This window comes from Schistocerca gregaria, chromosome 8, assembly GCF_023897955.1.
Source record: "Schistocerca gregaria isolate iqSchGreg1 chromosome 8, iqSchGreg1.2, whole genome shotgun sequence".
In the NCBI taxonomy this organism is placed as follows: domain Eukaryota; kingdom Metazoa; phylum Arthropoda; class Insecta; order Orthoptera; family Acrididae; genus Schistocerca; species Schistocerca gregaria.
Window position 1 is genome coordinate 221,455,200 of NC_064927.1, and position 144,179 is coordinate 221,599,378.

The 144,179-nt window shown below is 38.8% G+C and overlaps 1 protein-coding gene and 1 non-coding gene across 2 annotated transcripts; both read right to left on the reverse strand.

Annotated features, from left to right (window-relative positions):
* Nucleotides 1–997: 997 nt before the first annotated feature.
* On the reverse strand, nucleotides 998–113,279 carry LOC126284208 (dnaJ homolog subfamily C member 10-like). Its single transcript, XM_049982975.1, has 12 exons — nucleotides 112,758–113,279; nucleotides 112,516–112,678; nucleotides 112,223–112,436; nucleotides 87,760–87,971; nucleotides 82,886–83,101; nucleotides 68,918–69,136; nucleotides 62,205–62,547; nucleotides 48,208–48,483; nucleotides 39,105–39,241; nucleotides 16,968–17,107; nucleotides 5,758–5,962; nucleotides 998–5,616 (listed from the first exon to the last, which is right to left on the reverse strand). Coding segments are annotated over exons 1-12 (2,343 nt in total). The 5' UTR covers nucleotides 112,760–113,279; the 3' UTR covers nucleotides 998–5,400.
* Nucleotides 113,280–127,315: 14,036 nt separating this feature from the next.
* Trnas-uga (transfer RNA serine (anticodon UGA)) lies at nucleotides 127,316–127,390 on the reverse strand. The gene has a single exon. It is a non-coding gene; the product is annotated as a tRNA-Ser (tRNA).
* Between the last annotated feature and the right edge of the window lie 16,789 nt (nucleotides 127,391–144,179).

Here is a 144,179-nt window from a genome sequence, read left to right on the forward strand (position 1 = left end):
AGAACATGTTACCACATGGTTGAATATAAAGGCGGCAATCTGCTATGAAGAAGGAATACCAAACTTGTGCCAAACTATGACAAGTGCCTACAAAGTTTTGGAAGCTATGTAGAAATGTACTTTAACAGTTGTAGATTTTTGCACGATATTTTTTCTGTATCTGTACACATTTGTTTTATATAACCAAATGGAACTTTCTTTGTGGACATACCTCGTACAATACTACGACAGCCTTAGTGTGACAGAGTAGTGAGATATTCACCCATAAAAATCTTGTACACCTACCCTGTGATGTAAAGAATGTAATAAATAATAAAGTTAACTTCAAACACACACTGAAATTTTCTCTTCTAGACAACTTCTACATTGAAACTTCCTGGCAGATTAAAACTGTGTGTCAGAATGAGACTCGAACTCGGGACCTATGCCTTTCGCGGACAAGTGCTCTACCATCTGAGCTACCCAAGCACGACCAACGCCCTGTCCTCACAGCTTTACTTCTGCCAGTATCTTGGTAGAGCACTTGCCCGCAAAAGGCGAAGGTCCCAAGTTCGAGTCTCCATCTGGCACACAGTTTTAATCTGCCAGAAAGTTTCATATATGTGCACACTCCGCTGCTGCAGAGTGAAAATCTCATTCTGGAAACTTCCACATTGTCATATTTCTCACCGAGAAAGTGTTTTATGACCACAAAAATGACTTGTTCCACATCATAGCAAGAGGTGACAATTATGAGCCATGAAACATGTAAATAATTGAACTGCTCTCTTAGTGAACAGTCGTTAGTACCTGCCAATTATGCCACGGCAAAAATGGTGGTGATTCATTCAGTCACTTTCTGAAACAAGAGCAGAAAGGAATAAATGGGTAATGACGTCTTGTTAACTGTAACCAAGTGTCAATAGATTGCACACTGTATCTGAGCTTCTCGTGAGAAAATGACAGCCACATAATATGAAAAACTTGAAAGTACCCAATAATGATACCCAGTAACAGCTTTATACTTAAAATCATTTATTACTTCCATTTTTAAAATATATACATATTTCCTTTTACAGCTCTATATATTTGGGACCATATAAGAAAATTATTACTGCACTGAACAGACAACTGGAACATTTACAATATGGAAAATGTAACAAATATTCATAACTTTGAATGTGTCAATATATCTTTATGCACATTAAACATACAATCCTTCGATCCACATAAGTGCATCGGAATGAAAAGTTCCAGCTTCCATTAATGATGAGATTCATAATCTCTACCCATTTCCTCTCCCAAAGAGGAAAATAGCAAAGGAACATTACCCTAATACATAAAAATTTGTTCACCACACAGAAAGTACACAGCACTTACAAAACATGAATTAATCATAAATTAGCATATCTCATTATAGCTTTTAAGTATTTAATTCCATGAACATTTCTTTACAACTGTACTTTTCAACATTATCACTACCTCACATTATTGTTGTGACCTAAATATGATAAAGGAAGTACTGGTGGAATGTAAATAATTTAGATGTAAAGGAGACAACTCACCTAATAATAGAAGAAAGTGTTGAGTTGTTAACAGGCACATACAAAAGAAAAAGTTTTTGTTATTTTTTGTATGCCTGTCAATAACTCAATGCTTATACTATTCAGTGAATTATCTCCTTTAACTCTGAAATTATTTATGTTATGATCTAAATAAGATTGCTGTATTGTGTTGCTGCATCTTTTTAACCATATCCACAAGTTGGCTGGCTATGCAATGATCAGTTACAAGTACAGATTCCTTCATAAATAGCGTACATGTCCATACTTGGCTCATTCGTTGATGTGTTGTGACTGAATGATAAATGGCACACAGTCGAAACACCTCAAAGAAATCAGACAGATTTTATCACTTTGTTCATCATTTTCAAGGCAGACTGGTTGCTAGTGTATTACAACAACCTCACTAGATGTGGACACGTAGCAAATGGCAGTCACCAGAAATGTATTTGTGCACTTAAAGAAATAAGAAAGTTGACCTTGGCTCACCAATTAGATACGTTATTTAAACAGATGGTGAAGAGGAAATACATGATTCTCAGATGTTAAATTTTCATCAATCAAAACATTAAAATAAACAACAAAGAGGAAAATGGTGAGGACACACTACCTTTTAAGCTTTACTGTGAACTGTTCATCAGAATAAGACACTGAACTCATAAAAAACATTACACATTTTAACTTCAATGGAGAGAATGGGTTCCGGTGTCAAACAGCCATCAAACATACCATCATCCATACAACAAAACTTTCACAGAACTATTACATTAGTATAGCTATAACCATTTGTCGATTCTCAAGATGTTTCACTGTTATGCCCCCCCCCCCCCTCCCACCTTTCTACTAAACAAACTAATAGGTCTATAATAATGACAGCCAAATACACAAACAAGTCTGATTTACATTGAGAAATAGCAACACTAATTTCATACTTTACCAATACACTGTGATAATTGTCTTTGTAAACAACAGTAAGGTGAATGGTGACTTACCAAGAACACAACAGCCAAAACCAGTTTACAGTGCTTAGCAATGACCACCTCCTCCCACCCCCACCCCTTTATCTCCTTTCCTGCCAACTTCACAAATAATTAATTATCACTTTATTATTTAACCAAAGTAACTAAGCTAAATGTAAGTGTAATCTGATTTCCAACTGCTACTAACTTCTAAACATTAAAATTTACAGTTATGTAGAGCAAATAAATAAAAATAAGTTAAAAAGATATTAGGTATACTTAACAGACATAAAAGTATGATACGCAGTAAACACAGAAAAGTAACACAGCTATATCATTTTATGCAAGAGCCAATAATACAGCATGTGTGTCATGTAAGAAAAAGGTGAGCACCTTCAAGTACACCCTGTATGGTCCTTACCATCAGGTCATAAATATTTTGTGCTTAGCACTGTATGGCTCTAGAGCACTGAAGTGAAGCCATCACCACCTTTCAAGAATTAGCGGTGACTGTAAACTTTAAACACATGTTCAAATAATACTATACATACAAAGTCAATTGTATTTGCAGCATAATCAGTCTTGAATAGATTTCCAACTCATCACAGGAAACCATATCCCTTTACATCCCTATTACACAAACAACTACACGAATATTAGTGAAAAAATGGTGGGAAAGAATGAGCAGGCCCCATGATATTAAGCAGAATTAGATCAATTTCCTTGAGAAAATAAATTATAACATTAAAGACCAATAAAAATCATCATTATACGAAAATAATTTTTCAGACATTACAGTCCAATTTTTTAAGTGTATGAGAACAATACTGCAAAGGTGGTATCATACATAATGATATGGAAACAACAACTGGAAGTATTGTATGTCCCTCTAATATTCCTCACAGCAGATCTCAGTTTGGCAATGAACTGTAATGGTTATTTTGTGTACTGAAATACAAAGCAATAATCCAAATCAGTTTGTTATTACAGATTGACTTGAAAATGTGAAACACTTTACAACTTATGTGAAATAGATAGAGAGAGAGAGCTATTTTAGAATTTGAGATTTCCTTGCCTCAATAATCATTCAATGACTTAAATACAACAAACATTGAAATATCTAATGTATGATAGTGTAATTTCAAATAAAATTATACAGACATTTCAAAACAACATTCATTATTGGATTCTTAAAAGATTAATTCATATTGCCAATTTAGTCTCATAACTTGCTAAATGGTCAGCAAAATTAAATTTAAATATTTTTCTTGACGACAAATGAGAAAGTATTAAGTTACAGGATTTTTTCTTGTATTTCCATAGATAAACATTCACTATTTTTTTCAAAGAAGTTTAACTTCGTATTTTTTGTCACTACAGGTTTGATTTGGAAATAATGTTAAGACACATGAGGGAATATACCAATAAAACTTAATGTATTACGTACTCCCAATTGCTCTCCTTCATAATGGTCTTTACGAAACATGAAGTGTGAATGATTAAATGAAAAATTGTGTATCCTAAACATTAGTGGAAATTCAACTAATGGTGGTAATGAATCATCACTTGACATGCCTAATTTTATCAATTTCTTAAACAGACGAAGAAAAAGTTCAAGAACATGCCAGATAAACTCAATGAAGAGCTTTATTTCAGCTGGATATTGTTCATAGTAGTGAGAATGTGTATTTTTATCACATTCAAACTCTTAATGGCAATATCAGTTTTCATCCAGAAAAGCTTGGAAGCCCTGTAGGTGAGAGCTATGAGAAATATGAAATATTTCCAGAGCCCAAATCACAAAGAATGATTATTTCAACGACACAGAATAGTGACTGCCATTTTTTCAACCATGGCACCAATCATACAGCAACAAGTTAACAGAGTTATACCACAAAAAATAGGGAATGAGATTCACACACAATAATACTTCTGTTATACCTGTGAAATTACATTTAAATCCAATATCAGTAAAATAATGATAAACTAACTCCAAAAAAAAAATCGATATGGTAAATACATTCTGTACGTACCGGTAAAATCGCTTATTTCACTAAACAGTTGCTAATTTCACTACACAGGTTGTGTTTGCTTTACAAATAATGGAATATTTGATAAAAAAAAATATTACAACTGCTAACAGAATGAGCAGCAGATCATTGAGTGCTGTACTGAATGAAAATGCAGTAAAGTACATCACCCTCCAAATCCCTATTTTTTGGAAACTACACTGCTGAAATCTGTGCCCTCTGTCTGGTGAAATAATGGAAATACAGCAAACAAGTATAAATAACATTAAGATAAAACGTGTGATACTTATAAAAATTTTCACAAAAATTGGTACAGAAAAGACAAGAACCACTCTTAAGGAACTGTAATCAACACAGAATATCACGTTTGCATTTCAGGGAATCTATTTACAGCAACTTTGTGGTTCTTGCAAAAGCTTATTATTACGCGTGAAAACTAGTATGTGACGTACAGTGTGAAGTACAACGCATTGAAACCACTTACTCTGTTAATTACCACAGTAACACTAATGTACAAAATAGTTTGTTGCAATATGAGTAATTGTATCACAGACTGCAGATCTCAGTATCAAAGATCTAATAATAATAATAATAATAATAATAATAATAATAAAATCACATTAGATTCTTTTTCTGCCTATAGCAAGCTGCTGACATAACATGTTCATACAAAAGTATGATACATAGTATACTTGAACACTGTAGTAAACAGCGTTTGTGTCTTCATTACTGTGTTGTGCCACAATACTGGAAAGCTTATATGGTAACATCAAGCCAAGATGGTTGGAACAGTTGCTGAATACAATGCATCCGTCTTACTTTTGGGCCTTTCTTTTTGTGTATTTTGCTAATTGTTACTTTTTGCTAAGTTTAAAATTCATCATGTCTATTATATTTATCATCTCTTTGCAAGTCTGCAATGAACTCCTCAACACGACGAATTATCTGCTCTGCTGACTGGCTGGAAATTTCACGTCTGCCCGGGTAGAATATCACTGTAGGATATGCATTCACTTGCTGCTGCACACAAAGGCTGCGATATTTTTCGCAATCGACTTTTGCACACCGCACACGCCCTTCGAGTTTCTGGAACACGGAGACATTCCACACACACTTAAAAGAGAATTTATAAGACAGAAGAATGATAGTTATTTATTTCACTCCTAAAGATAAAGACTTATTCAACACAGAGAAAAAGAGATTCTACATTCCAATTCAGATGCATACCTGTGCAACTAACTGGAATTCTGGCGAAAAGCTGACACAATGGCCACACCACGGAGCATAGAAATCGACAAGCCACATTTCACCTGTGTCTCTGAGAACTCTGGCCTCAAACAAGCCGGGGGTTAGTGATTCCACAGAAGATGGCAAAAAGTTGTATACCCACTGTCGCAAGGAACGTGCATCACGATGATATCCTGAATACATCCTGCAAATAAATGGAGCAAACATGATGATCATTTCACACCCTCTCTTGCCACTCTCCAGGACCTTTAGAAAATACAACAAATATATCAGTGTTAACAGTCATCAATTAGATTGTTAGTGGCAAAAGGTCTATTTCTAGAAGCTTTCCAATGCTGCATCACAGTAAATATAGTGAAATCTTAACAAAATAATTGGCATTACTCAGAAATATTGCACCAAAAGTGAAAAATACTGACATCAATTCTATTACTACAAATGCATATGTTTATTAGAAACCATTGCAATGCAGTCCCACTGATAAATTCTTTCATCTTTAAAATCACAAAACAACACTGCAGACAGAACACCAAGGAAGATGTTTCCGGATACCTCAATATAGAAGATATATAAATGGGAAATATACAGTAGTGACTTCATATTTATTCTTAATATTTGCACCAAATTAGCTTTCAGTTCAGATATTAATGACTGAAATAAACCAGAACACATGTAAAAAGAAATAACTGCTTCATGACACATTAAATAAAAACGGGGAAAGTTCTTGATGTTGTCTTTGCCATTTGTGAGGAAATACCCTTTTTCTCGAAATCGAAGGGGAAGAAATGCGTTGTCTGAAAGATATAAAATGAGTATCAGACCTGGTGTTCCTACCTGACAACTAGGCATCTGAATAATGTAAATCTGTCATTGCAAGGCAAAGGGCAGCTAGTAGTTGACATGCACAACAAGATCAAAACGTTCATGGAAAATTTAAGTTTATTTGAAAGGCAGATGAGTAATGGACATTAAACTTTCTTCAATTGTCTTGTTTCTTTAAAACTACCTGAAGGTAACTACTTTCGGCGATTACCAAGCAAAGTTAAAGCAACTCATCACGTCGTTTGAAACACGATTCCGAGACCTCACTAGTTTGGAAATGGAACTTAAAGTGCTCAGCACTTCTTTTTCAGTTTCCCCCGATGAGTTGTCATCGTCACTTCAATTGGACATTATTGATTTGCAAAATTCAACTTTGTTCAAAGAGAGGTACTACAACACGTTGGATTTGTCACGATGGTATCGTTCATTACAGCAAAAAACATTTCCCAAGCTTCACAACAATGCCGCTCAGATCATGTGCTTGTTTGGATCTACGTATTATTGTGAGCAGCTATTCTCAGCGATGAAAAAAGTAAAAAGTAAGAAACAATCGTTTCTTCAGGATGCAGCAATGAAGGCCATGCGCCACATTAACGCTGCGGACACTTTGACACCTGATATTTCCGATCTTGTAATGAAAAGAAAATGTCAAGCTACAGAAGCCCAATAAATTTAGTATGTCATTTCTTGTAAAACAGTTGTTTCTTATTTATTTCCTGAACATCGTATATCCTGGTGTAGCAGCTAAGAGTATGAGGTTGTCGATCTTGTCAGACGCAGCCGGCACATCAAAACACTTGCCTTGCTGCCTGCCTCAGCCAGCCGTGCCACGTGCCGGCCCACTTGAATGGTCACAGCAAGCGACAGGGCTCCCTGGAGCAGGGAGCGCTCCACGGCTCACAACGGAGCCGACGAGTTGGAACAGCCTGCCCTATGCAGTGATCCAATTCCAGCAGGACCACTCGGTGGTCCATGCGAGTCAAATCATTATGGTGTGTCATGTCGATTCTATAGAATAACATGTTCCACTTACAAACACTCAGGCCAATGAAAGATGTTCATGAAAACTGAAAATGTTGTTTTGGATACTTGTTAAGTGTGCAACATTCCACTGTGCGAATGAGTATCAAAGATACAGAACATTGACAACATATGATGGCAAGTGAGCATCTCCACCTGCTGGGGAGAGCTGCTTATGCTTTGGTGTCAACACCAGAACAACTGAAGAATATACAGGAGAACTGTTATTCTGAAATGTCAAGTAAGTAAATCAATATATGTTGTGATCTATTTTGAGCTATAAATTAAGAGAGATCAGTGTCATCTGCAACTGTAAATGAAGTTTTAAAGTAGAAACATTGCACTTATAATACATATGAGTTATTGAAAAAGTGATTACGTCATTTCAGTAGCTTGAAGAGATCAGAATTCTATTTCAGCACACACCCCTGCGAAGGCGAAGAAGTCTCATGCCAAGAGGACACACCATGGTTTAGTGGCATTGCATAGCAGGTCTGCTACAGTGAATTCCATCAAGAACGGTAACTGCAAGATGTTTCTAAGGTGAAAGTTGACATTCATATTAGCTGGGCTGGGCAACAGATTGTTCATAGAGTGGAACATGTCATACCACAAAACCCAATTCTTACAATCTGTCATTGGTTCTGGCAATGGTTCTCATAACAGATGCTGACCTGATTGGCTGGTTTTTTCCGAGCACCGGAATTGAATTCCATTGAAAATTTGTAGGCCAAAATGAAGAATCACATGGACTTCCACTGGTCAACAGACCCATGCTCACATGGTCAACTTTGGGATCTTTGTTGGACACATGGGAGAGTCTTGCAAACAATGGACGTATTTCCAGAGACTGACCATCTCAGTGTCTCATTGGATGAGGCAGGTACTTGATGCCCATTGGTGGGTGAGCCTTATATTAGTCTCAACCCTGATACAAAACCTTGCTCATATCACATTACTCCACTTTATATTACAGCATTTGCTAAACTTGTATGTTTGTTAGTTCAAAATCAACGTGAAATCATTGTACATCAAACTTTATTTATTCAATTCATCCTACTTAACATTTTATGCGTGTAAATTTGAAAAAAAGCATGAACAAGTCAATCAAAACAGAAATGACATCCTAATACAAGACAGCCATAGAGAACAATATCAACCAATATTTGAACAATGAAGTGCAGCCAGGGCGTGAAAATGTTCATGTTAACATTCTTGGGGAGCTTTAGGGTAAGATTCCATGTACTGTGCCCATTTCTCTCTGTTAGACTCCATAGAAACAACTCCTGAAGAATATGCATTCAGAGTCTTTCTTCTTCAGATTGCACCTCTAGAACAATGTATTCAATTAAATTTGTATCAAGCTCCAAATGGCTGGAAGACTATGTTTCCTGTGTTTTCTTCTTTTTCTTCTTCCAGATCAAAACCTATGCTTCTATCTTCTTTGATTTTGCTACAGTTTTCTTCTCTTTGAATTGTTTCACATGTTCCCTGTATAGAGACAATGTCTGCTACTGAACAGATTCAGAAATGGTTGATTTTACTGAAGGTGGTGGTCTTGATGTGGATTCCTGAATTTGGGAACTGGCTAGGTATCATTTGGACTCACATTTACTCTGTTGTTTACATCTTTTGTATCAAACTTCTGATGTATCTCAAAATCATTGTCTCTAAGTCTATGCCTGTAACATAGAAAGAGTCCCATTTTCCAGTGCCCATTTATAGCATTTTCCATTTTTACTGCTCTGAAGCAGGCCCTTCCAAATAACCTCGCAATAAAAAATGAGATTACTAATTGACATGGGTTATTAGCTCACCAGGTTTCTATTTCTTAGAGACCATATGTTTTAAAAGAACCCATGAGTTCCATGCAAGAGACTGCATTTTATGCATGGAATGGGCTGATAAATGGATGATCTGTACATGATTTTCTCTTGCTTTATGACACAAAAGTGATAAAATGCACATCAAGTATTAGCACATGTTTCACGAAGTCCACAACATTGTTAAAATACTCAAAAACTGAATCTAGTTATTACGGTGTCAAGCTCGAGCTATCTTAATATGAGAGAGCATTTACTAATATGCAATACTACCATGTATTAGGATACCCATGTTATTGGATATTAGGAACATGTCATCCCGTGAGAAATCTAGCCTTGTAGTTACACAGCTCAATTTCATCAACAGTTCATTATAGTGAATGAAAGAGTACTTTGAGAAGAATATAATCAGATGAATATTGTTGCAACAGCTACTCCAGATGTTAAATCTCTACAAGCAAACACATTCAAAAAAAACTTAAAATTCAATACTTAAAAAAAAAGGATTCTCAACAACATCCAGCTCCATAATGGTCTTCTTGTCTTTGCTGTACACCTCAGGTGCTGTGAGAGCTACATCCTGATACGTTTCAAAAGAGCTGACCCCACCATCTAAGCCTGTTCGCCCTGACTGCTACATCTATAGAGTTCATTCCCAGTTTTTCTTTGATTTCCTCATTGTGGACACCCTCCTGCCATTGTTCCCATCTACTAGTACCTGCAATCATCCAAGCTACTTTCATATCTGTAACCTCAACCTTATCAATAAGGTAACCTGAATCCACCCAGCTTTCGCTCCCATACAACAAAGATGGTCGAAAGATTGAACGGTGCACAGATAACTTAGTCTTAGTACTGACCTCCTCCTTGCAGAAGAGAGTAGATCGTAGCTGAGAGCTCACTGCATTAGCTTTGCTACACCTCGCCTCCAGTTCTTTCACTATGTTGCCATTTTGTGAGAATATGCATCCTAAGTACTTGAAACACTCCACCTGTTCTAACTTTGTTCCTCCTATTTGGCACTCAATCCGTTTATATTTCTTTCCCACTGACATTACTTTCGTTTTGGAGATGCTAATCTTCATACCATAGTCCTTTCTGATCTAGCTCTGAAATATTACTTTGCAAACTTTCAATCGAATCTGCCATCACAACTAAGTCATCCGCATATGCAAGACTGCTTATTTTGTGCTCACATATCTTAATCTCACCCAGCCAGTCTATTGTTTTCAACATATGATCCATAAATAATATGAACAACAGTGGAGACAGGTTGCAGCCTTGTCTTACCCCTGAAACTACTCTGAACCATGAACTCAATTTACCGTCAACTCTAACTGCCATGTAAAGACCTTTAATTGCTTGGAAAAGTTTGCCTCCTATTCCATAATCTCGTAGAACAGACAATAACTTCCTCCTAGGAAACTGGTCATATGCCTTTTCTAGATCTATAAAGCATAGATACAGTTCCCTGTTCCACTAATAACACTTCTCCATTATTTGCCGTAAACTAAAGATCTGGCCCTGACAACCTCTAAGAGGTCCAAACCCACCCTGATTTTCATCCAATTGGTCCTCAACTAATACTCGCACTTTCCTTTCAACAATACCTGAGAAGATTTTACCCACAATGCTGATTAAAGAGATACCTCTGTAGTTGTTACAATCTTTTCTGTTTCTATGTTTAAAGATTGTTGTGATTACTGCTTTTGTCCAGTCTGATGGAACCTGTCCTGACTCCCAGGCCATTTCAATTATCCTATGTAGCCATTTAAGACCTGACATTCCACTGTATTTAACGAGTTCCGACTTAATTTCATATACCCCAGCTGCTTTATTGCACTGCAATCTATTGACCATTTTCTCCACTTCCTCAAATATGATCCTATTTCCATCATCATTCCTATCCCATTCTACCTCGAAATCTGAAACATCACTGATCGTATTTTCACCTACATTGAGCAACTCTTCAAATTATTCCCTCCATCTGCCCAAGGCATCCACAGGATTCACCAGCAGTTTTCCTGATCTGTCCAAAATACTTGTCATTTCCTTCTTACCTCCCTTTCGAAGACTGCTAATTACACTCCAGAATGGTTTTCCAGCAGCTTGACCCAATGTCTCCAACCTGTTTCCAAAGTCTTCCCAAGATTTCTTCTTGGATGCTGCAATTATCTGTTTGGCTTTGTTTCTTTCTTCAACATAACTTTCTCTGTCTACCCGAGTTCTAGTATGTAGCCATTTTTGATACGCCTTCTTTTTCCTTTTACAGGCTGCCTTGACTGTGTCATTCCACCAAGCTGTTTGAACTTATTTTCCTAACATATTTGAAAATTTACTTTCAACCTAAATTTACGAACTCATTGTTAAATATTTATTCTCTCTTAGTTTCATCAGAACAGTATATGGAAAGATGCTACTCACTGGAAACATGGCTCCTTGAGTTTCAGACTGGCACAACAAAAAAGGCTGCTATACATTTACCTTTCGGCCAAAGCTTTCTTCAGAAAAGTAAATACACACACACACACACACACACACACACACACACACACACACACACAAGCACATCTTGTGCACAATTTACCACTATCTTCTTTGGCTAAGACCTTTAAAATAGCTTCGACAAATTTTGTTTAAATTTTTGTTCTTCACCCCCCCCCCCCTTGAGTTTCGTTATAAAAGTTTTTGGGGGGTGGAGGCGGGGGGAGCACACTTTCTGAAGAAAGCTTTGGCCAAAAGCTGTATGAGTCACAATCTTGTGCCTGTCTGCAACTCAACATGTCATCTTCACAGTGAGTAGAAATCTTTCCCATTTTGTCTACTGGCTCTGTAAATAGTTTTATGCACAAACTCTCTCTTGGGCAACTTAATTTGGACCTGTTAGTTTTTGAATTTGAGTGTGATAGCAAATATTAGTGGTCCCAAATAAAATGGCCACAGAATTTTTGTTCAGCTCATAACTGAGTGTGTAATTTGAAGAAAGCATATCGTTACTAGTTTTGTTTGTGCCAAAGACCTGAATAATTATTCAATTATAAAATAACTTGAACAAATTTTGTTTGGATTTTTTTCTTCTTCTTAGTTTTGTGGTACAGCTTTTACTACAATAGTTCTCCCTAAAGATTACAAATAATGTGCACCAGTGTTGTACACATCAAGACAAGAAAAGATACCACAGAAACGCTGTTGTCACCTACCACAACAGTGGCATAAAAAATATTGGCCAGATGGCAGAAACAAACTCTGATTCAGTGAGTGATCACCAGGTACTCTGCCCATGTGCTACTTGCATAGCGGCACTAATTTTTTCTATGGACCACATCTTGCACTGCCAGTCAAATAATGAAAAATTTTGCAAATGCTGTAGACATCCTATACTTCCATGTATAATGTTTAATTGGTATTAATTTTTGATGCTGTATAATGTACATCTCGTTGGTATGGTAATTTGTTGTCACTATAACCTAACATGGGCACTAATGGAGCGAAAGTGTTGCTACAATTTGCAACCTGGCTGTACATTCTGAGAATGCTTGATGTGGGACTTGGCCATTTTCTGTGTGAAGAGCTTTGTTTTGTTAACTGTACTGAGTATAAGCACAGAAGTGAGAATATGTGCTTATACTTGGTACCATGACATACTAGCAGTCTGGATTAGAACGAAGATAATAGCACCAAATGAATGTAGGTGCTATTTGCCATTATTGTCGAGTGGTATGAAAGACAGAAGACCAATTATACACACAATAATGGCAATTTTACTGGAATCCAAATAAGAAACTGAAGTCCTATCTATTTCATATTTCATTTGATACTAAAATGAATCAGCTGAAAACTGATATGCTGTGCTCCAGTTACTGTGACACTATGAATCTTCCATGCAAACTGTTCTCAGAATATTAAAATAAACAGAGCTTTACAATGAAACCTGCTTGAAGGAGTCTGCATTAGAAAGTGCTAGCATTCAACTGAGTGAAGATTAGGCTTTTTATGTTATTTGTTGGGTTACTGAATTCAGCACATGCTGGCAACCATTAGTTACATATGTACCATTAGAAAGAACTGTCTACTACACAAATTGTTTTCTCTTAGTGTATTTATGTGGCTGTCTTTGAATATAACCAAACATATAACATGCAGTATCTCAAAATATGTTCTTGTGGCTAAGCACTTTCCTCCATGGACCCCTCCAATTATAAAATTTGCTACTTAATTTAGTATTGATGGTTCTCTAATGAGATTCAGTAATTACCAATCTTTACTTTATGCCAGCATAGCCAAGAACTATAATAAAATATAATCTGAGTGACATTTTAGACTAAAAGAAAAAGTTTCCGTCTATAACCAGGCAAAACTATTCTTTGGAAATGAAAATACAGCAGAATCAGATAATTTAAATTCTGTGTAACCAAGTTGCTAACACCCAAACCTCCTGATTTCAGAGACACAAACTGGTACCAAATATTGTATGTCGATTGGATATCAAGCAAAACTCTGATCTACCTTGTAATATGTGCTGTCATCCAGCCTTTATAAATGTCTGCTTGTGTCTGTGTATGTGCGGATGGATGTGTGTGTGTGTGTGTGTGTGTGTGTGTGTGTGTGTGTGTGTGTGTGCGCGCGTGCGAGTGTACACCTGTCCTTTTTTCCCCCTAAGGTAAGTCAGTCTGCTCCCGGGATTGGAATGACTCCTTACCCTCTCCCTTAAAACCCACATCCTTTCGTCTTTCCCTCTCCTTCCCTCTTTCCTGATGAAGCAACCGTGGGTTGTGAAAGCTTGATATTTGTATGTGTGTTTCCGTGTTTTTTATTGTGTCTATCTACCAGTGCTTTCCTGTTTGGTAAGTCACTGCATCTTTTTTAATATGTATTTCCCATGTGGAATGTTTCTTTCTATTATACCACAGGAGTTTGAATGTGGGACCTTTGGTTCAATGACTGAGAGCCGAGGTTTGGTTGTAAGAACATTTCAAGTTAGTTAAGTGCAGAACTCAAAGCAAAAAAAAGGATCGACACACCACCAGAGAAAGAAATACACATTGGTCAATACAGGTAGAGAAAAGATGTACTTTCACATATAGCACAAAATACTAGAATGTACTGAATAAAGAAAGGAAGATTATGATCTCAGTTCCTGCAATGGAATATACTGATGTCTGCGTTCTGCAGTTTATGACTATACTGTTACACACATGCCAGAAAAAATTCTTGAATAGCTCAAATACATGAAACAACACTATCTGAAGCCCTCTAATATGACTTGTAGTCACCACAATAGAAAACTATGCATTTCATTTGTGTGCCGTGGATTCTATGAAGTTATGGGCTCTAGCTGACAAATGGTGTTGATATCATTAAAATTGAATAATGTACTTTGAATGCCAATGTTTGTATTATTTTTAAAAGCATTGGTGTAATGTGTGTTTTGTTCAAATTCACATACTGGAATACTGTGTTTTAAAAAAGAGCCTTCTTGTCCATTTCCTATAGCTGAAAAAAGTGTGGCTGAATTCAATATGGCCATAGTTCTCTTGGAAAACATTTTTTTGTGTATAAAAGTCAAAACCAAAACAGAAAAGTAAACTTAAAAAAGTGCATAATATGCCATTGGAAGATCAGCAATGAAATGTGTAGGAAATACCCAGCACCTGATTAGGACACATTTTACACAGAGAAATAACTATAAGACAGCTTTGTGGGAATCAGATGGTGCATTTGTTGAATGCCAACCAACAGCAAGCATAAAAACTAAATTTCATCTCACTTTAGAGAGAATACAACTAATTTTGAGTACAAATGAATCACTGTATATGAGTTGTGGGTTCATCATTTCATGCCAAAAATAAAACTGCAATCAAAGCTGTGGATGGATTTGCACATTTCAAGAGCTGGGAAGGACGGCAATTCCATAATGAATTTTCACTCTGCAGCAGAGGGTGCAGATGGAACTTCCTGGGAAATTAAAACTGTGTACCATAGTGCGACTCGAATCCGTGAACTTTGCCTTTCGTAAGTATGCACTCTACTAATCGGTCTATACAAGCGCAATCCACAAGCCATTCTCAAAGCTTTACTTGCTTTACTTTCACCAGTAACTCATCTCCTATCTTCCAAACATGAAAAACAAAGCTCCTGTGTTCATATCCCACACTGACACACACACACACACACACACACACACACACACACACACACACACACACACACACACACACACACTTTTATGCAAAAGGAATTGTTCTTACTTATTTTCTCGCAAAGGGCAAAACAATAATAGAGATAGGTGATTCCACAGAATCCACAGGTGAAAAAATATGTAAGAAGAGACCTAAATAATGAAAATAAAAAATTAAAAAACAAAAATAAAACTATCTTTCATCAGAACAATGAAAGGCACTATAGTAATTTTTTGAACATTTGTCTTTTTCACCAGATTAATCCTTCTAATTTTCATTCATTTCAAAATCTAAATACAATCTGTCACTGGAAAAGATCCAATGGAAAAGTTATGTTTACTGCAGATGGTTGTTTTGAAGACTTTTCGGGGAAGTGAGTGCACTTCAGGTATGAAATTTACTCACTGGAAAAATGATGGAAAAAAATCATGAACCTAGGGGACTATATCAAAACACAGGCTTTTTGGCTTAAAAACACATTTTATAATTACATAGAACCATAACAGTTGGTCAGTACTTATCTTTAAAACACAAAACTTCAATACCGTTGACAGGCGCATTTATAAGCGAAAAAACTATTCATAACTTTCAGAATTATTTGTTCATTCCTCAGGGAAAGATTGGGGAATGTTAGAAATTTGTTTTCACTCACTTCACATTGGTTCCTCAACATCTTGGTGTCAAGAGTGACCATCCCCTCCTTTCAAGATCCACCCCTCCATTCTCCTGATGAAGAAGCTAACAGCTGCAAAGGCTAGTGTTAGATTTCTTTGGTTTTCATTCTGTCTAAAGACAGTACTGGGATTTTGACTCCTGATGGTCAGAAAAGACTGCCACAAAATAGCCTAGTAATTTAAAGTATGTGTTAGGTGTCTCTTGCCAGAGGGAGGGGGGGGGGGGGGAGGGGGGGGAGAGAGAGAGAGAGAGAGAGAGAGAGAGAGAGAGAGAGAGAGAGAGAGAGAGAGAGAGAGAGAGAGAGAGCAGACAAATTAAATTTTACTGGCACATGTGTGGATATATAATACTTATGAACTATTTCTCCTTCAGAACCTAGTGAGGTATTACATGGTAAGTGATGCTATTTGAAAGGAACAACAGGACAACGAAGATGTGAAGCAATGAATGTTGAACAGATAATATCAAATAAGTTGCATGTAGACAAAGACATAAGTTAATCAGAGGTTCCCATACTGGGAAGATCCATACCTGGAGGCTCCAATTTTATTACTGGTCTGCTGACAACCTAATGAGTCTGGTATTTGTGACAGTTCTTGGCACAGTACTTATCAGTTTTAGGTGTTATTTTAAACAAATATCAATTAATGTTTACTGAACAATTACTTACGCAAATGTGGCAAGTCCAACACTACCAAAAGGGTATAATCTAATTGTTGGATAAGTTCTGACACCCTGTTGCACACACAATGATGGCTCACGCTCACAGTTGACTTCTCCAATGTGAATGTTTCGTTGGTCAGACAAAAGCTGAAAGAGAAAGAATATTCATATAGTTCACTCCACTTTGAAATATAGTTCTGGATGACTGTATAACAAATCACTCACTTCTTAGAATGTCACAAACAAAGAAATGTCACAGGTCTTAAACCACCTCTCATGGCTAGAAGCCTGAGAGAATTTTATCAAAGAAATTTCACATTTGAATTTTTTTTCCATTATAAATTAGACTGAGGTACTCCAACAACACTACCTGAATAGAATCACTGAAAATGGATACAGTGGACAACTTTCCTTAAATATAGTCACACATGTGAGCACTTTAGTTGAATTTTATATGAACAGCCACAAACTGATGCTGTCAATTTGTTCTTGACACTCAGTTCATAAGAATGCTGCACACAAAAGACAGGTACTCTCATTCCAGGTCACATCTGTTACACAGTTTTAAATTGTCAATTTGCTTTACCCAAGCGTACCCTAAACGAAGAATACAAGAATTCTATCTGCGGAAAGTGATAAATCTAGTCATATGAATACATCTTTTAGGACAAATTCTAATGATTTTTGCAATGCATGTGCAGCATTGTATCAAATTGGGCCTATACATTTAGATGTTTGTCCATAATGTAGAAACAAGGATGTCTTCAGTAAATACAGTTATACAGGTTACAAAACATACCTTTAAACAAAACAGAATCACACTTCTGTAGACAATCAAATTTGTTTACTCATGTTAGTCATTCTTCATACCTACACATGTATTCTGCAAGTCACATATTACCCCAGTATTTTTTTCTTCTCCTTCCTATATCATTCACAAATGGTAACTGGAAAAAGACTGTCCATATCCTACTTTATGACGTAAAATTTATCTCACTTTATCATCTTGGTGACTACATGAGATATATGTTGGAGGAAATAATATATTTACTGGCTAATTTTGCAACATGAGATCTTGGAATTTTGTGAAAGGTCTCTGTGATGCCTAATATCTTCCTCATAAAATCTTAACCTGCAGTTCGTTGAGCATTTACATCACACTATCACACATACTAAATAAACCAATATCTAACTGTACAGCTATTCCTTGAATCTTTTTCACTCTTTTTCATTAATACAAGTAATTAAGGGACACAGACTGATGAACAGTACTCAACAATTGGTCAAACAAGTGTTTTACAACTTATCTCTTTTGCGCTGGGTCAGTTACACACGATGTTCCAGGAAGAATGGTCAGGGATACAACAGAAATAATCATTCAAAGCAAAAGATTCTAATCGACAATGGCTCTAACAACATATCTTAAGAACTGTGAGCACTTGTTCAGTAGAAGCAATGTGATTCACAGTGGTGAAGACAAAGAAGTGCTCACAGGTCTTAAGATATGCATTTTAGAGTGCACGTTTACTGCCCTTTTTTGCATCGAATGATTGTTCCTGCCACATCACTGAATACTGACCATTCCTCCTGGGACACTCTGTATACAAAGTCTGTTCAAAAAGTTATGGAACTTTGGCGACAAAATTTTTCTGTGCTTTCCTTTTATTTATTGTGCATGATCTCCTTTGAAATACTCTCCTTCACAATTGATAAACTGGCCCCAAAGCCATTTTCACTTCTGCCTTTTTGTACGCCTCTTACTGGATCATGCGAAGCATCATCTGCAAATTATCTTTTATCTCATCTATCGTTGCAAATCTTTGTCCTTTCAACAGGTTTTTCAACTTTGGAAATAAAAAAAGTCCACAAGGACAGCTCTAGAAAGTACAGAGGATGAAGCAGTTCAGGGATTTCATTTTTTGTGCAATTTGCTTCTCACTGTATTTCATGGCATTATCCAACTGAAATGTTAGATTCTTCTGCAATCTCTCAGTCAGTCAGTCTTCAATTGGTACACACAATTTCATTGACGTTCCTGACGTGAGTGTTGTCAGTAGACATCAAAGGGCACGATGAAAAATTGTCTTCTTCAACTTCTGTCTAGCCATTTTAAATATATGTGAACCATTCGTAGCACCGAGTATTTCTTAAGCACTTCTTGCATATACATCTACATCTACATGGATACTCTTCAAATCACATTTAAGTTCCTGGAACAGGGTTTATCGACCACCTTCACATTTCTATATTATTCCAATCTCGTATAGTGTGTGGAAAGAATGAACACCTATATCTTTCCGTATGAGTTCTGATTTCCCTTATTTTATTGTGGTTATCATTCCTCCCTATGTAGGCTGGTGTCAACAGAATATTTTCGCATTCGGAGGAGAAAGTTGGTGATTGGAATTCCAGGAGAAGATTCCATCACAATGAAACAAGCCTTTCCTTTAATGATGTCCAGTCCAAATCCTGTGACACACTCTCCCATATTTCGCGATAATACAAAATGTGCTGCCTTTCTTTGAACTTTTTCGATGTACTCCATCAGTCCTATCTGGAAAGGATCCCACACCATGTACCAGTACTCTAAAAGACGACGGACAAGTGTAGTGTAGGGAGTCTCCTTAGTAGGTCTGTTACATTTTTTAAGTGTCCTGCCAATAAAATGCAGTCTTTGGTTAGTCTCCCTCACGACATTTTCTATGTGTTCTTTCCAATTTACATTGTTCGTAATTGTAATACCTAGGTATTTAGTTGAATTTACAGCTTTTAGATTAGACTGATTAATCACGTAACCGAAGTTTATCGTGTTCCTTTCAGCATTCATGTGGATTACTTCACACTTTTCGTTATTTAGGGTCAACTGCCACTTTTCGCACCATTCAGATATCTGCTCTAAATCGTTTTGCAGTTCGTTTTGATCTTCTGATGACTTCATTGGTCGATAAACGAAAGCGTCATCTGCAGACAACCGAATACTGCTTCTCAGATTGTCTCCCAAATAGTTTATATAGATAAGGAACAGCAAAGGGCCTATAACACTACCTTGGGGGACGCCAGAAATCACTTCTGTTTCACTCGATTACTTTCAGTCAGTTACTACAAACTGTGACCTCTCTGATAGGAAATTACAAATCCAGTCACATGACAGACGATATTCCATAAGTTCACAATTTCACTACAAGCTGCTTGTGTGGAATCAATCTGAAATCCCTTGTCAATAGCACTCAACACTTCATGTGAATAAAGAGGTAGTTGTGTTTCACAGGAATGATGTTTTCTAAACCTATGTTGATTGTGTTTCAATAGACCATTTTCTTCTAGGTAATTCATAATGTTCAAACACAATATATGTTCCAAAATCCTGCTGCATATTGACATTAATGATATGGGCCTGTAATTTAGTGGATTACTCCTACTACCCTTCTTGAATATTGGTGTGACCTGTGCAACTTTCCAGTCTTTGGGTATGGATCTTTTGTCGAGCAACGGTTGTATATGATTGTTAAGTATGGAGCTAATGCATCAGCATACTCCGAAAGGAATACAGTCTGAACCAGAAGACTTGCTTTTATTAAGTGATTTAAGTTGCTTCGCTACTCCGAGGATACTTACTTCTACATTATTCATGTTGGCAGCTGTTCTAGATTTGAATTCTGGAATATTTACTTTGTCTTCTTTTGTGAAGGCATTTTGGAAGGCTGTGTTTAGTAACTCTGCTTTGGCAGCACTGTCTTTGATAGTATCTCCATTGCTATCACGCGGAGAAGGTGCTGATTGTTTCTTGCTGCTAGCATACTTCACATACGACCAGAATCTCTTTGGATTTTCTGCCCGGTTTCGAGACAAAGTTTCATTGTGGAAACTATTATAATTATCTCGCATTGAAGCCCGCAATTTCGAGCTTCTTTAAAAGATCGCCACTTTTGGGGATTTTGCGTCTGTTTAAATTTGGCATGTTTATTAAATGAAACAATAAGTTTACTGTTACCAGTCACTGTTTATTTGTTTCCACGACGCGTTTCGAAGGTTTAAACCTCCATCATCAGGTGGATATACATCGGTTAATATGGCATTTGTATGTTTGTGTTGTGTTACGATTTCTTTGGAGGAAGTTGTGACACTGTCTAGTGGAGAAAACAAAACAGTATTTCAGAACTTGGTCTGTTTTGACAAAAATTGAACTTGTATCTAGCAGTAAACATAAATTAAGTAAGTTAAAGTACCTCCAGTGGTCACAGGATCCTTTCACAGTCGTAACACATCACATGAACACTATCATATTGTATAAACAAATATGGCATCGTAATCTATTAGGTGCATGGATCGTAAAGCAAAAGAGAAAACTTTCTCACAAAGTCCAGAGAATATACGTCCTAACAACATTATTACAGAAAACTTTTTTTGAAGGATTTGGAGGTGTTGAATACATTTGTTGGAGTAAATACTTCAGGCAGTAAGTAAATACGATTTTGACAGCTTAAAACAGCATAAAGTTCCTACTCATTTATACAATCAGGTGAGGTGTTAGAAACTTTAAGTACAATAATCATATTGGCTACAGTGATAAAATAAAATAAAATAATACACAATTGACAATTCTTATAGGGGTTCATAGGTAGATATGAAAGGCTGGAGGCAGAGGGGGAAGGGATATAAAGAGAACATGAGAGGGAGGGAGAGGGTGGAGAGAGAGATTGTATGACAGCAAACTTTACAAGGCAAAGGATCTTAAGATTATATCTGTTGCATGTATTAACTGTCTAAAGGTTGTGGTAATACATTGGTAAATGCTTAAAAAGTGCACATGGATGTGCATTTGTATCAGCAGTTGTATACATAGTTTCAAGCTGACAAGGGCTACAAGCTGTTGGTGTGATTGTATATCTGTAAATGAAGTCAATCTCCTGTACACTCAGGGCTGTTATGGTAACATAAATAAATATTAGTGGTAAATCTTAGGGTCTGTGTGTGTGTGTGTGTGTGTGTGTGTGTGTGTGTGTGTGTGTGTGTGCTTAGCAATTTTTAATGACGTAGGCAGTTGTTGAAAACGGAGATGATACTACTGTAAATATTGTCATTTTTGTCATTTAAGATGCATTCAGGTTGTTTAGTTTGATGTTTGTATATTTGGAGTGTTTCAAGGATGTCTAGTTTTCTGCCTTTTGGTTGGATGTGTAGGATGCTGATACTTCTGTTGTTAACATGGTGTTTTGTTTCATGCAGGTGGGTGGCAATAGCTGATGTGTGGTATTTTTTGTTTTTTAGTGCTGCCATGTGTTCTTTGAACCTAATCTCAAATGATCTCCCTGTCTGGCCTATGTAGAAGCAGTCACAGTCTAAACATTTAATTTTGTATACGCCTGTGTGATGCAGAGGGTTTTGTGTGCTGATGTTGTGGGGTAATTTCTGTCCGACCCTGTTGTCTGTTGTGAAGGATATGCTTATGCCTTTTCGTTTGAAGACATTGGCTATCTGATAGGAAATCTTACCTAGAAAGGGGATTGTGTGGAAGATGATATTTTCTTTTTGTGTTTTGTGTTGTGATTTCTTTGCCATTATTGAATGTTTTAGTGTGTCTACTATGGAGCTGTTATAACCATTTGCAATAGCTGTTTGTTTTATTATTTGAATTTCTTGATCACTTTTGTCTTCAGAGAGTGGTAGATGGATAGCTCTATTGATCATGTACCGGAATGCTGCCATTTTGTGGGCTGTGGGGTGACAGGAGGAGTTGTGTATTGTAGTATGTGTTGTGGTAGGCTTCCGGTAAATTTCAAACTCATGTCTGTTATTCCTTATTCTAACTGTAAGGTCTAAGAAGTTTATACTGTCATCTGTTTGGTGTTCAACTGTGAATTTTATGTTTTCATGGGAGCTGTTGAATAACTGGTTCAACTCACTGATGTCATCCTTAGTACCTTTGATTAAAATGATGGTGTCATCCACATATCTGTAGTAGTAGATGATATTTTTGAGGAGGTGGTGATCAGAATTCAGGATTTTGTTTTCTAAGTTACTTATAAATATTTCAGCTAGCAACCCAGAAAGATTCGAGCCCATTGCCAGGCCATCTGTTTGTATGTCATTCCAAATTATGTAAAGATTGACGTCAAAATAAACACGACAACTGCAAAGAAAACACTGATAAACGCACGGAAATCCTGGGTGAAAAACGAACTGAAAGAACTTTATATTAAAAAACAAATGTTCAACACGCAGCTTTATAATGCAGAATTACAGTTGGGAAAGTTGCTTCATAGACTAGACTACGATTCCATAACCGAAAAAGTCAGAAAGTACATCGAGTTCATTGTACAGAAAACAAAAACCACACAGAAGAAAAAACTAGCCTGTCTTATAAATCAACAGTTACCTCCCAAACTGAACCAAAACAGCCAAAGGAAACACACATTCTACACACCTTTCCTCAACAACACAGACATAATATTCACTGCAGAAGAAAAAACACTACTCTGCAAAGGTTTAAAACACAATGTTCAAGCTCCACTGGACCCAAGGAACCAAGAAAAGCTCATCACTAGTGCCACACAGATCTCAACCATCGCCCTTAAGAAGCAAAATGACAGAATAGCAGCCTGCCACAAAATTAATGAAATTATTGAGAAGGTAATTGCGAAACCATTCCCAGCATACAAGAAAAGAGAAGAAATCCTTACACGTACCATTAAGACTAAATTAAACATGAATAATGCAATAATTGTAAAAGCCGACAAGGGTAACACAACTGTTGTAATGAACAGAGCAACATATGTAGAAAAAACTTTAGACTTCTTCCAAACCAACCACATAACAGAGATACATAAAGATCCAACAGCCAGAATTCAAAAAGAGATTAAACACATCTCAAACAACATCAACTTTCTACTCACCATCCAAGAAGCAAGAAATATTGTAACAATGAGCCCACAAGCACCTTGCCTTCGGTCACAACCCAAGATACACAAAAATGGGACCCCCATAAGACCTATAGTGAACTGCAGGAACAGCCCAACATTCAAGCTCAACAAAATGCTCTTCAAAATTCTCAAAGAAGCATACACATTCAATAATGAGAGAACACTTAAAAACACAACAGAATTCACACAACATGTCAAAGACATAGAAGTACCTGACGGAGCCACACTTGCCTCATTTGACATACAAAACCTTTATTCCTCTGTGCCAATAGATCCCACACTACAGATAATCAATGCCAACCTACAAAAACATAAAAAAATCCCTTCAACTCACATTACTGAGCTAATGGACCTACTCGAATTCACACTTTCACACAACTACTTCAAATTCAACCATAAAATCTACATACAAACAGATGGCCTGGCAATGGGCTCGAATCTTTCTGGGTTGCTAGCTGAAATATTTATAAGTAACTTAGAAGACAAAATCCTGAATTCTGATCACCACCTCCTCAAAAATATCATCTACTACTACAGATATGTGGATGACACCATCATTTTAATCAAAGGCACTAAGGATGACATCAGTGAGTTGAACCAGTTATTCAACAGCTCCCATGAAAACATAAAATTCACAGTTGAACACCAAACAGATGACAGTATAAACTTCTTAGACCTTACAGTTAGAATAAGGAATAACAGACATGAGTTTGAAATTTACCGGAAGCCTACCACAACACATACTACAATACACAACTCCTCCTGTCACCCCACAGCCCACAAAATGGCAGCATTCCGGTACATGATCAATAGAGCTATCCATCTACCACTCTCTGAAGACAAAAGTGATCAAGAAATTCAAATAATAAAACAAACAGCTATTGCAAATGGTTATAACAGCTCCATAGTAGACACACTAAAACATTCAATAACGGCAAAGAAATCACAACACAAAACACAAAAAGAAAATATCATCTTCCACACAATCCCCTTTCTAGGTAAGATTTCCTATCAGATAGCCAATGTCTTCAAACGAAAAGGCATGAGCATATCCTTCACAACAGACAACAGGGTCGGACAGAAATTACCCCACAACATCAGCACACAAAACCCTCTGCATCACACAGGCGTATACAAAATTAAATGTTTAGACTGTGACTGCTTCTACATAGGCCAGACAGGGAGATCATTTGAGATTAGGTTCAAAGAACACATGGCAGCACTAAAAAACAAAAAATACCACACATCAGCTATTGCCACCCACCTGCATGAAACAAAACACCATGTTAACAACAGAAGTATCAGCATCCTACACATCCAACCAAAAGGCAGAAAACTAGACATCCTTGAAACACTCCAAATATACAAACATCAAACTAAACAACCTGAATGCATCTTAAATGACAAAAATGACACACACACACACACACACACACACACACACACACACACACACAGACCCTAAGATTTACCACTAATATTTATGTTACCATAACAGCCCTGAGTGTACAGGAGATTGACTTCATTTACAGATATACAATCACACCAACAGCTTGTAGCCCTTGTCAGCTTGAAACTATGTATACAACTGCTGATACAAATGCACATCCATGTGCACTTTTTAAGCATTTACCAATGTATTACCACAACCTTTAGACAGTTAATACATGCAACAGATATAATCTTAAGATCCTTTGCCTTGTAAAGTTTGCTGTCATACAATCTCTCTCTCCACCCTCTCCCTCCCTCTCATGTTCTCTTTATATCCCTTCCCCCTCTGCCTCCAGCCTTTCATATCTACCTATGAACCCCTATAAGAATTGTCAATTGTGTATTATTTTATTTTATTTTATCACTGTAGCCAATATGATTATTGTACTTAAAGTTTCTAACACCTCACCTGATTGTATAAATGAGTAGGAACTTTATGCTGTTTTAAGCTGTCAAAATCGTATTTACTTACTGCCTGAAGTATTTACTCCAACAAATGTATTCAACACCTCCAAATCCTTCAAAAAAAGTTTTCTGTAATAATGTTGTTAGGACGTATATTCTCTGGACTTTGTGAGAAAGTTTTCTCTTTTGCTTTACGATCCATGCACCTAATAGATTACGATGCCATATTTGTTTATACAATATGATAGTGTTCATGTGATGTGTTACGACTGTGAAAGGATCCTGTGACCACTGGAGGTACTTTAACTTACTTAATTTATGTTTACTGCTAGATACAAGTTCAATTTTTGTCAAAACAGACCAAGTTCTGAAATACTGTTTTGTTTTCTCCACTAGACAGTGTCACAACTTCCTCCAAAGAAATCGTAACACAACACAAACACACAAATGCCATATTAACCGATGTATATCCACCTGATGATGGAGGTTTAAACCTTCGAAACGCGTCGTGGAAACAAATAAACAGTGACTGGTAACAGTAAACTTATTGTTTCATTTAATGTCAATAACAGTCACGGTAAAGCCTAACCTAAAAATGTTCGCATTTAAAGTGGCATGTTTATTTCGTTGTTTCTGCAACAGTGTTTTAACCCATTTTGTGTACCAAGGAGAATCAGCTCCATAGTTTGTTAACTTATTTGGTATAAATCTCTCAATTGCTGCTGAAACTATTTCATTGAATTTAAGCCACACCTGGTCTACACTTATATTATTAATTTGGAATGAGTGGAGATTGTCACTCAGGAAGGCATCAAGTGAATTTTTATCTGCTTTCTTGAATAGGTATATTTTTCATTTATTTTTGAGGATTTGGGGATTACAATATTCAATCTCGCTACGACAACCCTGTGTCCACTAATCCCAGAATCGGTTTTGATGCTCGTTATTAACTCAGGATTATTTGTTGCTAAGATGTCAAATGTGTTTACACAACCGTTTACTATTCACGTGCACTCATGAACTAACTACGCAAAATAATTTTCAGAGAACGCATTTAGCGCAATTTCAGATGATATTTTATGCATACCTGGGGAATTAAACATGTATTTTTGCCAACATATTGATGGTAAATTACAGTCACCACCAACTATTATCGTACTAGTCGGGTACGTGTTTGAAATCAAACTCAAGTTTTCTTTGAACGTTTCAGCAACTGTATCATCTGAATTGGGAGGTTGGTAGAAGGATCCAATTATTATTTTATTCTGGTTGCCAACAATGACCTCTGCCCATACTAACTCACAGGAAGTATCTACTTCATTTTCGCAACTAGTTAAACTACTTCTGACAGCAACAAACTCACCACCATTAAGCATGTTTAGCCTATCCTTTCGGAACACCGTTAGATTCTTCGCAAAAATTTCGGCTGAGCTTATATCCAGCTTTAGCCAGCTTTCAGTGCCAATAACAATTTGAGCATCAGTGCTTTCTATTAGCACTTGGAGCTCTGGTACTTTCCCAACACAGCCATGACAATTTACAACTGTTATACCAATGGTTCCTGTATCTACTTTCTTCCTGTGTTCAGCCTGCACCCTTGGGACTTAAGCCCTTCTTGTGTTTTTCCAATCATTTTGTGTGTTTCTGTAGAGGCTTTTTGTTTCAAGCAAAATTTAATGTAGACACACTGGTCCTCTAACTGCGCCATCTCAAAAATTGCAAACTGTGCGACACAATGTTCTACTCGGTACAGCACTGAAAGATAACTAACAGACACACACTTCTAACAGTTACACGTTAAACACACGCCATGTGCAAGGATGCCAACTGCATTTCGCTCCAACAGACCATTTGGCACAAAATTACAAATTTTCCAGAATTTTTTGAACAGATCTCTTACATTGTGAGAAGTGGCACTATCACACTATCTTAAAGTATCCTAAATGCCACCTTCCCTTCTGACAATGGATCTCCAGCAAGAACATATCGAGATCTGTTCACAGTCAAGTTTTCAATCCAACTGCATAACTGTTTGGATATTCCAAGTGCACATATTTTGTTTACTGTGTGACAATGGGGAACTGTATTGAAGACTTTCTTGAGTGCATAAGACTGAGCTCTGTCTGCTATTTACTGCTAGGTTTCATACACTTCATATTTGGGGAAATCATAGTAATTCCTACATAGAAAGTAATCAGTCACAGGAAATACATTATGTGAGCATATTACAACTGCTAAAAGAAGTTTAGCACCACCCTCATTCGAGTCAAAGTTTGTGTATGATAGGAAACTGCTTCCTCGAAACTCTTCTGACCACCAGAAATTGCTGTACTCCATCACCCACATAATGAATGTGAAAGCAAACCTGCTTTCTCAGTACATTTCAGTAGAGTGCACTGCGTCACCACTCCTTAAAGGGACAGTGCTGCTTCTCCCAAACCACACACATGTTGTCATTTCATGGTATATTCTCACCTTCAGAATGTATATGCGAACAAGGAAAAAGTTTTGGATTTTTCATGGATTTTCCAGTTAAAAATGCCTTTCTTCCCAGGTGGAAAAAAACATTTTGCTGGGTGAAAATACTACTTCTTTGTGTTACATGACAGTATACTTTCCCTCAGAACTTTAAAACTTATCAACCTTTTGAACAGTAAATGTTTTATTCACCGGCATAGAGCTCCCCAGAACTTTACAGAACAAAACCCAGGAAAAAAAACCTGTTTCAGAAAGATCTCTGATGTCCACCATGCACAGTGCACATTTTCATATTAAAGAATAAATACAAATTCCATTAAACATAGTAAGTTAGTTTCCGAAGCACTGAAATCGAGACTTTGATCCATTTTTCTCCGCCAGTCATAGCTCACATCACGTAATCTCACCAGCAAATGACAGCAGATATTCAGGACATAAGAGACAAGATGTATTCAGTCAACAGCAACATCACAGTCAAGAAGCACGAACACATAAATAGGAAACATTCATCATTAAGAGCAATAAGCTTTTCATGACTTTATAAATTTACCAAGGTTACTTGTGAAGCTGACAAACTGTGTAACTGATAGTTTATATTCTACTTCAGGAGCAAATATTAAGCCTTGTGGAGTGTTACAATGATACAACAGTGCATGCTGTCAGTCTAGAATTTACAGAAGAATGACATTCTGTAAATTTAAGATGTAAACAACACAAATTAAGAAATAAGATGAAGCCTAGAGGAGGTACCAGACAAGTGTTGAAAGAGGTCTTCTGACTGACAGACATTGTGTTTCTTGGAATGTAGATATGAAAAATTATGTTAAAGTTTTTCAGTGTGGTTTTTGGACAGCTAGCTTCCTTGCAGTACCATAACTGTATTATCTCATGTTTGGTTCTTTATTAAGCCATAATTCGATACATGCCACAAGATGAAAACATGCACTCGAAACTCGGCAAACAAACGAAAATACCTAATAACATGGAATGGAAAATTTCTTTAATGCTCAATTGCCAATAACCTGGAAATAAAATAAAATCAGAAAACTGAAACTAATAACATTCCTCTCATAACTTAGTACCAGACAGAACTGAAGCAAGTGAATTACATTCTCTGCCAGGGTTTCGATTACCTCTCGTCATGTCCTGAAATGAGAAATGTCCTACCCACTATCCTCCCCAACCCTCCCACAGTGGTATTCCACCGTCCACCGAACCTACATACTATACTTGTCCATCCTTACACACTCCTGCTCCCAATCCCTTACCCCATAGCTCATACCCCTGTAATAAACCTATAAGCAAGACCTGTCCCATACATCCTCTCACCACCACCTATTCCAGTCCAGTCACTATCACCATCTAACCCATCAAAGGCAGGGCTACCTGTGAAACCAGTCATGTGGTTTACAAGCTAAGCTGCAACCACTGTGCTGCACAGGCATGACAACCAACAAGCTGTCTGTCCACATGAATGGCCACCAACAAACTGTGGCCAAGAAACAAGCGGACCACTCTGTTGATGAACACACTGTCAAACACAATATCCTTCATTCACAGCCTGTGCCATATGGATCCTTCCCACCAACACCAGCTTTTCTGAATTGCACATGTGGGAACTTTCCCTGTAACACATCCTACATTCCTATGACCCTCCCAGCCTCAATCTTTGTTAGTCACTGTCCTCACTCATCTAGCCCCTTCCCTGCTACCATTCCAGCACTGCACAGCCGTCATTCTACCAACAAACCCAGTTTTTTTACATCTCTCCTTTTCCACTACTCCCTCACCCCTCTCCACCTCTCCCCTGCTCTCCGTCTAACCTGCAGCACTTCACTGTCCGCCATTCCCACCATATTATCCCTCCCCTCCCCACCCCAGCCTCATCCTTGCCCCCACCTCCCAAAAAATCACCACTCCCATCATCATCATGTGCATTAGTGCTGCTGCTTGCAGTGTGGTTCCAGTTGCAGTTGCCTGAGACTGCAGTCGTGTGTGTGTGTGTGTGTGTGTGTGTGTGTGTGTGTGTGTGTGTGTATTGTTGGCCGAAAGCTATAATTGTGAAAGTCTTTTTGTGGTACCTAAGTCGGGGAAGGGAAAGGGATAGTGTTGTATGGGTGAGGGGAGATAAGAGTACTGTCTGGTAGAGTGTCCCGGGACTAGACTGCTCCAGGGCTGGGAGGCAGTGGGGTAGGGATGTTTGGGGAGGGTGCAAGAGGAGGGAAAGCTCGAAAATGGAGGGGAGCAGGGGAAAGATGGGCAGGCACATTGACATAGGGTGACCCACAAAGAGGATAGAAGGTAAAAATAGGGAGGAGGTAAAAGGACAGAGAGGGTGGAAACTATTGGGTGGAGTGTGTGGGGGACAGCTGGTTACCGCAGATCAAGGTTGGGATAATTTCGGGAACGGAGAATGTTCTCCCATCAGCACAGTTCAGAAAAGCTGATGCTGGAGGGGTGGATCTGGATGACTCAGGTAGTAAAGGAGCTGGTTGACTGGTTGGCTGGACAATTAAAAGGACCAAACTACTAGGTCATCAGTCCTTTTTCCCTCGAACAGACAGGTCCACTTGGCTGTACATCAAAGATGGCCTACCACACAAAAGCCAGGGGAAGAAATCCCCAAAGCCTACCACAGGTGAACGACAGCTAAACAAGGGACAAAAAAAGAAGAAAGGAGGGCTCAGGAAGACAGGCAGGCAAGATGCCCCACTTAGAGAGCAGTTACCCCCCCCCCCCCCCCCCACAGCAGAATGAAATGAGTGGACATATATCCCCCACCCCCACACAGTCCCATCACTTACCAGAGCAATCCCACTCAGAAACTGCTTACAAAAGACTAGCAGCATGGACAGGGGAAAAGAAGTACAGCTAGACAAAAGATGAACAAGTTGAACAGACCAAGTGAGATAGGGGAAGAAGAGTAAAACAGCAAGTAGGGTGAGAGCCAAGTTGGATCCCAAAACCCAGACAGCCACAGTCTGGTCTGAGCAGAGGAAGTGCCAGAGTGTCCTGCCAACCCCTCAATGGGTTGATAAGGTTCAGTGGCTCTCCCTTAACAAGTGATAAAAGCCACCTTCATCAATAAAACAAAACTAAGTCAGCTCTGAGGCACTGTCTCCTAACACCAGGGCTAACAAGTCAGGGAGATTAAGAGTCTGCCACAAGGCAGCTAGGCTGGGACAGTTAAGAAAAACATGAACCACCATCAAATGGGAACAACGCAAATGGGGTGGGTTTTCATGATGGAGGAGATGACCATGAGTCAGCCAAGTAAGGCCAATATGGAGCCAGCACAGGATGGTAGAGTCCTTGCAAGAGGCCTGCATGGAGTACCTCCACAGATTCACAGTCTTCTTCATCACCCGTAGTTAATTTGATGAAGTCACAGAGAGCCATTCCATATTCCAGATACCTATAACTTGATGCCACAATACCGATTGGAGGTCTGTTTTCAGGATACCTGTCCAAGAGTCAGCTTACTGGTGGCCAGTTTGGTCAAGCTATAAATGAGTTCATCCCCAGGTCCCCATGTGGCCTGGGGTCCTGATGAATGTCACTGAGTGTCCACATTGTTCAAGGGCATACAGGGAATCCTGGATAGCCATGACCAAGGGATGGTAGGGCAACATGGGTCAAGAGCTGGCAAACTGCTCAAGGACTCACTGCAGATGAGAAATGACTCACTGGTGCAGAACAGATATGCTCAAGAGCACGAGACATTGCTATCTGCTCGGCAGTGAAAACACTGCAGCCATCCAGCAATGAGAAAACACTGCAGCCATCCAGCAATAGGCGCAGTTCAATATGTCCCATATGAGTATAAGCAAAGCCTATGTGACCAACAACTATCGAGCCATCAGTATAGATCATTTCTGAACCCTGGGATGCGCCAAGAACAGATAAAAATTGGTAGCGGAGGGTCTTGGGATTAACTGAGTCTTTCGGATCTTGTAACAGGTCAAGACGAAGCTGTGACTGAGGTACACAACATGGAAGATTATGTGAATGGGCCAGGAGGAGAGGTGGCAGAGGAAACAACTGGAGTTCAGAGAGGACGGACTGGATGCAGATTGGGATTGTAATGCCTGATCAGGGTCATTCAGGTTCACCCTTGCAGGAGATGGATTTCTGTGTTTCAAAGAGGAGACAGTAGTTTGGGTGCTCAGGAGCACTGCAAATATGAGTAGCATAATTGACAAGCTGTTATTGGCACCTGATCCACACTGGAGGGACCCCAGCCTTCATGAGTAAGCTGTTCACAGAATTAGTTGGAAAGGCTCCTGTCACGAGTCAAACCCCACAGTGGTGTATCAGATCCAGTATCTGCAATGCTGAAGGCAATACCAAACTGTATACTAGATTCCAGCAATCAAGGTGGGACTGTATCAAGGTTTTGTAGAACTGCAGAAAGGTAGTGTGATCTGTACCCCAGCTGGTATTACTCAGGCAATGAAGTCTATTATTGAGCAGGCTGCACTGTCACTTAAGCTAGTGAAGAAGTGGAATCCATGTCAATTGAACTTCAAAGAGAAGTCCTAAAAAGCGACAAGTCTGCACCACATTGAGTAGTTGGTTGTCGAGGTAAAGTTCTGGTTGTGCGTGAATGGTACAGTGTCAACATAAGTGCATGATGCGTGTCTTGGCAGCTGAAAATCGAAAGTGATTGGTGAGGCGCCATGCCTGCACCTTTTATATGGTGCCTTGCAGTTGACGCTCAGTGACACCTACACTAGAGGAGCAATAGAGGTAAAAGTCATCAGCATACAAGGAGGATGATACTGAGGACCACACAGCTGCTGCTAAAGCATTGATGGCTACTAGAAAGGGAGAGAGACTCAGTACAGAACCCAGCGGGACCTTACTCTCTTGGATATCGAGGAGTACTGTGGGAAGCACCAACTCAAACCCAAGAAGTACAGTGTGACAAGAAGTTCTGGATAAAAATTAGGAGCAAACCCCAGAAACCCTGCTCTCGTGTAACACAGTGAGGATGTGGTGTTATCACAAGCCTTTTTCAGGTCAAATAAGATGGCTATAAGGTGTTGACATTGAGCGAAAGTTGATCGGATGGCAGACTCCAGGTAAACAGAATTATTAGTAGTGGAACGGCCTTGGCAACAGCCATGCTGGGGTAGAGCCAGAAGGTCCCAAGACACCAGTTCACTGTGCATTCGAGCAACTTACAGAGAACATTGGTGAGAGTAATTGGGTGATAACTATCCATCTCTAGAGGTTGCTTACTTGGTTTCAATACTGGGACAGTGCTTTCTCGCCACTGTAATGGGAACTTGCCCTCACTCCAGATGCAATTAAAGATGGCAATAATATGACACCGACAATCCACAAATAACTGCTTGATCATTTGGTTGTGGACACAGTCCATCCTTATGGTTGTATCAAGGCAGTTGGCTAGAACATTGATGAATTCCCAGTCACTGAATGGAGCATCATATGGCTAATAAAGATGGCGTGTAGTGAAAGATAATTGCTTTCACTCCACCCAGTGTTTTATGGCGTGAAAAGTAAGTTGATAATTCTCAGATGCACAGGCTCAAGCATGAGGCTGTGCAAAATATTCAGTGATGGCGTCTATGTCAGTGTAGATAGCATCATTCAAGGTAATACCAGGTATACCTGAAGGTGTCTGGTATCCACAGAGACATCTTATCCTTGCCCAAACCTGCAACAGAGATGTTTGTGGTCTGTAACATTCTCAGAATTCTTGCTTCCATTGTTTTATTAGGTGATGGATCCAGGCACGGAGCCACTTAAAGGCAAAAGAGGTGCTCCATCAATGGGTGCTGCTTATGGCACTGCATAGCCCCCCTACGAGCTCCAGTGGGCCTCTGCGATTTCTAATGACCATCAAGATATTGTCTTCCATCATAGCGGTCCTGAGGAACTGGGTGGGGAAACAAGTTTGCCATTAGAGCCAAAAACACCCCAGTCACACTGCTGAGCACCCACCTGAGCAGGCATCCTGGGGTTTGACACTGAGGGAGGGACAGGAAGATTGGCGTCACTACCACACAGATCATTGTGTAATCTACGGTTGATGATGGAAGAGGACAATGGATGGAGATGGAAAGGTCAATGGCCAAGAAAGTTCTGTGCACCACGGTGAAGTGTGTGCGGGCACCAGTATTCAAGAGGCAAAGATCAAATTGTGCCAGAATGTTTTTGAGGTCTCAACCATGACCAGTGACCATGGTTTCACAACATAAAGGGTTAGGGGCACTGAAAACACCCAAGAGGAAAGGTGGGGAGAGCTGAGAAACCAAGGCAAACAATATGTTCTGAGCCACTTCACCACCAGGAGATGGCAGATGGTAATATCCGGAAATGCCCTTATCCAAAAATCCACAGCTTCCAAAGATGTATTAAGAGGCACAAATTCACTAGTGTGCCCAGAACATATACTGCAAACTCTGCCTGACACCGTGTCATAGGTAACACAATTCTTATAATATCTACGGTATCCACGAAGGGCAGGGGTCCATGTTGTAGGAATCTAAGTCTCCTGAGGGGCAAAGCAGAAGGCAAGTGGTGTGCTTGGAAGATGTCGTGGCAGAAGAGAAACCACTAAAATTCCACTGGAGAATAATGATATTGATTTACTATGAGGCCATGATGGAACCAAAGAGGCCGGTTATGCCCTAGGATCACCTGCTGCCATTGGTTGAGAGGTTGTGGCATCAAAACGTATAGGTACTGGGTTCTGTTATGTGGTGACCTAGGGCCTCAGGGGCCACCTGAATCTCTGCCTTTGCCACCGGAGAGGAACAGGAGAGATCTGGTGGTGTGGAGGTTACTAGAATCTCCTTCTTGGAGAACTACTTCTTATCTTTCCTCTCCTTAGAGGATTTGGATGATTGTGATAGCTCCTCTGAATCAGTTTCAGGTAAGATGAAAATGATGATGACAGTGCTTTGCAACTAAGTGAGGTGCCACAATGGTTAGAACACTGGACTCGGCATTGGAAAGGACAATGGTTGAAACCTGTTTTCGGCCATCCTGATTTAGGTTTCCTGAGATTTCCCTAAATCGCTTCAGGAAAAAGCCAGGATGGTTCCTTTGAAAAGGCACAGCTGATTTCCTTCCCCATCCTCCCCTAATCCGATGACATCGACGACCTCGCTGTATGGTCCCCTCCCCCAAATCAACCAACCACAACAGACTGTGACCAGCAGCCTGTAGCCCCTTCAGCCACTGCCTGGTGTCCAGGTGTCCAGTTATAGACCAGTGAAGCCCTGGAAGGAAGTATAGTAAGAAACCTCACCAGAGGTAGGAGATTTGCCTCCAGCTAGCTGGGAGGTGAGGACCAATGTCCCCCATGAGTGGGAGGCCAACCAATTCCAAAGCAGGTGTGGGGGAAGCAGCAAGAGAAGTGCCCGCAACCATCAGGGGGATAGGTGGGGTCGAGCGCCCCTGAGGGCCAACTGTAGGAGATGTAATGGGTGGGAATACCATCACCAAAGGAAGTGACATCATCGTAGCTGTTGCATGTGACACTTGTCATACATACTGGATGTAACTGCTCATACTTCTTCTTGGCCCCTAAATAAGTTAGTTTGTCCAGAATCTTATGTTCTTGTATTTTCTTCTTTTTCTGGAAAATGGTGAAATCTGGTGAGCAGGGAGGATGGTGATTTCCACAGGGAACACAGATGGATGGAGGTGCACAAGGAGGATTTACATGCAGTGGTCATGTACATTGCAATGCAAAGGCGAGCCCAAATTTCTAACACCTGAAGCACTGCAGGGAGGGGGGAGGGGGGGGGGAGGGGGATGGAGGATATGGATTCACATTGCATCAGCAATGAATTGCCCTCAAAGGGCAAGATGAAGGCAGCAGTAGCAACGCTATTGTCCTTTGACCCCTTATGCACACAACATATTAAGTGAACTCCTTGTCGCTCCAAGTTGGTGTGTAGGTCATCATCAGATTACAAGACCAGGTCTCGATGGAAAAGGATGCCCTGAACCATATTAGGCTATTATGAGGAGTAACAGTCACCAGTACATCACCCAATTTGTTACAAGCGAACAGTGTCCGTGACTGGGCAGTGGATGCTGTTTTGATCTAAACTGAACCACTTTACATTTTAAAGATGACTGCCACTACCCTGACCTTGTCTTCTATGTTATCCACAAAGAGAAAGGCCTTGTGGCTAAGAAGAAATCACCATCAGTCCTTGTACAAACCACGTATTGGGGGAAGTATTTCTCTGCTTGCCTCTTAGCCCTACATCCCTCTCACTTTCCTTCCACATAGCCCACTGGGACTGTATGGCCACCAGCAGGAGATAACTTCATCTACTTCATTTGCAGCTCATCCTACAAGGTGCCACCTACTCCAAAATGGGGGCTCTCCCTACGGACACCACCAAGCCTCAGCAATGGCTACCTGGCCAGCAACCCACTGCATGGAGTTCACTTGTCCCCATCACAACGGGGACATACTCCTTGACATACAGGGGGAGTTTTCAGCTCACACACCAAAGGTGTAATCCCTACATGGTCAGGGGGGCTACCACCATGCATGTACTTGACAACCTCCATTCCCTTCAACAAGAAGGTTACCATGCTGGATTTTGGGTGCAGTACCTTATTAAAGGGAAGGATGCAAAGATGAAAAGGCATGAAGATGGAGCATACATGGCATTAGGTGACCTTTCCTGCACAATCTGCACGTCTCAAGAATTTTGAAAATTGTGGGAGGTCAAACCCAACAATGAAAGCCATGTATTTATTTATTGAAAGGTTGTAGACAACGCCAGAAATGGAAACTTGAGTCCCAAATCCTCAACCAGGTCCAACCAGGGTCTGCCCAAAAAAGAAACCATCTTATGGAGTGGAAGAGGGGGAGAGCAAAAGTGGAAGCACAAGCTTGCAGCACAGAAACAACGGTGCCCCATGGTAGCCAAGTACGTACTTACAAAAGAGTTGTGAGCCCCCTGGGCGGGAATGAAGCAGCCATTGAAATCAACCATGATATGTTTGGCTGCTCATTGTAGTACAAATCACAGTTTGGTGGTGATAGTTCATCCTGGTGGACAGCTGGTTGGTAGGCATACTAAAATAAAAAGCTGTGCAATGATTGCAGCAGAGCTGGTATGTGACATGGCTGCTTTCACAGGTGGCCCAGCCTCTGGTGGGGTACGATAAGACTGTGACAGGAAGTTTTGGGTGGGTGGACAGCAGGTCTTGCACCTGGGTCTTCCACAGTTGATCCCTGTGGCAAACAATAGGGATTGGGAGTGGCATAGGAATGGACTAGGATGTTGTGGAGATTGGGTGGGTGATGGAACACCACTCTAGTAGGTGAAAGGAAGATCTTGAGTCCCTCATTTCAGAGCACGATAAGAGATAATCAAAACCCTGGCGAAGGACGTGATTCATTTGCTCCAGTCCAGAGTGGTGATGGGCAATGAAGAAGGCACTACTTTGTGGTTGGTTCTTGGGACCGGTGGGAGGACTGGGAGCATTAGGGAAAACGACACAAGACATTTGTCTGCAGACTAGGTCTGGGGGATAGAGTTGTCTGTGAAGCCCTTAGTGAGATCCTCAGAATCAGCATACTGGGCAAGGGAGTTCTTGTCACTACAGATACACCATCCCCTGGTGGAAAGGCTATGATGGAGGTGTGTGTGTGTGTGTGTGTGTGTGTGTGTGTGAAATGGATGACAGATGTCGAAATGCAGGTACTGTTGATGGTTGGTGTGTTTAATGTGGACAAAGGTGTGGACGGAGCCATCAGAGACGATGTGGTCAATGTCCAGGAAGGGGGTATGATGGGCTGAGGTGGACCAGGTGCAGAAGATGTGAGACAGTGTTGAGGTTGTGAAGGGCTGAAGGTAGGATGTTTTACCCCTAAGTCCAGATCATGTAGATATCATCAATTAACCTAAACCAGACTAGGGGTTTGCCATTTTGGGAGAGGTTTGGCACCTAGATGGTCCATAAACAGGTTGGCATACGACAGTGCTATGGCTGTGCTGCGGACCTTCCCTTCAAAACAGAAGTAGTTGTGGCTTAGTAAGTAAGATGTATGGGAAATGAGGCAGTGGGATGTTGGTGTATTGGGAGGTAGCATCAACAGTGACAAGTAGGGAATCAGGAGGTAAAGGGGTGGGGATGATGGAGAGTTAGTGAAGGAAGTGGCTGGTATCTTTGATGTGGGACTAGATCATGGGTAACTGGTTGGAGGTGTTGGCCAATGAGCTCAAATTCTTTCAGTGGAGGTGCAATAACAAGCCACAATGAGCATCCAGGGCTGTTGGGTTTGTGCATTTTAGGGAGCATGTACAAAATGGGTTGTGGGCTGTCACAGAGGTGAGGTCTGTGAGCAGTCTGGTGGCTGCACACTCTGCCAGACATCGCTCCCCTCTCCCACCACCTGTACGCTACTATCTCTCCCCTTCCCTGCCCTTCCTGATTGCTGCTTCATTTCATGTGATGCTTGCTTGTGTGTGTGTGTGTGTGTGTGTGTGTGTGTGTGTGTGTGTGTGTGTGTGTGTGTGGTGGTTTTTTTCCTATTTCTTTTTCAGACAAAGACTGTGGCTGATGTTTATGTGTATTAATTGTGCCTGTCTGCAATCTAACATGTCATCTTTACAGTAAAGTAGCAATCTAGCTTTTTCTTACATTGTTGAAATGCAAAGCTTAAAAGGACAGTGGATGAAACTATCTCTTAAATTGCTACTAGAATACAGTAAAAATTAATTACTAAATGCACTTAAAGTGATGCACATTTCAATTCCTAAAATGAAAATGTGCAACTAATTGCAGAAAAGTTTTCATTTACTAGCATTTCGGTAATGAAAAAGCAAAAGTTTGTAGCCTACCTTGGCGAGCTTTCTCCATTGGGGAGAAAGTTGCTGGCAAGGACCACACCATGGAGCAAAATAGTCAACAAGCCACATATGGTCGACTGGTTTACTGGCAACTGTAGACTCAAAGTTCTTCTCTGTCAGTTCCACAACTACATACAAATGAACACAAAATTAGATCAATTATAGTATGCACAGAGGTGTTAAAGCAATCATTCTTCCTGAAATACATACATGAATGGAAAGAGAAGCAACCCTTATAAATGGAAAACTGGGAAGTACCCTCTGTCATGCATTTCATAGTGGTTTGCAGAGTATAGATGAAGCTCCATAAATTTGTTGTTAGCTATAGTGATAAAAAAGCTAACAAGAACTTGCCGAAATGGGTCATTTTTCAATCAGATACTTTCTTTCCATCAGTACACACACAAAAACACACACAAACACACACACACACACACACAAACACACACACAAACACACACACACACACACACACAAATTAATCCTCTCAGTTGTGTTCCAATGCATTACATTCTATTTCTACAAGTCTTGCAGTACTTCTCTCTCCCTTCCCTTGTAGAATCCCGTCCCCACCACTTCTCTGTCCAGAGACAAGCCTATTGTTGATATAATAGTAGTGAAAACCCAATTTATTTCATGGAGCTAGCCAATGAGATGAATGCATACTGCTTACTCTGATAAGTTTACACCAGTGGCTATTTCCCCACTATGTATGTGTTAATGACAAAATAATCATCACTAAATGAGAACTTTCTAACTATAGTTAATAAGTGTGGAACATCCCACTGTGTGCAATCTGCTTTGTTACATGTACAGATGGAGTGTAGAAGATGTCAGCTCCAGACATCAACAAGGCATGACAGCAAATAAACCTCCCCACCTGATGTGATGGAATGCTCTTGTTCTTTGGGCATCACGGCTTGTCAGTGCCTTGGAGATCATGGAAGGGCACAGTTGACAATGTAAATGGCCTAATAATTGAATATGTAGAGGAGATCTGTCTACCGCTCTAAAATGTCATGTCAATATATGTACATATGGTGACCTACTGAGAGCTACACATCATGAAAGATCTATTCACCACAAAGTGTAATCAAGGTTGTAAAATATTAAGATTCTGTCAAAAAATACAGAAGATTTCATGTGGAGGTGAGTTTGTCATTTAGTTGGTAGCTTGAACAAACCAGAGCTCTCTTTTAGCATCCATACATCGCAATGTTGCATAAATAGGCACCTGTTGTGTCTTATACATATTTCACTGTACCATACTTGGTCACTTTAATTAACTGGATCTATTTCTCCTCCAAGTAAACACCACTATCTTGGCTCCAAGCAGCATGGCTCAAACCAAAATTAACATACACAGGCAGTAATGTACATGCCATACCAGTTTCATGGGTAGCTTGGCACAACTTCTGCCCGTTTCCCCATCCTTACATGCTGGCATAATACATCTGAAATGACTGCATTTTAAGCACTTGAAGGGTTTGGTGTGTAGAAAATGACTCAAGTGATGAAACACTGTTTTAATATGGCCAAGACAAAGAGAGTTTTTGCTTTTCTTTTTTTAAAAGAAAACAAGAAAAGGAAAAATTCAGCTCTTTGGAGTTCTTCGCCACAAATAGGTCCTATTCCTGAAACTTTGGTCACCATCTCGTCAACTGACTTGACAGATCTTACAGGCTAGTCTGCAAGTACAGACAATGATTATTGGTCACATTGGTGAGTGGTTTGTAAACAAATACAGCCAGAACTTGTTGATAACCCAAACAACTGCATGGAACTCTTTCTTTAGAGTAATTTCCCTCAGACTTGTAAAGTATGCAGGAATCATAAGCTACAACCTTCCTGGATTTGTACTAGACCTGCATCTATTCAATCACTGCTAGCCTTAGTGTGAAGTTTTCTGTCTTTGCATTCTCGTCACAATTCTAGGACTGGAAAAGATGTTAGTGCCTCATTAAGGACAAAGAAATATCTTTCTTACCTCTTGTTCCAGGAAAATATTGTGTCTGCAGTAGCTCTTGGAAGGGAGTTGCCTTGGTACAAGAGTCCTTTATGAATTGCCAACAGTATGAGCACATTACGAACATGCTGAGGATTGGAAACCCTGCGACTGCTCTTATGGTTCTCTGGATCAGGATGTGCGCCATCAACACTTAATAGGTGGCCTATTATTTTTATTTCTTGGAGGCGAAGACACGCTTATCAGATTCAGGCACAGTAATGCAGTCTGAACACACCTCAATGCTGTTGTCAGATGGCTTAGTCATTCTTCAAATTTTTTTAAAGGAAACAATGTCATCCAGATAGCAAAGACGTGTTGTCCATTTATGGTGTCTAACAGGTTGTGCATCATGTGCTTGAAAGTGGTCGGAATGTTAAATAGTCCAAATGACATAACTTTGAGCTCTCAGAGGCCATCAGGATTTAGGAACGCAGTTTTTTCCTACCAGTTTCATCAACATTGTGTTTGCCAGTAATCTGTCTCCATGTCCAGCATTGAGAAACATTTTGATCCTCTCAAGCAGTCTGTTGCAGTCAATCCACACTAAGGGATCAATATCTTTCTTTTTTGTGGTTTTTCTCAGTCATTGATGACCAACACAGAAACACCATGTGTTATCTTTCTCCTTTGCAAGGCTACTTGGAAGTACCAGAAACACACCGCAGGTTCAATGACATCATCTTGCAGCATCTTCCCCACTTCCTCTTGGACTACAAGTCACTCAACCAGCAAAACTCCATACAACGGATGGTTAATTGGCACATGATACCCATGCTGATCAAGTATTTCAGCATGGGTCACTTGATCTGTCCTTTCTCCACTCCAGAATTCAAATCATCCAGAAATTGGCACAGAACAGCTAACATTTTCCAGCATTGTTTCTCAGTCAGTTTTGATCCTGTTGGCAATTCAATAGTAGCTTCCTCCGCTGTGTTATCTGTAGTGGTAGTACAGTACAGTTCTTTGTTGATAGTATTAAGCTGCCCCTCCTGGACTGGTTTGATTGTCCCTAAACACATACCTTCAGGGAGAAGTTGTGGCTGCTCATGACAATTAGTGATACAAAGTTATCCTTGAGAAATACAACCCCCTTGATTAGTCACTGGAATGTAGATTTCTTTTGTGACCCTGATAAACTTTTTGCAATCGACAAAAGCTTCACAGTTTAACTACACATCTAGACTGATGACTAGAACTTGTCTCACTGATGATGGTGGAATAATTGTCTTCGATGGAAAACAACCGACGAGAGCAATCTCTTCCACATGTGCTTGTTTAAATAGCTTTGTCAGTCTGGAGCTTTGATCTTCCACAGTCTATGACTGCTTGTGCTGTCTGCAAGAAGTCCTACATTACATCATCACGAGTACAGTCTGATAAAACCACAAAATTCAAAGGTCTGTGTTTTGTCATTTATAGTTATTGTTGCTACGCATGTTCCTGTGGGTTGGACATATTTCCTATTTGCAGCAGCTGGGAGAGTGGCTGGCACCTCTGTATGACAATGGGGAATGGCTATGGCAAGTCGGGATGTGACCTCATCCAGATTATGAACGACTTCATTCTACTGGTTGACTACAGTCATCTGCAATTAACTGGGAAGAATACAATTGCTACACTGGTTGACATCTTGTGGTGAACTAGTTGTTTTCTCTCCCTATGGTAGCGTACAACATGTCCAGGGCACTCACAGTGGAATTATAACGGTGTGTAGTGCTCTGCCCTACAAATGTCTGTTCCTGTGCACGGCATTATACCTGGCAGAAGAACTGGTCTTACCTGTGTTGGACATGTACTAGGTTGTCATTTGACAGTCACAGCTTAATGCTGAAATGGCCAAGACCATTTTTGCAGGTGCATTTGACTGGTGGTGGAGATTGGTGCTAAAGATGGATACACCTCCTCGTCAACATTTTCTATTACCTCCTGATGTACAGGTATGACATTCATGGCTGCTATCACTTGCTTGCTTTGTCTGACAGTTCTGGGTGCCATAAAATGCTGTGCCTCTTCTCTAACAGCCTGGTGTACAAGACACAAGTTCATGGTGATCCTCTACAACTGTTGTAAGAACCACATTCAGGAGTCAGTCAAACCTCTTTTGTCAGACTCTTTTTCTGTCGCATTTCCTTCCTGCGTTGGAACCACTCAATGAATTTCTCATTTGTTGTGACATTCTTTACCACTCTTGTGACATTCTTTTACATGTCTGCTGTGACCACTTTCATCAAGTGTGAGATTTTGTCAGCTTCTGTTATATTTGAATTAAAAATGTGGAATAGGGCCAAAACATTCTGTATGTAGACTTTTGTTGTTTCTCCAAGACACTGATCCCTGTTCTTCAATTATTCTTCCGACTTACCGCCAATTGTTGCCAAAAGTTTTTTTCAGTTTGGCCTGAAATTTAATCGCTGCTACTGATCTTCTCTTCTTTGTTCTCTAGCGACTCAGTCGAATCCTTTCAGCCATTCTGTTAGGTCCTGACCAACATCTCCAGGAAACACTGATGGGTGGCTGATGTGCAGCTGACTTACTGCTGTTTTGGAATCCACTGGTCACCTGGATACAAGGACCAAAGGAATAGTGTACTGCTTGTATTTCGGTTCCTGTCCATGTAAGTGACAACTTGCATGTTGCCCTGTTGGAGCCACAGTGATGTAAATGTTTCCAAAGTACCAGACATCTCCACAAAAAACTGTCACATATGCAGATCAAGCCCAAATCCGAAAGCACAGTGATCAATGAAATACAACACTGAAAGCCCATTTATTATGGATACCAATGTACAGCCAAAACAGAACCGAACTACCGGGCAGAGACTACAACCATTTACACAAACATTGAATATTCCAGAACATATTCACATTACAAACATAAGAAATCTTGAGAACCTTCCAGAAATGATAAATATGCCAACCAATGAAGCCAACAGCTACACCAACACAGCTCACGGCAATGCATATCAGGATGAAGTTTTAAATGTCGCACAGATCTTTCTATTTATGAGTCATAGTCAGAGAAAAAGCCAGACCCTGACAGGCTCTGCAGACTATCAAGGTCAACAATAAAAGCTAAGAAAAGGCTAAATTCACACCCTGCAAGTTGCAACACTTTGCTACAATTTAGTGTGTTGGGCAACACTGTCATGATTGGCCACTCCTCAAATCATTTCATGTTCTGCAGAGGTGTTAGCTGACATGAAATAGCCTTTTCCCCTAGCAACTCCCCATTCTGAAAGCCTTTCACCAAATTAAGCATTCCTGCTATCTCGTACACAGCTTCTGAATACAGTAACGGGAGAAAGCAGTCATGTGTGCATGAGATGTGCTTGCTTGTGTGAATGTGTGTGCATTTTCCGTTCTGAAGAAGACTCTGACTGAAGGCTCAATGTGTAACATTATTTGTGCCTGGCTGCCTTTTATGGGCAAGTACTCTATCAACTGAGTTTTCCAAGCAAAACTCATGACTTAACCTCACAGCTTTATTTCCACCAGCACTTTCATTATAGAACTTTAAAAGGCATTTAAAGTAATAGTTCACCTCTATTCTTTCCTATTTTCCCAATTAAACTTTAGGACACCAGGGTGACCACCATAACGGATTATGAAGTATACCACACACCCAAGCTAAATTCTGTGATACAATGAACTAGAAAACATCATCAGAAAGACAAATACACATGACATTCAAGGATTGTCATGTAGTAATATAGCATTATGTTTTTTTGAGACCTATGTTACAAATAGGACACATGATGTACATGGTCTACACCTACTCTCAACATTACCTGCAATTTCTCTACAACAGATAATTGCTCTCTTCTGCTCTACTTATAACATTAACAAGCCAATAAGTAACATCTGAAATTTGACAGCAATCAGTATTTCAGGTGTTGTCCATTTAGATACTCATTTCATAATACACTAGTAATTTGACAAAGTTGATGTAACAATTGATTTCCACTGCCATCATCATCCAAAAAGGAGAAAACTTATATAAATACAGTACTGCAAAGTCCTTGATGTAGTGCAAATAATAGTAGTTGTAAAGTAACAACCCATCATATAGCTGAGGAGTTGAGGCATCGATAGGCACATAAGCAATACTGAAGAAGTTTCTGCACTTTTTGAGGGCATTCTTCTCAAGAGTCAACTATAGAATACATATATTTTGACAAGGACACCAGTATGACTACATTTCCCTGCTAACTACATTGTACTTCCCTCTGATAGGATATGATATTCTTCTGATAGGAGTGGAATAGGATGTGCTGGGTGGCTGCAGAGGACAAGTCTTTCACCTGGTTCTTCCACAGGGGTATGAAGCAAATGGCAAAGGACTGAGATTAAGTGTGGCAAAAGGATGGACCATGATATTTTGTATATAGGGAACACAGCAAATACCAATTTGGTAAGGGTAAGAAGGCTTTAGTGTATGACATTCCTCAGTACTACACCATATCCAAACATACCTAATACTCTGGCCACTACCTTGTACTAGCTGCAAAGGAATGCCCTTGCACATTATCCAGCACTGCCATGGACTAGAACAACTGAACTCTATCCTACATCAGGGCTTAAACTATTTATCGTCATGTCCAGAAATAAGAAACATTCCACTCACAATTCTTTCATAATTTCCAAAGTGATATTCTGTTGCCCACCCATTCTATAGAATATCCTTGTCTATCTTTATGCCCCACATACTCCCAACCCCTTTCCCTATGAGTCTCCTCCCTTGTGGAAGACCTGGGTGCAAGCCCTGTCCAATGCTCTACCAGCACATCTTATTCAAGATTCATCACAGACAAATTCTATTCTATCAGAAGTTGTAATCTCTCTGGAAGCAGTTGCATCACATACCACCTCCAACACAAATTTTGCACAGTCATTTTTGTGGGCATGATCACCCATAGGCTGTCCAAACAATTGAATGGCTACTGCCAAAAACTGTGGCCAAGAACAGAGTATCCTGCCTAGTGGTGGGACACACTGCTCAATACAACACAGTCCTCTGCAATGACTGATTCACCACTGGTGCCAACAGGACACTTCAATCCAGCGTGCCATCTTTCTGGACGTTGACCACTTTCTCTCTCATGGCTCCATCCACACCTTTGTCCACATTAAACTCACCAACCCCAGAAGTACCTGCATTTCAACATCTGTCATCCATTTCACACCAAAAAAATCCCTCTGTTACAGCCTTGCCACCTGGGGATGGTGTATCTGCAATGACAAGAACACTTTTGCCCAGTATGCTGACTGTGGGTATCTCACTAAGGGCTTCACAGACAGGCACCATTTCCCAAAACTGGTCCCCAGACAGATCTCTCGTGCCATTTTCCCTCACAACCCCAGTCCTCCCACCACTCCAAACGAACCAACCACAAAGGAGCCCCCCTCCCCCCCCCCCCCCTTCGACACCCAATACCACCTCTGACTGGAACAACTGAATCACCTCCTTCATCAGTGCTTCGATTACTTATCATCATGCCATGAGATGAGGGACATCCTACCTAAGATTCTTCCTATCCCTCCTAAAGTGGTGTTCTGTCACCCACCCAGTTTCCACAACATCATAGTCCATGCCTATGCCACTCCTAATAGAAGCCCCTTGCCACAGGGATCACATCCCTGTAGAAGATACAGGTACAATACCTGTCCAATCCACCCACCCAGTACTTCTTATTCCAGCCCTGTCACAGGCTTATCCTACCCCGTCAGAGGCTGAGCCACCTGTGAAAGCATCCATGTCACATACCAGCTCTGCTGCAATCACTGCACAGCTTTTTATATTGGTATTCCTACCAACCAGCTGTCCACCATGATGAATGACCACAACAAACTGTGGCCAAGAGTAAAGTAGCCAAGCCTGAGGCACAACATGCAGGTGAGCGCAATACACTTGATTTCAGTGGCTGCTTCACTACTCGAGCCATCTGGATCCTTCCCTCCGCCACCAGCTTTTCTAAACTGCACAGATGGGAGTTATCCTTACAACACATTCTCTGCTCCCAAAATTATCCTGGCCTCAACCTATGCTAATCAACTATCCACACACCTTCCACCCAACAGTTCCCACACCTTGTTTACTTTCACCTCCTCCCTATTCTCATCCTTTCATTCTCTTTGTGTGTACCCCTCTGCCAATGCACCACCCATCTCCATCTTTCCCATCCCCTGCTCCTCTCCTTTTTCACTCCATGTTTCTGCCCTCTCACCCCTCCCCATCTTTCTCTCTCGCAGCCTCCAGATTCTGCACCCTCTGCCAGACAGTGCTCTTCTCTCCCCCTACCCATACCCTGCTATCCCTTCCCTTTTCTTGCTCCTTCCAGATTGTTGCTTCCGCTCCTCGTGACAGTTGCATACCGGTCCAAGCTGCCAGAGGTGATGATTATGTGAGTGTGAGGTGTGTGCTTGGTTGTGTGAATGTAAATTTGAATGTGTGTGTGTGTGTGTGTGTGTGTGTGTTTGTTCGCGTTTTCTTTTCTGAAGAACGCTTTGACTGAAAGTTAAGTGCATAACTGTCTTTACATCGTGGCTGCCTGCAACTGAACACGTCATCTTTATGGTGAGTAACTATATTTTCCTTACATTGTTGATATTCCAACACAGATTTCCCATTACTTGATGCTATAAATTTTTACATGTTAATACTTCGTGCTAAAAAAAGTAAATTTGCACTGTAGTTCAAATTTACTACTAAACTGCGAGTTTGTCATCCCAAAACAGACTGGGTGAAAAAGTTCTCGTGTATGGAGAAGGCAAAGGACAAACCACAACATAAGAGGCCATGGTAGTAAGTATTATGATGGTCAAACCAACCTTTGAGTTCAAGATTGTCGATACATTACAATTTATTTACATGAATTGCAGCAGTCCTCATTTGCTTAGAGGCTCAACAAGCATCATAGCGATCTAAATTTCAGATGTACTTATTCATGCAACTGCTAAGCAAAAACTTTCTTAAATACACTATGATTATAAATTTCATCTGCTAAGAAAAAGTATCAACTAGTCTACACACCAGTATACCACAGTAAAATTCCAGATGAGTGAATGAAACAGGGCAAGATAGACTTACCTACTGGATGCAGCACATCTCTTATGAAGTCAACCAGATCACTTGCTGTCCTCCCATGGAAGAAATGTGGATGCGTGCCAGTATGGTTGTACAACACTGTAGTCGGATAGGAGCGTACGGACTGTTGACGGCAAAAGGCTGCGTGCTGAGAGCAATCCAGAGTTGCAAAAGTTACACTGCCACCCAATGTACCACTAGCCTTTCGGAGCTCTGGCAGCAAGCGTAAGCAAGGTGGACACCATGGTGCAAAGAAGTCGACAAAAAAGGAACCACCTTCTGTAAATTGATAATATGATTAAATGTAAGTGCAGTTACAAATTTATAAATTTGTAGAAAAATAAAAATAGAACAAATGTTAAGGTTATTATAAATATAACCATGTTGCTCTACCTTATACATGAATTTCTTTATAACACATACATGTTATTTTGAGCTTCAGTACCAATGTGCATTTATAACTGTATTCTGTACGTTGAATACTGTGGTGAGGGATACCTAGTCTATCACTACCATTTTTCACAGTTACAACATTGTTTACTGATGGCAAGTGAGAGAAAAGACTGTTAGTTCACCTCCACATTATTTCTAGTTTCACAATTATGAGCATAATGCACGATGTACAGTATGTCGGAAAAAAATAAATATTCTTTTATACTTCTCTTGGAATATACATTATATAAAATTAAAAAGCCATGAGAACCAGACATCAATTCCTTCAATTTTCTCTGTCTTCCATAAATACAACTTGGTAATGTCCAAAGACAGTGAACATCATTCAAGAATCAATCAAATATGAGTTTTGTTAAGTGTCCTTAGCATTTTTCCCATGAAACTAAATTTGGTAACTGGATTGTTCACAGATGTATGGGGTTATACTGCCATTAATGTCTCTGGATGGCTAACCTTATATAATTTGACAGTTGTGGCCAATTCCAGTTATTAATTATCAGCACAGAAGTTATACATCATATCTATTCTGAGGATGGAGCAATCCAACCTGGTCATCAAGGAGATGAAATCACACTTGATGAGATATAGGAAGCTCTGAAACAGATGAAAACAGGAAAGTTGCAGAGTCTGATGGAATCAGGGTCTGATGGAATCAATGTGGAACTCCCTAACTTCGGAGGAATAAATGAGGGTCTTAAACCTCTAAAACGAATGGTGGAAAATGAGGATGGTACCTGAACTGTGGACGACAGCAAAGGTGGTACTTCCCTATATATGCAGGAAGAATAAATGTCAGTGAGATCTATAGAGGAATAAGCCATCTAAATGCTTCTTACAAACCCTATTCAATAATTATTAACAACAGAATCAAGAACATTGTTAACTTCCTTCTAATGGAGGAACAAAATGACTTTGGAAAGGGATGATCTTGTTGTGATACTGCTGCTACTGTAAGACAATTGAAAAAGGCAATAATACAACATTGCAACTCTTGTCACATTCATAGATTATGAAAAGGCTTTTGATAGCATGAAAAGGAGTAAGCTTCAGAACGTCATCGGGAAATGAGTCTCTGAGACTTTTAACACAAGACATGAAGAGTTTGTATCAGCACACAGAAATTAAAGTACAGCGAAAGAGCAATAAGGGTCAACTGAGAAGTGCGACAAGGACGTAGTCTTTCACTTACAACTGTATATTCAATATATATTTATACGATGTTGTTAGACAATGGAAATGGGAACTTAAATGATATTTCAGATTTCCAGAATGAGACAAGGTACTGGCAGAAGTGAAGCTGTGAGAACGGAACCTGAGTTGGGCTTGGGTAGCTCAGATGCTAGAGCACTTGGGTACGAAAGGCAAAGGTCCCGAGTTCGAGTCTCGGTCCAGCACACAGTTTTAATCTGACAGGAAGTTTCATATTTCAGATTAATACTAGTAGACACACACATAAATACTCTATACTCTGTTCTTTGCCAATAACCAAATAATTGTCGGGGACATAGAAAATGACCTACAGTTTGCAATACATCATCCAAATCAACCATATCTAAAAATTCCAGCAAATAATTTACAGTAAATTTTCAAAGGGAAATTTCCAGTGCACTCCAAAATCGTACAAGATGAACAATAAAATGAACAGGTCTCACATTTTCAGCTGTTAGATGGTGACAGAAGGACTATGAAAATGCTGTCACTAATAAAATAGTTTAATATAACTTATTAACCAAACTGTAACTAGAGTCACAAAAGATGGTATTAACCCATATAAATTATATAAGTCCCATGTGACATTTGGCCTAATACACAGAATACTTGGTGAAAACACAAGGAAAGACACAATGCGAAAACTTTTCAAAGGAGTTGCTATCCACATTCTAACACAAGGAAGTGAATCTTGGACATTAACTAAGGAGGACTAAAGAAGAATACAACAATATTATGAAAAAGGAAAGTTGCTACTCGCCATATAGTGTAGATGCTGAGTCACAGATAGGCACAACAGGAAGATAGTTGGAAAATAAGCTTCCAGCTGAGTTTATATAACAGAGGGAAACATTCCACGTGGGAAAAATATATCTAAAAACAAAGATGATGTGATTTACCAAACGAAACCGCTGGCATGTCGATAGACACACAAACAAACACAAACATACACACAAAATTCAAGCTTTCGCAACCAACGGTTGCTTCGCCAGGAAAGAGGGAAGGAGAGGGGAAACGCGAAAGGATGTGGGTTTTAAGCGAGAGGGTAAGGAGTCATTCCAATCCCGGGAGTGGAAAGACTTACCTTAGGGGGAAAAAAGGACAGGTATATACACACACACACACACACACACACACACACACACACACACACAAGCTTGTGTGTGTGTGTTTTTTTTTTTTTTTTATTGTGCCTATCTACCAGCGCTTTCCCACTTGGTAAGTCATGGAATCTTTGTTTTTAATATATTTTTTGTCTGCTTGTGTCTGTGTATGTGCGGATGGATGTGTGTGTGTGTGTGTGTGTGTGTGTGTGTGTGTGTGTGTGTGTGTGTGTGTGTGTGTGTGTGTGCGCGCACGCATGTGTGTGCGTGTGTGTGCGCGCATGTGTGTGCGTGTGTGTGCGCGCACGCGAGTGTATACCTGTCCTTTTTTCCCCTAAGGTAAGTCTTTCTGCTCCCTGGATTGGAATGACTCCTTACCCTCTCCCTTAAAACCCACATCCTTTCGTCTTTCCCTCTCCTTCCCTCTTTCCTGATGAAGCAACGTTGGTTGCGAAAGCTTGAATTTTGTGTGTCTATCAACCTGCCAGCGCTTTTGTTTGGTAAGTCACATCATCTTTGTTTATCCACATCAAACCCACCAACAAGCAACAGTACCTCCATTATGACAGCTGCCACCCATTCCATATCAAACAGTCCCTTCCCTACAGCCTAGGCCTCTGTGGCAAATGAATCTGCTCCAGTCCTGAATCCCTCAACCATTACACCAACAACCTGAAAACAGCTTTCGCATCCCGCAACTACCCTCCCGACCTGGTACAGAAGCAAATAACCAGAGCCACGTCCTCATCCCCTCAAACCCAGAACCTCTCACAGAAGAACCCTAAAAGTGCCCCACTTGTGACAGGATACTTCCCGGGACTGGATCAGACTCTGAATGTGGCTCTCCAGCAGGGATACGACTTCCTAAAATCCTGCCCCGAAATGAGATCCATCCTTTATGAAATCCTCCCCTCTCCACCAAGAGTGTCTTTCCGCCGTCCACCTGACCTTCGTAACCTCTTGGTTCATCCCTATGAAATCCCCAAACCACCTTCCCTACCCTCTGGCTCCTACCCTTGCAACCGCCCCCGGTGTAAAACCTGTCCTATGCACCCTCCCACCACCACTTACTCCAGTCCTGTAACCCGGAAGGTGTACACGATCAAAGGAAGAGCCACGTGTGAAAGCACCCACGTGATTTACCAACTGACCTGCCTACACTGTGACGCTTTCTATGTGGGAATGACCAGCAACAAACTGTCCATTCGCATGAAAGGACACAGGCAGACAGTGTTTGTTTGTAATGAGGATCACCCTGTGTGGCTAAACATGTCTTGGTGCACGGCCAGCACATCTTGGCATAGTGTTACACCGTCCGGGTTATCTGGATACTTCCCACCAACACCAACCTATCCGAACTCCGGAGATAGGAACTCGCCCTTCAGTATATCCTCTCTTCTCGATATCCGCCAGGCCTCAACCTCCGCTAATTTCAAGTTGCCGCCGCTCATACCTCACCTGTCTTTCAACAACTTCTTTGCATCTGTACTTCCGCCTCGACTGACATCTCTGCCCGCACTCTTTGCCTATACAAATGTCTGCTTGTGTCTGTGTATGTGCGAATGGATATGTGTGTGCGAGTGTACACCTGTCCTTTTTTCCTTTTCCCCCCCTAAGGTAAGTCTTTCCGCTCCCGGGATTGGAATGACTCCTTACCCTCTCCCTTAAAACCCACATCCTTTCGTCTTTCCTTCTCCTTCTCTCTTTCCTGAAGAAGCAACCGTCGGTTGCGAAAGCTAGAAATTGCGTGTGCGTGTTTGTGTGTTTTATTTAATATGCCTATCTACCGGCACTTTCCCACTAGGTAAGTCTTGGAATCGTTGTTTTTAATATATTTTTCCCATGTGGAAGTTTCTTTCTATTTTATATGTACTTCCCTTCATGAAATCCTCCCCACTCCACCAAGAGTGTCTTTCCGCCGTCCACCTAACCTTCGTAACCTCTTGGTTCATCCCTATGAAATCCCCAAACCACCTTCCCTACCCTCTGGCTCCTACCCTTGCAACCGCCCCCGGTGTAAAACCTGTCCCATGCACCCTCCCACCACCACCTACTCCAGTCCTGTAACCCGGAAGGTGTACACGATCAAAGGGAGAGCCACGTGTGAAAGCACCCACGTGATTTACCAACTGACCTGCCTGCACTGTGACACTTTCTATGTGGGAATGACCAGCAACAAACTGTCCATTCGCATGAATGGACACAGGCAGACAGTGTTTGTTGGTAATAAGGATCACCCTGTGGCTAAACATGCCTTAATGCACGGCCAGCACATCTTGGCACAGTGTTACACCGTCCGAGTTATCTGGATACTTCCCACCAACACCAACCTATCCGAACTCCAGAGATGGGAACTCGCCCTTCAGTATATCCTCTCTTCTCGATATCCGCCAGGCCTCAACCTCCGCTAATTTCAAGTTGCCGCCGCTCATACCTCACCTGTCTTTCAACAACTTCTTTGCATCTGTACTTCCGCCTCGACTGACATCTCTGCCCGCACTCTTTGCCTATACAAATGTCTGCTTGTGTCTGTGTATGTGCGAATGGATATGTGTGTGCGAGTGTACACCTGTCCTTTTTTCCTTTTCCCCCCCTAAGGTAAGTCTTTCCGCTCCCGGGATTGGAATGACTCCTTACCCTCTCCCTTAAAACCCACATCCTTTCGTCTTTCCCTCTCCTTCCTGAAGAAGCAACCATCGGTTGCGAAAGCTAGTAATTCTGTGTGTGTGTTTGTGTGTTTTGTTAATGTGCCTATCTGCCAGCGCTTTCCCGCTTGGTAAGTCTTGGAATCTTTGTTTTTAATATATATATACATATACATATGTATGTGTGTGTGTGTGTGTGTGTGTGTGTGTGTGTGTGTGTGTGTGTGTGAGTGAGTGAGTGTGTAGGCGCGTGCGCGTCTGTCATCTATTTTCGACAAGGATCTTGTTGGCCAAAATCTTATTTATGACAGTCTTTTTGTTGTGCCTATCTGCAACTCAGTTTCTCTGCTATACGGCGAGTAGCAACTTGCCTTTCATAACATTGTTACATTTCATCCTAAAGAAGAATACAGTCACCTGACATGAAATTTCTAAAGAAAGTGGATGTACCCTCTGTATTGTCATATCTTATCAATAGTGCCAAAGCTGGCACCTCAAAGATTCCTGTAGGCACCATGAGAGGTGCTGCAAACATCACAACCAACAGGATGATCTGACCAATGAAGAACCTCCAGGTTGCCGAGCAATGAAGACTACCAGAACATTGTTGTAGGGGACAGGCACCTGGGCAACTTCTTCTAGTTCAAGATAGTTCTGTGTTGTTAATTGGTTCCAAACGTTAAAATGAAATGTTGATAGCTAGCTCCATTGGCAAACATTTGTACATAGACACATCCCTGTGTCACGGTTCTGCTTATAGCCAACCACGGCTGCCACAAGTTGTCGACACTGTAGCAGTTTTTCAGCCATACACTGAGTAAAATAAATTTATTTAAAGTGTATTTCTGTCAACTAAACTTTTGCTTGCCTGCCCAGATTCCCATAGTGACAGATCCCTTTAGCCACTTCCACCCACTTATCAATGGCAACGAGACAACACTTGGCTTCCCAGAACAAAACGTTAGCTACTCACATCACAACACCCTAAGAGGTCAAATAAAAAATAATATTGTATGATAAAAATATATAGTGTATAAATGAAAGATATAGAGTGAGTATATACACAATGTAGTCAAAGTATCAACAGAATGAGAGGAGATAGATTAGTTAAACAATTATAAACCAACAGGACAGATGGGTTCACTGCAGGCAGAACAGGCAATACACCTACTTGATGAATTGAAGAGAAAGTTATATTCACCACAAATGCTTACACTGAGGGCCTGTTGCCTTAGTTATTGGATGTTTTTATAATGAAGAATTACTGATTCTGGCTGTGAACACCCATATACTCACATCTGAAAATTGAGTGTTTTTCACACCCCCACTGTTAACACAGATCTTTTTGCCGCTAAGAAATCTAGGGGGATCAATTGCCAGTCTTCACTAGGAAACACTCAGTACAACAATCTAATACAACCAGAAAATAAGTTTGGAATTTGAACTTATCTTACTTTTATCTAATGTTCCCCCTACATTAAGTAACAGCAATAATACTGGTAAGTTTGATTTGAAATAGGAAATGTGATACAAAATGTTATAACATATTTAAAAATTGTGATGAAACCCACTGTAGACATCACTAAAACAGTTACAGGTATCCTAGGATAGATGAAAATCAAATGGTGCTTTTAAAATATATCGTAATTTCAGTCACCTGAAATCTCTCACAATGGTAAAATTTCTGGTAACACTAAAATAAAATCATGAGCTAATAATGCTTCCACTCCATTTCCTTTCAAAAGCTGGTAATATACCAAGGATCAGCTGCATAAAGGGGAAAATGAATTAAAGTGTATTTTTTTGTCATATACTTTACACTTTCAGATCAATAAAATTTATAAGTGCTTCAATTATTTGAGATGTCTTTTCTCATTATTTTGATGTAGTACCTACACTCGCCATTCAAGTGTAGTTTGAAAACTACTGTAAATGACTAAAATTGTTACTCAAATATACATTTATAGTTTGAGTCACAAACTATAGCGGTCGATTTTAGGCTTGTTCTGCGCACCTACCTCACGAATTCTCTGACAACCAACGAGCATTCACTAGTGTTCTGTTCTGAATGTCGACATCTACATCTACACTCTACAAACCACCATGAAGTGCATGGCAGAAAGAATGTCCCAATGCATCAGTTATTGATGTTTCTTTGCATTATATTCACATATGGAGTGCAGAAAGAAGATTGTTTTAAATGCCTCTGGCCTGATGTAATTAATCTTATCCTCACGATCCTTCTGCGAGCAATACATAGGAACTTATAGAATATTCCTAAGAGCCGTCATTTAGAGCCAGTTCTTTGTTGTTTTTTTTTTTTTTTTTTAGTATATTTTCTAAGGATAGCTTACGTCTACTTTCAAGAGCTTGCCAGTTTAGTTTCTTCAGTACCTCTGTGACACTATCCCACAGATTAAACAAACCTGTGACCATTCGTGCTGCCATTCTCTGTATTCATTCAATATCTCCTGTTAGTGCTATTTGGCATGGGTTCCACACACTTGAGCAATATTCTAGAAACGATCACAAGAGTGATTTGTAAGCATCTTCTTTTGTAGACTGATTGCACTTCCCCAGTATTCTACCAATAAGCCAAAGCCTACCACCTGCTTTATCCATGACTGAGCCTATGTGATCGTTTCATTTCATATCCCTGCAAAGTGTTACACATGGGCATTTGTATGAGTTGGCTAATGCCAACAGTGAATCACTCATATTACTGTCACAGGATACTACTTTTTTTGTTTTGTGAAGAGCACAATTAGCATGCTGCCAAACTTTGCACCACTCATAAACCTTATCAAGCTCTGACTGAATATTTATCCAGCTCTCTCTCTCTCTCTCTCTCTCTCTCTCTCTCTCTCTCTCTCTTTTTGACAGTATTTCATTATAGATACTTGCATTATCTGGAAAAAGTCTGAGGTTACATTAAATATTGTCTGCTATGTCATTAATATACAACATGAACAGCAATGGTACCAACACACTTCCCTGCCACATGCCCCAAGTTACTTCTACATCTGATGTTCACTCTTTATCCAAGATAATGTGCTGCCTCCTCCATATCAAAATGTATTCAATTCAATCACAAATTTCACTTTAGACGCCCTATGATTGTACTTTTGACAATAAGGGTAGGTGTATTACCAAGTCCAATGCTTTTGGAAACCAAGAAACACAGCATCTACCTGAATGCCTTGATCCGAAGTTTTCAGTATGTCATATGAGAAAAGTACGAGTTGGGTTTCACATGATCAATGTTTTTGGAACCCATGCTGGTTGGCATGAAGGAGATCATTCTCTCCCAGATGCCTCATTATGTTTTAGCTCAGAGTATACTCTAAAACACATCAATGTCAGAGATATTGTACAGTAGTTTTGTGGATCGCTTCTACTATCCTACTTGTAGATGGTGTTACGTGTGTTTTCTTTCCAACTATTGTGCAAAGTTTTTTTTGTTTGAGGCATGTACAATAGATTATAGTTAGAAGAGTGGCTAACTCAGCCACAAATTTAGTATAGAATCTGACAGGGATCCATCAGGCTCTAGAGCTTTGTTGAGTTTTAACAATTTCAGCTGTTTCTCAACATCACTGACATTAATACTTATTTCACTCATCTTTTCATTAATACAAAGATTAAATTGGGGAAATTCTCTTGGGTTTTTCTTTGTAAAGGAACATTTGGAAACAGAGTTAAGCACTTCAGCTTTTGCTTTGTTACTCTCAAAGACATTACCTGTCTTATTCGCTAGGGACTGGACACTAACTTTGGTGCGTCTAACAGCAGCTTTTACATTAACCAGATTTTTTTTGCATTTTGTGAAAGATCATTTGGCAATATTCTGCTTGTGTTGAATGCTTCACACATTGTTCTCTTGACAAAAAAATGCAATTTGCTCAACTTCTCTCTATGTAACCTATAGCCCTACATTTTGTTTTACACCTATTATGCAGTAATCTCTAGTTGCTTCAAAAGTTCCTTTACAGTGACTATACAGTGAAGGTCACTTTCATTATGAACTGTTCTACTGGGTACATATCTATCCATGGCATGGTCAATTATTCTTTTAAACTTGTGCTGGAGTTCCTCTCCATGATCCTGCAGTGTGCTGAAAGTTTCAAGTTCCTCACTAAGATGCGATGCTATGATTTTGTATTTAGATTACTGAACATATGTATCTTTCTGCTTGTTTTAGTTGTCCTTTGTGCTTAGGTAGTCATTGCCACCACAACCAAATCAGGGTTACTTTCATTGTGGACATCCTCAAATAGATCAGGTCTATTTGTTGCCATTAGATACGACATATTTCCATCATAAGTGAACATACAAACTACCTGATGCAGATAGTTTTCAGAGAAGGCATTTAATAATGTTTCACAGGATGTCTTATCACACCCAGCACTAACAAAACGTTAATTTTCCCAATTGATTATTGGATGATCAAAGTTTTCATTGATGGTGGCTGGGGTTTTCTCTAAAGTTTTCGGTCACATCGGAGATGAATTCTGCGGGTGACAGAAGGACTCAATTATCATTTTGTCCCCACCCCTGATACTGAATCTTGCTCACACAATCTCACATGCAGCTTCAATTTCTATCTCAGTGGTTTTGAGTTTCCTATCTATTGCAACAAATACACCACCTGCATTTCTATTTGTCTATCCTTTCGATATATATTTAAATTTTCCCAGAAATCTCATTGCTCTTGACTTCAGATTTCTACCCACAGTCTACACCCAATATTATGTAAGCTTCACTGTTTTTCAGGAGTGTTTTAAACTCAAGCACTTTGTTGAGAATACTTCAATAGTAAGACATTAGAATTTTAATATTCTCACCTGTGGGAGGCATTTCTTTCTATCTTACACTGATACTTTTGAGTTTCCTACAGCTATCATTATTGATATCGGATGGAGAGTCACCTAATGTAAAAAATCCCTGGTGTGTAATCCACATACAGTCAAACTAGCTGAGTAGCACCTTCTGATGTATACCGTACACCTCACCCATTACTGTTCTCAACTCTATGGCACAAGCCTAGGAAGTCCCAGCCTAGATTGGAACCAAAGGGCCACAATCAGTTCTGGGGAAAATGCTGCAAATTGTGAGGTTTGTTGAAACTCCATGTCCAAGTCTGGCCTTCTTAACCTGCTTTGCCAGTTGCTGGAATGACTCGAGTATCACTTCAGAGCCCTGACGACAGGCCTCATTTGTTCCAATGTGTGCCACCATCTGCAGTTCAGTGTACCCTGTTCCCTCTACGGCTGCATGCTGAATGAGGCTTCCAGACATACACACTAACTGCATCTGGTGTCCCTTCCTGGCCCTTGCTGCCATTTCCCTCAAGGGTAGCATTGTATTGTATTGCATTTTATGTTAACCGGGGGCCTAGAAACGACGGAGAGGCTCTGCCCCACTGCAGCCGCAGTGGTCCGCAACTCCACGACGACTACCCACTGCAGCCGCAGTGGTCTGAAACCCCACGACGACTACCACAGCAGTCCACTTCACCCCTCCGCTGCCCCACACTGAACCACTCTTTCAGGGTTATTGTGGTTCCGCCCCCAAAGTAACCCCCCCTCCCCTCTCGAACGTCTCACACCAGACGAGTGTAACCCCTATGTTTGCATGGTAGAGTAATGGTGTTTTACACATACGTGAAGAACTAGTTTTCACAGCAATTGCCGACAAAGTGTAGCTGAAGTGGAAAAGGGGAACCAGCCCGTATTTGCTGAAGCAGATGGAAAACTGCCTAAAAACCATCCACAGACCGGACCTCGACACAAGTTCTCCGGGTGGATTCGTGCTGGATACCAGGCACTCCTCCCCAATCCGAAAAGATGTGCGTTAGACCACACAACTAACTGGGTTGGCTAAGGGTACCGTCATTCACCATTCATTTAAACTGCCAACGACTAATAGCCCCCTACCCTTTTGTGTTTGCCTCCTCTTGACGCCAGACAAAACAGGTTTCATCACAACATATGAAGTGAGTCCCACGGGCTCAGTTTCGGTTTCAGTGAAAGAACCTCCAACTTGTTAGTTAGGGGTATTGATAGAACACTCCAAGTCCTCCTTCATCCCATCCATCCTGCACAGGACACCAACCTCTACCATTGAAACACCACTCAGAGTCAAGTAGACAAGTAATAACAGATTCTGTACTTTCTACAGAAGAGAGAGGATTTACAGGAGCGGATAGTAATTGAGATAACATTACCACATGCATATGACTCTTGAGAGCTCTTCCAACACAACAACTCACAGCAACTGCCAAATAGTCAGGGTGATTTACAGCTGCTTATGAATGTCAACCAACTCATTTTGTGTTTGGGAATAGCATTCTCAGTGGGGCCGCATTTTAGCTGGTGCAATGTATTATGTACAGTGAACAAATAACTTTAAATTAAGTCCACTGATTATCTTTTAATCTGTTGAGTTACAAGGTTCCTACTTCCATATCAGAATTAGCAGAAATACAAAACATGAGGTTTCTATTAAGGCAACAAAAAAACCTGGGCTAAAAATTACTAGCTTTGTAAAACTATTTTAGGTTAATTATAGTTGTTAGCAAACATAAAAACAGATTAATTTATGATAAATGTAGATAATATACAGCGCTACTCCTCTTTAAGGGAAAACTAGATGTAATACAATATGTCAGAATATCTGCTGCAGTAACTAAATAACCAACACCTATTTACTGCCGTTTAGATAATACAGAGGACAATGGTAGCTTCTGAAAATTCTTAAATACTTGTTTATTTGCATTAATATACAATGAAATTTAAGGATGATCTGTTCTTTGGCAGTAACTGTGAACCAAAAACACTGACTTGCTACGAAATAAGATACGTATCCAAAATACATGTATTGGTAACCTACAAAAATACAGTTTTGTAAGTGTCTGAAAATTCTCAGAAACAACCTATTTTTCATGTAGTTATACAATGAAATCAGAGAACAGTTTGTTTTGAATGAGCATGCGCCTACTGTTCTAAAAATTTTAAAAGAGCACAAATAACTTTACGCTTGCAACTGATGATGACAACAGAAGTTTACTGCGGCACTCGCAAATGTTCAAAATTTCACAATATATCACAACACAAACAAATATTGATACAGTTAATGATAGATTATGCCGAAGTGACACGAACAGTAAAATATGAGAGTCTAGAATTTCAAGTCACCGCACGAATCTTTATATGCGGTCTCCCTATTCAAAGGAAAATTCAGAAGTTGGCAAATTGCATGGATTTTTCTCTTAGCTGTTTCTGTGCCAACTTCTACACTGGCATGTCGAAGAAGAACATTGCAGCATGAGTTTATCTCAGTCAATATTGTTAAAGCGTACAAAACTAATAAAGTACATCTTCTGTCTGTTGCAGCTAACAGTTTCGTAGCCAAAGAGAACATTAAATGTGATTGCAGCATGAATTTTTATTCCATTTGTTGTGTGATATTACTGATGGTGGTGATAAACGATAATTTCTACACATGCAAGTGAGACATAATTTGCAAGATACATGCATGCATCAAGCACAAAGCATCTGTATGCATGTAGCGCAGTCGTTGCTTGGACCCAGTAACAATGCCGTCCCTACCCAAGACTCGAACTGTGCGAATCACTGCTGTTTGTAGATCGGACTATAGTATTATTATATGCATTATCCTTCTTTCAATGCAAAGAATAGTTTGGGGAAATTGTTAGTCATTTTTACGTTTCCAGAGACACTGTCTCTTTTTCAATGTCAAAATTATGATAAAAAAATTTTGACTGAGATGAAATTGTTTCTACTCTAAGTGGATTATATCTGACATGTTAAAACTATGTGCCAAGTCAGAAATGAAACCAAGATACCTGCATTTCATGGGCACTGTGTTCCCAGTTGCAGTTGTGATTTGTAATGAAAGGAGTACATTTTCCTTCAGTTTCAGACATATCTCAACCACAACTGTATTCAAGTGTAAAAGAATAAAAGATAAAAACAAATAAAAATAAAAACCTCAGTTTATTTATCAGAAACATCGCTGTATTTTTTCGATATACTGTCATAACACTAATGCCACCAAGCAAAATACCCAATCAAAATTTACAAATAAAGTAAAAAAGAAATAATGTATCTTTTTTAATGTGCAGTCCTGCTGTGGGTATGTGTGAGACTTTACACAGAGTCATGATTTTACTCACAAACAAGAAAAAATATTCCAAGCTTCATACCAAAAAAACAATAATTTTTCTCTGAGTTGAGTATGAGTTGTCAGTTGCCCCTGTTATCAAGCTGCAATATGTACAACATAGACAAAAAATGAGTGTCTGATACTGTGGTATAGCTATTTTTACATCACATGTGTGCACCCCCAAAAACACACACACAATATTTGTGCAAAGTCTTAAAATTTCTATTACTCATGACCAGAGAGCATACCTTATCAGAGTACAGGGTGCTCAATGACGCAACTAGATGACTCACAAAATTGAAAAGTCAAGAGCTGAAGCTAAATTTAAATTCTCTTACATATATTCTCGTTGTTTAAATGTTTAGCATACCACTTAAAACTCTACTTCTTAGGTGTTGTGTACCTTGAGTCTGCTGAAGGAACTCTTCGGGTGTTATCGATCGCATGTAGGGAGCTGCACGACTGTGTCTGGCAAATGTTGCTATATCGTATGCTGTCTCACGACCATGATGAACTTCATGACCACCGCCAGGCTTGAACAGTGCAAACAGTGGATATCTAGACACTGGTAGTGCACGACAAGCATCTACAGCCCTTCCACAGTGGAACCTGCCAAGTTTTATGTCCCCCACAAGCGCGGGCAATCTTTTCAAGTCTAGTGACTGCTTTACATCTTCGACCCCTGCATAAAAGTGTACCAGCCAGAATGGTGCCTCTGGATCTAAACGGAGTTGTGTACGCATATCCTGTTGAAAAAAAATTGTTGTTCTTTGGTAAGAATATTAACTCATTTCAGTCATCTTAAATTTTATCAAAAGAAGACACAAATTTTTAACCTGCAAACAAAATTTATTAAAAATTCTTGGAAGGTACAATTTGATAGTTTCAAATTACATTTATGATACCTACATGACAATATTGGAGACAGGAACAATGGTTATTATGACAGTCTGATTGACACACAGGACTGTCAACAAACAGGATTTTATTTGTAATCATTAACTATGACACATGCTTTTAATGTAAATCTGAGGTAACCACACTAGAAATAAGTACAAATGCAGTTAAGTACAAAATTGCTTAAATGAAGGTTCATCATCCTACCACAGAGTGACACAAAACTCAAACACACAACTACATGTTCAAGTTACTCTGATAGTCATGGAAATAATCAGGGCTGTGAAAAGCAGTTACTGGAATGACTTGTTGCATTATGTGCACAGAAACCTTTTTGATATATGTTTGTAATATTCTCAAACTTTGAGTTCTAAATGTATTTCTAGTTGTTGCAAAACAGGATAACAAATATGATAATTAGAAGTGTTCCAGTATTCCTATATTACTATATCCAGCAAAAATTATTCAACATTATGAATTACAACAAATAAAATAGCTGACTCATTGGAAGTACAGTCATTTTTTTTTAATTTCTTAATCAGCTTATAGCAATAATGACAGACACACACACAGATTGTCACAAAATAGATATAGTACCTTCCAGAAAGAGAAGTAGGTTAGCTTGCAAAAGGGAAAGTGAAATCAATTTGAGATTAGTTACAAGTCAAATGGGTCCCAGTGCAAGTAAGACTTGATAGAGCAGGGCAACAGACAAATCTAAAGCGAAATTATGTCTGCCTCACTGCATCTCTTTCAACTTAGTTTTTGGAAACTTCCTCAGCTTGTCTCTCATTAGTTTCACTTTCTTCAATCACTTTTCTCTCTCATCAGATGAATAAATGCCTGATTACAAAAGCTAACATTATTTTTAATTTTCTCTGACTTTGTCTTTAGCTTTCAATTTAGACACACAGAGTTTTGACCGACTTCAGCTATTTCTACAATTGATGAATAGTTGTGCTTCCTCTATCTCATCAACATAGGCAACAACAGCTGTACTTGAGATTTCCAACTGTAATGCAAACATTTATGATAATGTTTTTTATGAGTAGTTTTGCATATTCAAAAATGTCTAAAAAGTGCTTTGGATGATTATGTGAGGTTTTTTCACTTTATTTCTTTCAAACACAAGAAGTGCCCACACATGTACAATCATCATCTGATATAGCAGGGTAAGACCACATCAGATCAACCAAGGGTCTGGTCCTCACAGAAACACATATTTATTAGTTTGTGTTTATTGAAAGTACCCACAGAGTGAATGAAAATTACAGTATTTCATATTTATTCAATGCTCAGATCATAAAGAAATGAAAATTTCTCAAGGTTCCGAGTGATGTGAAACAAAATTATCCACAGCTTCAAAACTATTAAAACTAAAAAGCTGAAACTATTTCATAGCAATGTTCTTGGTTTAAGCTTTAATTTGATATGCAACATAGCACTTCAGTGACTTTTGCTTGATTTCAATAAAATCCGGAAAAATATATCCCTTCCTGAACGCCTCAAAAACATTCCTTTTGTCTTCTCAAGAGGAATTATGTATTTCAAACGTGTGTTTACAAAAAGTGATTCAAATTTCATGATTTATAATAATGTGTTCTCAGTAAATAAGTCTAAGAACACATATTATGTAAGAGAACTATGAGCTTTTTGTAACGTGATGAAATGAGTACTTTCCCACAAAAACAAAGCTGGAGGATTAGACCTACTAAGAAATACATGTTTATTAATCCTACAGTAAACACCTGTAAGATGTTTAAGCAATAAACATTACCTAATAGGCACAGCGGCGTAAAAATGACTTTAATGAACATCGTCTGCATTTTATTTTTTTTTTTTTTTTTTTTTTTTTTTTTTTTTCAAAAGCTTTAATATGTTGCAGAGACAGAGAAGATAAAATAATTCCAATAAAAAGGGGCAATCATTTCAAGCCTCAGTATAATACCTTTAATCAAGATTTTTAGAAAAAACTGATGAAGATAGAATACAATCAGTTAGCACATCTAAGACTTCAGGATATAGATAATCATAAAAATAAAGAAGTAAGTTCCTTGAACAAAGAATATTCCACCAACACTACTGGTTAAGGCAATCTTAACAAATCCAGTTTCAATGACATGGCTGAGGAAGGATACTGTTTACAAATGGTTTACATATTTGATTCTCCTCTCAAGGACTACAACTTAATTGCAACCTGAAATTCAGACACAGGAATGAGACAGCTTGGTTTCTGTGCCCCTTTGATGTACCAACCGGCCATCAAAATGGAAGCAGACAGATGGACACTAAAGGAAAAAAGCCGCCCATACTGTCACAAGCCAGCACACAGCATTATGCTAGAAATACTGATGTAACTTCCAGAAAACATCTTAAGAAGAACCTGAAAAGGTTCAAAAACCAGTTCATGGAATAATTCATAACTATTCAACAAAGTGACTGGTTGCAGTTTTATGTATTTACATTATTTTGACAGTGTTCTCAAATTGGTCCCAAGCAGTTTTATCATGTGCTATGGAAAAATAATGAGAGTCTGTACCTATATTATAATTAGCATTGTGAAGAAGTGTGTTGATAATTTTTTTCTGTTGTTACAGTATGCAATTTGCCATCAAAAAAGTAGAACATCTTAATATGTAATGCAATTTTCGTTTACTATTGATATCAACTTTGACTACAAAACACTATGTGTCACTGTATCGTGTTCTAAGCAATCAGAAATGATGGCATAATTTAGATGTCTGTGTTCAGTCTTATCCTCCTTGTAGTACACAATGAAAGGATGCAGTGTGATTCGGTTGCATTAACAATAGAATTGAAGGTAAATTATTTTCGAGAGCAACCTGAGTTCTGATTGATTTAATGCTGCCAGCAAGCACCTAAACGAACTGATACAAAATTGGGCAGTCAAGAGCCTCTCTCATTACGGTATGTGCAATAATATCTGAAAACATTGTAACAGAAAAACTAGCATCTACCAGTAGAATAAAAGCTAGAAGAATTCCATGTTCTTTAATTGCTGACCACTCCTTCTAATATGAACTGGTATCAAATGCCGTTATGCAATATTATACGAGGGCATTTCAAAAAGTAAAGATACAATGGCTTGCAGTCCTTAAATAGAACATTTATTTAGAAAATGTCCATTACATCTTATTAACTGGATTATTTGTTATTTTTCGACATAATCACCCCTGTTATCCAAACATTTGTTAAGTCGGTGCACAAGCTTTTGTATCCCACAGTCATAGAAAGTTGCTGCCTGTTGTCGGAACCACATTTTAACTTCACCTTTGATCTCTTCATCATCATGGAATGATTTTTCACCAAGATGTGACTTCAGGTAACGAAAGACATGGAAGTCGGTGGGCGCAAGATCCAGGCTGTATGGCGAATGGTCCAATATGTCCCATTTGAATTGTTTGAGTAGTGCTTTGGTTACGAGCACTGTGTGAGGCCGAGTGTTGCCATGAAGCAAGCGGACTCCACTTGGCAGCATTCCTCTGTGTTTGTTTTGAATTGCCCTTCGAAGACATTTCAAAGTCTGGCAATATACAGCAGCATTAATTGTCGTTCCAGGAGGCATAAATTCCATCAGAAGAATACCTTGTCAAAAAACAGAAGCCACGATTTTCTTCACTGAAATCGACGTTTTGCATTTCTTGGCTTTTGGTGAATTCGAATGGCGCCATTGCATTGGATTCACATGTATGGTGATAAACCTATGTCTTGTCACCTGTCACAATGTGATCAAGGAATTCATCACCTGCTACAACATAGCGTGTGAGGAAGTCGAGTGCAAAGCCCATCCTTTTCTTTCTGTGTTCGTCCGTTAACAGTTTTGGAACCCAGCGCGCACACAATTTCCTGTACCCTAACTTGACAGTCACAACGTCATAAAGAGTTGTCATTGACATGTCCGGTATGATCTGATGCAATTCTTTCAATGTGAGGTGTCTATTCAAACGAATTGCTTCCTCCGTTCTCCGAAGAAGGGCATCAGAGATCACAGATGGCCGACCTGTTCTTTGTTCATCATAAACATCGGTCCTACCTTTAGAGAAATGACGACACCATTTCGTTACATTTTGTCGATTCACAATTTTCCCATAAACAGAAACAATTTCTTTCTGAATATCTGCTGGTCACTGACCTTTTGCATGTAAAAAACATATGACGGAGCGCAGTTCGCATTTGGCGGGATTCTGAATCGGCGCAGCAATTTTAAACACGACCTACTCCAACCAGAAGCAATGTTCAACTGCCGAACGACCACGAGGAAAAAGCTAATGGTTCTAGGTTAACACCAGTATAGCCAACTTGCTCGCCAAAACTCTTTTGTTCCTCTGGCATACGGTGTATCTTTACTTTCTGAAATACCCTCGTATTTGAAAATTAATTCTGCTTTCAACCCACCTTTCTCTATCTTCAAATTTTATAAAGAGCAAACAAATTATAATGAGAATTTTTCAAATTTAGAAAAAAAATAGTTTATTTTTCAAAGCTTAAATTGGTCTCACAATAATGTTGTTTTGATATTATATCAAAGCACAGTTCATGAGCTTTAAAATCTACATCTGCATCCATACTCCACAAGCCACCTGACAGTGTGTGGTGGAGGGTACCTTGAGTACCTCTATCGGTTCTCCCTTCTATTCCAGTCTCGTATTGTTCGTGGAAAGAAGGATTGTCGATATGACTCTGTGTGGACTCCAATCTCTCCGATTTTATCCTCTTGGTCTCTTCGCGAGACATATGTAGGAGGGAGCAATATGTTGCTTGACTCTTCGGTGGAGGAATGTTCTCGAAACTTCAACAAAAGCCCGTACCGAGCTACTGTGCATCTCTCCTGCAGAGTCTTTCACTTTAGTTTATCTATCAACTGCATAACGCTTTCGCTATTACTAAATGATCCTGTAACGAAGCGCGCTGCTCTCCGTTGGATCTTCTCTATCTCTTCTATCAACCCCACCTGGTACAAATCCCACACTGCTGAGCAGTATTCAAGCAGCGGGCGAACAAGCGTACTGTAACCCATTTCCTTTGTTTTCGGATTGCATTTCCTTAGGATTCTTCCAATGAATCTCAGTCTGGCATCCGCTTTACTGACGATCAACTTTATATGATCATTCCATTTTAAATCAGTCCTAATGTGTACTCCCAGATAATTTATGGCATTAACTGTTTCCAGATGCTGACCTGCTATATTGTAGCTAAATGATAAGGGATCTTTCTTTCTATGTATTCGCATCACATTACACTTGTCTACATTGAGATTCAATTGCCATTCCCTGCATCATGCATCAATTCACTGCATATCCTCCTGCATTTCGGTACAATTTTCCACTGTTACAACCTCTCGATATACCACAGCATCATCCGCAAAAAGCCTCAGTGAACTTCCGATGTCATCCACAAGGTCATTTATGTATATTGTGAATAGCAACGGTGCTGCGACACTCCCCTGCGGCACACCTGAAATCACTCTTACCTCAGAAGACTTCTCTCAATTGAGAATGACATGCTGCGTTCTGCCATCTAGGAACTCTTCAATCCAATCACACAATTGGTCTGATGGTCCATATGCTCTTACTTTGTTCATTAAACAACTGTGGGGAGCTGTATCGAACGCCTTGCGGAAGTCAAGAAACACGGCGTCTACCTGGGAACCCATGTCTATGGCCCTCTGAGTCTCGTGGACGAATAGTGCGAGCTGGGTTTCACACGATCGTCTTTTTTGAAACCCATGCTGATTCCTACAGAGTAGATTTCTAGTCTCCAGAAAAGACATTATACTCGAACATAATAAGTGTTCCAAAATTCTACAACTGATCGACGTTAGAGATACAGGTCTATAGTTCTGCACATCTGTTCGACGTCCCTTCTTGAAAATGGGAATAACCTGTGCCGATACCAGAGTGAACTCCATAGTTTCAATGCTTTTGGAGCAATACTGAAATTTATTCCTCAAAACACTTGGAAAATTTCACAATTTTTTCATACTTCAAAACCAAAAATGAATGCAATGGCATGGTCAATGGCTGTTACAGTTTGCAGCATTTGTTAACTATATGGCTACTGTGAAGTGTTAAAAAAAATCTGGAGCATCATGGCAAAAGTTTTAAAAAATCTGTTGATTTTATATGGATTGACTCAGTATTAAGCACTTAATACTGCACAAATTTTACATTACATACCAGGGATTTAAAACCTACTCACCTCAAATGTCTCAGCATCAAATTCTGTGGCATGTGGGAGAAATGAAAGCACCTGTTCAGTAATATCTTTTGCTGAAGTCACTGTGTCAAGCGGGTACAATGAGTCCTTGTTCTTCCAAAAGATAATTAAGCCAATAGGATGTGTTCGCCCACCAGAAACTTCCTGGCACAATGCATGACTCACCACACAGTTCACCTCTCCAACAAGCGCCAAGCCTTCCTACGAAATACACATTCCATAAGCAATACTCATGTATAAAATTCTCATTTATACACAAGTAATATATAGTTTAATGTCACATCTTACATCTTACTCTACGAAACATGTGGGTAATACACCACTGTGTGTGTGTGTGTGTGTGTGTGTGTGTGTGTGTGTGGGTGTGGGTGGGCGCGCGCGTGCGTGCATGCAGATGTGCGCATGTATGTGAGCAAGAGTGTGTGTGTGTGTGTGTGTGTGTGTGTGTGAGAGAGAGAGAGAGAGAGAGAGAGAGAGAGAGAGAGAGAGAGAGAGAGAGAGAGAGAGATAAGGGGTGTACAGAAAGTAGGGCTGAATATTAAAGTGCTATAGAACACACAAATTTGATTGAAAATATTGAAAATTTAATTTTTTTACAAACGCATTAAGTAACATCTCCCATTTATGTAAGAAAAATGATATCCTCCATACGACCACCCAAGGCCACACAGCAACGAGCAATGTGTTATTTGAAGTTCTAGATGCAACGTGTTAATTGAAATTCTTGATGTGATGCATTAATTGAAGTTCTTGATGGCACATTCACAAACACCTAGTGGGATGCCATTAGTAATCCTTTTAAATTCATACTTCAATTGGTGTATTGTTTGCAGTTTGTTCATGTACGCCAAAAATCATTTTCACCCATAAGAGGGTAAAACCAATCAAAAAGTATGTTTTGGTAAATGGTTTCCATTCACAGTGATGGCAGCTGCATCATCTTTTTCAATAAAGTATGGGCCACTCACTACTCCTACCCAGAACCCACACCACATAGTTGTGAGTTGAGCAAATCGATGTCTCTCTTCCATTATCAGCACGCTTCAACTCTTGTGTATGTTGAATCTCAAAAGCATGCATGTTCAGTTCTTTTGAAAGGATTCCATGCAGTGACTTGGTGATAAATTCAATTTTTCAGCTTGTTGGTGAACCAATTTTCTGGGGCTTACAGTCACATTGTCACACACAACGGCATTTTTTTGTTTGTTTGTGTGTGTGTGTGTGTGTGTGTGAGAGAGAGAGAGAGAGAGAGAGAGAGAGAGAGAGAGAGAGAGAGAGAGAGAGATATTGAACAGAATGCGCCTGTCCCATTTTCTTAATGTTTGAAACAGAGCCCATGGCCTCAAACTTCTGCATTAACTTCCAAAATGATGATTCGGTTGGAGCAGCATTCGTCCAAGTGTCACACTCAATTCACAAGTGGTTGCCATTGGACTTCCATTGTTTTTGTAATAACTTTTTAGCACTTGGATATGCTCAGTTGTCATCTGCTCCATGATGAAAATAAACATCAAACAACAATGCAGAACACGCAAAAGCTATCAGGCTACTACTGGGAAGCATCGCAGATAACAGACATAAAAAAACCACAGCTGCCAACCATCATATGACAAAATGGTGCAAAATTCAAATTTAGCCTTACTTGCCAGACACCGGGTACAAGAACAAAAAAAATCACAAACACAGGGAGGGAGAAGTGGATAGTAGTGAAATGAAAAAAGTGGTCAAGAGTGTGAAACATTATGAAGGAGAAAGGAAATGGGAAACTAACTCTTACAATATTTCTGAATGCAATATTTATGAATGTGCTGGAATGCAGAAATTTTGAGCTCCTTAATCAGGAAATATTTGCAGAACTTTCATAACACTCAGTCAAAGTTTATTTTAATTAAGTAATAAAACAGTTAGAGTTAATTAACTGTAGAAGCACACAGTGTGAAATATTAGTGAGTTTGTACTCTCCAGAACAAATGGTCCAAAACTAATACCATGCTTCAAGATGGTAAGAAAATGATTAAAGTGTTTCTTATCCCCTTCCTAATATACAGGGTGTATCAAAAAGAATTACCTGATTTTAAAAAACCATGTTTGAGATATCAGGGTTGCCACAAGTTTCTCCAAGTGAAATTCCCTGATATCTCCGATTTCCAGACAAGTTTTACCATTTTCCCCTGATGAATTTTGAGATCTCAAGAGTATGTAAAGACATAAGTTGTCAAAAAAAATGTAAGGACTTCTGTATTTTCTAAACACGTGAGCAAACTCATCTTAAGTACTAAAATCCACATCTTTTGTTATGAACTGTTTTTAGATGGAGAAAGCAAGTCAGATGGTATGTGTGTTTCTTTAAGATCACTGATGTTATTTTATTTCAGTAAAACAAAACACATTTGGTGAGAAAAATATGCATTTTGTTGGAGTCACAAGACAGATTTAAAATATCTTCAAAACAACCTCAGAAAAAAGTAGGTCTCTTGAAAGAAGTGTATAAGACAGGAAAGAGTTGTATAAATGAACACTATAGGTGACCACCAATAAAACATTGGTTCTACTATGTTTGTTACTGTCAGATATTATTCATTGTGTTATGTATTATTGTACAGGTATTGTGTGGTTTTTCTTTCAAGAAATATGTGAGAACATACACTGCCTGTGACTGCCACAATTTTGTTCTCCTTATCGCCCATACTTTATAATATATGAACTACTTTTGAAGTTCCAGAATGTACTAGAATAAATAAGATGTCTACAAAACGCCACACTGTACAATGTACTTGCAGCGATGTAGTCACAATTCCTGAAATCCATCACCCATGACCTATGGCGTGCCAAGAAGCACCAGAGTCCTGGGTCCATGGATAAACTGCAAAAATCTGCCGCATTACGCCACACACAAACAGACCTGGTTTGCGGGCGGATCTTTGAGACTAGATACAGTGCTTGTACATTAGTGGGAAACTATGGGCTTCAGATGGGTAGACCCAATCTGTTAGAGAGGCCCAATCTGTTAGATATACCCTCAAAAATGGCCTGCGGTTTTGGCCTGTTACGGAAATTTATTTGTGTGACCAGCTATTCACATGTCACAGACACCATGCTGAAGAAATGAGGTTAGTTAAGAGGGGAGAAGGGAAAAGAGAGGTGGGAAGTGACAACAGGTTATAGAAGAAGTACAAATAGGACTTTCTCAGACAGTGTTGTTGTGAACGTGGAAAACAGATTTGCTCTGTTGTCACAGCTGGAATCTGATGAGCCACAAACAGATGTAGGAGTAGACAGGACACAACGAACTTTCAGAAAGTGTTTTAAAAGTAAGAAGCCATAAAAGTTGTGAAGAAAGGTAATAGTGGGTGGGTGGGGGTGGAGGGGGGGGGCAGCATAAGACAGGAACCCTAATTATTCAATTTAGAGTGCCCTGGTAAAGATAGCTTCATCAATGAAACTTACTGTTGTTGGGCTTGTATCTTGAGGCACTGTGATGGTCCACATTTAAACTCTTCTGTTAGGAGAGTCAATTTAGAAGTGGAAAGGTTGCTTGGATCATGTATGGGGTCTCTTATCGGTGTGGTTCCTGTTGACTCTATTTGTAAGTAGGACTATATGGCCTTCACCTCAACAGGAAAGGGAAGGGGAAAACTGTCTTGGCTAATAGTAAATAACTTAATGTGGGCACTATCACAAGTTGTTACAAGGGACAGAACAGCAGTTTTTTTGGGGTAGGGAGGGCAGAAACTAAAGATGTTCAGCGACAGGCTGAAAATGACACTCACACTGATAAAAAAGGCAGTCAGAATGCAAATTTTAGTGAACATAATTCATGCAGACAGCCTCTGACTGAAACTAGAGATACCCAAAAATTTACAGGGCAATTACATACATCCAGTTTTAATTCAGCCAGTGTACAAAATCAGTTATCCTTATTGCATCAGAATATCTGAGCTTTATGAGTTGCTTATTTGTGTTGAAGAATTAGAGTTCAGCAAACCAACTGATATAATCGCAAGTGATAGATATGTTAAATGTTACAGGATTCAAGTTAGCTTCTTCCTTCTGTAGAGACAATATGGAAAAGAAGGAGTTTCCACATTTGTCAGAAACTGTTTTGATTTCAAGAATATTGATGTTAATAAATTTTGCTCACAGCAGCACTTAGAAGTTTGTGCAACAGTAGTGTATTCCAAAATAAGTTGTTTGTAATAGTAAGTATATACATATCACCTTCAGGAAATTTTAACTTCTTCATAAAGAATCTGGAAGCTCTGTTGTCCCATCTTACAATAATAAAACAAGAAAATAGTAGTAGTTGGTGATTTTAGGTGGACCTATTGAAAAGGTGAAAAATTATTGCAATCAGTAACTCTGTTATTCAATTTAGTTCGTACTGTGAACTATGCAACCATAATATGTAAATGCTTTGAGACTGCTGTTGATAATATCTTTGTAGACAAATTAAGGGAAAAAAGTCTTATCACAAAACCAATTGCCAACGAGCTATCTGATCACTACATGCCGCATCTTGTGTTAAATGTTGAAACTTGTCAGGATAAAAAATCTATTAAATCTGAGTACGGGAGGGGGGGGGGGGGGGTAATAAATCAGTCAAAAATTGTCAAAATCAGGAAATTGCTTGAAGACATTGACTGCAAAGATGTTTACAATACTTCTGACTCAAATGGAAAACACAAAGCATCCACTAATAAAGTTACTTCTACTTTTGAAAACTGTTTTTCTCTAAAGATAGCTCAAATCACACAGAAGTCAAAAAATAAATCATGGACTACACAAGAAATAAGGATATCACGTGGAACCAAAAGGAGACTGTATCTACTATCTAGGAACAAACAGTGAGGTTATCAGTCTCATAGGATGGGGAAGGAAGTTGGCCATGCCGTTTCAAAGGAACCATCCTGGCATTTGCCTGGAGCGATTTAGGGAAATCACAGAAAACCTAAATCAGGATGGCTGGACGCGGGATACTAATGAGGATAGGTAGAAACTCATGGTCTAGTGATTGCTGAGCTGCAGACAGGCACACGGAAAAGACAATCACACTCTCACAACTAAATTTTTGGCCAGTCTTTGTCAGAAAATGAGAGCACAAACACATTCACACAATCACACAGACACAACTCACGCACACATTACCTGTCTCCGACTGCTGTGAAAACAGTCTCCGAGAACCAGATCCAAACAAACAACTCCTCACACCTCCCTGCGTCTCATTGGCAGCTACTAGGCTAGCAGCACAAAGTGTTGGCAGCACAGTCTACAGGCTGAGGGGAGTGGTAGAAAGGCAAGAAGCAGTAAGAATGAGAGAGTAGGGAAGCGGTGCACGAACTCAGCTGCCCCCAGCCAGCGATGATGCACGACATCACAGTAAACAAATGATTTCACCTACTGAGACAAAAACGAGATTTTTCCAGTGTTTTTTCTTTTTTTTCCAAATTTCCCTGGTTTCCCTGACACATTTAAAATTCCTGGTTTCCAGAACTTGTGGCAACCCTGTGTGTTAACAACATACTGTTGGAAAGAGCAAACTCTCAAGTTTCACATGGTTCCTGATAGGTAGCAACAGTGTGTACTCACTTTGGTTCTAGTAAAAATTATGTTGGGACAACAGAAAGTGTTCTGCGTTCTATGTTTTGTGCATTGTGTGCATAACTGTTCGGTAAGACTCTTGTATGAGGTATGGTGTCATTCCTCTTACAGCACAAACCATTAAATGATGGCATGAACAATTCCGAGAAACAAGTTATTTGTGTAAAGGCAAATCATCGGATTGTCCCCGAGTGTCTGATGCAGAAGTTGAATGCATCCTCAATATTTCACAAGGAGTCCACAGAAATCCATTTGTCATGCTGCCTCACTATTTATTCAGCAATACTGACATCATCTCTCAACAAGTGCTCGTGAATGCCATAAACATTCCATGTGCAACATCACTAAATATCCACCAAGGCTTGGACGGCACTACAACGCAAAATGACACAGCGATAATGCCTTCATTTTTCGTAACATCTTTGGAGCAACCTCCACATCATCAGACAAAACTTCACATCGCCGTCAATGTCAAGTAGTGAACCATGTCAAATTTACCAAGTGACTTCACGATAAACATTCCAGATTTAACATATATTTGACATCAACTGAATCTACTGCTGGTACTTTAGAAAAAAGTGATGCAGAGAATCATAATAAACAATGGTTGCCAGCCTCCATAACAAACGTAAATCCTTGTGACTTCGACCTTTGCACATAGGACAAAACATTGTGTGTTCCAGTGCAAGTTATTATGAGCATTATATGACACTTTCTTTAATGACCTGAACTGTGCAGACACCTCCCACAGTGCCATTACAATTTATCAACAATGGCCTGCACCACATTATTCCATCACTCTGCTTTATCACCCACCTGCTATAAGACCGCAGGATCAAAATTTACATCATCTTTTAGTACCAGTACATTCCGATTTTCCAAATCCAGTTCTGACCATTGTGACTAAACGCGAATTCCACAAGTCAGACTATGATGTCCTCATATCCCAGTTGCACCAGCCATGCCAGGCATCACAACCGACTCGCTTCCATTCCAGCACCGTGTTTCGCATGTGCAATACCCATACCCAGCACCAAAACTAACTATGGACTCTGAGAACATATTTTTCATGACCTCACCTAGGCAAGGCCAGATATCACTGCCTCCCGGTTCTAGTGACGTCATGACCATGTCGGTCGCGTCATGAACGAGTGCACGTCCACATTAACTCATCGAGATACTGAGTCATATGAACAAAATAGAGAATATATTTTATACTCAGAATTTCTAAGACAGTTCCCTGGTTGGCATGAATAATGCCAGTCTGAGAATATACTTCACCCCAGTATGTTCTCAGTGTGGGTTGAAGGGTGGGAGAAGTTGCTCAAAGCACAGAATATTCTCCTATTTCGTATGAATGAAACCAGAGAAGTTTCTCACAAGCGGAGAACATTCTCTGTTTTTGTGAGTGAGCTCCATACCATACTTCAAGCTGAGTAAGTTGTGTTGTAGTTAAGCATTACTGAGTGTTTTAAGTGAAAATGACAGAATTTATCTTTCTTGAAAGGCAAAAAAAGATATTCGTAGTACGCAAGAACACAGAAGAAAGGAACCGTTGAAGTTTGTATAGATTGAACAGTGAAAACATTAATTGGCTGGCGAATCACTTTATTCCGGAAAATCGCGAAAGAAGAGGAGGCGCCTTTCCAATGAACGCAAAATGAAAGCATTTATGTGCTATTTATCGGATCCAGGCTTTCGGATTGGTGTAGGAGAAGACTTGGGAATGCACCAGACTACATTATCACTAACATTTTCATATGTTCTGCAACAGGTTAACAGAAAAGCACCGTTGTGGATCCAATATCCAAGAAACATTAACGAACTACAAACCTTCTGCACATAGAGATGAATACATTAATCGAAAGGGCTTTCCACCTATAAACGTGCAGGTGACGTGTGATAACAGTGATATGTTTACAAGTGTTGATGCTTCACGGCCTGGGTCTGTACATGATGCTAGTATGTGGAGAAACTCAGATGTGTATCTTATATTATGAGAGAACCAGTGCAACGTCCTAATTTTAGGAGACGAAGGATATGGCATTGCAACTTGGTTAAAGGCACCATTTCAAAATCCCAAAACACCCTATGAGAGGGCGTACAACAGACTTCACTCTAAGGAAAGGGTGATAACCGAACGGTGCTTTGGACAGGAAAAAAAGGCATTTCCAAATTCTGCAAAATAAAATAAGGCTTGCCCAAAAAAAAATCCCCAATGCGATAATAGCCTGTTTTGTTTTGCGTAACATACCGACGATTGCTGGATAATCTTTTATAATGTTCACAAGGCTAATTCTGAATCTTCCATTTTGGCACAGAAATAACGTGAGAAAAACTTTCAGTATCACAAAACACATGCAAACGAAACAAACTAAGAACCAAAGATGTTGGATTTTAATCTCTTTGCTCAGAACTTACTCAGTAAGGCGGGGAGGTAGAGAGAAAGTACTCCCGGGTCAGAGATTATGCTTCCTAGTTTTTGTTCATACGAAACTGAAACTTTCTTTGAGAATGTTCTTTTGCTCTGAGTATCAACTCTGGAGAATGTTCTCATTTTTATTCATACAACCCACTGCCTGTGTCACTGGATAATAAAAGGACCACACTTACCTTCTAATTTACGGTGCCATGACCTCAAGCGCACTCTCACCTATATTTTCCACTGCCTCAGACATCTAACATTAGGAAAGTCATACCTACTGCATCGGACCTGGAACTTCACTCAAAAAGCGCAGCTGTTCTTTGAACAGCCACCCGAGTTCTATGCACACATTGCTGCGTGAGGTCGATACCACCCACACCATGACAGGAAATGGCTCGAATGCGCCTCCCTAGTTGCGTCACATTTCCTGCCTGTCTTGGGCATCGACACTTCCACACCTCCTACACCATGTCCTGCCCACCTCATGATGGTGCCTTACAACCAAACCACTGATGGCTATCATACCATCCACCACCATCTGAAACTACGGTAGTTCTGCATGGATTCTCCTGTGATGTGGTTTGCCCTCACCAAGTGTTTGATGTAAGCTAGTGGAATCATTGTAGACAACGAGAAGTTTGCCATTCTTCTTAACCACCTAGAAGACAGTGCAGGCCTTATTAGCGACTTGCTTTCCAGTTTCTCAAAAATACGAAACTGCTACAACAACTGAACAGCTGCTACAATAACTGAACAGCTGCTACAATAACTGAACAGCTGCTACAATAACTGAACAGCTGCTACATCTCATCATCAACAAGACTACGTTGAGCAAAAGCACACCGTCTTCACTCTAGTGCTGCCTGTGAGTTGTCAGTGATCCAACACTACTGCCTGATTCTACGTTATGGCCACTTTGGCTCCTAAAATTGACAGAGAACATCCAGAACAGCAATTATAGTGCACGAGGAAGCACCTCCGGAGTTTAAACTCACAGATAGAACACATGCACAATCACAACACTGCATTCTAATTAACAATCAACAGTGCAACGTTGCGGTCAGTGCCCAGTATATATGCACCAAAAACGATTTTGTACGATCTTGACCGGGCTGCCCCAAGGTTCCACACTGCCATGAACTACCCAACGATGGCCAGAATGACCTGGTTGTGACCCCCCCCCCCCCCCCCCCTCTTGTACCCTGAATGCCATTTAGGGCTCTGTCATACAATAGTCACCTATCATGACAAGCCAAGTTGTTTGCCCCCCCCCCCCCCCCTTAGTGCCAGAGATAATTGAACCAGTCCTGAGAGCCGATTTCCTCCGGCACTATCAACTACTGCCAGATTTAAATTGCACTCTACTATTACAATGGGACAGCCAGTAGCCGACCTGTGGTGTGGTCAACAATCTACTACCTGCCAGCACAATAATGCCCTAGGTCACATTGCCGTTGCTCGATCTACCACTCAACCTGATGTTACAAAGAGCTGCACTTAAAGGCATACGAGTACTCAGCATGAACATGAGGTCAGGCGTCTCAACAATGAACAACTACGGAAATGAATTGTGGGCGCTCCATCACTACATGCAACTCAACAGCATTTCGACGACCTTCATCACCTCCACATCAATCACTATTGTGTTGTCAGTACTAAGGACACACCCCAGTTTAGTGAAGCGTCACAATCCCCACTCGAGCGCGTTCCTGAGACAATGGCATGTGACATTAGCAGCAAAGGCGTATCACACTACATCTCCTGGACTCATTCCATGCTCCCAACCACACTAGGTCCCCATCTGTCTAGCTCCCCAGAAACTTAAAGCGGCTAAATCTGCACTGAGTGGACTTCTGCAAGCTGGCATAGTCAGGCCATCGGTGTGGGCCTCTCCAATTTAATTAGTTCCTAAAAAGAATGGTACCTGGCACCTATGCAGTGACTAACGCCACCTTAATGTCCATACAGGCAATGACAACTATCCCTTTCTGAACTCATGAGCTTTGTGCCACATCTTGGCTGGGGCAAAAGTTTACCCTGTCGTCAATACTAAAACAGCACACCTGCAAATTCTGATGGCAGTCAAAGACACATCAAAAACAGTGATAATCACGCCATTCGGTCTCCGTGTTCCTTTACATGTCACATGGACTAAAAAACACAGGACACACATGGCAATAGCTTATTGTTCAATTTGCCTTTTTGTTACACCTATCTAGATGATGTCATAATCTTTTCGCTAAACAAGCAAGACCACATCACCACCTACGTGACAATTGCCAGCTTCAGCGACCCTGTGTGAACTTTGTGGACACCACGTGGAGGTGTCTGGGTTATGTCCTACCTTTGAGAAAACTGAAGAGATTCACTTCCTCCCACCTCCCAACTACTAACAAGAGCTGCTTAGGTTTTTAGGGGTAATAAATTTCTACAGGAACCAATTGCCACACGTCGTTACTTTACAACCACCCATACAAGCATTTTGTGGGAGGAATACATCTGGCAAATAATGTCTCAATTGGACAACGCAAATGCAGATGGCCTTTGACAAAATAAAAGTGCACCAGTTACATGCCACGACCCTCACCCACCCATCCCCCAATGCACATCTAATTATTGCATACAATGTTACCGATCATGCGACTGGGGCTATTTACAGCAAGAGATCAGTGGAATCACCTAGCCGCTCAGGTTTTTCCTTGCGCAAACTCACCGACACCCAGACAAAATGGTGTGCATTTGATTGCAAACTACTAGCCATATATGAGGCAGTTCATGAATTTCAAGGTGATGTTGAGGGGGGACACCTTAGCATATACAGAGACCCTCCCGCATTGGGAGACGCATTCCATTACCCATCGGCAGATTCTGCACCTAGGAGATTCTGTCACCTAGATTTCGAAGTACAGTTCATTACCAATGTACAATATGTCAAAGGGGCCAATAATATTGTGGCAGACTATCTTCCCTGTATTGCAGCTATCTCCGCCCAGATGGACTTTGGTAGGTCCGCAGATGCACATGCGACAGATGCTGATTTCTACAACTCGTTTTACAACCAGACAAGAGACTAATTGCAACAATGCACATTACCCGGTGCTACTAAACAAGTTTCATGTGATGTTTCCAATGGGTGGGTCTGGCCAGTTGTCACAGAGCCGTATCACAGAACAGTTTTTGACCTCCAAAACCTTGTACAGCACGGCATGCGCCCTTCCATATACCTCATCACGGAGTGGTTTGTCTGGCCTAACATTAAAAAGGACTGTGCCACCTGGGCCAGGACTTGCCTTCCATGGTAACAGGCAAAACCTGGCCACCACATACAGCATCCCTTTGGTTAATTCCCGATTCACATTGTTAAGCCACTCCCCAAATTGCATGCTTACTATTACATTCTGTCACTGATAGATTACACGATACAATGGGTGGAGGCCACACCAGTTTCTGACATATCAGCAGAGACAGTAGCAAAAAAATTTCATCAACAGTTAAGACTGCCAGATGCTGCTATGTGGCCTCCTTAACATTGGATCAGTTTTGGCTGTTTGAATACCAACTGTTCAATGACTTATGCCATCTATGTAGGTACCACCAGCTCCACACAACTGCTCACCACCCCCAATCCAATGGCCTCTCGGAACGGTGGCATTGGATGATGAAAACTATTCTCACGTGACATCGAGAATCAGAGGTGGAGGCCCTTGCATGAGTTCTCCTGAGCACTTGAATGGCATACAAAGAAGACCTTGACGGTAGCTCCTTGAAATACTATACAATGAGTCCCTCAACTCCACCCACTGTTTTTGTAGTGCATGAAATGATCCCAACAAACCAAGACTTACCAGACTTAGTGGAGCATGTGCAAACACATATACAAAATGTCCGTGTGCCGTTCCCATCCTACAAAATGGCACAATGGATTTTAATTCATAAATTTCTGGCCACATGTTCTCATATAATACTATGTACAGAAGTAATGAAAAACGCCCTACAACTGTCACTTACAGGACCATACAAAGTGTCAAAATAAGATAAAAACACTTTTGATATCGAAATTGTGGGAAAACAAACAACAAAATCGGTGACCTGCCCTAAAATGGCATGAATTTTATTGGACCTATCACAACAGACAGATCCCACCTCAGTGCTGCCTATGCACCCATTAATCAATTTCCATGTGAGCAGGAATCTCCGTCATTTTCTGCCTTATGTCATGTTACACTATAACGACCTCGTGATTACTACTACCTACATGGACAGGCAGTTGAGTGCAAGCACCGTCACACACAGTATCATGGACATCACTCCTGTCCCACCACAGTACACTCACTGTCACGTCCCAGATTACACTGCCATAGGGCCTACATCACCCTCCTGTGGACGCAAAGGTGCAATGCAACACAGCCAACAAGCCTCCCTCTTCAAATAATGCTGCCGAGCCAGCAACAATTACAGATGGCACCAAGACTACGCCCTTATCTGCTAACACTGCTTATGTCAACTTGTTAGTCACACCCCCAATACCACACTTTGAGCATGCCCCGCACTTCCCAACCCACCTTGCTGGCTACGACGTATCTTCCATTGTATCCAATGTCACAAAGCCATCCACGTCACTTCTGATGGAAGATGCCCTGCTGCAGTCTCTACTCATGTAAGGTTGCTCAACTATTAACTAGGATGTGTCTGGTGTAATGTAATAGACTACTGAAACTACTGATCCCACCGGCTGGCGAGATGTGCGGTGCCGTCAATCAACTTGAAGGAGCAAGTGAACTTTAACTATGTAAACAAAAACTGAAATATTATTATTTTGTTACAAAACTGTTAATATGAGGACAACCATGAGGTATACTGCCACAGAACTATATTATAAACACTTTTCATTTGTCATACTATGTTTTTCATATATGTATACATGGGATGTGTAAAATATTGATACACAACCAATGTTGGCAGTACTGCACAGTTTGTAAGCTCCATGAACAGGAGTCGGTTGCCGGCGAGGGTAGAGACAATGGGCAGTTGGTGCTGCGACATCTTGTAATGTGCTTGCTTTGAGAAGGTCAAGGATAGAGAGAATGAAATGATGTATTGGAAAAGCTGTTACATTGAAAATTATTGAATATTGTCACGATCAGCATTTATAAAATAAAAGTTGGAAGTTTAAATAAGTGTTAATTCTTACACAGCAAGATACACACCCTGGACCTCAAATTGATTTAACAAACAGCGGATGGCGAGATTCATCACTAGACCACGAGCGTGCAACAACGACCAATAAAGGTAAGAACGTTATATTACTCTAAATTCTAATTGTGATGATACCTTCCATGTCTTCAACCCTGTATGTACTCTGTTGTTAGAGTGAACAGTGTGATGGGGACTTGTGGTCGACTAGGCACACCAGGGAGACCACACAGGTTTAAAATGATAATTTGTAGCTTAATATACTACTACTGATAATAATAATATTTGTCCCCGGAGAAAGAGGTGCATTACAATGGTAAGGTTGGCTTTGGAACTTTGATTATCAAACATAGGATGGTTCAAAACTGTAAGTCACTCTAAGATCATTTACATCAGTTAAGATTTGGACAATACATTATTGGGTCCCACATGTTATGTAACCCTACAGTGATTCAAGTTTTATTCCTGTAACACTGGCTGTCAATGAGGCCCTCTGCTTTCTGTTTTATGCAATAAAAATGTTACAAATGCCATCATATATCAGTACCTTAAATAGAATTTAGTGGTCTACTTAATCTAAGGCTTTTGCAGTCACAGAATAGTATGCATGAATAACACAAAATCACAGTAAGTAAACAAATGATGACTGACTGCACACCACATATCATCACTAAGCAAAAATAATGATTTTGTTAACGTCACATGAAAATGATGGCATGTATAGCTACACTTACCAACATGGCAGCTACTATGAGCCTTACTTCCTCTTGTTCAATGTCTGATGTTCCATCAAGCAAGAAGAGAACCCACGGAATGCCCTGGTACTGGTCATCTGGATTTGACAAAATCTTCCAAGTATCACCATCAATCTTAATAATTTCGACTTGCAGTCTCTTCAGTATGAACTCTTTTAGTTGTGGCATCTCACGATCACCAACATATCTTTCTCTCTGAGACAATGAAGAAGTCACTTATAAAAACAGTTTCAGCTTTACTCAATGGAGGTAAAGACAGGATGGAGGTGGGGTAGAAACATGATTTTATTTTTTGGTTCACATTTAAGATCCCAACACTTTTTGTATGGGATGTTATGTAATCTCCATTTATCTTAGTTTGAATATGGATGGGAAACTTTGTTTAGAGATAACGACAGACTGACATCGCTAAATGAAATTTAAGAAAAATAGTTGGAAGATTTACAAGCCTGGATAATTTATGGAATTTACTGAGAGCCTCCTCAGCTTACTTCTGCTCCTAATTTCTGTGTGTAACACAAGCCACAAAAAGTTAATAACATCCATAAGCTTCAGTTAAATAACTCCTACAACTAGCTCTGTTACTGTAGAATTCCCCACAAAATTTTTGCAGATAACTGTCAATCAACAACTTCTATTTCAATTCAAAAGTGAAACTACCGAGATCTAATGAAGAGTTCTGTGTTCTACCTTTTTACCACTATCTAGCACAAATGAACTTTATACAAAGATTATGCATAAATGTCACTTTTTAGGGCTCTGTACCTCAATAGATAAAAACGGAATCCTTACAGGATCACTTTGCTCCCCATCTTACTGTCCGACTGTTAATTCCAAGTCAATGTAATCAAAAGATACAACCATTTATGTCACACATTTTGACACTTGCTAACTCTAACTCATTCACTGAAATCTACATGGTTATCAACAACATTTCTTCCAACTTGGATATATAATGTGGTACTATTCATTTTTTTCAGGTTTCACTCACATATCTGGTTGAAATTTGATACTTAAGAAATCATTTCAATTTTTGGTACTCATACAAGTTACTAAACCAGCACTTTAGTGCAATATCACGTGATTATGAGTTAAGATAACTCTAATGAGACTCTGATCTTTTAAATAGCTAATCACCCCCACCTTAAGATATCAGATTATACTTATATGATTTTTTTTTTTGGGGGGGGGGCTGTCTAAATTTCAAAAATTCCTTACGGTTTGGAGTAAAGTATCAGATTTCAGTATCTTTATTCAATTTCTATCATAGTTACATTATTTTGTTTATTATAATTTAAAAACTTAAATGATGCCCAAACACACAAAATCACAAAGAATTAAATTCATTGATCTTTAAACTTTGATTCAGCTAACTAAAACATTATTCAGTAATCAATTTTTAAAATGTTTAGATAACTGGTGTTGCTAATTAACATAGCACGGTAATTCAACTCCAGAATTAATCAAATAAATGAAAAATTACAATAGCAAATGAGCAATTACACAAAAAATTAAACTTAGAACTTTAAGTTAAAATATTCTTGAAAGTAGTTAACTTCCCATGGTTGGAGTTCAAAGTCACGTAAAATTTTATAAAAGGCCATCATATTAGGTGTTGACTATAGAAGTTATTTATTTCGCAATTGCAATTTCGGCCTTTGGGCCATTTTCAAGTGGCACTTCAAAAGATTTTGCTTCAGCATATGTCAGGCTTTAAAATCTTCTATAATACATATCATCAAAAATATGCCTTTTCACAATATTAACATCTTTCACATAAATCGCTAGAAATCAATGTTCTAACAGGCTGTTTACACGTTAACTCTGCTGCTACCTCGGTGTTGGGAGTTGTTGTTGTTGTTGTTGTCTTCAGTCCTGAGACTGGTTTGATGCAGCTCTCCATGCTACTCTATCCTGTGCAAGCTTTTTCATTTCCCAGTACCTACTGCAACCTACATCCTTCTGAATCTGCTTAGTGTATTCATCTCTTGGTCTCCCTCTACGATTTTTACCCTCCACGCTGCCCTCCAATACTAAATTGGTGATCCCTTGATGCCTCAGAACATGTCCTACCAACCAATCCCTTCTTCTAGTCAAGTTGTGCCACAAACTCCTCTTCTCCCCAATTACATTCAATAAGTCCTCATTAGTTATGTGATATACCCAACTAATCTTCAGCATTCTTCTGTAGCACCACATTTCAAAAGCTTCTATTCTCTTCTTGTCTAGACTATCTATCGTCCACGTTTCATTCACTTCCATACATGGCTACACTCCATACAAATACTTTCAGAAACGGCTTCCTGACACTTTAATCTATACCTAATGTTAACAAATTTCTCTTCTTCAAAAACACTTTCCTTGCCACTGCCAGTCTACATTTTATATCCTCTCTACTTCGACCATCATCAGTTATTTTGCTCCCCAAATAGCAAAACTCCTTTACTACTTTAAGTGTCTCATTTCCTAATCTAATTCCCTCAGCACCACCCGACTTAATTCCACTACATTCTATTATTCTCGTTTTGCTTTTGTTGATGTTCATCTTATATCCTCCTTTCAAGACACTGTCCATTCTGTTCAACTGCTCTTCGAAGTCCTTTGCTGTCTCTGACAGAATTACAATGTCATCGGCGAACCTCAAAGTTTTTATTTCTCCTCCATGGATTTTAATACCTACTCCGAATTTTTCTTTTGTTTCCTTTACTGCTTGCTCAATATACAGATTGAATAACATCGGGGAGAGGCTACAACCCTGTCTCACTCCCTTCCCAACCACTGCTTCCCTTTCATGTCCCTCGACTCTTATAACTGCGATCTGCTTTCTGTACAAAGTGTAAATAGCCTTTCGCTCCCTGTATTTTACCCCTGCCACCTTTAGAATTTGAAAGAGAGTATTCCAGTCAACATTGTCAAAAGCTTTCTCTAAGTCTACAAATTCTAGAAACATAGGTTTGCCTTTCCTTAATCTGGCTTCTAAGATAAGCCGCAGGGTCAGTATTGCCTCACGTGTTCCAACATTTCTACAGAATCCAAACTGATCATCACCGAGGTCAGCTTCTACCAGTTTTTCCATTCGTCTGTAAAGAATTCATGTTAGTATTTTGCAGCTGTGACTTATTAAACTGATAGTTCTGTAATTTTCACATCTGTCAACACCTGCCTTCTTTGGGATTGGAATTATTACATTCTTCTTGAAGTGTGAGAGTATTTCACCTGTCTCATACATTTTGATCAACAGATGGTAGTTTTCTTAGGACTGGCTCTGCCAAGGCTGTCATTAGTTCTAATGGAATGTTGTCTACTCCCGGAGCCTTGTTTCGACTTAGGTCTTTCAGTGCCCTGTCAAACTCTTCACGCATTATCATATCTCCTATTTCATCTTCATCTACATCCTCTTCCATTTCCATAATATTGCCCTCAAGTACATCGCCCTTGTATAGACCCTCTATATACTCCTTCCACCTCTCTCGGTGTTGGGAGCACAGATGTTAATGTAGATAACTGAAACTTTTCACACAAAGTAGACAAGCTGCACAATGTAGAAGGAAATTCTGGATAATCTCCAGGAGGTAACTGTATTAATTATTCAGATATTAGTAAAGCAGTTTTGGATATCTTTGTGTATAGAATAAAAATTAAAGGAGTTTCGAGTCACGTGGAGGTTTACGTGCAATCATTCTTCAACCATTTGTGATGAACAGGAAAAGGGAGAAATGGCAGTGTTACGCAAAGTACCTTGTGCTATTGCATAATGACATCTGTTCAATATATATAGCAATCTCATAGTGACTTGACTGATTGTCCTCCATAAAAATACTCCAATTTTCCAACTGAAGGAAGTCTAGTCACCATGACTCTTATACAAATTACTCAATAATTATGTATAAAAGTGATCTGCTTATATGCCATATTTTTAAATCAGACTGAAAAAGATAAAATAATTTCTCATAGGCCAACACAGATTACAAACCCCATATAGCCATTCCTGAAAATTTGTGGTTTCTAAAAGCTATGAAAATACTTGTAGGATTTAACATACATTGAAGCTTCCTGGCAGATTAAAACTGTGTGCCGGACAGGGACCTTTAACATAAATTGTTAGCCTCCAAAGCTGCCTAACTTGGGGTACATGCTGCCCTATATAACACGTGAACAATTACATAAGAAATATGATAAGGAGTTGTCAAAATCATGTCCACAATCAGCAACAAAACTTGCGGAAACATTCTGGAACAACTTGAACCGTGTGTCACCAAGAATATTTTCATTTAAATGGTGTTATTCTTTAAAGGAAGTGACAAAAGCTTCAGTGACTGTACATTTTTTATGAATAAAAGCATTTTATGTAGCCTGTCTTATTTGATTTTCATGTCCAAATAAATACGATAGATGATTCTCCAAACATGAGACTTATTTCTACAGTAATTCATATCTTTCCAGTAAAAAAGCTATCTCCTCTCCATCACTTTAACACCAGAAAGAAAACCTATCTTCTCCAAATGGTGTAAACATGGATACTCTGAACCGTATACTCAATTCTACAGTCAAACATTGTGTCTATACAAGTTATATGAACTATAAATTGCATAAAACTATACAAAATTACAATTGCTTTCAGAGTACATAAGAGAGATTAATTTACTAAGTCCATGGATTTTCAAGAAAGCAATTTTTCATAATACTGCTATGCAGTTATCCAATTGAATATATATCTTTCACACTGTCAAAAGGTATCATTTTGTTTGTAACAACATATTGGCAACAGATTTATCACACGCAAGAATGACACACACTAACAAAAACCAAAAAACAGTATAAAACCAATTTCCATGTTATTTTTGTCTGCTTACCATTGGGTACAGGAACAGTGAAGGATATGAATGAATCTGTTCTTGACGACAAAGAACCCATTCCTCTTCACAGTTGACAGCACCAAACCGAACAACACCCTCAAGTTCTTGTGCCAGCCGACGCCACACAGGAGCCAAAGTATGACAATGGGAGCACATCGGAGAGTAGAAGTTTATGAACCAGAGAGCATCTGACCCAAGGACACTTTCCTCTGCAAAGAACAGAGAAAAGTTTTTCAGATGAAGAACACAAGAAAATTATATTTCATGAAGTTAATAAGTGAAGTAAAAATCCAAACAAATTGCTTCCTTCATGGAAAATGTTGATCTTTAATGGTCATATTAAAAAAATTGTTGAAAGAGATCTTTTAAAGAGTACAATAACATTTTAGTCACATTAATAGCAAACTACGTTGATGGGCACAAGGGAAAAATCAGTGTTTTTCAAGCAGAATCACTACTACATTTACAGTATGTGAAACTTACTTTTGTTTTCTTTTAAAGGTAAGGACCTTAACACAAGTAGGAAGATTCATAAAAAAGGAAGGTCACTTTATGTAGACAAGTATTAAAACTTCAACAAGTTACTGTAAATGGAATTACAATGAAATCCAGACCATTAGCTACTTACAAGCATTGATAAATATCAATGGGGACAGTTGGGTTTCAGAAACGACAATAAGAATGTTCAACACTAATGTCTTGACAATTTTACTTGGCAATATGGCAGCAAAATAAATAATGGTTTGAAATTTCATTTGATGTGTTGCCCGTTCAAAGGAAACTCTTTGATGGACTACAGATTCAGCATGGGGACTGACAACAAATTACAATAAACAAGTAATGAAGAGCGTATAAACAAGTTGTACCCAATTGTAGTCCAGCCACCTGACATTCAGATCAAACACATACAGCACAACAAACTGACCATGAATCCTTTGTTTGCAGAAAGAGATTTTTGCAACACCTTTGACAAAATAATCTTGGCAGTGTAATTTTATTAAGAAAACTGCCGTAAATGAACCTACATCAGTGGTTTACATTAAGGTCATTATGTATCCATATATAAAGACGTTTATGCACTTTAGAAGAATATAAATGCAAAATATGAAAGGCCATACTCTCTAATGCACACAAAAGTTAGAGGGCATAGCTGGGAAGTTTAAGGAAAAGCATTTAAAACATAGAAAGGAAGTGCTGGATTAAATTTTCTGTGAAGAACAAAGTCATTAGAGTGTAGTGTAAGCTTGGACAGGACAAGGACAAGATACCACATCAACTGTTCAATTTCTCAAAGCCTGTTCCTTGTCAACACAAGACCAGTGTCAACCATGATGGTGCATCACCCGATTTCAAAAGTGAAACAATAATTTTTAACAATTCTTTTTTTCACCAGTTATTTGTTAAATATTGCAAAAATTATTAAGTACACAAACAATTCTTTATCTGATGTACTGTTTGCTACCATAAAATCACTTAGGCTTTGGCAAGAGATGAGATAGAGAACTGCACATTACACCTGCTAATTAAGATGTTGCAGTCAATGTACTTCAGTAGGTAAATGTTTTAGAGAAGTTACATTAAATACATAAGATATTATGACTTACAACTTTTCAACTGCAGTTGTTCTAGACATTGTGTGTGTAATTTATAGTGTGTCCTGAGACCAATGTACAGGACATCTTATGTTGGTCTTAATATATTCAGATGACCCCCAATTCCTTCCCATACTTTGATGCCATATGTGGCTCAATGATACAAATTAACAAACGATACCTGAAGAGGAGCAGCAGCATTTTCAATAGTTTTAGGGACAATAATCTAGATGATTGAGCTGGACTTGAAGCAACAGCCAACATGGTACTACTATACATATACTGTGAATGGCTTAAAACAAAGAGAAACTACGGCCATTACATTTCTCCAAGGTCCAGCAGCACTACTGTAGGATTGAAGAATGACTGTATCTTCCTGGGTAAAACATTTCAGAGGTGAAATTGTCTCCCACAGATTTTAAACTGCAAAACATTTCCTGTGGAGCCGCCCCGGCTGACTCTAATTTATTTTTTATGATTTGCAGACTAAAACTGAAGAGAGTACAGAATAATAGGAGATGGGATCTGTATAATTTGAAAGAACCACAGTAGGTTTCACTGAATGAAAGCAATTCATCATATGATGCTCGAGACAATGGTGAATGTCTGTACACAAAGTCTTTTGCAGTTGCGGAAGTTAGTGTTTAGAGTGCAACTACTACATTCATCTATAAATGCAATGCAAAAAAAGGGCCCTCAGACATTGTTCCTGTGAGTCCAGTAGGTATGTAATAATGTTTTCTAACCAAAAAATTATATTAGAAAACTGAAGTGCTAGATAATATGCCTAGTAGATCTGAAAATGATGAAAAGAATGAAAGGATGTATAATGAAATAGAAGACATTATCCATATCACTAATGGAGACAAAAATTGTTATGGGGGACTGAAATTTATAATGTGAAAAGGGTGAGGAGGATTAACAGTAGGAGAATGAAGACTTGTGGCAGAAATGAAAAGGGGAGCAGTCTGGTAGAATTTTGTACAGGAGACAATTTAACCATTGCTAAGACTTATTTAGAGTTTTGAAATGAGCACTGGGCAACAACTGACTGAAGTAGTGGAAATGAACACAACATAAGATAAATGGTCAGGTTTACAAGACAAAATTATGAAGGCAGCAGTGGATCAAATAGCACAAAGACAAGGCCTGGTAGAAATGCTTGTATGACATACAAAATACTGAATGTAACTGATGAAATGAGAAATTGTAAAAATTCAGCAAAAGAAGCAAGCAAGAGGTAGTACAGAAGGGAAGGCCGAAAGAAAGAAATATATAGAAGGGCTGCATAAGAGAAACAAAACTAGGATTGGACCAGGCTAGAGAAGGAAATATGACACATCATTTTCAAAGGAATTGTCCCACCATTTAGCTACATTGGCTAAGGAAAACAATGTAAAATCTAGGTAAATCGTGAAAGTCAAGAGTCTGAATCCTGTGCCTCCTGAACACAAGTCAATTGCCTTAAAAACGGTCAGCTGGTTAGGATAGTTTGTTGGGTTAAAGCAGAGGTAAATGTAAATGTCATATGGCTTTGTTGGCTAGAATATCCCAAAAAATATATATGGTAGATATGACAGGCACGTTGCTTAGAGTTGTACATGCTAGGGATGATCATGATTTAGGGAGCGTACAATCCACATCTTTTACCACTGTCCTGGAGGACTCAACTCGGCCTTCAGGTGTACAGAAAGTACATTTTTACTTTGCACATTACAATATAATTTAGACACTAGGCATCAAGAATGTTGGTTCAGTGAAATTTAGTGCATTCTTTATGAAACAGCCAAGGTGTGAATGTTACTCAAGAGACAATTAAAATTCTGGTACCAAAAACTGCAGCCAGAAAAAGATCCTGCAAGAATGGGACCAGCAAAGACTGAAGAGAATCGTTCAACGTGACAAAAGTGGAGCCCTTCTGCAAACTGCTGTAGATTTCAATGCTGGGCCATCAACAAGAGCCAGCGTGTGAACCATTCAACAAAACATCATCAATTGTCATTTGAATGACTGAGCCAAAGACCCACACCTGGTCGGATGAGTCTCGTTTCAAATTGTATTGAGCAGATGGATGTGTATGGGTATGGAGACAACCTCATGAATCTATGGACCCTGATTGTTAGCAGGGGACTGTTCAAGTTGATGGTGGCTCTGTAATGGTGTGGGGCATGTCTAAATATGATTCTGACAAGTGACATGTACTTAAGCATCTTGTCTGATCACCAGTATCCATTCATGTCCAATGTGTATTCCGTAAGACATGGGCAATTCCAGCAGGTCAATGCAACATGACCACAATTGGTACAGAGTGGCTCCAGGAACACACTTCCGGGTTTAAACACTTACCCCGGCCAACAAACTCCCCAGACAAGAACATTATTGAGCTTATCTCTGATGCCTTGCAATGTGCTGTTCAGCAGAGATCTCCACTCCCTCATATTGTTACAAATTTATGGACAGCCCTGCAGGATTCATGGTGTCAATTCCTTCCAGCACTACTTCAGACATTAGTCGAGTCCATGCCATGTCGTGTCGTGGCAGTTCTGCATGCTCGAAGGGGCTCTAAAAGATGTTAGGCAACTGTACCAGTCTCTTTGGCTCTTCAGTATATAATAAAATTAAAAATTGAGAAAAAGGGTAAGTTCTTTATTTAAGAAAACACACAATGCAGGAAGTGAACATTTGCTACAGAAAGATTTTCAACAGTAGCATAAGAATGTATTACACACATACCACAACTCTGTAATACATTTATATTGATAAAGGATACATGATAAACAGAATGATTATTTTTTTATGTGGCTTCTGTTAGTAACAGTACATTTTTCTGCCACCTAAATAGCACCATTTTAATGTTATTTGCCACACACATAAGAAGCCAATCACACACAACTCTCTGTCACTTCAAAATATTTCTCCACTCAAGTGTAACAAGCTAGGGCTGTAATGGGAATTTGCTCTCACTTTCATGGGCAACTTTCTGATTTCTGCTACAAAATTAGAAAAATAAGTTATTTTACACCATCAAAGAGCAAAATTAAACAAAGTGTCATTTGCTGGTCCACTTTAAGCTTTCTGATTGTTAAAATTAATTGTGCATTGTGGAACTTGCCTCTTACTCACGTGCCACAATGAAAAATACTCTGCAAACCACATCAGCTTCCATGTTTCATTAACATATAGCATGTGTATATACCTTCAAACATCTCAATAACATATCTGGCTTTTACAGCTCCTTTGAGAGTAACAAGAATTTTGTATGTCTGTCAACTCTTTTATGCACTGTAAATACCGCTATTTTCCTATATTCGCATGCTATTTTAATAAATGGTTGAACCATAGAGCAAATGGCTGGACATTTAAGTTCTAACATGGGTCAAAATTTATTATTCAGCCTCACAACTTTTGAGAAAGTGAGACTGTATTAATTTGAATCAGAGACAGGATTAGTCATGTACAAACCCTTGCCATACAATGCAAGAAGGTTAAAAATGTGTCGGCACTTTTTGCGTGACGTGTAGAAGTTGGAAATGGCATGATGAATCATGACAAGTGATGATGGCCAATCACAAGTTACATGCATATAGCCAATAAGATTCTGTTTCCTCTTGTGTTTGTTTTGTAAATAAATGTGCATTCCAGCTGTTCTTACTGCAATATAGCAATATCTAACACTGTAAGTGCAACATCTACATGTCGCACGAAAACAGCCAACACTGTAATCACACTTCAACATAATATCAGTCAATCAATCCAGAGCATTCACAACACCATAGTTGAGGTATCAGAGCCAGAAATGTTTCCAAATTACTGTGCCTCTGCTGTCACCCGCCTACTGTACAACAAGAAGGCAGAATGGTAAGACCTAGAAAACTACAGGGGAATCTCCATCCCATCAAGTGACCTGCAAGATCTTTCCCACGACACTGCTCACAAGAATGGAGGATGAACTGCACTCCTGCAAAGGGACCAAGGAGCACCCAGTATATGCAGAACAGACACTGAACTTTAAAACCATCCTCACATACTAAAAACAACCTCACCTTATGCAGCAACCTTAGTTAATTTCCAAAAGGTCTACACCTCTTAGATAGACACTCCCTCTTCCAGATACTGATCAAACTGGGCTTAGACAACTTGAGAAAGTGGCACTTGTCTGTATGGCATCCAAAGTAAAATTCAGAGGAGAACTATCAATGAACTTTGAGATCAGAACTGGTGTTAGACAGGGAGATGGCCTGTCCCCAATTCTCTTCAACTACCTGCGAAAGATGTACATGCATATACAAAGACACTTATAAATGAATTAGAATCCAGAACTGACAAAACTTGTTGGACAAAGTTATTCATGAATAGATTAAGACGGTTTAAGGAGAATTTGGATTGAGAATTGACAATAAAGACAAATTAGTAGCCAATTGCCTAACCTTCGCAGATGACATGACACTTCTGGCCCCCACTACAGAAAAAGCTACCTACCAACTTTCCTCCATCAACCACGCAGAAGCTAAAGTTTGCTTGAAGATTGTCATCAACAAGATAGAGTACATGTCAAACTTCAGAGAAACACAATGTGAGCTCACTGGGTAACACTTTAATAGAGATTAACTCCTTCAGGTCCCTCAGACAATGAATAACCCCAAAAATCAATGCAGATCTCGACATGAACAATAGATGCATCAAACTGGAGAGTGCATATGATCTCTGTAGTAACATTTAAAGCTCTAAATCCCTTTCCCTCAAAACAAAACTCTGAAACCACAGTACCATACCAAGATCTTACATAGTCTGTAAATCAGAATGCACGAATATAGTTAGAAAGGTACAAATCTGGAAAATACAAGCAAAAGACAGAAAGAATGTAAGAAAGGTCATAGGTTTTATCAAACACGATGATGTATGCAAGATCAGACACAACAAGGAACTCCACCGACCCACTGAGTGCCTTACAGTAGCAATAGGAAAAGAGGAGGTTAATTTTCTAGAGTTATATGGTCAGGATGGATAACTGAAGACTCACATCAACTATCTTCAGTTCTGTCTGTGGAGAGAAAGCGACTTATGTCAAATGGACATGACTGGTTAGGAAAGAAATTGATCAATTACTAAGTGATCACAATATTCACAACAGATCAGTGCAGAATGATCAACAGAACATCATATTCTCTCTGGTCCATAACAGAGGTAAATGTGTCCAGAGACTAGAGTGAAAGGACCCAGGATGTCTGAATACTGAGATGAGTGGCAAGCTTGCCACAATTAAGAGCTAAGTGATCTAATGCAGGCCTAAATGGAACATAACAAAAAAGAACAAAGGGTGCGAATGAAAAATGGAGTGGCCTTTGCTACATCACCAGAGTTGCACTTTAAAATAAGATGGTAAACAAAAACTACAGAGATATGTTGGAGGCTGGTTTTCTAAACATTTTGAAGTAATCTAGAATTAATGAACAAAAGATGGGGCCCTGTGATATTTAGTTCTATCACAACAATGCACATGACCAAAGAACAAACAAATGCAAGGATTTCTTTTGAAGATCTTAATCCAGACACTTCTTCCTCAACCCTGGTCTGATCTGATCTCCAGCACACTTTTAATAAAAATAAAAAAAATAAAAATAACACCCATGAGCAGTGTTCTGGAGGTGTAAAGTAACTCTTGTGCCTGCAAAGAATTTCTGAACAATTATTCCCATGGGGATACTGTGGAGTTGCCTAAGTGGTTAAATATTCTCAGTACAAAGTCTGAGTACTTTTACAACCCGTACGTCTTCTATATAATCCATAGTTTTAGATTTTGAGCTTAGCTAGTTTCCTTTTTCCTCCTGTTTTGATGGTCTTGGGTACCAATAAGGACTTTCTTGCATTCACATGTAGTGTGGGAAGAGACATCATGCCACTGGTATTTCAGAAGTGTGACATTTTGGTGTTTAAATTCAACATGACACTGGAAAATTGAGCTTTGATTCGAGAGAAAGTGATGTGTTTGAAAATACAGCATTACTTCTATTTAGAAAATATTTTGAATAAGTATTTCTGTTAGACTTTGCTAAAGCTGTAGTATTGAAAATTATTTTATTCTTTTCACTGAATGAAAGCAATTCATCATACGATGCTGGAGACAATGATGAATGTCTGTACACACAGTTTTACAGTTGGGGACATTAGTGTTTTAGAGTGCAACTACGAGATTCATCTATAAACACAATGCAAGGAAAGACCCCACAAACATTGTTCCTGTGAGTCCAGTAGGAATGTAATAATGTATTTCTAACCAAAAAATATTAGAAAACTGAAGGTAAAAATAATTCCTTGTGTATAACAAACAAGTGTGAAATGTACTGAAACTTCATTCAATACTTTGTTTCTTGACACTAACTAAAGGAGACCTAGAGGTTACGAGGATCCAAAAAATTGAATTTTCTTTTTTTTTTTCAATTTGATAACATTCGGTGTTCCTTCACATTTCTAAAAATATATACTTCATCTATAGTACCTTTTCATGTTTAAATGCATTCCAGAATGAAATTTTCACTGCAGCAGAGTGTGCACTGATATGAAACTTCCTGGAAGATTAAAACTGTGTGCCGGATTGAGACTCGAACTCGGGATCTCCACCTTTTGCGGGCAAGTGCTCTACCGCCTGAGCTACCCAAGCCAGTAAGTTTATATGCATTTCTACAGCAGATGCAGCATGTGAACACCTAGCTGTCATACTACATGAAAAACACAAAACCTTGCCTAAAATGTCTCATTATTTAATTTTGTCACCACTATTTCTAAAGCAGCTCGTTTGTGTAATAATCTTGAAAAACATATTGACTGTACTATGAGCAGAGATTTATTTCAACCCATCTTTCATTGATAAAAGTAGATTATTTTACTTATGTGTCTCGCTTGTGCTCATGTTGAAAACTACTTGTTGCGACTGTGTATTTTAACCATTTTACATTGTACAATGCCAGAAATGAAGAAGTTTAATTGCACTCATAAATTTTATGGTTATCAACACATTGCAAACAGTTATGGCTTGGTAACATGACATCGCTGTTTGGGAATATGACTGCAGTTGAACATAACCATTTCCAGACAATGATTGGTTCAATTGCACCTGGGGACTCAGTCCATTCCATGTAAACACAGCCCACCAGCCCACATCATTAAGGAGTGACCACTAGACTGCACAGTGCCTTACTGACAACTTGGGTTCCTGGCCTTTTAGGGTCTGTGCCACACTCTAACCCTATCATCAGCTCTTACCAACTGAATTCGTGATGCATTTGACCATATTATGGTTTCACAGTCATCTAGGATCCAACCAATATCATCATGAGCCCAAGAGAGACAATGCAGGTGACTTCATCTGTCAGCAAAGGCACTCTTGTCAGTCATCTGCTGCCACAGCCCACTGACACCAAATTTCACCACAGTGTTCTAATGGATACATTTGTCACACATCCCACACTGATTTCTGCAGTTATTTCATGCAGTGCTGCTTGTCTATTGGTACTGACAACCCTACACAAATGCTGCTGCTCTTGGTCATTAAGTCAAGGCCTTTGGCCACAGTGTTGTCTGTAGTTGAGAGGTAATGCTCAAATTTGGTATTCTCGTCGCATTTTTGACACTATGAATCTTGGATTCTATAATAATGCAACTAATTCCAACTATCATTCCACATTAAAAGTTTAATTCCCGTTGTGCTGCCATAATCACATCAGAAACCTTTTCACGTGAATCATTAAGTAGGCAATGCACTGCTCTTTTACACCTTATGTATGCAATACTGGTACCATTTGTATATGCGTATATTGCTATCCAATGACTTTTGTCATCTCAATGCATAGTGAAGTGAATATTTGCCTTGCTTATGGCATGCTTAGGAAGGGAAGAAAAACAGTCCAGTTATTCTGTGCCATGATGGATCTTGACCACAAACACCATCTGTCAAATTTGAGAGGTATTATAAACGTTTACATAGCGCCCCAGCAGAAGTCAGTGATCCATCTATGCAGAGTGCAGCAAAAGAACCTAGATATTTGTCAGTCTACAGATTGCTACAGTTACTTAAATTGCTTTTCTTATCAGACTGACATTTTTGCTGTTTCTTCCGATGGCTAGGCTGCAACATTCTGTGAGGTTTTCTATTTCTAGTTTGGTGAATGTGCCTTGTCCACCAATTGTTTTACCATCAGAGAGATTCTTTCCTGTCATGTTGTTGTAAAAGTTTCCTGTGTAACCTACATATGCTTTAAACATTTCATTCCATTTTTTAAATGTCTGTTTCACCATATGGTTTAGCAGCCACAACACTACTGAAACCTTTAGAGTCACCATCACCAATGTGTGACTGAATCACACACTATGTCTAGCAATTGATCTACAAAAAGTAGAGACTGCCTCCTTGTGTTCCATACCACCACTGAAATAATCAAATTTTTGTCACATTTATTTTCATTTTCCTTGTTGGCACAACCTTGGGAGTGTTTTGTCAGGCATTCGTAGTCCAGCACCTTGCCTGTGTGTACAGAGGTAAGTATGCCAATTCTATTGTGCGATGTATGGCCTCTCTTCTGCCAGGAATCGTCCAGTACAGCAAATATATCACACACTAGCCACTGGTAACAATCCACTGCACAGACTCTACCCAAAAGGAAACACTTCATGCTGTAAGTATCATAGGTGTGAAGAAATGGACAAAAACACACACATGTGCACTCCATACAAGAAAATGTTACAGTAGAACTAAAGACAGTCTACAGAGATCTTTAAGGTTCTAGATTCCTGGAAAAAAAATTTACCTGTCAAAATACAAAATCTGAATGAATGTTTCAATAATTGGAATAGGGAATGTTTGTCAAAAACTCTTTTTGTTGGCATGTCAGCTTTTCATGTTGGTGTGATGGACATCATAATATGTTTTAGTGGTGGAGTAACAAGTAAATTAAAAACAACAGTCAGACTAGACATACAAATTGGGGACAACATGAAGTGGGCTACAACAAGTGGAAGCTGGGAGAGCTGCTTAAAGTATAACAAAGGAGACCAGAATAACAAGGGAAAGAAAGAAAACTAGAAAAAAGATGATAAAGGTACTCAGTATCAACAAGATTATGGAGTTGGAATGTTTTGATGTGTTATCACTGACAGGAAAATGACATGCAAATCTTCAGCTTCAGTTTCCCATAATCAATGTTTTTGCATACTTAGGTATAATTATCTCATCCAATACTAAAGCTACAAAAATAAAAATAATAAAAATATAATGCTTGCCAACACAGTGATCTATATTAATCAACAATTTGTTGAATATTTTAAACTGGAGCCTTTCATATGTCCTTAAACTATTAGGAGGAAAAGTGGAATTTTTAAAAATCATTTTTTTAAAATAGACCGAGCGAGGTCGTGCGGTGATTAGCACACTGGATTCACATTTGGGAGGATGATGGTTCAAACTCTCTTCTGGCCATCCACATTTAGATTTTCTATTATTTGCCTAAACTGTTCCACGCAAATGACGGGATGGTTCCTTTGAAAGAGCACAGCTGATTTCCTTCCCTATCCTTGACACAATCTGATCTCATGCTCCATCTCTAATGACCTCAATGTTGACAGGACATTAAACCCAATCTTCCTTCCTTCCTCCCTTTTTAAAGTACAGAAAACAACAAATTGCTAAATATCCTGGTTTACTGTTTGCACCTAGAATAAAAATTACAAGTAATTCAGTATATAAGATAAAAATCTAAATTCATTCCACTATATACTCCAGTTTTTAAATTTTTTTCACACAGGGGTCACAACATACTATGTGGTTAAAGTTCCATTCCAGTATCTACTAAAGTTTTTGAGTTGCTAAATTTCAAAACACTAGTGAAACTACAGGCTATGAGGTACAGGTCCCCTTAAAATATTTTTCAGGGAATCCTTTTCCACAGTTACACTTCAAGATTGGTGGTGATTGTGATCACTGGAATACTAACTCTGTGATGGCATTCAATTTCTGTCCCCAAGTAATGAGACATTTACGGCATTCTCAAATAATTTCATATCTGAATTTTGCTGACAATCTTACATATTTTAAGTAAGAAAATATTGTTTCAATCTCTAATATGCAAGAAAACTACATGATTCTATATAAGAACCACATTACACAAGGTGACACAGAATAACAAAAATGTGTGAAATAAGTAGTGGCAGTCATGGGCAGGAGGCAACACTATGGGTTCTGACAGTTAGTTTCCACCATTTCAGTAATCATGGATGAGTGGAATGGACAAGAGGATGCATTAGCCATAAAAATGTATTATAAAAAAATAATAGTTTGGTAGCAGCACAGAGGGAGTTTTGACATTTTTATGATTTAGGATGTAATGAAGCTGTTCTGTCAAAACACGTGATAATATGTTGGATTAATAACTTTGAAAAGATTGGCTCTGCCCTCAAAAAGAAACCAACAGGATGGCCAAGAAGTGTGAATTCTTCAGCGAACATTGATGTTGTATGCAAGTCTGTCTTACGGAGCCCATGGCATTCAATTCATAGGCAAGTACCAGTGGTTGGAATGCACAGGAGAGTGTTCTCAGAATTCTTTATCTTGATTTAAAATTTCATCTGTACAAACTACAGATGGTGCAACAATTTAAGAGCAACAATTACTGGTTACGATTAGGATTCTGTCGAGAAATGATAACAAAAATAAACAATGACCATGAATTTCTAAACAAGTTGTGGATGTCAGATGAGGCACATTTCCATTTCACATGATATGTGAATAAACAGAACTACCGTAACTGGGCAAACAAATCCCAATGATGTTCATCAGTGCCCTTTACATGCTAGTAAAGTGACAGTATGGTGTTGTGTTTCATAACATGAGATTATCGGACTGCACTTTTTCGCAAATGAACAGGGAAACAAAATAACTGTCAATGTCGATCGTTACGTGGAGATGTTATGAACTTTCGTTACACCTGCATTGAACAACTTTCGAAACATTCAAGAAGCCTGGTTTCAACGGGACAGAACGATATCACACATTGCACAGCAATCAATGGCATATGTGCGAGAATTGTTTGGAAATCATGTGATCTCACAATTCGGTAACATTCCCTGGCCCCCTTGAGAGCCAGGTTTATCTGTTTGTGAATTTTTCTTGTGGGGCTACCTCAAGAGCAAAGTCTACACGACTTGACCAAGAACTCTGGATGAATTAAAACAGAGAATCTGGGATGCAATTCACAGTATCCAGCTGAGATGTTGCAGTGGTCAATGAGGAATCTCACTAGCAGAGTTCACAAATGCATTTGTACAGGAAACCACCTAAAGGGCGTAATTTTAAAAAAAATGATAAATGCCATCAATGTTTCATAAATGGCAAATTTGGAAGGTTTCAATTACTATCAATGCAATTACTTTCCTTCATCACTTTTAGTTTTATTGGATTGTGGAAATGTTCCCATTTTTCTGTGTCACCCTGTAGAAATATGATGAGGTGACAAAAGCCATGGAATACCTCCTAATACTGTGTCGGACCTCCTCCTGCCTGGAGTAGTGCAGCAACTTGGTGTGACATGGCCTCACCAAGTCGTTAGAAGACCCATGTTGTCTTTATAGCCAACCATAGTTGCGAAGTGTTGCTGATGCAGGATTTTGTGCAAGAACTGACCTCTCAGTTATGTCCCACAAATGTTTCATTAGTTGCCAAATCGTTTGCTTGAATTGTTCAGAATGTTCTTTAAACTAAATATGAACAAGTGTGGTCTGGTGACATGATGCATTGTTATCAATAAAAATTCCATAGTTGTTTGGGAATTTGAAGTCTTGTAATGGCTGCAAATAGTTTGCAAGTAGCAAACATAACTATTCCCTGTCAATGATCGGTTCAGTTGGCGAAGGTCCATTCCATTCTATGCAAATACAACCCACACCGGTAGGCAGCCACCGCCAGCTTCCACAGTGACTTGGTGCTACGCTTGAAACCTACCATCAGCTCTTACCAACTGAAATCGGGACTCATCTGACCAAGACACGGTTTTCCTGTCATCTAGGTTACAACTGACATGATCACAAGCCCAGGAGAGACACTGCAGACAACGTCATGCTGTTAGCAAAGGCATTCACGTTGTTCCTCTGTTGCCATACCCCATTAATGCCGAATTGCACTACACTGTCCAAGGGGATACGTTCATCGTATACCCCACATTGATTTCTGTGGTTATTCAATACAGTTTTGCTTGTCTGCTAGCACTGAAACTTGATGCAAACATCGCTGCTCTCGGTCATTAAGGGAAGGCTGTTGGCCACTGCATTTCCTGTGGTGAGAGGTAATGCTTGACATTTGATATTCTTGGCATACTCATGACACTGTGGATTTGGAATATTGAATCCCCTAACAATTTCCGAAATGGAATGTCCCGTGCATCTAGCTCCAACTATCACCACACATCAAAAGCATGCCAATTCCTGTTGTGTGGCCATAATCATGTCAGAAACCTTTTCACATCAATCACCTGGGTACAAATGATAGCGCCGCCAATGCACTGCTCTTTGGTATCTTGTGTATGCAATACTATCATTATCTATCTGCCTATCACTGTCCCATGACTTTTGTCACTTCAGTGTATGCCAATATTTTCAAGGACATTTTTAGTAACTTCATATAAAATATGACTCTCTCAAAAATAGTAATATGGACAAAATAGTGATGTGGCTAACATGGTTACTCTCTAATACTGTTTATGAAACATAATGATTTTAACAGAGGTCAGTAGTTGAAGAAAGCAAAGTAAAAATGTTAGATCATTCAAAAAACACTTTAAAGAAATGAAACTATACCACTTATCTGAATATCACTAACTCTGCCCAGTACTGAGAGTGCGAAATGTCGAATCAGGGGGAAAAAAAGAAAAGAAAAACTCTATGTTGGAGAACGACTCTACAGAAATGCTGTTGCATGTTCTACCCCATGTTCAGGGGCCATAATACAGCTTGTCTAGGCCTAAGACTCTCAACAGCTTCAGCTGTTGAGTACATGGTGACAAAGTCGTCTAGCATATTAAATGCACTGAAGTTCCCACAAAGAAGGAATGAGTATCTGTGCAATAAGTTTAGAAAGAGCCAATTCATTTACTGTATCATCCATTCAGGGTCATGTACCAGAACACACAATATACTATATGGCGCTACACTATTACAACAACTGCTTTTATGTGTGTATCAGTAGTACTACAATTTTGCCTCCTGAAGGGGTAAAAACTCTGCTTCCATATAGGCCTATTGTAATTATTGAGTGCAGGTAATATAAACCTGTGTTTTAAGCTTCCACATGCTCCTGATAACCATTTTCCTTTTCTCAACTGGAGTAGAATGTAACGCCTATAATGGGTTAGCATATGCATCACCACTCTCTTTTTTTTTTTTAAAAAAAAAAAAAAAAAAAAAGAACAGAGGCAGTGACAGTAGAGCTCACCAACCAAGTAGACAACAATGCATTCAACAATGCCTAATAGTTGTTTGTTGTTGTCTTCAGTCCTGAGACTGGTTTGATGCAGCTCTCCATGCTACTCTATCCTGTGCAAGCTTTTTCATTTCCCAGTACCTACTGCAACCTACATCCTTCTGAATCTGCTTAGTGTATTCATCTCTTGGTCTCCCTCTACGATTTTTACCCTCCACGCTGCCCTCCAATACTAAATTGGTGAACCCTTGATGCCTCAGAACATGTCCTACCAACCGATCCCTTCCTCTGGTCAAGTTGTGCCACAAACTTCTCTTCTCCCCAATCCTATTCAATACTTCCTCATTAGTACGAGATCTACCCACCTAATCTTCAACATTCTTCTGTAGCACCACATTTCAAAAGCTTCTATTCTCTTCTTGTCCAAACTATTTATCGTCCATGTTCCACTTCCGTACATGGCTACACTCCATACAAATACTTTCAGAAATGACTTACTGACACTTAAATCTATAATCGATTTTAACAAATTTCTCTTCTTCGAAAACGCTTTCCTTGCCATTGCCAGTCTACATTTTATATCCTCTCTACTTTGACCATCATCAGTTATTTTGCTCCCCAAATAGCAAAACTCCTTTACTACTTTAAGTGTCTCATTTCCTAATCTAATTCCCTCAGCACCACCCGACTTAATTCCACTACATTCTATTATTCTCGTTTTGCTTTTGTTGATGTTCATCTTATATCCTCCTTTCAAGACACTGTCCATTCTGTTCAACTGCTCTTCGAAGTCCTTTGCTGTCTCTGACAGAATTACAATGTCATCGGCGAACCTCAAAGTTTTTATTTCTCCTCCATGGATTTTAATACCTACTCCGAATTTTTCTTTTGTTTCCTTTACCGCTTGCTCAATATACAGATTGAATAACATCGGGGATAGGATACAACCCTGTCTCACTCCCTTCCCAACCACTGCTTCCCTTTCATGTTCCTTGACTCTTATAACTGCCATCTGGTTTCTGTGCAAATTGTAAATAGCCTTTCACTCCCTGTATTTTACCCCTGCCACCTTTAGAATTTGAAAGAGAGTATTCCAGTCAACATTGTCAAAAGCTTTCTCTAAGTCTACAAATGCTAGAAACGTAGGTTTGCCTTTCCTTAATCTTTCTTCTTCTAAGATAAGTCGTAAGGTCAGTATTGCCTCACGTGTTCCAGTATTTCCACGGAATCCAAAATGATCTTACCCGAGGTCGGCTTCTTCTAGTTTTTCCATTCATCTGTAAAGAATTCGTGTTAGTATTTTTCAGCTGTGGCTTATTAAACTGATTGTTTGGTAATTTTGACATCTGTCAACACCTGCTTTCTTTGGGATTGGAATTATTATATTCTTCTTGAAGTCTGAGGGTATTTCGTCTGTTTCATACATTTTGCTCACCAGATGGTACAGTTTTGTCAGGACTGGCTCTCCCAACGCCGTCAGTAGTTCCAATGGAATGCTGTCTACTCCGGGGGCCTTGTTTCGAATCAGGTCTTTCAGTGATCTGTCAAACTCTTCACGGTGTATCGTATCTCCCATTTCATCTTCATCTACATCCTCTTCCATTCCCATAACATTGTCCTCAAGTACATCGCCCTTGTATAGACCCTCTATATACTCCTTCCACCTTTCTGCTTTCCCTTCTTTGCTTAGAACTGGGTTTACATCTGAGCTCTTGATATTCATACAAGTGGATCTCTTTTCTCCAAAGGTCTCTTTAATTTTCCTGTAGGCAGTATCTATCTTACCCTAGTGAGATAAGCCTCTACATCCTTACATTTGTCCTCTAGCCATCCCTGCTTAGCCATTTTGCACTTCCTGTCGATCTCATTTTTGAGACGTTTGTATTCCTTTTTGCCTGCTTCATTTACTGCATTTTTATATTTTTTCCTTTCATCAATTAAATTCAATATTTCTTCTGTTACCCAAGGATTTCTACTAGCCCTTGTCTTTTTACCTACTTTATCCTCTGCTGCCTTCACTACTTCATCCCTCAAAGCTACCCATTCTTCTTCTACTGTATTTCTTTTCCCCATTTCTGTCAATTGTTCCCTTATGCTCTCCCTGAAACTCTGTACAACCTCTGGTTCTTTCAGTTTATCCAGATCCCATCTCCTTAAATTCCCACCTTTTTGCAGTTTCTTCAGTTTTAATCTACAGTTCATAACCAATAGATTGTGGTCAGAGTCCACATCTGCCCCTGGAAATGTCTTACAATTTAAAACTTGGTTCCTAATTCTCTGTCTTACCATTATATAATCTATCTGAAACCTGTCAGTATCTCCAGGCTTCTTCCATGTATAGAGCCTTCTTTTATGATTCTTGAACCAAGTGTTACCTATGATTCTACAAGGCGGCTTCCTCTTTCATTTCTTTGCCCCAGTCCATATTCACCTACTACGTTTCCTTCTCTCCCTTTTCCTACTACCGAATTCCAGTCACCCATGACTATTAAATTTTCGTCACTCTTCACTATCTGAGTAATTTCTTTTATTTTATTATACATTTCTTCAATTTCTTCGTCATCTGCAGAGCTAGTTGGCATATAAACTTGTACTACTGTAGTAGGTGTGGGCTTCGTATCTATCTTGGCCACAATAATGTGTTCACTATGCTGTTTGTAGTAGCTTACTCGCATTCCTATTCCTGCCACCGAACTTCACTAATTCCCACTATATCTAACTTTAACCTATCCATTTCCCTTTTTAAATTTTCTAACCTATCTGCCCGATTAAGGGATCTGACATTCCACGCTCCGATCCGTAGTACGCCAGTTTTCTTTCTCCTGATAACGGCATCCTCTTGAGTAGTCCCCGCCCGGAGATCCGAATGAGGGAATATTTTACGTCCAGAATATTTTACCCAAGAGGATGCCATCATCATCTAATCATACAGTAAAGCTGCATGCCCTCGGGAAAAATTGCGGCCGTAGTTTCCCCTTGCTTTCAGCCGTTCGCAGTACCAGCACAGCAAGGCCGTTTTGGTTATTGTTACAAGGCCAGATCAGTCAATCATCCAGACTGTTGCCCTTGCAACTACTGAAAAGGCTGCTGCCCCTCTTCAGGAACCATATGTTTGTCTGGCCCCTCAACAGATCCCCTCCGTTGTGGTTGTACCTACGGTACCTAATAGTACGCTGCACAATTGGCAACATACATCTGCAAATCACTACAGCATGAAGTCTACCGATTGCTAGAAATTAGATTTGGGCAGTCTGTTGCCAGGTTATAGTTCCCACATAGTAGTTTTCAATACCAGCTCCTCCACTCTGTTAAATGTCATCTGCACCTGATGTACATTTTCTGTAGTAGCATCACAACACTGTGGGATAACTGATCAATGTAATCACAAAGGACATGGCCAATGTCTTATCTAAAGTAAGGAGAAAGTAAGGACTTTGGATAATATACGTCAAATATCATTTTTAAAACAGTCTAGAGATTTCTCCACATAAAATAAAATGCCTGTTAGATACTTCCCACACCAGAGAGTCCATATTATAATTACCTCAAATAGGCCCACATTGTCAATAGTGGAATGATATCTCCAGAATTCACAAAATGACAACAATTAATATGTAAGGCAGATTCTGACAATGTCTCCTACAGTTTTCCCATGCATTTTATGTTGGGAACTTCACAATGGCTATTTCCAATTTACTGTCTTTTTTATAGACAGATAGGTGGATTAAAATAGCTTCCATTTGCTATTTGGGACAGAGTCCTGTTAGCCCATTTTAAGCGAAGCAGGTTGTAGGTTGTATTCCAAAAAGGAACAGCATAGACACAGAAGTGATGACACTTCCTGCAGGACCTGACCATCACTTTGCAGGACAATGCTCAAGCATGTACAGTGCAAGCTGTTACTGATTTGTTTGACTGATGGGGCTGCTAAAGTGTGATACCCCCCTACTGCACTCCCCTGACTTAAACCCTTGTAAGTACAACTCAATTTCTAAACTGAAGGAAACACTTCATGGCATTCGCTTCTGAACTGTTACAAACTCATTGAGCAATAGACCGCACCGCTCAAACTGTCAACACAACTGGCACTGCTAAGAGTATCCTACGACTTCCACATCACTGACAACTGGTTATACACAATACTGGTGGCTACTTTGAAACATGTATCTATTTTGTGCGAACTGTAAATAAATAGTTGCCATTATTAAAGTTCCAACCCTTGCAAAAAGCAATCAGGGGCAGTCTCAGCAGTCACAGTCACTACACCAGGAAGCAGCCGAGTCATTAGGAGCCATCACTATAAAGTGACAGTTCGATGATCCTGCAGTGAACTATGTGAAGACTGTACGCATTCGAGCAAGGCAACTGATTTTCCTCTAAGCATCCAGCAAAAGTTATTAGGCCTACCTTGAGTTTTCTGCCGATTAGTAAAGAACAAGTTCTATAGCTGTCTCTACAAGTAGTCAACAAGTAATAGTAGAATACACAGAGGAACAAGTGTCATCTCCTAATGTCAACGAGGGGTCTAGTTGCGTGAGTCACAACGAAGGACAATTGGTATTTTTCTGTGCCAGAATATAAGAGGAAATGAGCACTATCTCACACTTGTCTCTTGACTCTAGTATTTGACTGTGTCTCATCGGAATGAGTTGCAAGCAGAGCTCTCATCTCTGATGATAGAACTTGGGAATTGGAGTTGCGAGGAAGGACAGACTGGTAGTGTATCGAACATATGTTTGGGGTATTTTCTTACACCTGGGATTGGAAACAGTCCTAAAAATTGAAAATTTAACAATGGTCAATGGCACGAGGGTGAAGGAAGCAATGGAAACCACTGCATTAAAGACACACAATGTATATCCACACAACATGTGGCTTGAAACTTGAAGAGTATCATGATGATCTCTCTACTACCGAATGATTCCAAATTAGTCCTCCATTCAGATCTCCAGGAGGGGATGGCAAGGGGGAAATAATCATGACAAAAAGATTAAATAACGAACACAAGAGTCACATTGTACAATTTGGAGCATGAAAAGTCAGAAACCAAAGTGGTACAGAAACTAGAAAATCTGAAAATGGAAATGCACAAGCTCAATCTAAATATAGTGGCAGTCAGTGAAGTTTTAGGATTTCTGATCAGACGAATATAGGACAATATCAAAAGCAGCAGAAAATGATAGAATGGGTGTAGGACTCATCATGAATAAGAAAGTAGTGCATACCAGTTCCAACACAAATACTTCAGATGTATAAGCCTGTGTCACATGCAGAAGACGAAGAGAGAAAAAGTAGATAAGGATACTGAATGTGTATTTTGGTATGTTAAGGCAGATGAAAATCTAATAATCATGGGTGGCTGGAACACACTTCTTGGAGAAAGAACAGAAGCCAGGGTTACAAGAGAAAATGTGATAGGTGGTAGGAATCAATGAGGAGAAAGACTAATTGAGTTCTGTAATAAATGTTACCTACTAATTGCTAAAACACTGATCTAAAATCACAAAAGAATGAGGTACACTAGGAAAAGACCAGGAGATACAGGAAGATTCCAATTGAATTACATCAAGGTCAGGCACAGACTTCGAAATGGAGTATCAATGCAGACAGAAGTGAGGAACAATGAGGTGTGTGCAACATTCTCTACAGGTGTAGTTAGTGCGACAATGAGTATCACAATAGACATTTCAGTTAAACACGAATGGACACCTCTAATCAGGACAATCAATGAAGTTAGACAGACAAACATAGATGCGAGGTAGGTCACAGCTAATGTTTAGATCAGAGCCAGCAGCAGTCACATCGGTGCTTAACTACTGCTCATATGTTGTCAGTTTTTTTAATGCAGTTGGATGATTCATTGACAGAAATAATGACAGGTGAGAAGACAGGCAATGTATTTTTAGTGATGTAATTGAAACCTTTTTCTTGTTTGCTGTTTTTCAGTGTATAAGCGAGTATTACGAGAAATATTTTGTGATCATGGCAGTGAGTGCTATAAAGTGGACTGATTTAAGTGATTTAATTCTGCATAGTGATGTTGCCCATTGGCACATGTCTCATGAATTAATTATGAAAATGTATCAAATGTGGTGGTGACATGACTATGCAATCGATCTGCACGAGCACAATGAGCAAGTAGATCAATGTTTTTTAACTGAACCATGGGAGAAGGTAAATGGTTCAATGTTATTTAATAACAGAGTCACATGTTCAATATATTAATAAACATTGATCCATCTACCTTCTCCCATGATTTAACTAAAAACACAGTGATCCACCTACATTCTCCCATGATTTAATTAAAAACATTGACCCAATTACTCAGTGTCTCTGCACAGATTGACTGCGTAGCAAGGCAGAAGAGAGAAATATTTCCCTGCTTTTCCGAATATATTACGAGTTCTGATTCAGTTCTTGGTTTGCAGATACCAGTACAATTTGAGCAGCTACGACTCAAACAAGGAGCAGCTAAATTTATAACCTTCATTTACAGCAATGTTTCACCCTTTCTTCCGAATGTATTAATTTGCAACATGCCATCTGCCTGTTCCTCTTTTATTGGCAGGTAACAAACAGCTGATACACATTCTTTTGTTTCCATCATACCTCCAGCAAGTGCTGACGATATTCCTAGATGAAACACAAACGTACGTCACTGGCCATATTCCAGACTTTTACCGAAAGTCACACCAAAGAAACCGCATACAGCAAAAGAACAATAAAAGAAAGAAGAATGTTCAGTAAAAGAAGACAATACAGCAAGGTATGTCAATTAGGAATTAAATACATATGAAGTGCATGGAATCCAAGGAAAACAGAGGATTAAATATTAAAGTCAGAGTTTAACAGAGCTTTGGAAGACTTGCAATCAAATAAGGCAAAAGTCATACATGAAATTCCTTCAACATTTTAAAAATCATTGCGGAAAACGGCACACAAACAAGTATTCAAGAGTCTGTAAGTCTGAAAACATACCACCAGAAAAATATTGTCCACACCATTCTGAAAGTGGTAAAGGCATATAAGTGTGAGAACTATCAAACACTGAGCTTAATGACTCATGCCTACAGCATGCCGACAAGAATAACGTATGCAAAAAGGGAAAAGAAGACTGAGGATGACTATCACTTTGGCTTTAGAAGAGGAATTTGTGATGTCTAGCTTGATAATGGATACAATACTTATAAAAAAATTATTTGTTCATATGATCTGTTACCCATGAAAAAGTGGCTGACAATACATGATGATGCAGGACATTAAAAATTCTCGGAAACTATAGGGAAAAAAAAATACACAGCATGTGTAAGAACCAGGAAAGAATAGTAAGAATGGAAAAGCAAGAATGAAGTGCTTGCAGTAAAAGGAAGTGAGAAGACAGAGATGCAGTCTTCCAGTACTACTGTTCAATCTCTACATCTAAGTCAAAATGACAGATATAAAAGAATTTCAGAAATGGGAATAACATTCAGGGTGGAGGGATACAAATAATAAGATTTACTGATAACATTGCTATTCTCAATGAAAGTGAAAAAGAATTACAGGGCATACTGAGTGGAACAGGTAGTCGGCAGAGTATGGATTGAGGGAAAATTGGGAAAAAAAGAAAAGAAAAGGATGAAAACAACAAGAAGAAGCAAAAATAAGATTAGCAATAAACTTAACACAAAAGCTGAGGACCACAAAGTGGAAGAATTTAAGGAATTTTGCTACATCAGAAGCAAAATAACATGACAGGTAAGCAAGAGCATAAAAAGCAGTTAAGCACAGGCAAAGATGGCATTTCTGAATACAAGAAGCCTGCCAGTGTCTAAAATAGGCCTCAATTTGAGGAAGAAATTTATGAGAATTTTAATAATATAAAATACAGGTTTAAGTGTTTGTCTGGAGTGTAGCCATGTATGGAAGTGAAACATAGATGATGAAAGTTTAGACAAGAAGAGAACATAAGATTTTTTAACTGTGGTGCTACAGAAGAATGCTGAAGATTAGATGGGTAGATTGTGTAACCATTGATAAGGTACTGAACAGAACTGGGGAGACAAGAAATTTGAGGCACAAATTGAGTAAATGAAGGGATTGGTTCATAGGACACATTCTGAGACCTCAAGGGATCATCAGTTTACTACTGGGGGAAGTATGATGTGTAAAAACCATAGACTGAGCCCAAGAGATGAAAACAGTAAGCAGATCACCACCACAACAACAACAACAAACATTATTTCTGTTTTGTGTACACAAGTGGTGTACAATTTTTAGTGCATTGCTTTATTATTATTATTTATTATTATTATAAGTGACTTAATCTAATATTTATCTCTGCACTCATTAAATGTCTGTGTTTTAGAGCTCTATGATGGAAACAAGTATCTAATGCTTATCTGTTCCATATACTAACAAAATTATGCTTTTTCATTCTCAATGCACCACTGGAAATCTGTACAGATTTCTACACTTGGACTTTCCCATGTACTACTGTGTACGTGAATTTTTCGCAAAAGTTAAATACAAAATAAAGTATCATCAATCCCTTCAGTATTGCAACATATCCCTGCACAAACACTGCTGGAGATACAAATGCTGAAGTGTTACAGAAAATGGCACTGGGGCACACTGGGTTTATATTTCAAACAATAGGGTACATCATGAAAAATATAGAAAATTATAGCACAAATAGCAGTTTCATACCTATAGTACAAGAACAAGTCACTGCCTTCATCTAGACAGGAAGAATAAACATAAGACTCAAATTAGCTTCTTGTATGAAGGTGTAAAACTGTATAATAAACTGCTGCAGGAAATAAAAAAAACCGATAACGTGTACCACTTTAGGAAAAAACTTAAATTGCTTTTGCAGGAACACTGCTTTAACACTATAGGCCTAAGTGAATTCCTTGGTACAAAATGATTGTAAATAGCTTTTGTTTCACAATATTTTGATAAGGAGCAAAAATGATTGTAAATAACTTATATGTCACAATGTTTAACTACATGTAATAACAAACCGAAAAAAATATATGAATGTACACAACTGACAACATCCATACATTTTAAAATGTCCACAGATGGTTAAATAAATAAATAAATGTAAGGCAGTATAATAATTATGGACAAAGTTATTTTAACAGCAAGCACGAAAAACAAATTTTTAAAAACAAAACACCACAAACCTGTGTGGACATAACAGTTCCAATTTAATTCAAGAACTGAGTACTCTCAATATTTACAAATATGACAAATCTTATGTTGTCAGCAATAGCCATTCTCCCTATACCTCTCCAAGTCTGTTTCTTTTAAACAAAGTGTTGTTTGGTTTTGAAAGACTTATTATTATGTTTCTATGTTCCTGTCATTGAATGGACCGTTACATTGACTGAGCAAACATACTGCATTCCAAAATGTAACTCACCGAAATCGGCACTGTTCAGTGTTATAATCTGGGGGTCGTCGTCATATATGCCAAAATTATCCCGGTAATAACTCCAGGAATGATATGTTTGCTGTCCGGTTGTTTTTACACCATCTTCTCCAAATAGATCGTATTTCTTTCGGGACTCCTGGTCTTTTAGAACTTCATATGCTTTCGTGAGCTTCACAAAATTCGCATGAGCATCTGGATCGTCCTAACAGAAAAAGAAAGTTTGAAGTCACCTATAACTAATCATATTGGTATATATTTTAATGACGGTCGCTTATCCTCACCTTGTTTTTATCGGGGTGCATTTTTACAGCTAGTTTTTTAAAGGCTTTTCTTATTTCTTTGTCATTTGCGCTTTTTGTTACACCTAGAAGTTCGTAATAATCTTGTGCCAAACTACTAACCACCAACATTAAAATCAAAAACTTGGATAGTCCCAGCGTAACCCTGAAACAAATGATTGAAGTTTATTGTCACGGTACACATCACTTTAATATTTGCGAAATTAGACCTACTATGTACTTACATCGTTCAAACAGTGAGTATTCTTGATATAAATATGCGGTATATGTTGCTGTGTTCAAGCATCCACTTCTGTCAAAGTGTGGGCGGTCCACATCATCCAAGTCGTCTACCTTCTGTTAGGATCGGAGATTCATATGACAACAAAAACAGGAAACAATAATGTATGCCTCGTAAACTATGTACAAATTTTGTGCTGCGCACAGACACCGGTCTTTACAAAACAAGCTTCCTATTCATACAATTGCTGCGCTTATGGTTAAATACTCTGGTTGACAGTCGGCTGCGACATATCGCAGAGATGTTCTGTTGCTACTGTTCTACAAATCTCAGGTTCAGTGCGTCGAATGATTTTTTTCTTATTATGTACATGTGTTTTTGACTATCTGCTTTGAGTCACTGGTGAAATAAAGCATTACAGGTACAAAGAGTCTTATTTTCTAATGTTCTGTGAAGAAACTTTTAATTCACAGTGTTTCTCACTTACTTTGTAATTGCATTGTTACATTTACTCCAATCACGTTGACAAATGAAATTGTACAGTTCATTGGAGTCATTACTCGAAACAATATAGACAGTAAAAAGAAATGAATACTCAACTTTTACTTGTCACAGAATGCAATACGTCTGAAAGCAAAATGCTGTCAAACTTTTGTACAAGTTGATACGCATTATCATACACCTTATAATCGGTTGCACTATGACTATTATGTGTTTATGAGACTCCAATCAAACATTACATTACACAATAATAGCTCAGGTTTTTAAATTTCTGTCCATTGTACGTGACGATCCAGAATGTAGCGCATGTTTATCATCCTTTATCTGACGTCTTTCATAAGTAAAGAAAGCCATCAGTTATTCAATTTTCTGGGAAAATACAAAAACTGTACCAGCACGCATATTCGAACAAAGTATTATGCGTTCCCTATATATGACAGGCAAACTATCATTTATCTTCTTTCATGTCTACACAAATATTCGAAACTAGCTTATTATGCTAGAAAATATTTCAGTATTCTCATCAATGATCCTATTTTTTACATGAAAACTTGTTTAGGTACTGCCTAACTGCAATTAATCAAATAAAAGATACAGGAGCTGACTGTGATACCTATAAATTATTTATTTATTCTTTTATTTCTGGGGTCATAATAAAACCTAAAAAACAGCTATTATAGTTTGTTTCACGTTAGATTATATATTTTAGATAAATCAGTGGTATTTCGTGAAGCCCACAGAGACTGGATACCCTGATGAGCATTTAATGTAATTTAAGTAGACTGCAGTGAAACGACTTTACATTACTGTATTCCACTGCTAAATCTAATTATCAATAAAATTAAAACATACAATTTTAAAATTTTTGTGAAGAACTTCTCAAAGGAATAGAAGGCGTTACCTAAAGGAAATTCTTTAATTTACTCTTAAGCACCACTATGTTATCAACATTACCTTCAATGTGCTCTGGCTGGTTTGAAATGTAACGCCTTATTTTTCATAATATTCCAAGAAATAATTTAGCTTATCTTTCACATGACACTAAAGCTAAATCAGGTTGCTTAATTAACAGTTATGTCATTAGGTAGGGCCCATATTGGTAATTTTACCTCTTTAACACCGAAGTTTTCCACAACTCCATATCAAAGTACTCATCAGTACCACAGTAATCAAATGCTAGGAACATGTGGGCTACAATCTGTTCGACTAGTTACGATTAAAGCCATTCACTTATGAGAAATCCAATAATGAAAGAGAACAAAAAGTACTTTTTATAATGTTTTAAACCTTTAACAACTCTTATTAACATACTGACAGCTTAATATGAAATTGCTAACCACAAAAACACCCAATTACACAGTAATTACTGAACTCATAGAACAAAATCTTATTGACAATGTAAACAAGCGATTATTTGGACTACTGTAATATTTATTGAAATTCTGTTCACACCCATATTTGAAACCAGGAAGATTTTGGATAGAGCGGTTTCTGTGTAATTAACAAAATTGTAATCAGCATTGTTTATTCAAAGCAGTTTGACGATATTTTCTTCAAAACGAAGAATTATCATTGATTATGTATCACATTTAATTAATTTCATTTGTAACTACTGTATGTTGCTAATTTTTGTAATTGCCAATAACTTTTGTAATTGTAATTGGCGAGTTTGCTGTTTGTAGCAAAAGGTATATAACAAGTATAAAAGGAGCAGCAAGGATGGCCAGTACAAAGTAAGATTTCGATGAGAATTTTGTGAAGAAATAAATTATTCACCTGAAACAACGGCAGTCTTTACACGATTATTGAGAACCACACAGCTATTCAGCCCATTTTCACTTAACAAACTTCGAGGAAACAGCTTCTGCAGTGAAGCCATAACAACATCTAGAATAAGATAAGGTAATGACAGTAATTATTATTGTGGAGGTACAGAGTAACAGACTACTAATTTATAACAACTTTAGTGGATATAGGTCTCGCGTTTTATGCAAAAACACTCTTCTATCTTGGTGCCCAAACCCGCTTCAGCATCTCCGTCCCATCACCAGTGGGTTCTGTTTATTGGACAACTCGATTTTTCATTATACAGTTTTGCTGGCCCATTTGTATGGTGTCCTGAACTAATAGATTGACATGTTTTGTTGTGATTGATCCTCTTCTTTCTTGTTTTGAGATCACTGCTCACACACATTCGATGTATTTGACTTGTTTTCGGTTTTGCAAACGCCATTACACTTCACAAAAAACAGGTGATTGCAAAACCGAAAATACGAAAAGTACATTTAATAAGTGTGTGCAGTGAATGCAGAACGAGAACGAAGAAGGATCAGTCACAACAAAACGTGACAAGTTATCAGTGCAGAACACCATACAGATGGTCCTGCAAAACCATATAATGTAAAACCGAGTTGTCCAATAAACAAAACATACTGATGATTGCACAGAGGCGCTGAAACATGCCTTGGTAACAAGAAAAACAATGTTTTGCATAACAAGTGGATCCTATATACAATAGTCCAAAGTTTAACAGCAAACACACAGAAGAAGTACTAGAGTTTCAAATCCTAAAAATCAATACAAGAACTATTTTTACATTTACCATTCATTTCTTCTAAAGATCATTAATTTTCAGTTTATTTTCTTTTTGAGACAACATTTTCTTACCCTCATTGTTGCAGTAGTGAAGGATTTGGGACAGTGATGTAATTCGGATCAAAGTGCTGAAGTTAATTTTTGAGCTCCACATGATCACTTTCAACCTCAACACTGAGAGTCAACCTTATTTGGAAAGCGAAATTCTTAACCCGAAGCTGGGATCATTTGAAACCAAAAAATTATGTGGATAAGAAAACTGGGCTGTGGAATTGTAAGTACAAGCAGCTGCCATCAGCCTGAACATTGCCACAGCTGAGGATACCAAGTACAATTAATTCATTTCTTCTTCAATGTTGTAACGTTGATAGGTCATGTAGAAAACTTTTTGCTGGGAAGTGTTTTTTCTTTTTTGTTTCTTTTGTGCATTTTTTGTGAAAATATTTTAATTATGGAAGGAAGTGAAAAAATTGACAATAGATAATGAAAAGGAAGTTCAGCACAATATTAGTGATGTACAATCCGGAGGGGAAGAAGCAAGTGGAAATTCAGACAGTATGTGTTCACCGTTTCAAGGTTTCAGTCAGGAGGAGATAGTTGGCGAGAGTTCAAATGGCTCTGAGCACTACGGGACTTAATATCTGAAGTCATCAGTCCCCTAGAACTTAGAACTACTTAAACCTAACTAACCTAAGGACATTACACACATCCATGCCCGAGGTAGGATTCAAACCTGCGACCATAGCGGAAGCGCCTAGAACCACTCGGCCACTGCGGCTGGCAGTTGGAGAGAGTAATCATTCTCCTAATATGCTTAGAGACTTACAGAGAAACAAACTTAGAAGCTAGACTGCCAGACTGGTATAAAACATTGGAACAGAGAGAGAAATGTTAAAAAACAGAATGAGAAATTAGACAAAGAGATGGGCGAACAAAGGAAAAACTTAGATCGCTTGGATAAAAACGTGGGGAGGCGACGTCAGGCACTAAAATGCATTAGGAAATACCTAGATAGTACAGGTAGGGAAAACTGCACAGACAACTGAGGAATTACAAATAAATTTAAGGGATTTTCGAACATATGTAAGTGCAGAGCATAGTAAATTTGATACTTGTATTATTTCTAAAGAAAAAAAAAACTGAGAAAACTGAAGACAAGCTGATCAAAGAAGTAGAGAGCACTGACAGAGGTCAAGAAATCTTACATTCTATAACTAAAACTGAGCGAGACTAGAAGAATATTAAACAAAGAATTACCAGATTTAAGAGTTAATGTTGGCGTATATGTTACTAATATTTCAAATGTTATGGCAAAAGCTAATGAAACTGAAGAAAATATTCAACTACAAATCTAGTGAGAATACTACTACTTGGAATCGTATAGTCACAGAGAAGTTTTCAGGGGGAAAAATCTATTCACCAGGCTTTATTTGCCAATGTCAAGACAAGAACATTCACAAGTGGTGCAAAGAACTCTGTCTGTTATCTCCAGTTTTTAGCTTAAACTTATTTGTGCTCTTTTAAAATTTTTTAGAGCAGTAAGCCTATACAAGTTCGAAACAATCGTTCTTTAATTTCATTGTATAATTACGTGAGAAATATGTTATTTTCGTAAATTAGTAGTACAAGTGTTTCATACATGTAACTTACTTATTAGGAAATCAGCATTTGTCGTTCCAGTACTTGGCAAAGAGTAGATGTTCTCTGAAATTCATTATATGTCAATGCAAATAAAGGTGCATTTTTCAGAATTCTCGGAGCTACAATTTTCCTGTGCATAATCAAGTTTGTAGCACTTCGGCGCTTGCGATTTAGTTACTGTAGTAGCCTAACTAAGATACCATGTTACTTCTACTTTACCATTAAAAAGGAGCAGCCCTGTATATTATCTACATTCACGTAAATTAACTCTATTTTCGAGTTTGCTGACGACTATAATTAACCTCAAGAAGCTTTAGGAAGGTAGTAACTTTTACCACAGGTTTTTCTGTTGTTTTAATAGAAATCTCGTTTTGTTTATTTACTTGAATTGTAATAGAAATTAGGATTTTTTTAACTCAACAGATTAAAAGATAATTAGTGGACTTAATATAAAGGTATTTCTTTACTATTCTCTAATACACCAGACCAGCTAAAATGTAACCCCACTTGAATGAGCTGGTTGGCGTTCATAAGCAGCTGGAAATCACCCTCACTACTGTTAAACGACTGGCAACTACTGCAAATTAGTGTATTGTAAGAGCTCCTGAGAGTCGTATACCTGTGAAACCCGTGCCAGAGGTATCTCAAGTACTATCCTCTCCTGTGGATCTAAACTCCTCAGCAGAAAGTACAGGACCTGCCATTACTAGTGTACTTCAGTGCGAGCGATGTGTCAATGGTAGATCTAGGCATCCTGTGGACAGGGACTAACAAGGATTCAAGATATTGTAGCTATCTACATAACCAACAAGTTGGAGTTGCTCTATCTCACTGAATCTGTATCTAAGCCCATGGAGCTCACTTTACCTGTTTTGGGGAAACCTGTTTTGTCAGCAGTGAGAAAGGGTCAAACACAAAATCGTAGAATTCTATTAATCGTCGATAGTACAAACATACAGCGAATGATGGTAGCCTGCAGGGAAACAGCAGCAGTGTACAGGAAAGAACCCCAGACGCCCTGAGTGTGTATATCTTGGGGGCCACTGTCAACATGTTGGAGAGGCTATTTCGGCAGCCACTGAGGAAAAGGGGTGCACTTTGGAACAAATGATGCTTGTAATCTTAGCTCTGAGGTCATTGTCGGATCATTCCAGCGGCTGCCAGACAAGGTCGAGAGGAGCATCTTTGCCTAAGAAGTTTCAACGAAGCTCAAAATTTGCAGCATTTTCCCATAATTGATCGTGGCTGTTCAGTTCAGCATCGAGTGGAAGGAATGAACAAGAGACTTCGAAGGTTCTGTGAAAAGCTCTGCTGCGACTTCCTGGACTTGCGCAACGGGGTGACAACTGTAGGGTCCCTGTAAATCGGTCAAGTGTGCAGTACATGCTACTCAGGTAACAGACAGTATGCCAGGTACACAAAAGGTTTTTTCTTTTTTTAGATTGGGCGACTTTCCATTCAACTCAGGTAACAATAGCTATCGGAAACCCAGAAGTATCAGTGTAAGATCGAAAGGAATGCCTCCCACGTACAAGAATACGAAAACCCTAAAGGTTAACTGCTGAAACTGCTGAAACCCGGAAGTATCAGTGTAAGATCGAAAGGAATGCCTCCCACATACAAGAATACGAAAACCCTAAAGGTTAACTTCTGAAGCATTCACAACAAAATACGAGAGTTTAAAGTGTTCCTGAAGCACAGAGAAGCTCACATAAAATTGGAAACAGAAAACTGATTGAAACCTGAAATTGACAGCAGTGAAATTTTTGGGGAAAACTGAAGTGTATATCAGAAAGATAGGCTAAAGAAAAGCTGATGTAGTGTATGTGTTATAGTAGATGAGAAACTCAGATCTACCAAGATAAAAATTGAAGCTGCATGTGAGATTGTTAGGTCAAGACTCAGCATCATGTGTGCAAATAAAATGATAATTTGATCCTTCCATCGGCTACAAGACTCATCTACTGATGTAATTGAAAACTTCAGAGTAAAACTCAGTTCACTTGTACATAAGTTTTCAAGTCATATTGTAATCATCAGTATAAACTTTTATTATTCAACAATCAATTGGGAAAGTTGGAGTTTTATTAGTGGTGGGGATGATAAGGCATCCTGTGAAACATTACTTAACGTCCTCTCTGAAAACTACCTACAACAAAGTGGTTTGCATCCCATCCTTGATGGAAATATATTGGTCCTAATGGCAACAAATAAACTTCACCCATTTGAGGATGTCAAGGGGTCAACTAGGAAGCAGAAGGTTGAAACTGGTTTTGATGATGTTGACCTAACAAACTCATTTGATGACTTATAATTCATTAATAATTCATTATAGAATCTTAGAACATATTCTGAGCTCCAACATAATGTGATATCTTGAACAGAATGACCTCTTCCACACATGGATTCTGAAGACATAGATAATGCGAAACCCATCTCGCACTTTTCTCACATAACATACTGAAAGCTTTGGATCAAGGTAGTCAGGTAAAAGCTGTATTTCTTGATTTCCAAAAGCATTTAATTCAGTACCACACCTATGCTTATTGTCAAAAGAACAGTTGTAGTTGATCTTAAGTGAAATTTAGTTTAAGGACTTTTTGATAGGGAAGACATAGCATGTTATCTTGGATGGAAAGTCATTGTCAGATGTAGAAGCAACTTGGGTGTGTGCTAGGGAAGTGTTTAGGGACACTTGTTGTTCATGTTGTATATTAATGACCTAGTGGACCATATTAATAGTAACCTCAGATTTTTGCAGATGGTACAGTTGTCTGTAATGAAGTACTGTCTGAAAAAAGTTGCATAAATATTCAGTCAGATAATGATAACAACTGAAAGTGGTGCACAGATTGTAAACTTGCTTTAAATGACCAAAAATGTAAAAGTGAGTATAACATCAGTGAGTCACTGTTGGCATTGGATAACTCATACAAGTACCTGTGTGTAGCACTTTGTAGGGATATGAAATGGTATGATCACATAAGTGGATCTGAAATGAATTGACACATGGTGCAGGGAATGGCAATTGAATCTCAATGTAGACAAGCATAATGCGATGCAAATACATAGAAAGAAAGATCCCTTATCATTTAGCTACAATATAGCAGGTCAGCAACTGGAAGCAGTTAATTCCATAAATTATCTGGGAGTAGGCATTAGGAGTGATCTAAAATGGAATGACCATAATAAATTAATCGTCGGTAAAGCAGATGCCAAACTGAGATTCATAGGAGGAATCTTAAGGAAATGCAGTCAGAAAACAAAGGAAGTAGGTTACAGTACACTTGTTCGCCCACTGCTTGAATACTGCTCTCCGGTGTGGGATCCGTACCAGATAGAGTTGATAGAAGAGAGAGAGAAGATCCAATGGAAGGCAATGCGTTTCGTTACAGGATTATTTAGTAATTGCGAAAGCGTTACAGAGATGATAGATAGACTCCAGTGGAAGACTCTGCAAGAGAGACACTCAGTAGCTCGGTACGGACTGTTCTTGAAGTTTCGATAACATGCCTTCACCGAGGAGTCAAGCAGTATATTGCTCCCTCCTACGTATATCTTGTGAAGAGACCATGAGGATAAAATCAGAGAGATTAGAGCGCACACAGAGGGATACCAACAACCTTTCTTTCCTCGAACAATACGAGACTGGAATAGAAGGGAGAACCAATAGAGGTACTCAGGGTACCCTCTGCCACACACTGTCAAGCGGCTTGCAGTGTATAGATGTAGATGCAGATGTAGATGTTGTAGATATTTGGTTTATTGGTAGAATACTGAGGAAGTACGACCAGTCTACAAAGAAGATTTCTTACAAATCACCTGTGCAACTTGTTCTAGAATATTGCTTTAAGTTTTTGGCAACCATACTCAACAGGACTAACAGGGGAAATTAACATATACAGAGAATGGCAGCATGAATGGTCACTGATTTTTTTTTATCCATGGGAGTGTGTCACAGAGATATTGCAGACTCTTGAAGATAGACATAAATTATCCCCAAGAAAATCTGGTAACAAAGTTTCATGAACTGGCTTTACATGATTTCTCTAGGAATATGCTACAATCCCTATATACTGTTCACATAGGGATCATGAGGAAAAGATAGGAATGATCACATCATATACAGATATTTTCAAACAACAATTCTTGCTGTGCTCCATATGTGAATGGCATGGGAAGAAACACTAATAAATGGTACAATGGGACATACCCTATGCCATCCATGTCATGGTAGTTTGCAGAGTAGAGATGAAGGTTTAGATAATTTTATTAACATTATGGTTGACAACTTTGACACCAAAGTTGTTATTCTTAGATGGAGAAGAACTGTTGTGGGCTAGTGAGAACATACATGTAAATATGACCTTTGCAGAATTTGGAAAAGGTTTTTTCAGAAAGTTTAGTCTGAGACCAAAAAAGCTTGGATCAAACCAGAATTTTTTAATGGACCATGTTTCAGAGAAATTAGTATTTGTATGAAAGACTTTTATGAACAAGAATTTAAAACAGCTTCGCATTTAGATAACACATTAGATGAGATAAAACAGATAAATGCATCAAAGGGAGAACCGACATAAAAAGTATAATGAGGGTCAGTATATGGATGAGATGATTCAATTAAACAATTTTTAAAATATGTTGATAAACTCAATATGGCGAGGGAATGAAATGAGAAACAGACAATTGGAAAAGAAAATATGGATTTTATCAGGATGAGGAATGGTCCAATGATCATCATGGGGACAGTGATACAATAATCTGTAACAGGAATAACAACCATGATCATTCCAGAACGAGATTTTCACTCTGCAGCAGACTGTGTGCTGATTTGAAACGTCCTGGTAGATTAAAACTGTGTGCTGGACCGAGACTCAAACTCGGAACTTTTGCCTTTTCGTGGGCCAGTGCTCTACCAACTAAGCTACTCAAGCACTACTCATGGCCTGTCCTCACAGCTTCACTTCTTCCAGTACCTCGTTTCCTATCTTCCAAACTTCACATAAGCTCTCCTGTGAAACTTGCAGAACTAGCACTCCAGGAAGAAAGGATCTTGTAGCGACATGGCTTAGCCACAGGCTAGGGAATGTTTCCAGAATGAGATTTTCGCTCTGTAGCGGAGTGTGCGCTGATATGAAACTTCCTGTCAGATTAAAACTGTGTGCTGGACCGAGACTCGAACTCAGGACCTTGATGACAGGAATTTTTAAAATGGAAGGAATGAACCTGAAAAACTAGAATACACCTCAGGGGGAACCTGTCAGTTTTGGGTGAGAAGAAATAGATATCAAAATGAGGCTAATTTTAATTTTAAGAAGGGGAGCAGTAACTCTTGGAGGGGCTTTCACACTAGTGGTAACAGTAGTTCACACCAAGTAAACAGTGTAGAGTTTGTAGGGAATTTTTGAGACAATTTATTAAGGGAAATAAAAGTGGAAGAAAGTAGGAAGCAGAAATTTGAGACTGGTTTTGATGATGTTGACCTAACAAACTCATTTGATGACTCTTGTAGCTACAACAGAGTTTTGCTTACAGATACTAAGGATGATAACTAAGATGAGTTTCGTCCTGTGAAGCTGATGATTAATGAAAATATACAGAAGAATGGCGAACCTCTTTGTGTTTAGATTAAATGTGTGGAGACTGAGAATCAAGTACTTGAAGGGGGAGAAGATAGGACAGGTAGTAGTCATGATGAAGACACTTGTGCTATGAATAATGATGTTTTTGATGATGATTTAGGTAGTGATGCTATTAATGATGTCATTGGTGTTGAAAGTGATGATGATATTATGTTGTGAAGAATTAGTTGGAAAGATTTTGTCGAGATTAAAGAGGAAAGGAAGATGTATTGAAGGTAATTTTTCAGGACATTCATTCAGGGTGGGGGGTAAATTCTGTACCTAATGAAGACCAGTAGATTGAAATGTGGTTTTGGTAAGGTTAAAATCCCTGGAGAGCTCAGAATCTGTAGAGAAAGAGAAAGATATGGGATTGAAAGAGATAGAGGAGGATTTGTTATATGAAGATGACAACAATGATAATTGTGATATGCAGGAGAATCCATACATTAGGCTGGTGCCTGAGTTCATAGCGCTTTTGTTTTGCATGTTGCTATTCCGACTGGTATGAGTTTATTAATCGATATTCATTTATTTTTTTGTAGTTCACTGTCGCTGTTTGAATTTATTTATTGTCATTTTGTCATTTTTGGAGATAGTGAGTGGAGCTAGAAAATGAAGTTCTTATTGCAGAAATCAGAACATTTCCGACATATTCTTCAGTCTGAGAGCCACAGAAGGGTGACAGCAGAGGAAACAGCTAGAAACATTAGCGAGTTGTCTGGGAATAATGACATTGTACAGAGCATGGCAAGAATTTTTTTAAGGAGGATCGTTTTGACATTATTGATTCTTCACATTCATTTAGACCTTCAGGGTTGATAAGATTGTTTAAACGTATTAACCTATAGTTATCCATGTCACTATATTTGAGAACTGGAAATGTAATGATCTGTGAGCATTCATCCCATCAATGTGTGGCATTTGCATGCAATGAGGAAAATTTAAATATTGGATGCATTGTAAATGCATACTCTAAGTGAACATTACAAAAATCAGCAGGTGGCCATATGTACACTCTTCTTGCTTGTCGTCAGTTAGCTCGTGGACAACACCACCCATTCCTACCCTGTATCATTATTGATGACGAGAAATGCTGTCTTTATGCTAACATAAGGCAGAGAAAGGAATGGCTGACCCCAAACAATGCAGCAACTCCCTTTACAAAGACCTGCATGGATACACAAAAGATCAAGTTATACATTTGGTGGAATGGCGATGGTGTAATGTACTATGAATTGCTTCCCCAAGATGTACCCATCACTGCTAACATTTGTTGTCAACATCTTAGACGTCTTGCAGACAAAGTCCAAGAAAAACGACCAGGAAGAGTGAGTGAAGTGATGCTAGTCCACGAAAACGCTCGCTCACATTCTGCTGGACCAGTGGATCCCAAATGGGATGTAATTACCCCCTAACGGGTAAAATAAAATTTTCTGAGCGGTAAAAACACAACTGTACAATTACGTTTCAGTCGCGAAATTAAGTAATCTTTAAAGACCATTGCCACTCTTTTGTAAAACTGTAATACTGATTATGTAAGATACCAATAATTACAATTTTTTTTAATTACTAATGTTAACATGGGACACAGTGTACTGGAGGTAATGTTGTTGTGGTCTTCAGTCCTGAGACTGGTTTGACGCAGCTCTCCATGCTACCCTATCCTGTGCAAGTTTCTGCATCTTCTAGTACCTACTGCAACCGACATCCTTCTGAATCTGCTTAGTGTATCCATCTCTTGGTCTCTCTCTACGGTTTTTACCCTCCATGCTGCCCTCCAGTGCTAAATTTGTGATCCCTTGATGCCTCAGAACATGTTCTACCAACCAGTCCCTTCTTCTCGTCAAGTTGTGCCACAAACTCCTCTTCTCCCCAATTCTATTGAATACCTCCTCATTAGTTATGTGATCTACCCATCTAATCTTCAGCATTCTTCTGTAACCGGAGGTAATACCTTGTCAAATGATTTTATGAACAATATTTTCCTCACATAATCCACCCATGAAACATACTTTCTCCTTTGTACTAGATCATATATACAGAAATATCTTATAAAAATGCTTTTTTTGGACTTGTTGGTAGTTTCTGGAATATAGCATAAATTGCTTCATTATGCACTTCGCTACAATAAATGAACTAATTGACAGCACAAGAGTAACTCCATGAGGTGTCAAAGTCATGGGAAAGCGATATGCACGTATACCAATGGCAATAGTATCGTGTGCACAAGGTGTAGAAGGTCCGTGCCTTGGCAGAGCCCTCATTTGTATTCAGATGATTCATGTGGAAAGGTTTCCGACGTGATTATGACGTATGACGGGAATTAACAGACTTTGAATATGGAATGGTAGTTAGTGCTTAGATGCATAGGTCATTCCATTCCGAAAATCGTTAGGGAATTCAATATTCCGACGTCCATAGCGTCAAGAGTGTGTCGAGAATACCACATTTCAGGCATTACTTTTCAGCACGGACAAGGCAGCGGCCGAAGTCCTTCACTTAATGACCTAGAGTAGAGGTATTCTATCGAGTTATCAGTGCTAACCGACAAGCAACAGTGCATTGAAACGCCCCCTTAGAAAAATTATACACGACTATGCTTAAACTGACACACAATAGTTTTTAGCGCAACGCAATCTGACTTTCAAAAATCCCTACGAAAGAATGGCCCTGACTAACATTAACCTATATATTTCACAAATCACTTACCTCACAAAAATCTTCGTTACTCGAACTACTGCAATACAGCGAGCGCCACTACTGCCAGCTAACTAAAAGATTCAAACTACGGAAGTCATTAACTACTGATAGGCACAGTTAGCAAATGAAAGATTTTAATAGAAAACAAACAATGTATTTACCTTTATAGTCATAATATATATATCAGTTCATGACACCAATCCTTACAAATTTCAAAACTCCGCCATCTCTCTCCCCACGTCCACAACTGCTGGCGGCTCACCTCCAACTGCAAAACGCTACGTGCTGTTAGCATCCAGCTACCGCTGCCCGACACTACAATGGCAGACAACAATGCAAGCTAGCCACAGACTGCGCATAGCACAGCCAGTGATTTTTCATACAGAGCGCTATGTGGCGTTACCAATAAGAAAACCTAAACAGCCTACTTACATAGCCCCCATGCTCCCCACAAAAAATTTTTACAAATTGTTTTGGGCAGTGGCCAATAATGATTTGATAAAATTTTTCATAATTACTATAACAAAGATATCAAATGCACACACTTATTGATACAATGTTGGTCAAAAGCTAAAATTTTCTCACAGTCCATATAGACAGTCCTGATCATTCATCACAGTAAAATAGTAGGGTTTTTCTCAAAGACTGAGCAATAAAAGAAAATGCACACGGAAGTAGTGGATTTCCATGCAGTCTTGAAGAAGTAGTGTTGTCCTTCCAACGGAAAGACAGTGCTGACTCTTGACATGCAGACAGGTAATGGGCCACAGCAGAGTCAGTCGACGTTGAAGACTATCGGTAGGTAGGTCATCACAGAGCAGACCCACTGTAGTCCTGGTAGAGATTACTATTGGTGGGCCACCAGAGGTGCAGACCCATTGCAGTCCTTGTAGAAATAATGGTATTGGTGGGTCATCAAAGGTGTAGACTCACTGTAGTCCTTGTGGAGATGGCCAGCAGCAATCTGTTGCGAATGTGCAGGTGCACAATCACCCTCGAAGAGTCTTGCGAAGAATATAGCTAGTCCATAAACTACCACTCGTCCAATCACAAAGAATTTGTTTGAAATGTCCTTAGAACCAGCAATGCTGTTATCCAGTCCCTTGCTGAATTATTAACACACGTGCAAACACTATCAGTCCCTACTTCTCACATATTCTCCATATACTATGACCAACAGAAACGTGTGCAGTGAAATGTAATTTACAAGATAGTTAATTTGATGAACTGGTGTCAATTACAATTTTATAACATAATAATACAATAACAAAGGTACAAAATACATCATTAAAGAACAAAACAATACAGATAACATTTGTAGTAGTACAGGCTTTACAAAAGAATCGAAATAGCAAATATATCAGTATTACAAAAATTACGACATAAGTACATACATAAAAGATCAGAATAACTTTTGAAACATAAACTTCACACATGAGCATTAAAACAAAACACAATAAATAATGTCTGAACATGGAACTTCCTGGCAGATTAAAACTGTGTGCCCGACCGAGACTCGAACTCGGGACCTTTGCCTTTCACGGGCAAGTGCTCTACCAACTGAGCTACCGAAGCACGACTCATGTCCGGTACTCACAGCTTTACTTCCGCCAGTATCCGTCTCCTACCTTCCAAACTTTACAGAAGCTCTTCTGCGAACCTTGCAGAACTAGCACTCCTGAAAGAAAGGATACTGCGGAGACATGGCTTAGCCACAGCCTGAGGGATGTTTCCAGAATGAGATTTTCACTCTGCAGCGGAGTGTGCGCTGATATGAAACTTCCTGGCAGATTAAAACTGTGTGCCCGACCGAGACTCGAACTCGGGACCTTTGCCTTTCGCGGGCAAGTGCTCTACCAACTGAGCTACCGAAGCACGACTCACGTCCTGTACTCACAGCTGTACTTCCGCCAGTATCCGTCTCCTACCTTCCTTTCTTTCAGGAGTGCTAGTTCTGCAAGGTTCGCAGAAGAGCTTCTGTAAAGTTTGGAAGGTAGGAGACGGATACTGGCGGAAGTAAAGCTAAACATGACAAAGCTCAAGCAGAAAAAATATTACAGTAAAAATGTTTAATACCTATGTCACATCTTAACACTAGAGTGATGCATCACAAGAACATACGCTAGCAGATAAATTACCAAATCGTAAAAAAATTATTTATGCAGTTCCTGTGAAGGGAAATGTCTATTTATGTTCCCTCGTTTTCTTAGAAGTAGATCATAATTTTTTTTACTGGACCTGTAGGCATAAAATAATTATATTAGTACATCTATTAAATTTTATTTTAACCAATGCTGCAGTGCAGCTAGAAACTAGATATTAAACAAAATAGGCAAAGCAAGGCATGAAACGTCATTCGCTAGCCATAAGGCATTTCATAATGCAGTAAATAATCTTCCAACTAGCAAAACAATAGACATGAAACGTTGCTCATCATTTCATTTAAGTAAATATCATAAATTAAGAACTCTACAGTGTAATCACGTTTTCAAGTTTGAGGGTTTCGTACTTACTATGCTTTCTACAAAGGAATGTCAATAGCGAGGATAATGGATTCTTCTTTCTTTTTACCTGTGCCTCTGAAAGGCACACACTAATGGCTTTCTTTTTGTCAGGTGGTTGTCGCGCAGCTGGGGGCCCACGACGCATTACGTGCAGGTGGTCACTTACCTTTCTTACTGAAAAATTTACGACAGCAGTTTCCGCTACAGTGACAGTCTCTTATAAAAATATTTTCACAGGTTGAGAATTTGCGTTATAAATGTGTAAAAAATAAAATCCTATAAATATAAGAGTGTCCAAAAATTTTCGTCGGTATTGTAATACATTCAAGCATTTACATACATTTCATAACTCTTAAAGTACCATTCTTGGTTTTCAACAACCTTTTTCACAAACCAGAGTCCCTAACCACTACTCATTATTCCTTACCTTATTCGTCGACACTTCTTCAATATTTCATCATAACAGATACGTAGCATAATCAAATAACTCATATAGCATCAGCTTATTGACCATAAACATACCGCAACAGGATAATACACATAGTCATCGTAATAATAACATCATAAACCTCGGTCAAATTCTCAAAATCGTCGTAGCTTCCTCCAATAATTTCAAAACCTAAAAAAAATTCTCTGCTCATGTCAAAAGTGTCATCTACCTCAAACGTACTTTAAAAATCATGATCCAATACTAAATATGTCATTCAAAGCTCTCATAGTATCACAATGGTTCCGAAAAAATATGAACAGTTCACAAAGTACAGACAAATTCAATTTCGTAAGTGTGAAGTTATCCAACTGTGTAATTACGTAAACATCTGTCACTGATGTAGTAAAATGAATGTTTGTCTCTCCCAGTTAAATGATCAGATAGCTGTGTAATTCTGTGTTAGAGAAATATGGTACCAATGAGTAAAATTGTACAAGCAAATACCATATTAGCTAGGGCTCCTTGTGCTTGCCAAACACAGGGTACACAAACTAAGCGTGTATCCCCCCCTGAGGATTAATGTAATTATATCCTCAGGTGTTACAGGTTACAGCAATGGAATGAAATGTATCACAGAAAACCTTTGTATCATTGTACTTCAAATATCTTTAAAAATAAATGTTTTAAGTACAAAATTAATCACTCAAATACTTGTACTGTAGCGCTAAATGTGCGTTTTGCTGTAAGATAATTCTGTGGAACTGTCGTAGTTATCGTCCTCTGTAAGCAAAGTTCTGCTGAAGTCAATGTACTTACCTCATCGTAAATGAAGGTGAAATGCTTTCCGTATAGATATCGTAGTTATTACGTACCTTACTGTGATCAAGAAAGTACTATAATGTTACGTATTGTTGTGCTACGATGAAGGCTGTCTCATTGTAGCTATACCACAAAAGTTACTACTAAAATTTGTTTTACTTTCCAGAATAATACAGAAAAACTGTGCAGATATAAAACAGATACACCGCAAAAGCACAATGTAAATTGTGTCACACATTAGTAGTGTCGTGATATAATCGTGTAGCTATCAAAGAAACCAAACGCTAAGTCATCTTTAATCTCACAGAAAGTACTTCAAATAAAGACTGTCTTTTCAACTGAACCAAAATGTTGCATTAAAACCTCATTAACAGCATATGTTCTAAGTATGTAAGCCTTATAGTCGTTACGTAATCGTGCAACTAACAAGCAAGAATGTACAAATAACAACACTGTGTCGTCTGTTCACTATAACAATGCATTCGTAATTTCTGTTTAAAAATGTTCCCTAGGTTCTAGACTGTATAGTTAACTTCAAAACATTGTTGCATGTTAACAGTTTCTCAGTCTGACAAAGTATACTAGTGACGTGACGTGAACAGCTTTATGGCAAAGACAAAGTTAAAAAGCAGATTATCTTTCAATAAACGGTTTTACATGTGAAATGTAGTACAATCCTTTACTCTTCCTAGTGCTCAGAGTTAACTTGAACGCAATTATCATGCGGCATACGTCGGTAAAGAATACTGGAATTTTTCTCAAGGTTAGCGTCTATGTTATTTTTCTCTGAGCCAGCCGGCGCAGGTGGCTGCTTGGGGTGCGAGTCATTGTCTGTTTCTTTGTTGGCACGTGCCGTCATTAGGATTAGGAGACCTAACTTCTACAAATTCACCTTGTAGAGAAGGCCCTGCCCGGTTTGAAGCTCGCCAGTTCTGATGCAATGCAGGTCTGTCGTTACGATGATATCGTCTGTCGTCATATCGGTAATTTCTGTAATTAATTTCTTGTCGGTCACGTGGTGGAGAATTTCTCCCTGAATTATCACTGCACGGTGGACCGTTGCCTCTGAAATTATTCTGTCTCCCGTGATAATAATTGTTTTGGTTCCCATATTGTCTGTTTCTATGGCAGTCTCTGCGATAGTCATTATCGCGGAGGTGCGACCTTTCCCTGTAATTATTACTACTCTGCCAACGGTTGTCATACGGGTGGTGTTTTGGTCACGATTTACGTTGTACGAATAGCCTTGTCGTGTATTATTTCTGTCATCGCGGAATTGTGACAGGTGTGACCTGTAATTGTTGTGCTCCTGTTTTCGCGTTCCGCGATTATCAGTGTCAATTTCCAGTTCTTGTAACAGTCCCTGAAAAGCTTCAATGTCGTCTTTGCATCGTCCTGCTAAAATAATCTGTCGTAAATGTTCAGGTAATTTGATTAAGCAAATGCGGATGAATTCTGAGGGGCTGTATGGGTTTGAAAGATACTGATTCTTATGTAACATGTCTTCAAAATATTTGACAAGACTGGAAAATTCAGATTGTTCGAAATATTTCATCATTATGATGCTATGTTTTACTCGGTCTTGTGTAGCTTGAGACCAATATGCTGAAAGGAAGGCATGATAAAATTCTCCTTCACTGTGACAATCGTGAATGACCGATCGCATTCTTACAGCTGGTTCATTCTCCAAGTAGCCACACATAAATTCTAATCTGTGCTCTAATGACCAGTTGGGAGGAAAAAAAATGAGAGAATTGATGGAGCCACACTTGTGGATGAATGTCGTTGCCAGAATTCTTAAATGTTTTGAATTTACGTGTAGTAAAGAACAGCTTATAGGCAAAATCATCGTGTCGGCGGGTTGCATGTCGGTCATTGTTACGTCGTTTCGGCGGTTCCATCTGAAAATTCGGTGTACTTTGCCAATTTCTTTCATAATCTCCAAAGTGTTATTTTTTTGTGGCAGTTCCGTATTTTTATGTCCCTCTTTCCGTATTGGTGTGCGAGAGTCGTCTGAAATACGTAATTCTTGTATTACCTGTGTCAGCTGATCTTGTACTTCCCGGATTTCTCTTTGGTGTTGCGTATTAATTTGATTTTGATTTTGTTTGAATTTCCTAATTTGTTCGAACTCTTCTGTGTCATTAAAGACTACCGGTTTTGTGTCATTCAGATTATCATCTACCTTTGTAGATAAATTATTTAGCTGATCCGAAAGTTCAACTACTTTCTCTGATAATGAACTAATGTCCTCCATATGTCTTTCTGAACCAATTTTCAGAGTATCTACTGTGTCCTTTAAGTTTTCTTGAGTTTTTGCAAATTGCGTAACTGAATCGGTACATGCAACTGAGTCAATTTTAGCTTGCAAGGTCTCATGATTTTCATGAACAATTGTTTGCAGTTCTTTTATGGCTCCTTCGTGATTCTGTAATGCATTTTCATGCCGCGAAAAAATAGGTTGGAAATGCTCACAAATTTGTGTTTTCACCTCACTACAGATTTTTTGGCATTTCGATTCAATGTTATGTAACTCAGTAGTTAAATCTGCACGTGTTTGTTCAAGTGTGGTGTCTAACTTTTGAAGCTTTTGCTGTGTTTGTCTCTGATTTTGTTCCATTGTGTCTAACTGTTGCTGTGTTTGTCTCTGGTGTTGTTCCATTGTGTCTAACTGTTGCTATGTTTGTCTCTGGTGTTGTTCCATTGTGCCTAACTTTTGAAGATTTTGTTCCATTGTGTCTAACTTTTGAAGCTTTTGTCCCATTTGTTGCATTAATTGTAATAACAATCCACTGGTGTCTGAAACATGTTCCTTAGTGCAACGGTGAGGACGCAAATCCTGAATCTACAGTATTTGCAAGATTGTGTCCTGTCATTTCGGAATCCTGAGACGATCTGTTGCCGACCTATCGATCGATAACGCTTCCCTGTTCACTAATTGTTTCACTGCCTACACCATTATTTGCAACCCACTCCATTTCCCTATGCACAATTACCAAATTACTACTTTGAACATTAGTTAATTCATTACATGGTGGCGCTAACACACTGCTTTCGTCTTCACTGTCATTTCACAGTTTACATTGGAGCCTAGTATTACGTTTTTCACAGGCCATTATTGTCACAATATTTCACACGACAACACAAAAAAGCTCAATTTGAAAAGCAAAAATAAGAGAACACATTAACATATCACTGAAAATAATATCTAGTTAATTGCAAGCGCAGCTGCGAAATACTTCGTGCAAAACTACATGCATGCCACAACTAATTTACTGTACAACAATGAAAGACTGCAACTACAAAGGAAATTCTCTCAATGATTACGCGCTAGCAATAAACAAAAGCTACACTAATTACACAAACTATAAGGAAAAAATCAGAAGATTCCAGTGAGATATCCTCGGCTAAGAGTCGACATATGAAACGTCCCCTTTGAAAAACTGTACATGACTGTGCTTAAACTGACACACAATAGTTTTTAGCGCAACGCAGTCTGACTTTCAAAAATCTCTACGAAAGAATGGCCCTAACTAACATTAACCTATATGTTTCACAAATCACTTACCTCACAAAAATCTTCATTACTCGAACTACTGCAATACAGCGAGCGCCACTACTGCCAGCTAACTAAAAGATTCAAACTACGGAAGTCACTAACTACTGATAGGCACAGTTAGCAAATGAAAGATTTTAATAGAGAACAAACAATGTATTTACCTTTATAGTCATAATATATATATCAGTTCATGACACCAATTCTTACAAATTTCAAAACTCCGCCATCTCTCTCCCCACGTCCACCACTGCTGGCGGCTCACCTCCAACTGCAAAACGCTACGCTCTGTTAGCATCCAGCTGCCGCTGCCCGACACTACAATGGCAGACAACAATGCAAACTAGCCACAGACTGCGCATAGCACAGCCAGTGATTTTTCATACAGAGCGCTATGTGGCGTTACCAATAAGAAAACCTAAACAGCCTACTTACAGAATTAAATAACGACACAAGTCGATGTGGGATGTACAACAAACATATCTGTTATGACAACATGGCGAAATTTGATATGAACAGGCTACGGGAGCAAACGACTGACGCGAGTTCTTTTGTTAACAGCACGACATCGCCTGCAGTGCATCTTCTCTCCTCATGACCATAACGGTTGGATGCTAGAAGACGAAAAACCCTGACCTGGTCAGATGATCCATGATTTCAGTTCACAAGAGCTGATGGTAGGGTTCGAATGTGGTGCAGGTCACACAAAGCCATGGACCCACTTTGTCAACAAGGCGTTGTGCAAGCTGGTGGTGCCTCATATAGTGTGGGTTCTGTTTACATGGAATTGACTGGCTCCTGTTGTCTAACTGAGAGCACCATCGACTGGAAATGGTTACGTTCAGGTAATTGGAGATCATTTTCAACCATTCATGGACTTCATGTTCTCAAACAACAATGGAATTTTTGTGGATGACAATGCGCCATTTCACAAGGCTAGATTTATTTGTGGTTGGTTTGAAGATCATTTTGGACACTTTGAGCGAATGATTTGTCCACCCAGATCACTTGACATAAATCCCATCGAACGATAATGGCACATAACCAAGAGGTCAGTTCATGCGCAAAATCGTGCATCACCAACACTTTCGCAATTATGGACTGCTGTAGAGGCAATAAGGCTCCATATTTCTGTAGGTGACTTCCGACATGTTGGGTTCGCACCACGTGATAGGTGCTACGCTAAGGCAAAAGAAGGTTTGACATGTTATTAGGAGGTGTCCCATTCCCTTCATAGCCTCATGGATGTAATGCCTACCACACTGCAGTAGCACCTGCACATTATTTATTTATTTATTTGTCTATATAAGTATCTTTTTCAGTACATATATTGTACACCGGATATTGGACAGAAAACCTTTTAAGCTACTGGTTTTCAAACATCAAACATACATTATTTAAATTTTTATGACAAATTCTATCTATTCATCTTCTTCTTCTTCGCAGATGGATCACCTAGGACCACACGTAATCAACATTTGTTGGCCTTCCTTTTCTTCCAGTACTCCTTCATAAGTAACGAATGGGCTAGCTTTCGTTGCGTAGGCCATGTATTTCGGTTAGATTTTCTCTCTTCTTCCTCAAAACTCCATGTGTTTGTGATTTTTATGATTTCATTTCTGTCGTAAATTTGGAGACACTAATTCTCTCAGGTATTTTTCCGTCTGTTTGTACCAGTTCGGTCTTGTAGTTCTGTTCTTTAAAAATGTATGGATTTTGTGCGTTAATCTGTTTAGGTCCATTCTTTCTAAATGCCCAATGAATTGGATTCTTCTCATGCGAATTGTGTCTGTTATTTTGGAGATATTTTTATATATTTCTACATTGGGTTTTGGATCATGCACACCATCTTCAGTTCTTGGTCCTAGGATTTTCCTCTAATTCCTCTTCTAGTGTTCTGTGTTGAAGGTTTAGTGTCTCAGATGTGTAGAGAGCTTCGGGTCTAATTACTGTTGTGTAGGGTCGTATTTTGCAGTTCCATGAGAGAGACTCTTTTTGTTGTAAACGTTTTTTGTTAACTGAAACGCTGTCCTCATTTTCTGAACTCTTGATCTGACAGATTTTACCTATAGAGTTAATAATTACAAATTTTTGAAATACTGTGTATTTATAACTTATTTCTACAATTAAAGATTCAAATAGCATTTTTTCTCGCAAAAAAAACGGTGATATTGAATAGTAGCAGTTTTTCAGAAGGTAGGCTGTCACAGAGTTTGTAAAGTTTTATAGTTCAGGAAGAGATTTTGTAAGGCTTGGTAATCTGTTGTACAGTTTTGTTCCTGCATGATAAACACCTTTTTGGCATAATGTAATGTTACAATGATTAACATGTATGTCACTGTCTGACCTGGTATTGTAATCATGGACACTTTTGTTTTGAGGTAAAAGGTTTTCTTTTTTCAGTATTCTTTTTTTGACGTGCAAGACTACTTCCATTATATAAATGCAGGGAAGGGATAGGTTATTTAGATTATAAATATTTGTATGGTTTTCTGTTGCACGCTTGTTTCATTATTGTTATAACTGCTTTTTATTTCCTGAAGACTGTTATGACCTGGTGTACATTTCCCCAGAAAATGATACTGTACGTCAGTATTGAATGTACATGAGCAAAGTATACAGCCCTAACTGTTTCTGGACTAGTATTGTTGCAGAGAATTCCTACTACATAGCTCATTTTTGCTAGTTTTGCATCTAGGGATGTGGTATGAGTGCTCCGTTTAAGATTTTCCTGGGTATAAATCCCAAAAGATTTAGTTCCATTGACAGCACTAATGTTTTGGTTATCTATACATATTACAGCTTGTGCCGGATTTTTATTTTTATCAGTGTGGAAATTCATGAGCGCTGTTTTTCATGAGTGTGTTTCTGGTAAACCATCCTTTTGTAATATCTTTTGCAGATGCAGTAAGATTTCCTTCTTTATTCCCTTCCATCAATAGACTGGTGTCATCTGCAAACAATACTGGTTCAGAATTCCTAACATGTGATGGGAAATCATTAATATAGACCAAAAAAGAAAGGGACCTAAAATGGATCCCTGTGGAACACCATGACTTAGTCCACATGGTTCTGAAAGGTGTACCTGAAGTTCATTTCCTTCCATGTGCTTAATTTCAGTTACCTGAGAGCGATATTCCAAATATGAGTTAATCCACCGATTTGGCACACCTCTTACACCATAGCATTCAAGCTTCCTCAGGAGTATTGAATGATCAACAAAATCAAAAGCTTTTGTTAGGTCCAAGAATAAACCTGAGATATTTCTGTAGTTGTCCACTGCATTTAAGACATGGTTTATCAGATCGAAAGTGGCACTTTCAATTGATCACTGTGGTCTGAAGTAATGTTGACACTCAGGAATAGTATTATTCTTGTTGAAGAAAGTAATTAGTTTTGAAAGGAACACTTTTTCAATAATTTTCGAAAATCCTGACAATAGGGACATAGGCCTATAGTTGCCCATACATTGATTATCACCTTTTTTATTTTGGGGTATTACTTTTCCCATTTTCAGTTGCTGAGGAAAGACACCGCATGATAAGGATGAATTGCATATGTCCAATAAAGGCGAAAGTATTTGTCTTGCTGTTATATGGATTATAATGCATATCAGTTGAATACTTATTCCTCAGTGAATTAATGGTATTTAGGAGCTCAGTTGGGCTTATTGGACTGAGGAACATTGATATATATTATTTATTGCAATAGATGAAACTTCTTTCCACGTTGTATTAGGTGGATTACCAGATTTTTCCTTCACTAATTTTCCAGCAACAGTTGCATAATAACAATTGAAACTGTTTGCAACTGCCCTAGGGTCAGTGACATTCTTGCCTTCATGTGATATCACAATATTTTTGTGAGCTGTCTTCTTCCCCGTAAGATCCTGCACAGCTTTCCACATGCACTTAGTTATATTGGATGACTTCATAATATATTTGTCATTTTTCTTCATTTTTGCCTCTTTTATGACATGTTTCAAAACTAGCTTTTATTTTTTGAAATAACTAATAAATTGTGGACTGCTGTGAGTTTCTGACTGCAGAAAAAGTTCCCTCTTCCTTTTACAAGGTACTCTAATGCCTGATGTAATCCAGTTTTTGAATCTATCTGTGCTTTTGGAAATCACTTTCCTTTGTGGAAAAGCTGTGTCAAAGTTATGCTTGAAAATGTTCAAAAAATTTTCAATGTTTTCGTTGGTAATAGAGGTATCATATACTTCTCTCAAAGATTGTTTGCTGATTAGGTACTGCAACTATTCAACATTTTTCCTACTGTAAATCCTTTTATGGATAACATTTTCTATACTAGTCGAAATGTGATTTACAGGTATGGTTAGTAATTCTGAAAGGTGGTCACTACAGCCGGTATCAAAGTTTTCTGATGTACACTTGTCCATGTTTACACACACCTGACCAAGGAGAGAGACAAGGATTGTAGGCTGTTATAATATTTAAAAACGTTTCCCTGTGAGGGCTATGGCTCAGAATGTCATTATTAAAATCACCACATGGTACCACTGTTTTCCCACTTGTCTTAAGTTTGCTGAAATCAAGGTCCAATTTACTGAAAAAGAAACACTTACGTTGCTAACAGGAGATCTATACACACATAAAATAATAGTTTTTCAGACATTAACGCAACAGCTGAGATTTCAAAGTGTCTTTCACAACCAAGTTTGCAAACATATGCTATATTATAATCTACATTTTCTTTTACATATATACAAGTTCCCCTATGGTTAGATTCCATTCTACAAAAGCAGTTTGCAAGGTAAAAATGCAACATTTTTAAGTACTGAAAATACTCATTTTGTAACCAATGCTCACAAAAACATGACACTGAAATCTTTCCATTCACTATTGAGGAGTATATTTATTTCATCAACTTTGTTAATTACTGTACATTCTGATGCACAATCTTCAGTGTGTATTTGCAATTTAACTCTGCATCACAATTTTTGATACAGTTTACTTCCCTAAAAATGTCTTTCGCCATTTTTATAAGACATCACATCTTTCTTTGTGACCCATTTGTTCAAAATACTTTGGACTGCTTCTATATTATGCATATTGTGAGTCAAATTTGCTAGACAACAGATTTCTTCAACCAAAAATTATTATTATTATTAATGGCAGACATCAGACACATACCATTTGCAGCTTGAAGACTTCCAAATTATGCCTGTTCAGAACTGAAGAGCCTTACAAATTAAGTGATTTACAAAAAACAAATGTGGTGCATAAATTTCGTTTTGGTTGATTTTAAATTGATGTAGGGGATGTGGGTGGAACAAATTTCAGTAAGGAGAGGGGTGGCGCAGAGGAATCATGTTTTGTAACAAGAGTCTATAGGTAGTAGGAATAATCCAGTTCAAACGAACCTAAAGCAAGCAGTCTCTTCAAAGTCTTTGGAATGGCTATGTACTGATAATGTTGTGTGTAAAATAAGTTACTTTGATATTTTAATGAGCTTAAGCTAAACATATTATGGTGTGTACATGTGGATTAGTAATTGTTCTGTGCCAATAACTAAAAATATGGCGATCTGTTGAAAAAACAGACACATATTGTGTTTTGTTACTAACTCGTGCACAATGGCCACGACACGTTCGGAAAATTTGAATACTTAAAAAGATTTCAGGCTTGCAGCAGGTCGTCGTTAGCTTCCATCCACGATATTTCGACTGGACACCTGCCAGCCATCCTCAAGTGAGCCATCAAAGACTGACAAAGACGCTATCCGTTCCTTAATATATAGCGTGCAGCGAGTATTCCGCGCATGCGTCAAAATCATATGGACAGACGAACCACGCCGCCAGCCAGCAACGCCCTAGTTGGTGGAACTTAAGAACTCAGCTATCTTCGGCGTTGTCAGTTGCCGCGGCCATTGGATCCTCTGTCGTCTTCGTTTGGAGCAGATCTTAGAGATGACGGGGTTCCACGCATTATCAAGCTGGTAGCCATTGTCATGGTTGATAAGATTGTCTGTCATGCGAATTTCCACTGATTCTTTTATGACGGAGTCCCAAAAGGATGTTGCTGTGGCCAAAATTGTTGTCTTGTCATATTCCATTGAGTGTCCAATGGAAATGCAATGCTCAGCAATTGCAGATTTGCTAGGTTGCAAAAGACGAGTACAGTGTTGATGTTCAGTGGAACGTTCTTCTACTGTTCGAAATGTTTGTCCTATATATGACATGCCACACTGACAAGGTATTTTATAAATTCCCGCCTTCGCAATACCAGATCGTCTTTCACTGATCCCAGCAGGTCGGAAATTTTCGATGGTGGATGGAAAATTACTTTCACTTCGAAACCGTGGAGGAGTCTTGCAATTTTGAAGGAAATGTTGCCAACAAAGGGAAGAAAAGCTAAAGATTTAGTAGGCGTGCTCTCTTCTTTCTCCAGTCCTTGTTTCTTTGGGTTAATTGCAAGTGCCTTGCTAATTTGCCAAGTAGAATATCCATTCTCTTTGAAAACCCTCTTCAGATGGGCAAGCTCTTAAGTCAAAATATCTGCATCTGACACTACATGAGCTCTGAAGAGGGTTTCCTTCCATAACACTTGTTTTGTTAAAACTCCTAGTAACAAGGAGCTATATACAGCACATGGACAGCACCTAAATGCAACTGGTAAAAAACTAATTGCCACAAGGATTTATGAATCAGTGGAAACAAACAGCGAAGTGAACAAAACAGCAGTAGAACTTAAATGGAAGGATACTGCAGCCTCAGATAAGGATTCAGTGAGAAATGTTACTGACACAACTCCAGCACAAATAACAGCAGAATCCTTAATGGTAAATTCTGTAAGTGTGGAGAAATATATATACACAAGAGTGCAAAAGTTAAAAGAAGCAGCAAATGATGCGCCAGGAAAGAAGACACCATATAAAAAGAGAGAACTGCTTGCAAAAAGAAGAATAGCAAATCAAGCTCAAGGAATGAGAATATCAACAGATGGAATATGGAAGTCAACCTCAAGAAAGAAACCACAACCAAGGGACCAGGATTTTTGGTGGGATCATCAGTGGTTTCACAGAAGAAAGCAGTTAACAAAGTGAGTCATCAAGTGGCCGAACAGGTATGTGACCAACACAACACAGACGATCACAGTACAGCAAGATTAAAGACATTAACTGAACCTACAGCTTCAAGCATAGAGTCAAATTGCTCTCAGAGGAATACAGAGTCAAACTACTTACTTTTCTACACAAGTTAACATCCATTGTATTAGAAATAAGATTTAGAATTAGAACATTTATGCAACACTTAGCATGTAGATGTTATATGTGTATCTGAGCACTAGTTAACCCAAGAACAAGTAAATATGTTTGTTCTCCAAGAGTATATAGTGGGAGACATGATATGTAGAAAACAGAGAAAGAATGGTGCTGCTGGAATTTTTGTCAAAGAAGGAATAAAGTCTTCCAGAATGGATGTACCTGTGTACTCCTCAGAACTAGATGCGGAGTTTAGTTGTGTAAAACTAATGAATAATAGTTAAAAAGATATTGAAGAGTAAAACAACAGTTGCTATATGTGGTGATTTCAACAAAGAAATAGTAAACACACAGAGGCCAGTTGCCAGGACATTTTTGAATATGCTAAGATCATTAGACCTCTATTGCTCAAATAACCGTGCCACACATAAGAATGCCTGCATAGACAATATTGTTGTGAATTTCCATAGGGAAGATTTTGCAGTCAGACTTGCAGGAAGTGGACTTGCAGATCATGAGTCACTACTCCTTACACTCTATAAGAGGCAGCCAGTTAAAACGGAAGAACCTAAAGTAGTAATGGTATGAGGACGAAAGGAAGAATACATAAGTATGTTTAATGATAGATTGGGAAGTGCAGATTGAGACGTTATATATAATTGTCAAACTGGAAAAAGGGAAGTTAAAATTACCTTTCATAACTTCTTTAAAAAGGACATTGATGTATGGTATTCTTGTTCAACAGTAAAACAATTAGATATCGAAATGAAATGAAAAAGAAAAGTCTGAACTGATTTACAGAAGAGCTAGCAGAGATTAGAGGAAACATGCATATGCTGTACCAGATGCATAAGCAAGCCGTTAACCAAGGAGCAGAACAGAGTGCGAACATTCATAGATCATATCTGAAATGCAAAAAATGCTACAAAGCTAAATTCTTCTGGCAAAAGTGGACAACTATAAAGGAAGGACTCCCAATATATGCAAGCAGCATGGAAAATAATAAAACAAGAGACTACATCAAAATGTACAGAAACAGCTCTGCTTGAACCTGAGGAATTAAATCAATACTTTTTAAACTCAGTTAAAGAAATAAGTAACAGTACTAAAGCAACAAATTCATCTGCAATGGACCTTGTTGGAACACCACTGCCTGTTAACCCGGTATTTAAATGGATGGCTGTCACACCTGCTGATGTTATAAAAGCTGTATCCAAATTTTTAGGTTCTAAAAATATTGGACTGTTATTGATTATCAAATAACATAATTAAAAAGACAATATACTCAATCGCCAAACCATTAGCTTTTAGTTTTAATAAATGTGCACAATTTGGAGTTTTTCCAGATGCACCTAAGGTGTCAAAAGTTGCCCCAGTTTTTAAGAAAGGAGACAAACATCTTCCCCAAAGCTACTGATAAGTCTCCATTGTTCCAATATTCTCAAAGATATTTGAGGCACTGATACACACACATGTAGGCATTTTCTTTGAAAAACACAATATCCTATCTAGCAATCAGTTTGGTTTTCGCAAAGGGAGAAACACAACAGGGGCCATCTTGGAAATCATTGACCAAACCTTAACAGCTTTTGAAAACAATAACATGGTATCACTAGTATTATGCGACCTAAGCAAAGATTTCGATTGCGTTCCTGCTGACGTACTACTTGGGAAACTAGAATTTTATGGGGTAAGAGGGAGCACTTTAGCTGTGATAAATTCTTATTTAAGTAACCGAAAACAATACGTGTCAGTCAGAAATGCAAATTCTTGCATAATGGAAATCAGCACAGGTGTACCACAAGGGTCTATCCTTGGACCCTTCTCCTTCATTGTAGCTGTTAATGATTTATCTAAAAACACAGCCCACCCTGCCGTGTGTTATGCGGACTATACAACACTACTTACCACACATCAGTACATTTCAGGTCTGAATAAACTAACGAAAGAAACACTTTATAAGAACCTGGACTGGTTTGCAGCCAATAAGATCCTGTGCAATCCTGATAAAGCCCAACAACTTTAAATGGGAACATCAAATGAAGTAGGCAATAAGACAGTAAAACTCTTAGGTATTCACATTGACTCTAAACTCTATTGGGAGGAACATGTCAACCACGAATGTGAAAAATATCTCAAGTGGCAACCTTATCTTGAAACTAAGGGAGGTAGTGAGCTTAGAGTACCTTAGGGTGACATGCTTGGGCTATTCCAGTCACATATTTCATATGGTCTGATTATATGGGGGCACTCCCCTTACATCAAGAACATCTTGAAATTACAAAAAAAGTAAAGGTCCTAGGAAGCATTGTCGTCCTCTTTTTCCCAGACTCAGTATACTCATAATTATTAGTTTATACATATATGTGTCTGTACTCTATATTAAAAATCTAAAGGTAATTTAGACATACCACCGCACAGATTAGCAAGAACAGGAAATTCCCACAAAGTTAACCCACTCAAAATGTTAATAAACTGCCAGTTCATGTGCAGTCTATGGACATATTTTTTTTAAAAATTAACTGGTACAGCTGGCTGTCAGATCATCCATTCTGTGACATTAAAGAATTCTTTGAGATGCCTGAGGAGGATATTAGCATTTAAAAGTTGTTGTGTGGTGTGGTTAATTGTGTGTAATTACATAGTGTATGCAATAAACGGTACAAGAGTATATTATATTAGATTATAGTATAGCTTATTGCATTAACTTTTAGAAGCTATCCTATTGTAATTTCTTAGAATGCCATGCTTGAAATGTATTCTATAATGTACTGACACTTGTCTATGTTATTGTTCTGTATGTACTAGTACAGAATGTATGACGAAGCCAATATCATTGTAAAATTATCTATGGTGAACAAAAATCTTTGTTCTTGAATTACAGGCCCATATCATTAATGTCGATGTGCAGCAGGATTTTGGAACATACATTGTGTTCGAACATTGTGAATTACCTCAAAGAATACAGTTCATTGACACTCAGTCAACATGGGTTTAGAAAACATCGGTCTTGTGAAAAACAGCTAGCTCTTTATTCACGTGACGTTTTGAGTGCTATTGACAAGGGATTTCAGATTGATTCCGTATTTATGGATTTCTGGAAGGCTTTTGATACTGTACCACACAAGTGGCCTGTAGTGAAATTGCATGTTTATGGAATATCATCTCAGTTATATGACTGGATTTGTGATTTCCTGTCAGAGAGGTCACAGTTCGTAGTAACTGATGGAAAGCCATCGAGTAAAACAGAAGTGATTTCTGGCGTTCATCAAAGTAGTGTTACCCATAAGCATGTGCTCCTTTCGCCCACTTTTGAACAATTTCATATGATTTACCCTTCAAACAAATCATTTTTTACTTAATTTAAGTTCTGGTAACCTTTTTATACAACTATAACATCTTGTATTTGAGATGTTGCACACTTATTGACCTAAATAGTTTTTATATTTTTTAAATTTTGGGTCAAAGTTATGCTAAGGATAGGGTAACTTTGGCCCAAGGTATTCAATAGAAAAAGCGTGGTACGAAGACAAGTGAGAAAGAAAGACTTGGGTATTTAAAAACACACATTATTTAATGATTATAATAATATTTTACACCAAAGTACATAGGTAAGTCAAAGAGTAAAAAATAAGTTTAAAAAAGTTAAAGTTCTTTCAACAAAGTAATTTTTATGAGTTTTGGTGGCTGAATAACATTTGCAGTGTCCCACCACTGGAAAATAATGTATCCTTTTCTTGGGGCCATTTCCAGAATTTCTTGGTCAGAGCCGTACAGCCCACTGTCACTCCCTCATCTGCCACAGAGAGCACCAATCGGAGAATGTTCC

Coding starts and splice junctions, on each gene's coding strand:
- LOC126284208 (XM_049982975.1), bottom strand. Junction 112,437..112,515: donor TGCACCCCGATAAAAACAAG/GTGAGGATAAGC, acceptor TTTTTCTGTTAG/GACGATCCAGATGCTCATGC. Junction 5,617..5,757: donor AATTCCAGTTAGTTGCACAG/GTATGCATCTGA, acceptor TCCGTGTTCCAG/AAACTCGAAGGGCGTGTGCG.